The sequence below is a fragment of the Pholis gunnellus genome (assembly GCF_910591455.1).
Source record: "Pholis gunnellus genome assembly, chromosome: 8".
NCBI classification, from domain to species: Eukaryota; Metazoa; Chordata; class Actinopteri; order Perciformes; family Pholidae; genus Pholis; species Pholis gunnellus.
Window position 1 is genome coordinate 6899365 of NC_136534.1, and position 144179 is coordinate 7043543.

The 144179-nt window shown below is 43.6% G+C and overlaps 6 protein-coding genes across 7 annotated transcripts; 3 read left to right on the top strand and 3 right to left on the bottom strand.

Annotated features, from left to right (window-relative positions):
- Positions 1-281: 281 nt before the first annotated feature.
- snap91a (synaptosome associated protein 91a) lies at positions 282-30301 on the bottom strand (the record flags this gene model as incomplete). The annotated part of the gene is made up of 9 exons (XM_079165195.1): positions 282-347; positions 4182-4223; positions 4306-4412; positions 5409-5520; positions 6038-6131; positions 6640-6742; positions 8019-8094; positions 10659-10801; positions 30172-30301. The coding sequence occupies 9 exons, from the start codon at positions 30299-30301 to the stop codon at positions 282-284; spliced, it is 873 nt and encodes a 290-aa protein (XP_079021321.1).
- A 1888-nt stretch (positions 30302-32189) lies between these two features.
- Positions 32190-55086, bottom strand: dop1a (DOP1 leucine zipper like protein A). 2 transcript variants are annotated; one of them, XM_079165563.1, is made up of 37 exons: positions 54739-55086; positions 53488-53683; positions 53032-53213; positions 52758-52928; positions 51257-51446; positions 51044-51142; positions 50565-50664; positions 49721-49830; positions 48915-49029; positions 48681-48801; positions 48381-48500; positions 47995-48112; positions 45630-45851; positions 43473-43998; positions 42978-43261; positions 42739-42891; positions 42546-42646; positions 42170-42435; positions 39913-42046; positions 39552-39663; positions 39141-39323; positions 38181-38306; positions 37938-38072; positions 37770-37825; positions 37551-37655; positions 37271-37337; positions 36931-37075; positions 36462-36541; positions 35774-35883; positions 35487-35636; positions 34738-34799; positions 34162-34314; positions 33807-33943; positions 33602-33657; positions 33339-33503; positions 32972-33101; positions 32190-32795 (listed from the first exon to the last, which is right to left on the bottom strand). In XM_079165563.1, the coding sequence occupies exons 2-37, from the start codon at positions 53623-53625 to the stop codon at positions 32487-32489; spliced, it is 7431 nt and encodes a 2476-aa protein (XP_079021689.1). In that variant the 5' UTR covers positions 53626-53683; positions 54739-55086; the 3' UTR covers positions 32190-32486. The 2 variants fall into 2 exon arrangements, 1 of the variants encoding a protein (XP_079021689.1); XR_013767211.1 differs by lacking the exons at positions 32190-32795; positions 32972-33101; positions 33339-33503; ... (3 more) ...; positions 34738-34799; positions 36462-36541 and having other exon boundaries at positions 35498-35636.
- Positions 55087-55857: 771 nt separating this feature from the next.
- On the top strand, positions 55858-71507 carry ube3d (ubiquitin protein ligase E3D). The gene is made up of 10 exons (XM_079164089.1): positions 55858-56039; positions 57738-57949; positions 58488-58578; positions 59682-59901; positions 60369-60441; positions 60532-60610; positions 61106-61214; positions 62102-62286; positions 64282-64420; positions 70947-71507. The coding sequence occupies exons 1-10, from the start codon at positions 55948-55950 to the stop codon at positions 70965-70967; spliced, it is 1221 nt and encodes a 406-aa protein (XP_079020215.1). The 5' UTR covers positions 55858-55947; the 3' UTR covers positions 70968-71507.
- A 21233-nt stretch (positions 71508-92740) lies between these two features.
- Positions 92741-94091, bottom strand: tpbg (trophoblast glycoprotein; the record flags this gene model as incomplete). Its single annotated transcript, XM_079164141.1, has 1 exon — positions 92741-94091. The coding sequence occupies one exon, from the start codon at positions 94089-94091 to the stop codon at positions 92964-92966; it is 1128 nt and encodes a 375-aa protein (XP_079020267.1). The 3' UTR covers positions 92741-92963.
- Positions 94092-96552: 2461 nt separating this feature from the next.
- Positions 96553-115801, top strand: ibtk (inhibitor of Bruton agammaglobulinemia tyrosine kinase). The gene is made up of 29 exons (XM_079165113.1): positions 96553-96677; positions 97485-98408; positions 98616-98712; positions 99402-99526; positions 100822-100932; positions 101195-101365; positions 101513-101630; positions 102015-102195; positions 102931-103054; positions 103393-103570; positions 103743-103896; positions 104351-104732; positions 104925-105181; positions 105278-105364; positions 105460-105542; positions 105816-105853; positions 105993-106089; positions 106193-106294; positions 107226-107343; positions 107637-107697; positions 108233-108360; positions 108938-109050; positions 109147-109292; positions 109601-109698; positions 109855-109953; positions 110233-110388; positions 111209-111409; positions 114026-114158; positions 114662-115801. The coding sequence occupies exons 2-29, from the start codon at positions 98085-98087 to the stop codon at positions 114785-114787; spliced, it is 4008 nt and encodes a 1335-aa protein (XP_079021239.1). The 5' UTR covers positions 96553-96677; positions 97485-98084; the 3' UTR covers positions 114788-115801.
- A 9924-nt stretch (positions 115802-125725) lies between these two features.
- Positions 125726-130585, top strand: tent5aa (terminal nucleotidyltransferase 5Aa). Its single transcript, XM_079164800.1, has 2 exons — positions 125726-126849; positions 127256-130585. Exons 1-2 carry the CDS (start codon positions 126424-126426, stop codon positions 128033-128035), a joined length of 1206 nt encoding a protein of 401 aa, XP_079020926.1. The 5' UTR covers positions 125726-126423; the 3' UTR covers positions 128036-130585.
- The last annotated feature ends 13594 nt before the right edge of the window (positions 130586-144179 follow it).

The following is a 144179-nucleotide window of genomic DNA, read 5'->3' on the forward strand; positions in this document are numbered from 1 at the left end:
CTTACTTATCCTCTCTGAGTTGAGGAAAGACAGAGGAAATGAAACGTTAGAGAAGTAACAGGGAATAGAAAGAAAACAACAAATAGAGCAGTCACTGCAGTAACACAAAGATGAAACCGTCAACAAACCCAGGTGCATGTTGGACTGCCAAGCTAACCTGTCTTTCAGCATGACAAGAAGCATTCAACTGTATAATTACGGGATTATTGAAGCTTCAGCTCTGTGTTACTGGTGGTAAACGATTATAACAGGAAACAGCTTGCGGATATGTATCGAGCTACTTACGGCTTCTTCCCCTCCAGCGTGTTAAGGTGGGTCTCCAGGGACTCCAGAAGACTTTCTGGGGCCTGTAGAATAATAAAGAGGAGTTTATACAACAGGGACGGTAAAAGTTAGGATTGTACAGAGAGAGCTGACAACACTGATTGCAACCCACAAGAATAGACAGTGGACCACACAGTCAAATAGAAACGCTGAAGAACTGGGTCATGAGTTGATTGGCTATGCCTCCTCTTGGATTCAAAGTAACCTATGCTGCACCTTTATCATACAGAAAGCTCGTGCTCAGGTTGAGGTCACAATGGTACATCTCGTTAATCGTCATCCTGAAAGATGATAGATGTCACCCAACTGACTCACCCTATCTCGCTCGCGCTTATACTGCAGGTGGCATGGCCCGCAGGGTGCACAGTATATCCTGATAGATCATGCTCCTGGTGCACTGATAATCATCTTCCTTGTGCAGTTTTTCAGAATAATCTAATCAACATCGACTTGACAGCACTGACTCATAGACACCGACTCTATTCTCCAAGTCTCTCTGGACTTCAGTCCGTCACTGGGTTCAGATGCTAGACGCATTGCTATTTTCGGTGTACATGCTACCTCTCGGTGAAAGTATCTTAAATTGTGATTTCAACTTTAACTGTTATCCAGATGGTACTAGAGTAAAATCTACGTGCCAAATGTAGAGTAACTGCTTCCTAATTGCAAAACTTGACGCAGGATTGTTTGCAGTACAAACAACTGATGCTTTCCAAATGGCCAGTTTGATTTGGGCCTTAAATTCATGAGTGGAAAATCCTGATATTTCTTTACCTGCACAATATTGCAAACTTTTTCTTCATTACCTGTGAACTATTTTATTTGTGTTGTTTAACAGTTTTATTCTTATACGCTTTTGTGATGAATGGCAACACAAATAAACCTTCAGAATCCCAGACCGGGGCTTTTGGGTGTCAATATTTTTTGAGTACCAACCAAATGTGTCCGTAGCATTGAGTATCCAAAATTCAAGTGGGGGATTAAAAACGTAAAAAGGTAACCCAAAAACAAATAACAATAAAAGAGCAGCAGAAAGGAAAACAGAATACGGCTTCATCTCAATGCCTATAGAGAGAACAATGTTCACGATGCCAGTCACGATGCAAAGCTGCATGCTCTACCAGGCTAAATGGGACATTATCACCTTTTGATGCAGTAAAAAGGATAGTTCAACATCCTTAGTCTTGTAAAGAGAGGTCAAATCACTAATTCACTTTCCTTAATACCATGCTCCTTTACCTGGATCTATCCGTTTAAAGCTGTCTAGTCTATTATCCCTAAAACATTGAGAGACTAACGACGCAGAGAGGCTGATCATTTTTTTTGTTGTCTTGGCACTGAATAGGATGGGAAGACCATTTATCATCCAGGGACTTTAAAGTGTCTGTCCTCACCAGCAAGAACCAAGAAGGCTGTTCTGCAGACAAAGGACGGATAGAACAGCTCTATTACTGGAACTCTGAGCAAGTACAGGTGAATCTGTAGATACTAATGTATACTACACGTTGCTGAATCATCTCCCTGTGGAAGCGACAAACAACGAGCCTTCAGGCATATGTTTGAAATATGATCCGATGGGACGGACTCTGCCATCATCTGCAGAGTGTTCCCTACATCTGCTCACGCAAGTGTACATGACATAACACTTTTATAAAGCCAGTCGGATGGTAAAATTATTTTGTTTTGTTTGTGCTGTTGTAAATCCTCCGGGAGGGGATAGGAGTAGAAAATGTTGGCTGAGATTAATTCACTTTAGTTTGACAGATCTGGGAGATTGATAGAGTTTGCTCTCTTGGACGCATTAATCGAACTTTATCTCCCGTACAGCATCTCATATCTAAAGACGGGACTCTAAGATATATAGGTTGGGTTGTGAAGATCAATGATGCTATCCTGCTTAATTTATGGTGTTTAATTTATGAGTGTCACTTGAAACACTGGTGCACATTGGCTAGTAAGAAAAATGGTATCATTCAGATATTTGTCATGTTATTAGAGAGACATTTTGTACAATTTTACCATTAACCCGCTCAGCTTAATGCTAAAATCCAACCAACAGGTCAATGGCATGATGTGGCTTTCTAGCGGAAGAATTTTTAATGGAAACATTTAGCTATTAACAGTGTCATAAACTGCTAAAAGAAAATGATAATCCAATAAAGACATCAAGAGTATTTCCTACTAATATTGATAAGGCTAAAAAAAAAAATGCAGAAATTACAAGATGTCTAGGCAGAGACACTACATCAGAATGCAAAGTAGCTGCAAGACATTGAAACAGACAATAACATCTAAAAAACCTTTTCAGGAAAACCTATTTATCTGTAAAGTTAATGAAGTTACTGCTAGCAGGGGATTAGCGTCGCAAACAGTACCATTAACACTTGAACTCACTAGATCAGTAAAGAAGTAGTCCAGCACATAACTCCCCATAAAACCCCAAATACTTGTTTTCACGTTTAGTTTTTGTTCAGCAAACAAGATATAACATGTTAGTTTGTGAGTTTTTGACGGAACCAGGCTAGCCATTTTCCTCTGTTTTTGGTGCTAAGCTAAGTTAGTCACCTATTGGCTTTAGCTTCATATATTTATCATACATACACATGAGTGGTATCAATCTTCTCAGCTAATTGTGGGCAAGAAAACATACAAGCATGTTTACAAAAATATCCAAACCATATCTATATGTTGGCCACAAATCCAGTCCGCTAACACAATACAGGTGCGTAGCTTTGACTCAAGCTAATCTGGCAACTCAAACAAGTTGCTCAAGCAGGTTTTACCAAAATCCATTGTCATGAATTTATGAATTTGATTGGTTCAGGAGATCCAACAATCCATCTCTATTTCAAGTACTCTACAATGCAAGTGTCATACATTCGGCATGATGTGGTTCTGTTTTAAACTATTAGCTCTCTGCGGCCCAACAAGCCTGAGTTTAATCAGACAGCATTACAGCATGCTTTTCATGCAAGTCATCCATACTGCCACGTCACCTTTCTATAGACGTTAGTTATTGCTATAGAGTTTCCACAGCAGAATACAGTTTAGACGCCTGGGACTCATTCAGGAATCAACAGGACAAATTAGTTTTCTCATTCTGGGAATCACTTATATTTAATGACATCTTAGGAAACACAAAAGGTAAAAAATAACCTTTACAGTGACTCTATAGCTGTTATGGAAACTCTTCAACACAACTTGAGGATAACAATCTGCTGTGCGGCGATACAGTTGTTGAACTAAAACTATGTTTGGCTCAGAGATTGAGCAGCGGAAAACAGCCGCCTCAGCAGCATTGCTCAGCATATCGCAGCTTATCCAATAGGCTCTTCCAGTCGCATCGTCCCACTTCATCAGAGCGCCCGATGTCTGTCTGCTGGGGTGTGCACTCGCTGTGCAGTGTGCTTCAACTCAGTGCACTCAAAGAGAGTTTAACATGTTGGCCTTCCCTAAGCTGTTTGCTCCCCAAAGCTATAGCTCTGTGCTCACTACTCACACCCTCAGTCTGAATGATCAATCTGCACCTCTGGAAGTGAAAAGAGAAGGAGGGCACAGGGGCCGTCAATCACCAAAACAACCACAGCTCATTGGTTGCACGGAGAATGGAAGTGCACATGAGGCACAGTTTGGATATGTCTCCTTTAGTGAATGTTATATTATTATCAATAACGGTGACCATAGCAGGAGAAAAAAAATAGATGGTAGTTAGACATTCACACGACCTGCGGTACAGTTAGAAAAAACACAACACTGACATGCTGTGTTAGCATGTAGCCGTAACAAAAACTGAAGTATCCAGGAATAACAATTCACTGAAAATAATAAATGTGAGGAAAAGCCTGATTCGATCTTACCTGAGTGAGTTCCGGTATGTCATTTTTGTCTATTCCCACTTGCTGTAAAAGAAGAGAGTGATATTTCAGTGCAACAGTTACCAAACTGTACAAGATGTAGCTGACATTCAGTAATATAGGCTACCTCAGCAATTTTGAAGAATTCTGAAACCCGAGTCATTCGTGTCAGGAATCTTTTGTAGATCTCCAGCCCGTCTTTACACTGGCTTCTCTTCATCTGGAAAAACTTTTCTGGAAAACAGAAAAAAGTCAAGTGTGAGTCTTTATCTTCGTTAAATTAAAGAATAAGTCTGGGAGTATTCAATGTTTGTTCTTTCTGTCAACAAATCCCCCGAAACGTCCAAAAGCAACACCGAATTGATCCTAATAACACGCATTTTCTGTGTAGCCGAAGCCTGATATATGTTATTCCTCTGTGCCATAGAGCGCCATTTTTTTCCACAAACAATTGAAAAACTATTGAGCCATATTGTTGCACTGGGTGACATTTTCATGACTTCATTACTACGAACACACACACTGTAGGTCATTTTGAGTTGGTCCCACATACAGAGTTCTGCTGCTGTAAATACTCACTACAGCAACAGTTGAGTAACGTTCTAATACAGAGCTCAGCTGTTTTAGACAATTACTTTGAAATCCTTTTTGCTATCTTCATGTTATTGTGACCCATCTTTTAAAGATTTTCATCAGCACTGCAATAAATGATGGTTAAGTAATTTGGAAAGTATTGAGAGATGAACGACACATTGATAGATTGTTTCCCCCAATATTTATTGAAAACAAAATAAATATTTCTTACTGATTGATTATTTAAATAATCCAGTGATAATGTTTTAAAGAATTGCGATACCAGTAACAATACCGGCACCCTTAAAGTGATACCGATACCAATAGCGTACTTCATTTAATATATTTTTACCAAACACCACAGTGTAGCATAGCCGTACTTTTGAACGTTTTGGTGACATGTGGGCATGCTGAACTGCCAACTCAAATACACAGCACCACACTCCTTTAGCTCCACTTCACCACGCCACAGTCACTATGCGCTGCAGCTGCTGCGGTATTGAGCCAATCACTCGACACATGAAATTGAAGAACTCACGTGGTGATTGGCTGCGAGCAAAACCATACAAATTGTCTTTTTCTGGATACAAAAAGGATAGAATGCAGGCATCATATATCCGGAGAAGTTTCCAGCCCTGAAGAGGAGTGATTCCTTACCGAGCAGGTTAATGATGCCATCATTGTAGCAGGCATATAACTTTATCAGATCTTTGAAGAGTAGGAGAAAGCAGGCATTTATCACCCCATTGTTGAGTTCCTGTGCATGCACCTACGGACAGAAATAAAAGCCAGGAGGAACAGCGCCATTAGGATTTTGATGATGAACAGATGGAACGCAAAATAGCTTTTAAATGAGAACAAGCTTAAAAGAAAGCTGTCTTTAATTAAAAAAAAGACAATGACATTTTAGCAGAGGCAGATAATGTTAATACTGATTTAATGTATAAGAACAGTTATAGTCTGTCAAAAAGGCCTTCTACTTTGGTATATTGAAGGTATACAGAATAGAGAATTGTTTATTACACAGTGAGGAATAAGAAGGTGGAAATCCACCTCATTTATATACACGTTTGTGTCAATGACAGAAGATATAATTAAATTCAACCCTGTGAGAATGGTCCTCAATGTGAAAGGGGGCTATAATTGGCATGTCTTCATAGATGCTGCTCCAGCACTAAGCTTTGTTCATAAATCCAGCAAGCAGCTTTTATCTCCACCGTGATTATCCCCCGGCAAATTCAGTAACCTTGTGTAGTGACTTTGTTCCTTAATAGCGAGTCACTCACTTCGAAATCCAGCAGCGCGTCGATCTGGCTCTGCAGGGTGGGCATTCCTTTCAACAGCTTCTCCACTGACATGGTCCTCATCACTCCGTCGGCTCTGAGACCGGAGGGAGACGGAAAGAAATAGCACATGTGTGAATTGAGCAGCAGCTCTCAAGACAAAATAGACTCATATACTGTCTGTCTGTCAACACATAGAATACCTGTGTATACCTGTCACACATCCTGTATTATCCACCAACGTGCCTGATCTCTATTCTAAAGTTTGCAGTAACATTTTTCAGTGCCGGCTTATGTAGCCAGAGGGACCTTGTGTCTGCCAGCTAAACAGAGCCGTCCACTCTGCGAGCAAGAGCAATAACCCACTCTGTATTCACCTCTGCACTCAGTACACGCAGTACAGCCGTGCACTTGGCCCAACGCCGGGCTTGAGTCCATCCCACGCACTAATGGGACCCCAGTGGGATGTGTGTTATTCTGATAGATGTGGAGGGCAAGTAAGATGGGGGCATGTTCAGGTCCCGGGTAAACTAACAAAGTAAAATATCAATAATAATGCTGAAATAGTCATGCAGCGCGGTGCCGTGAGAAATGAGAACCGGTACCCTTTCTTGACCCGGCCAAAGTCGAAAGCCATCTGTCTGTAGGCGAAGGCCTTCTCGTTGAGATAGCGGCTGTAGCGCCTGATGAATGTGGACATGTCGTAGCCTGAGGAAGAAACACTCACACTTAAACACAGGAACAGTCTCCACTGTCAATTCAGTGCAAAGGAATACTGGGCTCTTAAAAGGTTTACAAAAAAGTCACCCCAAAAAAAAGACATAAAGTCAATTTAGACGATTACAGAGTTAGAAAATGTCTTGGATGCAATTGTAAAGAGTCTTTAGCGTTTAGAGGTGCAAAGACTCTACCTGTGATACATATATGGGAGATAAAATGTAATAAGTCACCTCTTCAACATTTTGGAAAATCTGCTTACTTATTTTTTGTTCCTGAGAGCTACATGAGAAGATTGACGCCATACTCTTGTCTGTACGTTAAGCATGGCGCTAAAGCTAGGCGCTGATTATCTTAGCATAAAAATTTGAATTAGGGGGAAAAAATGCATTTACTATCATCTCTAAAACTTGGTCCTGGTACAAGAACCAAGTTGATGTACCAAAACCAAGGCACATCAAATTATACAATCAGGCTAGCTGTTTGCCAGTGCTTCCGGTCTTCATGCGAAGCTAAGCTAAGCTAAGCAAATTGCATGGCTGTAACTTCATATTTAACAGTGGCTTCAATCCATATCTAACTCTTTTGTCTGTATGCTAAATATGAAGCCAGAGCCATGAGTCTGTTAGCTTAGCTTAAAGACTGGAAGCACGGGGAGACGGCTAGCAAGGCACTGTTGAAAAACAAAGATATCTAAAGCTTTAGAGATGATGGTAGTAAGGGGTATCTTCTCGTCTAGCGCTTGGCAAGAAGGCAAATAAGTGTTATTTTTCCCAAAACTTTGTACTATGCTTCAACAATAAGGAGGACTTTAGCCCATGCTTAGATTGATACTGAAGTGTTAATTGTAATCCGGATTATGTAGTCTATAAAATGTCTAAAAATGTACAATTTGGCTTCCTAAACTCTGCTGATACTCCATTCACCCTAGATAACTAAATGTCCATGACAACAGACTGTGAGCCCAGTGTTTATCACCATGGAGATGGGTATAATTAAGGGGGAGCAAGGGATTAGGGGAGCTGGAACTGAGGGATGGATAGAGGAGTGATTAGGCTGGTTATAACATTCAAGCACATTCTGCTGTCGCTTATTAAAACATGTGTTAAATGTATTAAATGTAAGTAGGAGAGGGAGAGTGGAACACAAAAATATAAATGGGGAATTCATTGACAAAGGAAAGGTCAGAATGAAGGGTATGAATTCGGGTTGAAAATGATGGAGGGCTGGGTAAGTCAAAGACTGGGAGGAAAGAAACAAAACCCACCGTGGGAGCCAGTTTTGTCCAGGAAGTTGCTGAGGTTGAACAAGGTGTTTCTAGATGCCAGGAACTGCAGGAATTTCTGCAGGAGAGAACAAAGGCACAGGGTTTAGTTCTCCGCCGGGCACTAAATGACAAACGGGGAAATGGCTCCAATTTAGGCTGAGGCAAAAAATAGCTTAGTTAGCATTCTTGATGAAACAGATTCAAGACGTCATGGTGTCTCACTAAAACACTGCGACAAATCTTTAATGGATAAGACATACCAACGAAACTAAATTCACTTTCATCAACTGAGAAATAACCAGACATTACAACACACAGTTGTGAATGAACACTACATATCCCAGCAGTCATGGCTTGTTATATTTTCATGGTCATATTCAAACAGATGGCTCCATTTTAATTATAAAAAGGTTTGTTTGACGTTCACAGCCATCTCAAAGGGGCTGTTCAGCGCTTTCAGCGCTAAACCTGTGAAAATGCCTGCAGCAGAAAGTGGAATTAATATGAGAGGTGTGATTCGATACAAGTCCTTTTTCATCAGTGATTAGGGAGAAATCCAGCATTAAAGGAGCAAAATGCTGTAGCCTTCGTGAGTGGGAGGGTGTGAATAATGAATTAGACACATGAAGGGGACCAGAGAATACAGCATAATAAAGACAAACAGGCTCCCTCTGCAGCCCTGCAAGAACAAGCTTACCACAGTGACACACATGGACATAAACGCATACCACGCACGCACACACACACACACACACACACACACACACACACATACAACACTGCTGATGCTTATTCAGTGGCTGCATTTACACAAAACGGAGCATACTAACATGAGGGAGGCTAAGGATGAAAAATCCTCCCTGGAGAGATGATGCGCTACCACGATACCTCCCCTCCTCCCACTGTCTACTTCACTTTCATTCTCTCTCTTCAGTCAATACTGCACTATCATCATTAGGGACACTACAACAGCAAAGCTCTGGCTTAAAAACAAACAGGTCTCATCTCAGGAGACTGAAGGCACATGCAGTACTGTGTACATACATTGCCTTGTCTATAGTTTGAATCACACACTCTGATTCAAACTATCGCCCCTTGAGCGTTTGTGTCCATATCATGCAGGTAAGAGCACAGAAAAATATCACTTCATCATGTTATTCACACACAAACTGAGCGTATTTGTGAAACGTGTGTATATCCCATAGTAGCTCATGGCACCACAATTGTTTCTGTATCGACTGCAGTGGTTAATTCTATTGTCTTCATATTGCTAAATCTCTTTTGCTTTCCACCCAATGCATGCTGGGAAGGCAACCCCCTCACCCCAGAATTTTGACTTGGGATAAGTAGGTATTGAAGGTAAATGAATAACTAATGAGCTTACAGTATTCCTCTCTGTCTTCTCAGTCTCCATCATACAGTACACTCTCTCCGACTCTTTCCTATTGCAGAATACTTCCTCCTTCTTTCTCCTGTATTGTCTATCTTTGTCTCTCTCTCTCTCTTTCTATCTCTCTCTTGTCATCTGCAATTCAGTGGCAGTTAGTTTCTTTGATGGGCTGTAAAGGAGCATCTGTTTATCTCTCTGAGTTTCCCCTTGGTGCCCATTCAGAGCTTTCTTCAGCTGTCAGGACATACATTGGGTCAGGGGGTCAGCACCAGGAAGCAGGAGGCCAGTCCCTTTGCTAATTCCATGGCTGCTGCCGGGGTCAAGATTTACAACCATGCAGCAAAACATAAGAAATGTAAAAGGCATTGTGCAGAGAGGACATTGGGGTGAAGTAAGGCCAGCTACTCATAACATTGTGTTCTCTGTTTTAATTTTCCTTAAAGTAGGTTTAAAGCGGCATTAATTGATATTTGGCCACTTGAGGGCAGGCACAAGCTGTAAACACAGCACTGACATATTGTCACCTTACATAATGTAGTTCTTAAGTGATAGCACACAGTTTACACATCCAGCTGGCAGCGGTGCAACATTAGCATTCATTTGGAGGCGTGTCTCTCTCCACCTGGTGAATGCAGGTCCTGTTCATTCAACTTTTTCCTCTATTTTGGTCTCTTCCAACTCCTAAGAAAGTTGTCTGCATCCTTAGTTGCTAAATGCAGCTATAGACGCTAACTGTCGTCTGTCGTTTGTGGCTACGCAGGTAGCGTACATTACAAAACTCTGTCTGGAAGTCACACTAATGAGAGTGCTGAGAATGAACCGATACAGCAGAGTTATGGTCCATGAAACCACAACTATGAGCTGAAAGACGCTAAAATGTCTGAGGGGGTTTTCAGAGTTGGTTGATAATTCTCTGTGGGTTAATCTTAGTTACACATGGCCTATTGACTCCGTGTTGGTATAAAATATCAATCAGTGCATTTTAAAGGTTGGAATAATAACCTTATTTCACATTGTCTGACAGCATTACACATATTAATATATATATATATATAATATATTTATATATATATATTAAAAAAAATTTTATGGATGCAGACATCCCATCATGGCGTAAAGTCCCTTGCTAAAGGGTATATAAATACTCACTTACTTCCCCTGACCGCATTTTACCAGACATTAAAACCAGCAACCGACAAAGGTACGTATTCAGGGTGTGTGTGTGTAGTAACGGTGCGTTGTCGCCTCACCTCGTTGCCAGTCACCATGAGGTGGTGTGTGGTGATCAGGGCCTTGAAAACCACCACCCAGCTGGCGTTGCCGACCCTCTCCATCAGCACGTCGGCCATCTGGGGGACGTTCACATTGGTCTCCTGGGTGGCCTGGATCAGGTCTGAGAAGCATCGAGGAGAGGAGAGACAGAAGGTCAGATGGTGGATATTAGCAGGGGAGAGGACTCGGCACCGGTACAGCGTGTGCTGAATCCCTTTTTATTCAAACAAAGACAGCAGATGGGATGAGAAATTACAAACAGGAGTCGATGCGGTGGTACTGGGTGTGGGCTTTGCTGCATTTCACAGCCGCACTCTCTCGCATCCTAATTTTCACTTTCATACACCACGAGTGTTTCCCTGAGCAGTGTTTCCTCAAATGAGCAAAGCATATGAAAAATGTAATGACATATTTTCACGTGTATTAATCAACCCGTTTTAAAACTGTCACTCCGGTAGTAAGGTGCTCATTCAATATCTGTAATTTTTTGAAAGATTTTAGAAACGTGCCAGCTTTTGCAGATTGAAATGTCCGTGTAAATGAGTTAATCCCTTGTATTTTGACATCAAATACATTTTTAGTAAGTAGCACACTTATTGCAAGCAGGAGGGGCTAGTTTCTATCGACAGAGTTGCCTCTGGAGGCTGCCGTTTTCCATCTCATTGAAATGTATTAAAATAAGTGCTTCACATTACACCACCATCGCCCGGTGTGAGTGAGTCACACTGACTATACTGATTCTCCCTGCAGTCAGTCATTGATACCAGCACAGGCAGAGGAAGAGTGGAATATTCCACAGCAGAGAAACTGTCGTGACCAAAAGGGAAGAAAGGATTGCAATGCGAATCACACTGTTGAATCAGCATCAGCCACACAGACAGACGGTGGTCGATGGAGTGGTGCAGAGATAAGACCTGGTGTAATACGGCACCATCAGCAGATTATTGACTCTATAAATCCATGTATTTCATTCTATAATGACGAATGAAAGATAAAGGTAATATTGCTAATGAAACAATCTGCTAAAGTTACCTGCTCCATGTTGTCATAATACGAGTGTCCTGTCAAACAATCGCTGGAAAAGTTAAGCTGCTTAAGCACTCTGCTATGTTATGAAATTCACTTTATGGGGGGGAATACCCAGTCAGTGGCCAGACAAGAGTATGAGCATTTAACTTAAATCTGCACTCATCAATATGTATTACTATGTGTACCATAACGGGTCACGACCCCACAGACATCTTTCACTTGCCCCTGCAATTCCCCTCGGCCCTTTTGAAGCCTTTTAGCATCTGTAAGCTCATTGTTTTGGTTTTTACGCCGTTAACTGGTTCACCGCGCTCATCAGCGTAATACCCAACCACAGTAGGCAGCTGTTCTCAGTGAAAAGAAACCGATGAGCCCACCAAAAACAACAGACAGACAAAGTTAGCAACGATGGTGAACATAGTGGAGCGTTTACCAGCTAATGAGACAGATATTTCCCTCAACAGTCAGTCGGAACCAAAGAAAAAACTAAAAGGAGAGTTTATATTGGACTTACATTTGTTGGGAGGCCAGAAACATGACTCTCAATATGATAATGCTGCTCCATGTCTGCTGGATATGTTTGTTGACATATTTGGTGATATGTCATTAGATCATAACATGATAATGTAGTACAGCTTGTTCTGCAGTCAACTGTATTAACTGTATCAAGGATATATAAAAATCAAGGATATATGATGAAAATGGCTAATTTCCACTTGAACCACCTTTAAAATTGAATAATGTTACTATTAGTTATTGTTTGTGCTCATGGAACACTGAGGAGAACAATCAACACTACATGACCTTGATACATATACTCACATAGCACTTAGTAATTTAACTGCTAAGTTGACCAAGAGAACAAGAGGACCAAAGGCGGCAACCTCCGAGTCTGAGAAGTGAAGCCAATGTGTAAGTGCCTTAAACTTTTGTTCTTTCTACCAAAGATCAGGAGGCGACTCCTGTAGTTGCAGAAAGAAGTCAATTTCTATTGAAGTCTATGAGAAAATGACTCTACTTCTCATTGATTTATTACCTCAGTAAACATCGTAAACATGAGTTTATGGTCTCAATCGCTAGTTTCAAGTCTTCTTCAATACAGCATGATGTTCATAAATCATAAACTATTGTTCCATATAGAGTGAAATAGATAATAAAGCAGGGTATGCTTTAGGGCGGGGCTACCTTGTGATTGACAGGTCGGTACTGCGGCGTTGTCCGGTCTGGGAGTTGTCAGTGTTTTCGTCTCACAACTTTAAACCTTTCACAGTGTGTTTCCAGTCCATGAAAGTTAACTGTAACATTTTGGTCACCTAAAAATGTGTTTTTCTGTGTTTTTCGGTTGTACTTAGCTCCACCCACTCTTCTTGTTGCACAAAACCAAGATGGCGATGGCAGTCCACAAACCAATGGATGACGTCACAGGGACTACACTTCTTATATACAGTCTGTGGCTAACACCTAATAAATGAGACCAACCTGTAGTTGTGTGTAGTATCAGCATATGTCAGATGACAGTAAAACCTTTGTGAAGACTTATCTATTCACTGGCAGATACACAAGCTGTCCTCCATGGTAAACCTCAGGGCATATCTCCAGAGACAGTTTGAGGAATGACAGAAGTAGGTGTGTAGTGATGGACAGAGAGGGACAGAAAATAAGACCGGCGTCATTTTAAACGCCTTGATTCAGCCGAGCAGGGCAGACGCAGAGCAACTTCTATGAAGCCCTGAGATTCATTAATGGTGTCATATCCATCCTGCATATTTACTGCCAGCAGACAGTCAGCTAAGAGGTGTCTATTGGATTTTCCTCCCTGGCTTAATATAGACTAAATGGCAGTACATCTCACACCGTATACACTTTACACATGGCGCAATCTGTCACTCGTTAGAATGGCATGGAGTAATATCTGGTTAGTTTGATTAAGTGCACTCAACTTATGAATGCATTGGACAAAAAAACTGCACCGTGACAAAGCCAACCATCTTTAAAATCCTGACATCTGCCAAACATACCGTAAAGAGAAACATGGTACAGACACAAAGCCACTACTAGCTTCTACTACTACTATACGACTAACTTTGTTCTACTTCAGAGGACAACATTGTAGTACTACATGTACCTGACAAAGAAATGTTACTGGTTACGTTGCAGATTCAGATTTGACTCACAAAATGTAACGATTAAAACATGATGCAATATTATTCATTAAACTTTCCAGCATAATACATTTAAAGCTCAACAGAAGTTAAGGAGATTTCAGTAGCCCACATTGTGCTGATAATGCCTCTCATTAAACTCTTTACTTGATGTACAAATTTGAATGCAGGACTTTCACTGTTCTTGAGTAGGCCTTCTTCTTCTTAAACTGCTTTTACCAACATTCCCAGTTAGAGAAAGTAAAGCAAAACGGAATTCCCCTGGAGCCCCCAAATCACTCAATCCGCCCCTGAATAACTCAACCAAGTCTCTGTTACAGCAGAGGTAGCTTCCAAATAAGGGTATTATTTGCTTGTTTCGACATAACCACCACGGTCCTATTAAGTAGAGCATGGATTTAATTAGTGGAGGAATCTTGCTGGCAGTAGTGTTTTTAGTGTTATAAGTTATTATCAAGTCTTTCAGCGGGGAAATACAGTCTCACTCACGGGGGAAAACGACGCCCGTTCGGAGCGCGTGGTTGGAGTATGTGCTGTTTGTTTACATTCCATTCATTATTATTTCTAACCCTTGTAAGATTTTTCTAATTTGTGTGTGCCTTAGAATTTACTGATTATCTGTGACATGAAGGGGGACTCAAGGGGGACATCAAATACTGACCAGTGATTTTCATTCCAAAATGGCTAAATCATTTATTATGTTTCTATTACCATGAATACATCAAGTCCGATAGCCCACGGTGGATGTGGTTGGAAAGGGACTGCGTGAATAGTCATGCGGAAATGTATTCAAGGTCACTTTGCTTTGACAGTCATGCTACATGTCTGCTCGGGCTTTTGCTTCCTCCATCATGCTTTCATCATGCAGTAATAATTGCTGTGCACGTAGTAAAGCAGCATGTACACACACATACACACACACACACACACACACACGCAAACACATGCACGCACGCACAAAGTGAGAGGGATAATCCCTACCGGGCTGATGAGTCAGCGGCCTGCATCATCCTACGCTTTTCATCTCTCCGTCTCTGTCTGTCTCCTTCCCTGTCTGTCCGTCTGTCCGTCTCACTCTCCGCCTGTCTCTCTCTATCTTTCCCACAGTGAGGGTGAGTGCTTTTGCCAGACTGTGAGACAAACTGCACAGTCACTATCATTTAAGATCTACATAGGTAGTTGACCTTAAATCTACTGTAGACCATGTCCTAATAAGAGAACAATAAGAAAATGAATGTACATGAGATTATAGCTGTAATTCGAGAGAAACTGATTTTTTTTTCTCTAATTATATGCTGTTGCACTGCGCTTGTCAATCAAACAGGGTTTCATGCTCAGACGTCGCTTTTCTTTGTCTGTCCAGCTATGGCGGCCATTGCCCCTCATGATTAACACTGCACACAGGAGGATCCTTTTGAGTGTTATGAACCCTACATTTCATGAGGTCACTACTCTATGAATCACTAATGCACCAAACGGTGAACTGATATCCGTTTGTTTGAAAATGCGCTGGATAAAGTCTCGAAGAAAGAAGAAAAAGAGTCTCTGTTTGAGATTGAGATGATTGAGATGCTGAACAGCAACTCAGCGGGAACTCCCGGCTCACCCGTCTCTCCCCACCTCCCTTCTCAATTATTCATTATGTGTGAGTGTGAGTATGAAAAAGAGAGATAGAGCAAGGCAGCTTGATATGTAGCTCTTCTCAAGCGCTAGCACACACAGGGAGTCACGCTGACTAACAATTACAGCACTTGCATGCTTGGATCGGTATTCTGTATGTTGCAACATTTGTATCATAAGAATTGTATTGCCTGTCAGTACTATACTATAGGAATAGTAAACTGATCTTGATATGCAGAATTTTTCCCAAGCAAAGGAAAAATACCGCCCCCTTCTTAACATTGTAGAGTCAAGTGAGACAAATCTCAACCCTCCATATTTTCTAGGATTTGGTGATTCCAACTTAAAGCTTCACTTATTTGTGTTTTTATATTAACAACTAATGAAATGACTAAGTGTAATGTGACATAATTTGCTTTTAGTGATGAACCCAGAGAGAATTAACCCCCCAACTCTGCAGGTCCCCTCATACTTATAGAGCGCTTTCAGCTCATTCTTTCGTTCTTGACGACCCATTTCTTATTTTTTTACAGTTTTTTACTGTTTTGGTTCACTCTCACCAACATCTATTGCAGCAGCATGCAGGACACATCTGTAAAAACCCACTGTACGCTCCCTGCCAAGGACCAAATGGCAGACAAAGTTAGCAACTAGCTGAACAAAGTGGAGCTTTTAGCAGCTAGCATTTAGCACACACGGCTAGCATTTAGCACACACAGCTAGCATTTAGCACACACAGCTAGCATTTAGGTGGAGACCAAAACAGAGCTAAAAGAGTGAAGGTTTGACCAGTCCAGACACACGACTCCAAATAAAATACCAACATTACAACAAGCAACTGTTTACAATGCTGCTTGCAGTAACCTCAGTTTTAATATTGAAGTTAAGTTGAGTAAGAGACATTAATACGATTGGTGTAAACAAATAAAATAGTAGAGAAGATTAACAGCTTCAATAGGCCTCTGCGCTGCACTTCACAATGTAGGAGATTTACGGGTGTTAAAAATACTGTTGTATGACATTTTTGTGTCCGCAGTGACAGCACACAGAACACGTCCTTCATAAAAAAGCCTGCAGACCTTTTTAGCTGTTGCGCAAGGTTATTCGTGCCATGAGGGTTACAAGAGCCTCTACACATTTTAACATTACATTCTTATACACGGACGCATTACGCTCGCTCCAGCTAGAGGGCTTGTGCACACACACAAACATCTTGCCCTGCTCTAATTTACAAGCACAGCACCTGAGCCGTCATTGTGCGGCAAACCATTGGTTTGACGTGTTCACCTCCTCTACAGTGTATGTGTATGTGTGTGTATGTGTGTGTATGTGTGTGTGCGGTTGTAAAATGAGAGGGAGGAGATACAAGAGAAAAGGACACCTGTCTGAGGGGAAAGGCACTCATTAACAGGCTCCATGCTTCAGAATGCAACCACCTATGAGTCAGCGCTCTGCTTGACACAATGCATGCACAACATGCAGCCTCATCCGTTTTGCATGAAATGTCCGGTGCAATTTTCAAACTGAAGCGGTACAGAGCTACAAGCCGACACTGGGGGAGAGTCGCTGCATCAAAAGCAAGCAGCAATCAATAAATCCTTGAAAATATGTAGCAACAGCTTGTTATAGCTTATCACACCACACCAGAACACTATTGTTTTATAAAAACGATTAACAACACATATAGGAGTTGCATTCAAGCGACATATTTGTTTGTAACAGTAAACATGGCCAGTGGGTTCGTGCTCTGCTTCTACTATTTACTATTTTGATCTCTGGAGAGCAGCTCTGTGTCGGCAGATGTCACTGAGCATGCATCAAGGATACGGTGCCTATTTTATAGTGTTTGTGTTGTTGCTGGACTGCGAGGTATAAAATGTGCTGCTTATGTTTATTATAATGAAGGTATTTGTCACTCAATGCAATCCTATGGCTCTTTTATGTGTTTTTAATTGCTTTCTGAAAGGTCTAGCGGAGAAGCACAGCATGTATGTGACTGCAGACACGCAGACGGTACTTCTTAGTGAGACAGATTCATCCTTGATTTTTGCTGTTTTTATCGTATTTGCCGATAATAATAAAGAAAACATAAAATAATGCTGGACTTATCCTTTAACAAGACCTCAGACTTTCCCTTGGTTATTGAATATGTGAAAGTACACCATGGCTGTATACTCTATAAAGATGAGAGCAAAGTATTAGATGAAAAGTCATGCTGCTAGCATGACTTAAAAACACAAACACTATTGCACATTTGTCATTTGTTTCTTCAATGAACGTGGGAACTGTAGTTTAGTTTGAGTCAATCCCACATGCACTCGCCCTCTCTGACTATTTTCCGCACCAGCCGATAATAGTCCACAACAAATGCACTGCTATTGGAATTGATTTGACATTTGCTAGAAAAATGCTGTGCACACACAGCTGTTTTAAGAAATTCTTTGGTCTTTTTAAAAAAATACATACTTGCGACCTGTTTTCAAAGATATCTTCACCGATGGGTTCGGAGCTGAGTGCCAAAGACAGGGGAGGGAAAGCGGAATGTATTGATTGACTAATGCATTGTTGATTTAATCTATTGTTTCATTTGACAATAAGGAAACGATTGAACGATGCCAGACCTGTAAAGGCGTCCCTTCAGCAGGCTCACACAGTCGAGATCTTCTACTCTCACACTTTGGACTTGTGTGCTCTATTGACCTCAGCAGTGTCAGATAACCGTCACTGAACACCACATCAGGCTGCCCCGCAGCGCCTGCCACACCCAAACAGCAGCCTTTAACACATCAATAACTGTAAGTGATATCAAAGATACTGTGCGTGTGTAAGTGCGACTGAAGGCAAACTGCTATGGTGTGCACGCACCGCAGGACATGCATGAGCATATACGCAAGCCTGCATGACGCACATGCAACATCCTCCTCATATTTTCTTTTTCTTTTTTAAATGTACCAAAAAGCATCAAAGGGGGCATGTCAAGGTGGTTGCCTAGGCAACAGGCTCTCGTACTTTCAGTGCCATCAAGAATGCAGTAAAAGTGCTTTGAAAACATATATTCACAGGTGCAAAGTCCCATTGCAGCAAACTGATAAGGGTCACCCAGCCAAAGCCAGATTTATGAGTCATAACAGCCTCAACACAGCTGGAAGATTCAACGCTGAACTCAGCAACACATTCTTATAAATATTCAGTAATACCTTTCACGCATTTATTATGTTCTATACTGTTTTGTCAATATATTCTCATGTTTCATATAGATTGAGATTGAATAGGTGACTCGTAAACATGGAGATCTGTGTTTTCAGTAAGCGCTCTATGTGTAAGAGTGCAGAGTGCAATGCCAAGCTGCATGAGTGATGCCTTGGTGAGCTACATGGACCATGAAAGCACGGTGCTTATTTATAGCGCCTCTCAGCCTCAAGCAACATACAGGGGGAAAGAAAAAAAAAAAAAGATATACCCAGAATGCACTCTGTTCCAGCGTAGCGTACCACCAATGTGGTGTGGCAGCCAAACAAAGAGGAAGCCATTGAGATCTAGACACTGTGGAGGATGGCAGTGACATCTGAGGGGGGGAAAAAGCTGGCGTCCCACACAAGCTGCTGCTACTGCTGGTAGACACAGATAGCAGCGTTGTTCTCATAGACGCTTCGGCTTTCAGGGACATTTCAGTTTGTCTGCTGCGATGCAGCTCCTATATGCAGTCTGTGTGTGGGAAGAAAAGCCCACGTTCGTTGGGTTTGTTTAAGATTAGAAAAGTGTGCCGTGTCCAATTTGAATCTTTTCTATTCATTTTTACTGGACTAACTCATCAATCAATCAATAAATGTAACTGATATCAAAAGCCATGTGCGTGAGTACAACTGTAGGCAAACCGCCAAGCAAGAACGCATGCACCAGCGAATTACATACAGGCAAAGCCTGCACAAAACAACCCTCAAACTCCTCATGTTTTTCAAAGACGGATACTAAAATGTGGCAAAATGGATTTTATTGGAATTTTAAGAGCTTCACACTTACAGATTCACACCAGCCAAGTTGCAAGTGTTAGCTCTTTACCTACAGATATGTTTTTGAATGCAGGCTATACATTTTTAGATTTGTGAATGTTTTTTTTCCAACCCTTCATTTCCATAAGGTATTGAAAAATCCAGAAGCAGATTCATTAACCTGACTTAAGTTATAAGTGCTGTTGGTGCTCCATGCTGCATCTTATACTGATATTAATAGAATAGCACAGGGGCATGGTTAGCAAAATGATTAGCTGTGAAAAACACAATTGTTTTCTCTCACATTAAAGAAGCTTGGTGTAGCTAGCGTAAGTGAGGGAGACAGAAAAGTTTGGCAAAACTTAGCTAGTATAGCTAGCGCTTGTACTACCTGACTTGGCCATTACTGGCCTAGCTAATACTAGTTAGTCAGCTAACAGCTGTGTGTTCTCTGTATGGTAGCTGGATTCATCGGATGTAGTCTGCAGGTATAAGTCTTCCATTGGCCCACATTTCATGCTGCCTTCTCTTCCTCTTCCGCTATCTATTATGCAAGGTAACCATCACTGCATCCCTATAAGCATTAGGTGTCGCTCTGTCGGACTGTTAAGCTAGCAAGGTGTTGTAAATTAGCATTTCGCTACAAACACTTAACACAGTGCATCTGGGTTTTGTGCATAAATGTATGTTACAATTCTAATGCTACTGTGATGTCCATATCAAATAAAATAAACATAAACAATTCGCGTTAGCATGCGATCAGATAAGATTCAGAAAAAGACGAATAAACAAACGTTTAAAACCACCTAGATATTCAAATAGAAAACACTTCCTATGAATACTCCAATTGTTCTACTAATTGCCTACAGCTCTAATGTATGCTAACCGTCGCTCTCAGACAAAGAAAAAAACTAATTGCAGCCACTCTTCTTTCTGAGCATCACCTCAGCTACCATCATTTCGTCCTCTCTAGCTCCCTTCATCCCTTGTCAGCCGTTCTCCTCCCATGAGGCTGTGTATCCCCCCTATCTGAATAGAAAAACTATAGCTTGTGGCTTGTGTACTTCTGTTGGGTACAGGTTCTGCTCCGAGGAGACAGAAACAGATATCATCCTGTATGCTGAACCAAATGATGCAGCCAAGACAAATGTATTGCTGGGCTTCTTTTTTTAAAAAGGGACTAATCTGCATCTGTTTGGATGCTAAAATAAGTCAAAAAGAAGCACAGGAAACTACAGAACTATTAGAATACAGCATGCCCTATATGCGTGATCATTTTTGTGGTATGAGATATGTTCCCCCTCCATTTATCTGGACCCATTAAAAGGTAAAATATGGAATAAACTACTGAGAACATACTGAAAAGGTTGAAAACTATTAAAAGAGATCCAAAATAAATTCATAGAGCTTCAGAGTCAGGTGCATAGATGAAGAAATATTTGATCTGAGCTATTTCCAGGGGTGTTTAATGTTTGCATAAGTAATCAAATAATCTAAGTTAAAAAAAAGCACCTCACTGTGCTGCAGGTCTAGAGGTCAGACATTATTCATGACTACCACTATCACACTACCGCTGTCAGAAATGCGTACCCCATAACCAATGCTGTGTGGGAAACAAATGATACATATTCCAGGTTTATAAGAAAGCACCTGCTTGCTTTTTGAAATGTCTTAGCAGGACAATTAAGCTGAATGAAAAGCGACCGACTGCTCACTTACGTTCCCCAAACAGTGAAGATCCAATCACAGTCCCTCTCAGAGAGGCTTTCAAACCTACTCCAAACTTTGTAAAACTACCTAAACGTCTCCACAGGGTTCCTTGTATCTGGTGATTCAGTCAGTGGAGGAAAACTTTTTTGTGACACATTTTTTTTATTGCAAAGTCGGGGCCCGAGGCAGAACTGCAGCGGAGTAATAAAACAGCAGGAAACCCGAGCCTCCCTGCATTATTGATATGCAGCCCGGGTGTAGACACGGCCCTTCAACGTTTGAGCTGCTGAGCTGCTGCTTACCTGCATACCAGGACACGGGACTGTTTACCTACATTTTATTCTGGGTGTGGCAAGCAGCATTAGCGTGCACATTCTGCCCATTTTAAAGTGCAATAAACCCCCCGCAGACACAACTGCAGTGTAATATGAATGGTTTTATCCTCAGACTAGCAGGCTCGAGGGCGTTGCAACCGCAGAAGAACATCAGAAAAAAGAACTGAGAGGCATGGCAAGAGGTGGGAGGTATTAAGAAAAGAGTAGCCAATCCATTTGAACCGGCTGCTCAGATTCAGAGTAGATAATGGTCTGATAGCAGCTGTATGGGGGGTCCTTGTCCCAGCTCATTAATCTGGACACACACTGTTGGTAGGACAGTCCCCCTCCCACACTGTGTTTTACATTAGAGTCCTTCTGGGTCTTTCATGGACACCCGCTGTGAGATCAGCACTGCACAGTAGTGAGGAGCAAGGAGAGAAAGAGGTGAGGGAGAGTGGTGGTGAAAAGACAGAGTGGGCGAGGAAGAAAAAGGGAAACATGTGAGGACCAATTGAGGGAATAGATAGAGATGATGTTTCTTCTCTCCCTTTATTGTGACTCATACTTAAACTGTGTGCAACATGCATTTTTTTCCAGAGCAGTTGCAGGCAAATTAGTGAGATTTATTTATTTTTTTACAATATGGGGATACAGAAGACACACGTTGCTTCTCACTGAAATTAGGTTTGATTTTATGCTACGTTGCTGAAAGCTGAAAGAGAGAATCGATGAACATAAATATGCAATTCGCACAGGAAGTGAAGACTACCCTAAGGCAAAGCATTACAAACAGCAGCATGTATGTAACCCGGACTCAAAGCAGTAGGTATAGAGGTCATGAAGAGGAATCATCTATAATGTACTGTGTGTATATATATATATATATATATATATTCTTTTTTTTCTTCCAATATGAGTATTTTTCAATGTAATTATTTTTCATCATGAATGTCTGTGAAAATCCAAAGTTATGTATCCTTTATGCTGGGCTTGCTATTAAAGACATTGATGCTTTGTTAGAATTGACCTAATTATGCTGCACCTGTGTCAATTATCCAGTAGTACCCTGATTACAAACACCTGGCAGCTTTTTGGTTATGACTAAATACAAGTCTAACCCATCTCTTTTTTTGGTCACAAGATATTGCTTGTCGATGTGTGTTTGCAGAAGACAAAATGACGTTAAAAGGAGATCTTAGGCAGTCAAGGCCTATTTTGCTGATCTTTGTCAATAAACCCCAACTGACATGTTGCTCCTTTCTGTGTTTCAACTCAGCGAGTTGTGATAAAGGCGTTGAAGATGTCCCGCTGCTGCCTGTTTGCAGACTGGAAACCTGTCCTAACACACAGGGTTGTAACTGTGAAGCAGCATGAAGGAATAACTAGCAGCAGTTCCAATGAATATATCCACACTGACAGCGTTGGGTCAGCGACTGGAGGTGCATGAACATTTTTTCCTTCTTTTTTTTTCCAGGCATGCAAAAACAAATGTGAAAACTTTAACTTCAATGTTTTATTCATGCTAGGAGTGAAGACAGGCTGTCTAAAGCTTCCTGTTGAAGCTTTTTCTGCCACAGCGTTTCCAGACTGACAATGCATGGAAACGACGGCTTCAGCTGCTGTTGCCAGGAGACATTAAATCCTTTCCACACATCTTGGTACCCGAAGCAAAAACACAAACTCGAAGCCGATCAATGACAAAAGGAGCTGCTAAAAATCAAAGAATATTTCTAGACTGCTATAACAAGTTTTTCTTTGTTAATTGATATTTCTAGTGGCAACAGCTATACTGCAACTTTAAGACAAGCGCTTACACAGCTGAGACCGTTCAGTTATGTAATTGTTTCTTGCAGAGATGGACGAGAAGTTTTGGTACAACCAGAATAAATAACTGAGTTATAACGTGTTAAATAGTGAGCCGTCAAGGTGCTGGTTGTGTTAGCATGGAAAGAGCCTGGCTGCTAAATTAGCAATCCAGGCTAGCTGCTTCCCTGTTTCCGGTCTTTACGCTAAGCTAAGCTAACCGGCTGTAGCTTCATATTTACCGTGCCTGAGTATTGTATCAATCTGCTCATCTAAGAGAGCTTATACGCCCCAAATGTCTAACTATTCGTTTCAACACTATAGAAAACATGTTAAGCTGTATAATATTTTACTAACTGTGCAGGTGTAGGCTGTTACAGTACGTCAGCAGGGCTGGTCGATAATTCAATACGATAATTCATAATCTTTCAATGGAATCATATTGTGATGAAATCATTTCTAAAAATCTACAGTATGTACAGACATATTGTGATACACAATTGCGTTGTGCTAATTGATAATAACAAGCACACAGTAACATAAATGTCTCCGAATAGCTGATTATTTTGCACTGACATTCTCAATTAAATGGGAAATTACTCAGTAGTTTTCATTTCATCAAGTATTTAAGAGTGTACAACACCATGTTTCATATAGACTATGTATTTATTGATTTGCCAGAAAACATGCTATATCACATCTATATCGTAATCGAGATATATGACTTAAATCGTAATAGAAGATTTTGTCCATATCGCCCCACCTTATATGTAAGACAATAAAAGTATTTCATGCTGCTAACACGCATGAAACTTTACTCCTCCCCTCCCCCCCCCCCCCCCTATTTCCGGGAGACAGTCTGCCTCTCAAATATGGCAACACAGTGCTGGTGACTCATGTTGTGGTAACAGCACCTTAGCAGCCAAAAGGGGACTCTATACGCTGTTTGTGTTTCTCACTGCTTATCCTGCTGCCTCCTCCCCCCATTGCCAAACACACACTCTCACACACACTCACACACACACACACACACATACCCAGCAGGTCGTGTATCCTGCATTTGCTCTGAGCAGAGTATAATCACATCTCTGTGTTAAAAAAGCCCGTTAATTGGAGTGACTAGATTGAGAGCGGCAGCAGAGCTGGTGATAATTATTGCAGCCAACACAGCCAACAATTTCCTAATATGATAAAAAAAATGTCTGTGTGGTTTAAACACAGTGGGGGAGGCCAAAATTATGGCACATATTTTTGGAAAAGATAACCCTCAAGCTATAAAGTCTCTTAACAGCGGGAGGATTAAGAGGTTGGGGCGACATGAGCCGCAGTAGAGAGAGATGGAGGCTATTAGGAGAAGTGGTGGTTGGGGCCTGTCTTCGGAAACAGAGCCATCTTCGTTTGGCAGACATTCAAACCCTGTTACACTGGTTCTATAGCTGCGTCCCTCTGGGCCGCAGATACCCTGCATGTCCTCTGATCCGGGCTCCGGGTCCTTTGGATTCACGCCGAGAAGCAGCTCAAGAGGAATGCTGCCTTCAAGTGCTGATTTGTAAGCGCCTATATTTCTGAGTCAGGAGAAATCGGAAATGGAGCTTGTCGCACACTCAGTCTCCTCGTGGTGGAAGTGATAACAAAAATGGGCCCATTGACCCAAGTGATCATTTGGCAGCTGTTGTTTTTAGGTGAGGAATCAAGCAGCACAGAGCTCCACCGTCCTGCAGCAGCAGAATGAAGCGTGCAGCAGGCTCGTAGTTGACTAAATTGATGCACTTGCCAGATGTTTTGTAATCAACCAAGTCCCGTTAATGGGAGTCCTCTGCACCCTTGCATGTTTCCATGTGCATCCTCATGACGAAAAGGGGATCCACTTGTAAAAACACGGCACTACAAGTGATACAAAAATTGAAGGTTCCTTTAATTTATAACACAAATGCCTTCACGTTACGGCACAAAACAGAAAGAGGGTACCGTTGTTAATACACGCATTACGCTTCCCGATTTTGTGTCCCTGACAAAAAACGCCAATCTTCTTAGCATGGTCTTCTTTGTTCGCAGTAATTATCCTAATGCCAGCCCATTCAGACAGCTGACTCACAGCTGCACCTCCTCCTCTGCCTATCCAAAACAAAGAAAAAGACACTCACTTGCATCCTCTTCCAAAGTCCTTTTTTTGGGGGGGGGGATACCGCCAATGGCATGTGGCAAACATTTGCAACGTTGTGCATGTGAAGCCGCGCACGTACTCACACGTGCAGCCAGTAAGCTATCAAGAGCCTTCTGTAAGACACACTCAGGCCGGGTGTGGCTTCAGGCAATCTGTGCTGCTGCCTGAGCTCTAATCTTTTAAGAGGACTTCTGATCTGTATCGCAATCATCTGTCAGGCTCCTAAAATAAATGGCGAATGTGTGTTCTAGAGACACATAAGTACTATTGTGCTACTACTGGGATTGCTTCTTTCTTCTAGCCTTTACTTGTCGGCGGTTTATCGCCAGACACAAAACATTTGGTCACAGTCCACTATCCTGAACCTGAAAGGGATAAATCGCCACCTTTTATGTGGATGTGACCATTGAGTGATGCTGAGTTGGGCTGAAGATGGGCTTTTATTGTGAAAGGCAAAAAATGGGAGAAACTAAGCTGTAATGAGCTGCTGTTGACAATATGGAATAATGAAGAAATGTTTCCGTCTTGTTTCACGCTGGTTCGGACACAAAGCCTCCTTGTTTGTATTTTAATATCGGAATAAATGTAGGTGCAACTCGGCTACACTATGTTTTGGGTGGGTGTTGGTAGCTTGCGTGCAATGCATTCTGGTACATGTAGTTCTCTGTCGGCAAGGCTCCGCAAGCAGAAGAACTCAGCTCTCTCTGCCGTTATGGCTCGCTCTGAGGAATGTATTGCTTCAATGGACATCATCACTAAATGGACATCCAGATACAAAGGTGATGAATCTTTCCCTTTAACGAAACCGTCTCTAAAGGTTTGTTTTAAGTTATAAAAACATCTGTTCATACCTGCATCACAGACGTTTCTATTTATGGTGCATTTGGATGCTGAAAGACCTGAATCTGTCGAAAAGCTCCCTGATTTCTGATTTTCTCCCGTTTTCTCTGTCTCTGTTTGGGGCTTTGGGGTCACAGCATGAGGAGCTTACTGCCCTGCTGCTCTCTGGATGTCACATGAACTAGATCAGCTGAGCAACAGACCAATACACATGTGGCCAGCAGTGGAACAATCCATAAGAGATTATTTTTAGATCATGGACACGGATCTGTCGAGACCTTCCTGGGTTTAGGACTAAGATAATAGAACACATTCTTTCTCTAAAAGTTGTTTAGAAACGTCGTAGTTAGGTTGATGGATGTCACATGCACGATATTGTTGTGATAACGCCGCTCAGATTGACCAAGCACATTATTTAATGGTGTTCTCCACCGATCGGTGGAGCTCACTTGGGGAGTGACAAAGAAGCAAGATAAGAGCTATCCTTTAGTCTTCTTCATTTATCTGCTACTGTCACATATCAGCCTGAATGTGTGTAGCAGCTCTCTTCAGATTACAACCAGAATCCCAAGAATATGGAATAAAACAAGGACTTAATGAGTAAGAGGGAAATCAATAATCATCTTTCCAACATCTTAGTATAATTAGAATATGTAAACTGCATTAATAAGAGTCAGAATGTCCATGAACCTGTGTGGTTTATATATGTGCAAACAGCAGACCACATTAGCATGATGGGAAGATCTTTGAAGTGGAACAAGAGGTTAATTATGAAGATGACTCATCGCTTGAGGAAAATATGTTGATTTGTTTTGCAGTTTTTATCAATATGAATACTGTATAACATGCAATGTAATGAATAATGTAGTTAAGGATCGTTTTTGTTCTCCTATGTGAAATAGGACTGTACATAAAGGTGTGTGGACGACGGTGATGTTGTTGATAGTGTGGATGTTCTACAGCAACAGCTTTTCAGGTTTCAGCAACAGGAATATTTCTGCTGGTAGTCACACAAAAAAGGAGCTGGACTCTGGTCGCCCCAAGCAGCACATCGGGTAAATGTCAGCCATGGATGAAATTAGATATACTGTCGGACAATATCCCTGAGGCACTTCCTCTAATGTGACGTTAAGACACCTTTTCCCATATTTCGGCAAATCCTTTACTTATGAAGCGGCTGCAGTGAAGTGATCAAGCAAACCTCTACTCTGCTTAAACTGAAGGACTTCCCATTTAAATAAACCCAAGATGCCCTTTTAGCTTAACTAAACTGAGCTGTTTCGGCATCTGACCATAAAGCAAGGAATCTCTGCAGTTGTGTTACTTGATATATGACAAATAGAATACACAAATGTGCATGCGGTACTAAAATGCATCAGGATATCGCAATTAAGTCACGTGACTTATTTCCATTGAATAAACAAGCGATAGGGTCCATGCAGCAGTGGGGGCGGAGCTTCGGAGCTCTGCTGAATGAAAGCCAGCAGCTCACTGACTGCAGTTCCCTTTTACTGCTGGTTGCAAACACTAATGTCATAACCACTCTTCTTCACTCCCCTGGAATCACTGCGTGATGAGCGGTTCTCGAGAAGGCTGTGAGCAGCACTTTGCTGGGCAGCGGCCCCGTGGCCCCAAGTTGGCAATTGAAGGGTAACAGGACACTGAATTTGCCTTCATTTCCCAAGATTATCTTAAAGCAGTTGCTTGAATTACAGTCATGTTTATTTGTGACAGGCAAACCGAACAGTAACTACAGAAAGAAAGTCAACAAAGTGACTTACTTATGTCAATGACATAGCCGTCTATTCTAAAGTTTGCTAACCACTACAAGCTAATGTTCATACCAGACCAAGTAAAGCTGTAGAAGCTAAACCTCTGTGTGCAAGGAAATATGCAAGAGAGTGTCTTCTTTCTAATCAACGTTTCACTAGTAAGGGGAGGTTGGAGTTGTATCTTCTTTTGACAGATACATATTCTCACTTTAAGTACAGGCAAACTGCAACACAATGTGTGAAAGATTTTTAAAAAATCTCTTTGTTAGTGACTGAGAGAGCGATAGGTGGTGGGCAGTGCTTCCTCTAAAACTCATCACAACAAAGTGCTGACACAAACTTTGGCAAGTGGGCGAGCTTTCCACTTTGTCGAGCTATGATTTAACACGGTTCATCATTCACTTTTTAGTTTTTCAGTCTGGACACGAACAGACGGGCGGATCGATTTCTCCCGCTGGGTTGTAGATTGCCAAGGTGAACCTGCTGCCGTCTTTTCGGATGTCATCCTGAGGAGATGATGACGGTGTGACACTAGGATGGCTCTCATCATGTGGTGCCACAGTGCATGTCTGCCGTAACTAGGTCGTCTGTACAGTCACCTGTTGTTAATATAATCGCACGAGGTTCAAGTTCAACATATCTTCTTCTATGGTCTCCACCGTGAATTCCTTTTGCTTCCTTCACCGCTACCCTTTTGAACTATCTCCTGTGTTATCCTTCAAGTCCATTACTGTTTCTCAAACGTTATTATGTTTTCAGAATATCATAATGTTTGTCTTTACATTTGAGGATACAGATATTTCCGTGCATCGACTCTTTAAAGTTAACGTCATTAGAAGCACTCAAAGCTAAATGCTGCTAGCTTAGAGTTACGGTACACTGAGCTAACACTCCCATTTCAGGGCTACTCATTAGCCTCCTTTAGCCTGCTTTTCACTAATTGACTGCCAAAGTTCCTTAAACTGACGTATACACATGATATAAATCAATGTCAAATAGAATGATAAGGGTGGTGGGATTTTACTAAGTGTATTGGGCTAATGTGAAGCCTTGGACATAACTAAAATGTTCAGTGACATGTAAGCGAACACAAAATGAGCTATTAGAAAAGCTAAACCCCGGATCCAGTAGTATAGGCTTCCATTTGGTGAGATGCTACGTTCAAGTGCATCCAGAGCAAACCCTTCCAGCACCCAAACACTGTTCACCTTCCAAAACAGCAATTTCCTTACGTCCACCCACTGTCACAGGCTATCATCTGTGTATTAGTGCATCATTCTTTGACATGTTGAATCAACTTTATGTCAGGATGCTCACTGGGGATATTGACATTGCATCGATCAGTAGATAAGTGTTCATATCTATGATTTGTGTTCGCGCTAAGCCCTTTTCCAAATGCTTTATAGGCCTTCTCCACATTCCTTCCCAGCGTTTGAAATTGAATTGGCACCCTAACCCTCCATCATTTTCCTCCCTTCTTCCGTACTAAGCGATAACACGACAAAGCAACAAATTGCACCAAGACAAAAAAAAAAAGTCAGTGATATATGCTGCAGTGCCACACACCTCTTTGTGCTATCACGGGGGACACGAGCCGAGGGAAAAGGCCTGCGTGTAGTAACAAAAAACACTTTCAATTATGCATTTATCAGCAGTGGGGCAACATGGGGGAAGACACAAGTGCCTGGTTTTAAGGCTTTGTGGCTTCCTTTCTGGTTCCACACTGGCACTCACCTGCCGGCACAACGGGGGAAGAACCCCTGCTGTGATTAGGTAATAGGTTTGGTTAGTTGTTCAATTAAAGTCTGAATTAAAGTAGTGGATGCCTCAAGCATAATGTGTGTGTGTGTGGGTGATTGTATATGCATGTACATGTGAGCACATTCTGTGGCTGATGAACCCCCCCCCCCCCCGAAGCACATTAACACACACTGGAGGAATGGATGGGGGGAGGCAACCATCATGGCTCTGGTGCGTGGCCTAGTTGCACATGAGGAGGATGGATGATGGGAGGGTTGAAAGGACACATAATAAGATAGATCTATAGATCTATAGATCTATAGATATCTGTGATAGAAAACTCACATTCCAGGTGCTTTTTCTTTGGAGGTGTCTGTTCATGTGTGGTGGCTTTACACACAGCTCGGGCGACCTCGGATCCCGTCAGGCTGTACTGCGCCGCGGCGATGCGGTCCGTCAGTGTCTGACCCGACATCTTTTCCCTCCGTGGAGTCGAGCCTCGACTACCGAGCGTCCACTTATGGTCCTACCCCCCACCCCCCTCACACACACACCGAAATGAACGACCGGCCTCAGTACTCCCAGCTGCCCTCGAAAGCACCACAGAAGCCCAGCTACTCGGAAAGAAACAGCAGGACACTTCCTACAGAACTGCAAATGATTTGAGTTGCATAACAATACTGGATTTGGCCGATTCCCGGTGAGTTGCGTTGGATCTGCTCGCGTTGCTGGAACAATCGCGAACTGACTTTGTTCCCTGAAGACCAGTATCCTTGAAGAAAATATATACAGGCAATTGGCTAAATATGTAAAAAAAAATATCCAACTGGAAAATCCTACGGTGTTCCTTTTATTGTCGATCAGTTTTCTTACAATTCCGTGTTATTTGTCGGCCAGCCTCCCTGACAAAAACGGTCCTCTCCGGATGATGCGTGTCGCTGCCTCCCCCCCTCCCTGTCTCCAGCCTCCCGGATAATCCTCACCACCACCAGTCCTACGGTCCTTGTGTATCAGCGGGGTGTGCAGGGGAACATCAGGTCCAGGATGGCATCATCATCATCATCTCCCACCACCCAGTGCAGCGGTTCCTCTTCTGCTGCGGCCCCACCGTCAGCCTGCAAGCCCCGGCGATGCGCGCTTCAGCCCGGGTCGTTGGATGGCGGTGCCTCTGGTGGATTTACATCCTCTTGTTTATTTTATTATTTATTTAGATTTCTCTCGCCCCGCCTCCTTCTCTGAGTCAGGTGACGCAGTATGACCAACCCCCGCCGCTGCCTCTTTCATCGCGAGAGCTGGATGGAGGTTGTGGATGGGTGAGGACGCGAGGGGTTAATACAGCTCCTCTACAGACAAGCTTGATTCACGTCATGCTGCTTCCACACTATGAAGGTCATATGAAGCGGGCTGCCTCAGTGAACACGTGTGCATAAAACAAATAAAATCACGTAAAACTGCAGCCAGTCAGCCTTTGTCGCTGTCCGTGGTGCTGATGTGGTCTCCTCTTTATTGGTGGGACATTTGTCTGTTAATCACTGGTTTGCAGGTAGTCAGATCAATTGAATGACATTTGTACAATGACAATAAATTAGCCTTGCATCTTGTTAGAAAGTAAATACTGATTCAACAATGTGTTGCCTAAGAAGGATTTTACTGTTGGAGTTGGGAACAACTGGTTTCATCTCTATCAAACATTGTATTTTATAAGCTCGTTTTACATTTTCTTTTAATGTAAAACCTTGATCTGAAAACATACTGTAGCTATTAACTGTAAGCTGTGAAGATAGAGTCAAATGTAGATTTCCCACATAAGTGCATCAGTTAATGTTCCTTCCAGCACGGCCACACCTTCTACAGAAAATCTGACTGACGACAGATCAGTGCCACGGACAGCAACTAAACCTGCGGCTCAATAGGTCTTTATCGCAGCAGACACAACATGTCACAGCAGGAAAAGCACAGGTGTGAAAAATGTAATTAATAACGGATGAATTCCATTTAGCTGTTTGGGTTTCAGGCTCCTGGTGTTTTGCAAGCAGGCTCATCATAGCTCACTGGGACATCTGAAGATGACAGAGCCGTCGTTAATGTTATTGGTAACACCTGAGCTTTTCCTACTACAACAAGTCACAATGTCTGCAGTGAAAAAGGCCTATTTGACATGTCGATATATCTTCACACACACACACACACACACACACACACACACACACACACACACACACACACACACACACACACACACACACACACACACACACACACACACACACACACACACACACACACACACACACACCTAAATGAGGTGCATATTGTAAATACATTTTAAACGTCATGACGACAGTGACAGGGTGTTACCTTCCCATTAGAAATCTTTATTAAGTCACATCGATATGGAATGGCACAGCATCTTCACTTCGTCCAAAAGGACTCACATAAAATGTTAAAAGTCAGTCATCAAAGCTGCTCCATATATACAAATAATTAAAATTAAATACAATAGCCTTTGAAAAGTTAAATAATCATTATAAATACAAAAAAATGTACAAACTATTTGTTCCCCCATTTGTATTTCCCTTGTTCTTTAATGTACAAGGTGAGGTTTTTCACTAGTGTTGATCAGTTGTGTGTTAGTTCCCCTCCCTCCCCTCTCCGTGTTCTCACGTCTTGATGAGGCCTTCTAGAAAGTCCTTTTCCACCATTTCCTCGATGTTCTGTCGAGCTCGACTCCAGAAGACTTTCTGGCTCTCCAGTTTGTGGCCCTCCTTGTGGCCGGGGAAGGAGCCGTCTGCGGGGTTGCGGGTGTAGGCGGGACCTGTGCGGCAGCTGGCCTTGCTGTTGAACACCTGACTGAGCAGGTTGAAGAAGGGCAGCAGCTGCTCCATGCTGCGGATCACGTAGAGGGTCAGCATCAGGTGGCCTGGTTCCCAGGACAGGGTCCGGGTGGAGCAGTCCTCCTCTGGGTTTTTCTATGGGGGGGGGGGTGAAATGGATTATAAAAATGTATGTGCTGTCCTGCAGCCTGAATTAAGTGGGCTGCATCTTGCAAAAAAACGGGGCCTTTAATGAGCGCTCCCCTGCACATACTGATAGAGTAATTTGTCTCCATCATTTGATAACCTTGCGTAGACAGGGGGAAAGGTACCTTGGCTCGTTTCCTCAGCAGCTTGGCCAGTCGGACCACGTAGGGTTTAAACTCCCTCTGGTGAGTCCCTTGTCGCCTCACTTCCAATCCTGAATCATCTGACGCCTCTGGGATGAAGGCCCAGCGGTACCTGTAATGAAGCAGGACTCCCTCAGAAATAACACAATTTTCATCCATTTAACAAGTCACCAGAGCTTTAAAAAGGAGCAATATTCAAACGTCTTATTCATATGCTAGACACATACTGAGATATAGAAATTCATGCTGCATGCATCCATCCCAAAGATATTTTAAACTGATTATCTCTGTAACTGTTTCCCTAAGCCAATCACAGAGACAATTATGAGCAAGACTCGTCTGTACTGACATCTGGAACTGAGGCAGGCTCTCGGGGGGCAGGGCCAAAGCCAGGTCCAGGAGCTTGCAGGCAGACAGATAGAGGTTGAGCCAGCGCTGACTGTTGTAGGAGGTGGAGAAGCCGTTCCCACCAGAATAGGTGGTCTCTAACCCGGCCACGGACGGCCCCGACGTCCTACAGATGGACAGGAGAGGAGAAATCGTCAAGCGAACACAGGCAGAAGTGATTTTATTATGCTGCATACCAGTCTGTATCATCAACCGATAACGTACCTTGATATGTCTTCGTCTGCCGTTAGCTCCTGCTCCATTAGAAGAAACACCTGAACCTGCAGGGAAACACATGTAGAATGTGTGAATGAGTGTGTGTGAGTGTGTAAAATATGTGGAGAGGGCTGAAAGAAAGAAACATTTAAGATGCATCAAGTGAGCCGAAAGAGAAAGAAAGAGACTGCAGTCAGCCACGTCTAGTTCTCACCAGTTCAGTGATCATGGTGGGCCACAGCGAGGTGAGGTGCTGAGGTGACATGCGCAGCAGCAGCACTCTGAAGAACAGGAACACCTGAGCATGAAGGATGGGCACCTGAGGCAGACGCAGGCTCTCCACCAGACGCTCTGAACACAGACACACACACACACACACACAAACGACGGAGGTGGCGAGTGCAGTTAGCATGACACACAGACTCACTTTTAAGGGAAATACACCAAGTTGAAATCTACCAAAATGTTCCTTTAGGCTTCATTTTTATACTGTTTATTGTGGGAACGTGTACACAATCTGTATACAACACTAGTACATGTAGAATATACTGCATGCGTGCATTGTTTACCTTGTATGTCCGGCAGGTACTTCTGGTACTGGTCCACCTCGCTGCTGTAGATGGTGAAAGCCAGGCGTTTGAGCAGCATGGCTCTCTGCTCCAGCTCAGCGTCTCTGTTGGTGAATAGACTCAGAGAGCTGCTCTGGGCTACAGCCACCCGGGCTGAAGGGAAACACACACACACACAGCCATTAGTAGTCTATCTGGTAGCTATTTAACCTGTTAATACGCTTTAACTCACTAGGTCTTGTCCTTATCAAGGATCTAAGGATAGTGGCTGTCATAGGTTGTCCAGATTTGTGATATTGGGCTGTATAAACAAAATGGACTTGTCTTGTTTAACTATGTCACGTCAGCATATTTCTTTTCTGCAGGTGAATGGGTTACAGACTTAACAAGAGTGGAAATATAAGTGCGTGTTTGGATCAGGATGAATTCTGCCTGAGATGAGGCATGAAAAGGGCAAAACACTCAGCATCCTGTAGATGTCACAAAGAAACAGATGATGTGCTAAACGGTCTGCGATCACACCCGGAGCGAATATCTACACATTTAGAAATGAAACTAAAGAATCGTAAAGCTTACTCATGAGGTCTCTGAATGTGGTCTTGTCATGAGTCATCAAGTGGTCAATGATGGCTCTCCAGCTGAAGAATTAGGAACATTAAGATGAGTAATTAATTAACAAACACAACCCCCTTATATCTGGCAAGAACATAAACCATTCCAAGATTATGTTGATAGAATATTTATGTAAAATGGGTTTTTAACTTTAATGCATCTCTGGTGTCTTTGAGTTGTTATTTTGACCTTTTAAACAAAGAGCAGAATGACAATAAATGTCCTCTATTAACATAATGTACATGCATTCCGCATGTCCCTTAAAACTGACATGGAACACACGGTCATGCTTCTTATTAATTTCTAACTGAACATTTTAAACAAAATATAAAATCCAAAATAGGTCAATATCCAAGATTGTTTTTTGATTACACTTTGTGGATGGATTTATAGATGAGTCACCAAAGATGAATATAGTTCATAAGCAGTTAATAATAAAATTATGCTCAAGCTGTTTGAAGAAATCAAATGGACATACTATATATATATTTATATATATATATGCAACTACAGAAACTATATCAGTGTGCGTTTTAAGATTATATTCTATTTTTATACTTACAATTGTGAAAGTAATTTGGAGTGTTAGGCTCATAAGTGCATCTTTAGTTATTGCATCTAACATCTTGAGTTAATGTCTTTTCTCTCTCTCATAGTTAACATTTAAGCTACAATGTTAACACCAGTTGTAAACGGTTTCCTCTCCGACTCACTGGCTGACGCAGGAGGAGTCCATCTGGAAGAAGGTGTGGTCCATGAAGAGGTCGAAGGCCTCCTTCTTCCAGGCCCGGCGGGTGTACTGGTACCCACTGAGGCTGCTCAGCAGTTGGATGCAGGCCCGGTAGCTGGGGGCGTTGTGAGCACTGCCAGGAGAAACGGGAAACGCTTTCATGTAACATTGACATTTCATGTGTTGCACCCTGTAAAAAGGTTCATAGTGTACAATAAATGAATGTGAATTTAAGATGTTAACTTGTAAACATTTGGCCAAAACACAAACCTGTGGTTGCGGAGGTAGGGCACTACGTAGTGCATGATATTAACCAGCAGTGGGATCACCCTCTCCTTCTCGTCACTGTAGAACACCATGTCCAACAGATGAGCCAGCACCTGGTAAATAAATACACTCACGTCAGTCTGACACATGCTTTCAGTAGGCATGGCAACATGGAGCATTCATCTTGGATTATTGCGCTCCTTTATTCCTTAGCTGGAAAAGTATATTCTGTATCTGCAGTAAATTGCTGCACCAACCAACAGTATGACAAAGTGCACTGCAGCATTATGTTGATGAATTGCTTTGAATGAATACATTAATCCATAAGATGCAAAAAGCAGTGAAGCACAGACAGGATCTGCATAATTAGATCCACTTTGAGCTAAAATAGCCAAGATGGAAGACGGTGGTCTCTGATTTCAATTGTCCAGCTCATCACCACACTGAGTCCAGTGGATTGATTCATTGGTGCACTGATAATAATTGAAGTAGAGGTAGCTGGAGAGTGTTAGTGTACTGTAGAGCTGCGCCTGAGAGCAACAGGCCTAAACTGCTAAGTGTGAGTGAGAGAAGCAGAAGAAGAAATAACGGGCGGGGCCGCTGACTGATGGCCCGAGACAAACAACAGGAAGGAAGGAAGGAAGGAAGGAAGGAAAGAAGGAAGGGTTTTGCTGAGACATGAGTGTTTTACCTCGGCCAACAGTGTGAGGGCGTGAACGCTGTACACTGATGGAGTGAAGCTGGAGGCCTCCATCACTGTGAGCATTAAATCTACAAAACACACATACCAAACGTTAGCAGCAGCTACGTAGCGAGTACTGCCATGCTGAAGCATGCCGCCACTGATCAGAAGCATCCAAGTGCTCCGTTCTGACCCCTCTCACATTCAGATTAGTATTTTACACTTGATTTAGCTGGATTACATTAATCCCCGACATTAAAATACATCTCTGATACAAACACAAAAATGATCTTTCCCATGCCAAAATACAGATTCCCCGGAACACAAATACATAAGGCAAAATGTTTTTCCACAGTTTTGTGTGGAATGGATGTAAAATGTATTTCAACTACACTTTTAAAAATGAATATTGCATATTCAATGACACAGATGCGGTCTTCATTGGCCCTTTTCTCCAGTGCAGTTAGTGGCAGCGCACCTTCTACATCAGCTTCCAGGTTGGCTCCATCCACGACTATCTGGGGAGAGGCCTTCACCTCCAGGTTCCTCCTCAGCCACGTGGTTTGCTCCAGAGAGGAGCCTGCGATCGTCCCGATGGCCTCCACCACCTTATGGGTCACATCCTGCACACGCAAGTTACATCCAGTTACTTTCTACTGTGGTTCACTGATCCTGTATGACTACACAGCAGGAAGCGAAAGTAGAACTTGTCATGTTAATGTACGTTATTGAAGTTAAAAGGAAAGAAATATAATATATTATAAAATATGATGGCAACAACAGAGTTGAATAGTCGTCAAGGTGGCTGCAGTAATTACCTGCAGCTCCCGTTGGTCCTTCTTGCTCTCCAGATTGGGATTCTTCAAAATGAACTCATTCAGAACTCTAGAGAAAACAAAGAACGGGAGGGCCAGGTCAAATAAGTTAAAGCTGGTGAAATCTCCACAGACTGATTCATTCAGCTCCACACTGTGACCATTCAACTGAGAGCAGACCACTAACATCCACACAACATTTAAGTATAATTGTACGAGTTGTAGACAGATGTTGTGGGTAAATTGGGACATCTGCACCACAATTAAGAGAAGAGAAACCGACCCGAGTATAAGAAACTGTCCGGGGGCCGGCAGGCCTAACGGTACCGAGTCCTTCAGCAGTGCCAGCAGAGATGGCCAGCTGTCAACTAAACTGGACACAGAGATCCTAGGACACAAAGGGTCATGAATGCAAATTAAAGAGGTTAGAAGGCACAAACGGGGCCTTTATAAAAAGCAATCTTTCACATTAAAAAGGATTTACAGTATACATATATCTCACCTCTGGACATAGGCATAGAAGAACTGCAGCATGCAGACCTCCAGAGAGAGGTGCTTCTGTGGGCAACGGTGAAGAAATAATATTATTGTCATGAATGGCTATGAACAAGGTTACACAAGTATCAAAGAGTGTGAAAAAGTGATCGAAAGACTGCGCTCAGAACCCCACCTTGTCCTTTGCGATGGCAGGCGGCTGCTTCAGGACCTCTTTGACCGTCTGCATGACCGTCTCGGTGCGCATGGCGCTCACCGAGCGAACCAGCTCCACCAGCAGCAGCTGCTCCTCACTGGCTAAAGGAATCACCTGAGAGACATTTTTTTAAGCTTACTACATTGACCAGAAAGTAAATGAAATCGGTCATTCTGGGCTGCACCACACAACACAGGGTGGGCATATTTTGTCTTTACCCACCTTGTTTCTGACTGGAGTCTTGACCTGTTTCCTCTCATTCCACACATAGGCGATCGCTGCCATGAAGTGAGCACCGTGGTTCATGGAGATTGGACCCAGCAGCTCGAGGATTTGCTGCCGCAGGTTCTGTAGAACAGATGGAAGCAAGGAAGTTGGGTTGGACTTAAACAGCTGATGACTTACTGTGTAAACAGTTTCAGTTACAGGCCGTACAGTCACTACTAGTAACATACTGTAAGTATCTTTTAGTGTATAATACAGCTGAAGTAAATCAAACACTGTAGTATTTCCTTAAATTACTAGACATTTCATCTTCAGATGTTTATCCAGTTAACTGACACAAAATCAATTGTCAAACAACGTTATCTGCATTCAGGTTGAGCTGCTGTTGAGTTTGTGTCATCTACCTAATGTGAAGTGTTCAAACTGACAAAGATGTTCGTTGCAAAAGGAAGTTGAACAAGCAGCTTTTTAATGCCTTTAGTTATTCCTCCTGCAGCGGCAGAGGCCATGTAAACATAACAAATTATATTCTGTAGAGGATAAAAATCACCATATTATCTCACTGAAAATTACATTAACAACCCACCTCCGGAAAGATTTTAAATAATATCATCTGGATATGGGTAATAACTTCAAAAAAATAAATAAAATAAAAGTTCCTCAGTGCCGGTAATGAGATTCAGTTCGTACCGCTGAGACCAGTAATCACACTATTTGATATGGAGTTATATTACTTTCTCTGTAGAATATTTTAGGCCTGGCTGCCCACACATCACACCTCTGGGATTTTTCACTTTGCTGAGTACACTGCACACTACAGTGTCCTGTTCTAAACCTGACCGATGTTAAGTGCTGCAGGAGACATATCTGAAAATAAATGTGAGCTATCATTGCATTTCTTCTGCTCGGGTAAGTCTTAAATGAGTCAAATCTCTGAACGCATGTTGCCTGGTGTACCTTAGTGGAGCCCAGGTTGATGTTGGACGTAGAGGCAGCAGAGGCAGCAGCTGGCTTGTCTGAGCTGTCGGCCTGGTGGAGGACGCTCCACAGCAGGGTGACAGAAGACATGATGGTGTGGAGGATGGAGAGGATGCCGGAACGAGCCTCAGCCAGGTGCTTCTGGTCGACGCTCACTTGTAACTGAGGGGCGACAAGACAGTCAGTATTCCGTTATGCAAAGAAGTAGATAATATCAAACATTTCTTAATAGAAATCAAACTGATGAATATAACAAATTAATGTATAAACTGCAGCAAAGGAGGACTGTATTCATAATTGCTATATATTCAGTGTGTGGTGCAGTGTGTGAAGGTTGTAAACAATCGCTGACGAATGAAAGAGCAACTTGTTGGTGCTCGGCGCCCTCACCTGGTGGTACTGAGAAGTGGGATCCAGCAGGCAGTAATGGATGATGGCTGTCACCCCCTCCAGCACGGTCAGAATCAGGTCAGGAGGGATGCAGAGAGCCATCCACTGGGGTCTGGAACATAGAGGGAGAGTATGCAGTCTTATCAAATAGTTTTGAAAAAAATGATTACATGCAAAATTCTGAATGCCAAACATTTTGATCACAATTGGTACATCAGAAAGAAGGATGACATGCCAGACAGCTAATGCATCTTGTGGTCAAGAGTGCCATCTGGTGACCAAACCCTTGTATTGTATTGTACTGCCTGTGTGATGGTGTGTCATAATAGCTCATCAGTACGATCCGTGTAGATGTTAATACCTGGTGTCAGTTAGTCCGGTCTCGTAGCGGTACTGATGCAGAAGATTGTCCAGGTTCCTGCACAGCTGCAGAGTGACTGAGGCCACCACCCTCCTCAGCACTCTCCCCATGTACGGCAGGGTGGCCGTGATGAGTCCTATCCACTGGGGATGCATCTTACACGCGTGGTGCTGATGCAGCGCCCGGATCACGGCGCACAGGAACATCCCCTGCGCCGTGATCGGCTGTCCGTGGAGGTACTGCAGTGATGTCATTGGCTGCTGAGGGTTGACGTGCTCCACCTCCCCGCCCAGGATCTCGAACCCGGCACCAGCGGCGCCTCCCGCTCCAACGCCTCCCGCCCCTCCTCCCACGGGTCCCCCTTCTCCTCCTTCGTCAGCCGGCACTAGGACCCTGTGCTCAAGAACCACCAGGCTCTGCAGCAGTCTGAGCAGCTGAGACTGGACAGCGCTGCAGCTGTCTATCTGGTCCTCTGACAGGTTGATGACACTGTCCTCCGACAGACCTTCCTCCACCGTGGCCACGTTGGCCCCTGCCACCTGCTGCTCGTGCCACTTCTGGGCGCTGAATATGGAGGAGAGCAGGCAGTGGAGAACCACTTTCTGGACTTTGCACTTCGAGAGGACGTCGCTGATGAAGCTAGCAAAGCCCTTCGCGGAGCTACCTGTGACTTTGACCAGCTCGCTGAAAAGGAGCGTGAGGACCTCCACGCTGGTCAGCTGCATGGCCCGGTTCCCTGCCAAGTCCTGAGGGCCTGCTGTCAGGTGGGCAGAGTAATAGCTCCTCAGGAAGTACAGACAGAGCGAGATGATGATCTCCAGGTACATGGCGCTGCGGAATGAGTGGGAGTGGGAGTCCTGGGGGATGGGGCAGTAGAAGTCTTTGCCCATGACGGAGACCCTGTGGCGGGCTAGGAGGTTTTGGAGCAAGGACAGCTGCGGAGTGTAGGTGTTGTTGATGCTGGTGGTGGAGATGGCACTTACGAACCCTGAGGGAGCGGCTCGGAGCATGGCTGCGATGGCCGACAGGGCGTGGAGCGCCCGGGAGGAGTCGTACAGCTGGAGGTAGAGCAGAACGTGCTGGTAGAGAGGATGGATGTTAAAACGCGGTGGGGCAGAGGATGCTCGGCGTCCCGTGACACTGACCCCCCCGACGGTCCCGACAGAGCCGCCACTGGGTGAGCCGGTGTCACTCTCAATCTCCGACACCTCACCTTCCCCACAGCTGTACCAGTTCTCCAGATCCAGGCTGTCCCCGAAGAAAATACTGGTCGGCCGCAGTTTTTCAGCTTGAATCGCCATCTTTCTCTGCCTCGCCTCCTCTTTCCTCTTGGCCTTCTTGATCTTGGGCTTGGCCCCCGGTGACTTGTCCGCCAGCCTCTCCATGATCTTCCCTTTAAGGCTGAGCTGGGTGCTGCTGTGGCTACGTTTACGGGCCTGAGGGTCGTCCACCTGCAGGTTGTGGTCCGGGGTGGCGGGCTCGGAGCCGTCTGGCAACGTGATGATGGAAGGTGACGAGCTGTGACGGGTGATGCCCTCTCTGTGCTCGTCCTCTGCAGATAGATCAGGCCGCGTAACCGAGAAGAACTCCAGCGTGCCTCCAGCCAGCATCTCGGGCAGAGTCTGGTGGTTGGAGCCTGGAGGATGTCCAGAGTCAAGACGGGTACCAGTGGAGGTATCCGAGGAGGTGCTGTCTGTGTCCGTCTGGGGCCAGTTTTCAGGTTGAGATGAGACTTCAAAAAAAGATCCCTCGTCTACTAAACTCAAAACTCGGTCTATCAGCTCCTTTATGACAGAGGACACAGCCTCCTCTATAGAGTCCTCAGACATGTCACAAGAGGAACCGGGCTGTTGGTCTGAGCCATTGACTGTGCTGCTGGCAACCTCTGGTTCCTCAAAACTGCAATTTTCCACTGTAGAGGATCGAGAACCACTGGACTCAGAGCTCTGGAGCTCCCCCTGCTGGACAGCAGGCGGATATTCACCAGCTAGTTGCAAGTTCTCGTTGCTCAGGCTCAGCAAGGACAGTCTGTCACTCAGGGGGTTGACAGTCAGACAGAACGGCTCCATGTCCCCCATCACCAGGCCACGGAGCTCCTCTTGTGTCCCCATGTCCCCTTGGATCTGACCGAAGTCTTATGAAAGAGAGAGGAGAACATTTCTATCACAAACAGTCAACGTGGAAACAATTTGGTTATAAAATTATGCAGCAACTTCCAGTAAAACTGAAAAAGCAGTTTTACTGGCATTTTGCTTACTGTCGGAGAAGCCAGAGTCCCTAGGGTAAAGGGGTTCTGATGGCCCTTGTTCCGGTGGTTCAGGGAAGACCTGGGCCCAGTGGCGCTGGGCCTGGACCCTCTGAATGGATACTCGGTGGGTTTTGGGGTGGAGCAGAACTAGGAGGAGGGGCTCTAAAACCCGAGCAATGTCATGTCTCTGAAGAACCTGATTCAGCCAAGCCCGGCCAACAGCGCTAGTACACGGATCCCAGTAACTCAGACTGTCCAGCATGATGAAAAGAGATCTGTGACGGACAAAGGGAGAAGAAGATTTACAGGAAGGGCACCTGATGCAAACTGTATGAATGGAAAATCCCTTCAAATGAACTCAAAACATTTCTATATGGCCGTATACCTGTCAAAGGTGCGATTAAAAGGCGAGGATTTGGTGATGTTCAAATCTCGCGTCAAATGCCACAGCACAGAGAACTTCACATGGGCCTCCAGCTGAATTCTCTGAAAGAAAAAAGGTGCGTGAGCATGGATTTCATCGACAGATTGGGATGAAGTGCGTGCTGTTCTTTTGTGTGTGTTTCCACTGCACTAACCTTGTCTCTGTGCATGAGCTGCTGGCTGATGACGTCCTCACAGATGCTGGAGGACGGCACCAGGTTGTGGAGCTGGTAGAAGAGCTCTACGCTGCGCTGATGGTGCTGAGGAGTTCCTTCACTCAACTGGTCCCACAGGATCAGAGCTACACTCTGGTGGAAAAGATTGGAGATTAAACCGGGTCAAGACCATCAAAAAATATATATAGTTCCACTGTGACCTAAAACGAGACCTCTACCTTGAAGAAGTTTGTCTTGTCAGCGATGTACTTTAGGATTCCCTGAGTGAGCGGTGGCCTGATGACGACGGCTACTCGACCCTGGCTGGGGCTCATGGGCTGGGCGGACTCGGAGCTGCCCCCGGATGCGACGCTCTCAGCGGTCACCATGGCGACCGACTGGGTGAGTCCCACGAGGTCCATGAGCAGGGAGATGGCCACGCCCTGCAGGCTGAAGTCACTGGCCAGGCAGCAGGCATCCATCAGGGTCTGCAGCCACGCAGGCAGACGGACCTGCTCACTGTCTGTATCGAAGCAAGGCGCATATAAAGTCCACATACAACAACTGCATCAAAACAGAGGGAAGACATTTACCTGACAACACAGTAAATGCATCTTGTACTCACTGCTGTTATTGTTTCCAAACTGCTCTTTTAAACACGACAACAGTTTGCATCCCGTAAGTACTGGCACTACTCTTTGAATTTTTGATGAGACAGCGCTTTTGGCACTTACCAAACTGCTCTTCCTGTGCGGGTGAGGACTTGAGATTGCCCTCTGCGATGTAAACTGGGAAACTGGAGCATTCCAGGAAGAGCTGGCAGGCAGCGGTGAAGGCAGCAACACCCTCCCTCTGGAGGAACCCTGCTTCTGAGCACGACTCTATATGATCACTGTGCTGGGAGCCTTCTGAAACCAGGGGCCCCGACTTTATAACCTCGCCTCTTTCCCCCTCTCCCTTGTCCTCCCGCCCGGGCGTAATATACAAGGTGATGAGTCGGGAGAGAAACTGCTGGAAGTGCTCCAGGCAGCACTGCATGACCGGTTTGTCCAGAGGCTTGGTCTGAGACGGGCCTGAGGAGCGGCGGCCCGTTTTGACCTCTAGCTGTGGGTGAGCGCTTGGCTCCGCCGCCTCCGGGCCGTCGCCCTGGTATTGGACGAAGTCTGTGAAGCCACTTTCGGAGCAGCGACTGCCGGAAGGGTTTTCCCCGTCCTCAAACACCTCCCCACTGCCAGGTCGCTCCAGAGAGGAAGGCAAAGCCTGCAGGAGGACAGAGGAGGATGCGTGATGAAGAGCAACCAAAGCCCTGATGAAGGCTACATCAGTTAGGTGTCCCAGTGAGTGTTTCCAGTGAGCCGGCAGCATGCACAATATCTGGGCACCTCAATGCAATGAATGAATTAAACACACTACACTTGAAATGTCCAAATGATCCAACAGCTAGCCCCACCAACCAGATCTAACACACTGGATTGCAGCCTGCCAACAATTTGATGGACAGATCCTTAAATAGAGAGACCTGCACAAGACAACAACTACATCAAATGTATTCATGTTTTGCAGGTATGTCCTAATGAAAAATACTATGCCATGTGCTGCAAATGACCACAGTAGGGTTTGGCAAACTGACCGTTTCAAACGTGAGACAATGTAAATATAAATGAAATTTGCTTATTTGTCAGTTATGTAATTCTGTAAAAGACAGAATTCCTTTCTAGAATTTAATCTTGAAACACAATTAGCCAGACACCATGATAGAAGACTTGATCCATATCCCCTATATTCAGTAAATGCATCGCCAGCTATCAGTATTAATAGTGGAGGTCAGACACAGTGACGTCGTCACTGCACTGTTCTGTACACTGGTCATTATACAGTGACGATGTATACACAGATGTTGGGCTTGACTTGAGGAGACAGAGCTGTACACCAGGCTGGCGTCCTGCCGCGGACAGACAGACAGAGGGAAGTAACTTCTTCATGTTTGTAACAGTCAGCCTATAGGAGCCTGAGGGCAGCCTGGGAAGCATTGGGATTGAGGCAGCGTTCACATTCTGGAGCCTGGACTCAGATGGCACGTTAGACAGCAAATTCTCTACATGTCCCTCAGGGTGGGTGGGTAGGGGTGGGGGGGGGGGGTTGTATGTGGATGTATGTGGAATGTTTTCCACTCCGATGGCTACGGCTCACCCAGGAGGCATCGCTCGCTCGTCTACCGCTTATTCTTCAGAGAGAAAAAGCGAGCTGGGCTCAGCTGTCGCTTAACCATCTTCTGTCTCTCTTCTGCCTCTCATGGGCCTACCTCCATCTATCTAGCCCCCGATCCGTCTCCCGCCAGCGGACTGTTTGACTGAACCTAAAAATTGCGCCTCGCTGAGCCCTCGAACACTTAAACAACCAGGTTGCTGGACGGGGACCAGGAGCAACAGGATGGCCAAAATGAAGCGTTTGGTCTGAACCAAGTCTTCAAATGCCTCGTGTCGGGGGAGTGCTGGAGGACAAGGCCAGTCGTGGGACCACCCAGCCAAGTGCAGCACAGGCTACAGAGCCGGAAGGGGCCCTGCTCAGGGACCAGAGCACACCATCAGAGCCTGAACTGATGGCATTTTTGGGCAGCAACTTGTAGGGGAAGTGGGTCAAACTGGGATTTGCTCTGAGTTGGGCAGCGACAGGGTCTATGCTTTTATCAAAAGACTTTTAAAGGATCAGAGACCAAACAGAGTTATCAGCTGGCAGGGTGTTTCAAAGTACAGGATTGGCATAGCAGGGGCATCACTCTTGTTTTGGTGCTTGTGAACAATTTCAATTTCAAACTGACCGCTAAAGCGAACAGACACTCTGATCTTATTGTGATTTAAGTGGCAGGAAAAACATGACAACTTTTCCCTCACCCGTTTGTCCTCCTTTGTCCGATTGGCGTGGCCCTGGGGGCCCGATGGCAGGGCCAGAGGGGACACCAGCGGCGGCTGCACTTTGCTGAGGATCTTGGAGCAGAGACGAAGGCAGTGGGTGAGCTCCCCGAGGCCCAGGGCCTGCAGGTGGCCGGTCAGAGCCGCCACCATGCGCAACAGCAGCTGAGGAAGATGCTCCGTCTGGATCTCTATGTAGGTCTCCTGGAAACGTCGGAAACGTCGAAGACGAACAGACGTGAAGTTAGCACGTGAGAGGAAGTGAGGTGGAATTATTGGGCATCTGGAAGGAGGTGAACCTGATATAATGGAATCATGGCCCTTAACTAAAGCCAACGCAGGACTTTTATTGACGCCTTCAAAATGATTGATTTAATACAATCGTAGTTAAATATTATTAACTACAAATGAACATCTCGAATGATCTTCTCATCCATTTTCCCTCTTCCCAAAATATGAACCCCGTAACAGAGTTTGAATATTATCGTAGCGACCTGCAGAGGTAAAATCTAATTATGGCTTAATTTATTATCAGGACAAAATATTATCTGCTACTGTCAGTTTTGGCCTAAAAATAAGAATATGAAAAAGCCTGTGATAGTTAGGATGCAAAGATTCAGCTGTTTATATGTTGTGATACCAATGTTTATTCAAAGCCATCTTTTTTTGTTTCATATTTAATTCTTGTAAAAATATATACACGGTCATCGTCGTTTTCCTGTAAACAAAGAAGCCTCTGCACACTTAGATCCACTTCAAATATTTAATGATGCATTTATCATGAAATATGTTGGACCTGTGGACCTAAATGTACAGACCCTTCTATTCACTTTGGCGTCCTTCTCGTCAGTTTGGTTTGAGTTTTTAGTTGTGAAACAAGTATTTTGACTCAACAAGCAAAACACATTTTTATGAAAGAAATAAAAAAGCGCAAACTAGAACAAAATTAAATCATAAAATGAGCATTATACCATGAAGTAAATTAGAGGAGTCATATTTCTTACAAATATGTGAGCAGTGCAATAGCATATAACTGCATGCATGCTGAACAGAAAACACACTGGGCGGAGATTTCATTTTCACAAGATCCACACCAAACAGCCAGGGTAGGTTTCCACCACATGTAATGACTGTTACAATCCCACTTCCTCTTCCGGATCATTTGTTTTGGCATTAAAATATGAATATATGTCTGAAATGATCACTCAAAGCAGGGCAGGAACAAAGACGGCCTGAGGGATGTTGGCAGGACGTTGCAGAAATGTTATCGGAGCCTCAGTGAAGCAGGGTGAGGTGAAAGAGCAGGAAAGAGCAGTACTTTACCTGGCAGATTACCCTCATGCTTCTAGTAGGCTTAAGGAGAAAGAGCAGATAGTTTCAACAGACAGGAGCAAGCAGAGCACAGGCCACACAACACCTGGTTTGCAGAAACACACACACACACACACTTTTCCCTCTCTCGCTCGCTTACAAACTCACAGAACACAAGGTTCTCTGTCACGCTCTTTCAAACACACACACACACACACACTCACTCTCTCTCTCTCTGAGGGATTTCCAAACTGTTCAGATTGGAAATACTGTATAGACAAGCATATTTCTACGAGGATGCAAACAATATTTTGGCAGGGGAACAATACACAGGTATTTTTTTTACCTGTGTAGAGATTGCACACACACACATTAGAGAGAGGAGGTGCAAACACACACCTCCTTATGTTATGTCCCAGAACTGGAATTTTAAAAAGGAGGTGTGTGAGCTAAGAGGAAGGGAGAGACCGAGAATGAGATGGAGAGCCCAAGAATGGGCAGGAGACGAGGGACTGTAGAAGAGGGGAGAGGAAGGATGTGGTGGAGAGACACAAAAGAAGAAAAAGAGGACTATTTTTAGAAAACAAAAATCTATGAAGGAACTGTAATAGAAACATTAAAATATGGGGAGAGACTGAATAATGACAAAGACAACAGCATGAAGATGTGAAGGGAAAAATAATGAATGGAACAAATAGGTGTAAGAGTTTAATGGTAAAATGAAAGTCATGGTGGAGTAAAAGCAAGGACAGAAAATGTACGATGGACATTCAGAAAGACAGACGAAGACACATGGAGAGAGAAAACAATTCAAAAAGACAGAGACAGAAACAAAGAGAAAGACAGAAAGAAAAGACTGAAAGAAAGAAGAACAGAGAGAGAGACAGAGAGACAGACAAAGATAGATAGGGAAAGAAAGTGAGAGAAAGATGGACAGAAAGACTGAATGAAAGATATTCATTCAAAAAAAGAAAGAAAGAAAGAAAGAAAGAAAGAAAGAAAGAAAGAGAGGAAAGAAGAAAGAAAGAAATCTCACCAAAGAGACAATATCCAGCAGGAAATCGACCAGCTGACAGAACTCCACCAATGAGAGCTCTGGAGGATCTGAGCTCCCAGCATGCCGCGGTGCACGTGTGTTGCTGTTCACTGTCCTCCTGCAACAGAGCCGTATTTTAGATTATTTTAAGATGGTGGGCAGTTAACTCGAGTGTAAATCTGTGGATCCACTGTGTTTGATGTGAGAAGTGGAGTTCTGATAAGACATGCTGGTACACACGAGGCCCCTGGGAGCAGCTGAACAGTGCACCAAAACAGCACAACACTCTGCAGGGTAAAGCATCACTATATCAGAAACATGACTTTCACTCAGTCCTAAAGTGGTGACTGGAGTGTTTATGCACACGTGAATTGTACCAAACAAACCTGCAGCACTCCTCAAACCAGCGGGCGATGTAGTCCCACATGTAGTACGGCTCAAACGAGTTGAACAGGAGGTTGGCTGTTTTAATCAGCTCCGCCGTCTTCTTGTTCTCTCGTAGTTTACTAAGAAACAAGGTGACATTAGCATCTTGGTGTGTAAGGAGAAAGAAATGAACAAAAACATCCATTATAATGTTATTGTATATGTTAAATTGCTTTAACGTCGCCCAGTTGTTCTATTCTACCTTAGTTTTTCTACGATGCTTCAACAACCAAACTTGGACTTGGACTGACTGGACTGACCTGCTGAGGTGCGTGTGGTCTTTACTGAACGGACTCTGGTTTTGGAGGTCCAGCTCTGTCCGGCACTGTGTGTGAAGAGTCCGAAACACCTCGATCAGAACATCCTCCAGGATGGCTGGACCTGGAGAGGCGCATATAGATGATGATATACACAGGGGGCATTTAAACTGTCTGTGTGACATATTTACAACACTAACTAGACTGTTGGTGTCTACGCATTGATAGGCTGGTTACCAAGTTCCGGTTTGTCCAGCAGACTGATGAGGATGCGGAATGGTTTGAGGTCGTGCATGAGGATGCTCTCCTCTTCCCCGCCCCGGGCTTTGCCCTGCAAGATCCCCACCATTGCCTGAAAACACACACACACCTCTGTTACAGTAAAATATCAGTAAACTCCAGAGACTTTTTGTCTTATTATTTTGCCTATAATATTTGGCAGAACCAATTTCATATTTGCATTGAACCCCCTTTCATTATTTTTGATTTCTGTGTGTTTCACGCTTCGTCTGCCACTTAATGGTGTGAAGCCAAGAACAGACGGTCTCTGTAGTACCAACCTTCTCCCAATGGAGGGAGCTCCAATAACTATTTCAGAGCAGATGGCAGATGAGCAAACCAAAAACAATTCAACAAAACACATTCAAAAACAAAACTTCCCCTCCTGGTCGCTCTGTTTCCAACCCCTGGAGTACCACAGCTCATCACATGCCAGGAGGGCAAAGGCTGTTTTGAGCATGACGGGACAGACTACACAAAGTGTGTGTGTGTGTGTGTGTGTGTGTGTGTGTGTAAAAGTCTTTGGGAGGACGGGGAACTTCAAAGGACACACTGCTGGGAGTAGGAGAAGACAGCAGGATGTATGTGCAAACCCCAGAGAGGACATGGGAGGAGGAGGATTAAAGGAATGGATAAATTGCGCAGCTGACAAAAGAGAGCCAGATCTGCCAAATTGAAGACGAACCCCGACCAACACACACACACACATGCACACACATTTGGGGATTTTTTTATTTTTTTTTGCAGCTAGCTTGAAACCTCACCTGGACTAGCATGTCTTTAGAGAAGGTGTTGAAGTAGTGGCTGGCGTGCTCCTCTGGGTTGCTCTGCCGAGTGCTGCGTGGTCCTGTTATCGCCCCGTTGTTGTCAAAGCCTTCAAAAATAAAAATCAAAGACATGGAGTTATGATGGTGTAAACACTCAGCTGTACATCCAGAATATTCAAGCACAAGGCAAGATCATTTATCTGCATCTTCTGTTAATCTCCTTCTTCTTTGTAAAGTCCTAATGGTTGTTGCTAACATCACTCAAATTTCAGCCACGGCATAAATAAATGAGTACATCTTGGACCGCGTCACGCTACAGAAGCTGAGCCAGATTCAGAGTGGCTCGTCAAACTTCAATATCATTGAACAGTTAAAAACTGTTGTGACAGGATAATATATCCCATTCATTGTGGAAACAAACCTCCTCTGACTGGCCCAGAAAATGGTTGACAACTGGAATTAGAATCACACTGTACTGTCTGTCCCTCACCTTCAATCCACGTTTTATTTGTTTCTTATCAGTTCTGTTGATCTAAAATCTGACATATTCTAATGTTGCAAGTTGCTTTGGAGGGAAGATTACGCTTGATACAGTCAGTGTCCATCGTTAGCCATGCAGACACTTACCAGCATGTTCATCCACAGAGTGTTGCAAACAAGAGAAAATACAGTAAGACAACGATCACAGCACAGCAAAACAATGTGAATATATTCCAGTATTCTTTGACTTCCCCAAATGAAAATTCCTCTCTAAACTTCACAATATTCCAGAAATAAAATGGTATGTTGGAACCCTGGCACATCTGAATGTCAGTAGTGGGTCTGTGTGTGCATTTCGTACCCAGCAGCCAGGCGTAGAGTCTGCGGTTGAGCGACATGTCTCTTCTCAAAACCACATGCAACGCTGCAGACAGGATCCGGATCATGTCGGGGCGAGTCGCCTGAACACAGCAAAAAAAAAAACCAACAACTTATGACTGATTTTGTCACTCACTCACTCGCTCGCTCGCACGCACGCACGCACGCACGTGGATTCCCGGCCCTGACAGGTCCAGAAATGTTTTGGGGTGAAGGATTTAACAAGCAGCCAGCGTGAGTCACCACCAGTGACCTCATCATGATCAAGCCCATGCAGATGCACACAGAACAAGACACGCACACATCTGAAATCACATCATGATACTGGCTGATATATCAATAGCTTTATACATCAATATCAGCCAGTTAGATACTTTGCTCTAATAATTGTAAGAGACACACATCATTACTGTAGCTTCCACACAGCTTCTAACCAGACCTCATTCACACAGCTGTCCTTACCTGGCTCATGTGGAAGGGGAAGCAGAAGAGGATCAGGTCCAGGGTGCTCCTCTGCACCAGCACGCTTGAGTCCTGGACTGAGGTACTGACCGCCTCCACCTGGTGAGAACAGAGACACACTATTATTCAACCTGCCTATACACTGTCAACGCATGTGAAGTGATTGGTTGACCCTCTAGGTTAACGATGTGTCAGACACTACGTGTCACGTACCATGAGCTCGATGTCACTGCCTATGACGTAGAGCTGGTCCTCCATGGAGAGCTTGCGATTGAGGTGCAGCAGAACAAAGGACACCCCGGGGAGACGCACGGCAGGGCTGGTCAGGATGCTGCCCCACAAGGCACTGTAGAAGGCCGACTGCTCCACCGCCGCTGCCACTTTCTCCAGCAGGGTGTTGGTTCTAATGGAAAACACAAGAGAGGACACAGTGAACACTGACCTCCTACCACTCCAGCACCGCAGAGGGACACAGTCCGCAGAGCAAAGCTGGCACCCGGAAGTAAAAAAAATACTTGTTTCCACATGTTGTTGCTCAGATGGAGGCAGCCTGTACTTAGCGCACTGATGTAATGGTCTTTATGGTCAATTGTTAAGCAATGAATTAAGCAGAACCACAAGGAGAATGTTCCTGCGGGTTATTTTGGGGTCTTGTAGGTTTGAACGAACACATATCCCGTATTAATAACATCTACTGAGTTGCATTAGTTGCACGGGTTTTATAGCCCCTTGGTCAACGTAACATCTCACAGCAGCAAACAAAAGATATCAGAGCGCTCACTCACTGCTGTTTATGCGGCCATTTGGATCTCATTGTGAAGCTGTAATTTGCCATTTCCACTAACTAAGTAGGGTATCTCACCAGTATCTATACATATACATACATAATACATTTCATTTGGGCAAATAAGGTGGTATTGTAATTTAGGCTGATAAGACTCAAATATCCTCTGTGTGGAAACTAAAGTATTGCAACAGCAACAGGAAACAGTGACAGGATGTCGTAATCATAATGCAACCTCCAGTTAAACTCAAATGAAGACTAAGATACTGCGTATCCGATCGATAACTACCAATGAAAAACAACATGTCAGTATACACGTCGACCGCAGGTGTTACTAATAACATTGATTACATCTGGCATTGCTTACTGAGACATTACATCTAGTGGAGCCATTGTTGATTGATTAATCAGTCACATCTGTGCTTTCCTGCTAAAAACAACCATGAAATATTCCACCATATGAATGATGTCATTGGGGCTAAAGCTGTAAGCGCAGCGCCCTCTAGAGGCTGTGAGACTAATTAACAGTACCACTGATGAGATGAATCATTCACAACTCTATGAACAAGTAACAATGTGAATATATTACATGAGTAAATCAATATATGACAAATAGACATGATGAGAACACTGTAAATTAAACTGGAGATTTCTAGAGATCGTAAATGTAAACGGCAGACACGCACGTCTGCAGGTAATTCCTGGAATCAAACAACAAACCTGTTTTGAACTGAAGAGACACAAGCCTGCGTCTTGAGTTGGAAACGTTAGTCGTGCAATGACTCACACATCTCATTTATCATTCATACTATCTGAAATCAATTCCCTTCCACATTATGCTATAAGATGCCTTCTCCTAATGGCCTGCTCCAGTGCCCGCATGTGCACATCAGAAGCGTTTTCTCTTCTCTCCATCCCTGCTCTTCTCACCTGTCGTAATACTCAGAGCCCTCCTCCAGGCCGGGCAGGACCCCGGTCAGCAGTCCCTGGAGGCCTGGCTTCAGAGTCTTTCCCAGGGGCAAGTAGTAGGTCTCGTAGAGCCCCAGCAGCACCGGCTTCACAGACATGGCGGCATTGGAGAGTAAAGGGAAGAGCCCAGAGCTGCCGTGATAAAAAAAGAAGAAGATATCAACATTCTGATACTAGCAGAAAGCTTTATGTCCAGCTAAACTACCGGCCAGTGTGAGTGGAACTACAGTATCACCTGTAAAGAAAGAGGTCTTTGGCCAGCCTCTTGGGCCCGATGATCTTGAAGATGATCTCGTACGTCTCCAGGGCCTTGCGGTGGACCCCGCTGGGCAGGGCCGGGTGGAGGCATTGGGCCAGCCGCTTGCCTATCGTCAGCTTCTTGGGAACCACTTGGTATTTTGCATTGTTCTGCAAAACCTGAGACAGACATGGTGGATATGAAGCGTGCACTCACAACAGAACGTTCATCTGTGCAATTCACACACGAGCAGATTAGATGTGATGTTATGCTTCTTGTCATGGCATGCTAAAAATAAATGCTTGTTTTTTTTTTTTACATGTATTCAACCCTTTTGCCATATACAGTAATGCTAATGTGTGTTTCTAGCATTGTATACGTCTTTGCCTTCTTTCTGTACAGCTTGTGATCTAGTGCAGTGTATGATGACAGCGGCCTGACGGAGATCGTCACCTTGTTGAGTTTGCCCAGTGCAGAGATGAGGTCCGCCCACTCACTGGAGTACTCAAAGTTCTTGAGGGCTTTGTCCACTGCTGCCACATAGTTCCTGTACTTGGAGTCACTGAGCAGCTCCACTTCCTCTGCATTCATTCTCCTGGGTGGTTATTGCACTAATGTGATACACCAGGCACACATATGTACATCACACCTGCAATTGGGGGGGAAAAAAACAAGAAAAGAAACAGAAGATCAAAAACACACACTGAGAAGTTTATCTACATGAAGAAGAAAAAAAGGCCTCTACATGGTCCAGGATGAGGAGGGTCATCAACGTTCACACGGTGCTTATATGCCACACCTCCTACAATGCAGTCTTTCAGGATGGAACACTTTTATGTTGAGAGGAATGGCGCCACAGGCAACACATTTCTGCAGCTGGTGAACAGGAGAGGGTTGAGTCTGACTGGCATTTCACATCACAAGGCTGCACCAAGGAAACCGGCTCTTGTTAGCGCATGGTGGTGTTTAGTCCATGCTACACTGTGTCATCCAGGCTCTTAAGCTTCCATTAAAAACGTAAACACTGTTAGACAAACGCTACATTTGCTTCTCTTTAAACATTTAGTTTTAAATGTAGGGTTATCAAGTCTATATTTGACTTGTCACAGCAAGTGAAGGTGGAACTATTGACATTACTCTGGGCCAGTAAGTGAGGTCATATCAGTGAGAGCTCGAGCACACTGCAGCTAGGCGATAACTAATTAATGTCATTACTCACACCTGTGCTTGTCCTGCTGTGATGTGTCAAAATGTCTGCCGTGAGAAGAGCCTATAGCAAAGAGACTGAAAGGAGTCTGACGTTTTGAACGTTTAAGAAGTACACTTACTCAACGACAGTTATGTGAAATGTAACGTTGTGTGTGTGACTAGCTTGAGTCTCACTGAGCTGACTGACTCGAGTATGGCTGTCAAGCATCAACAACACACTGCAGTACTGTGGAGCAGGTATGCACACCTGTCCTGCAAACTACAGCAGCCGTCGCATAACCAGAGTTAGCATTTTGTAGCGAAAAAAATACATAACGACATTTATTATAAACGCACATTTAAAATAATGTTCTTCAACGAGTTACTACCGTTTTGACTTGAGCTGTTACAGTAACGTTAGCTAACAGCCACCTTGTCACGAGCTAGGTGAGGTGACTTCCGCTAACGTAACGTTACATTGCAGCGTTAACCGATTAAGCCGATATAATAGCTTACCGTTATACGATATAGGACAGCCACTGTCATTCAATCCTGCGCCCGGTTGGCTGAGTAGAAACGACTGACAACGTCAATAATATGACTAGCAGGCTAGCTAACGTGAACGTTAGTAGCAGGTTGTTTAAACGCTAGAGATGCAGGGCCCGGCTCCGATGTCACCCGTTCACATAAGGTCTCTTAACAAGAAGGGTTAGGAAGCAGACAATAGGTATTTGTATTCTACATATTCTTATTCCTCTTTGTATTGTCCGGCAGTGTGTAAATAAACAGTGATGAGCGCATCAGTAGCTTCCGCTGCGAAAGATACAAAGCGAGACGATTGACAGCTCCCAGACTGCACTGCAGATTAGCTGTACATCCAACCATAGCGTCCAACTGCTCCGGTCTTCCGCATGGACGTCTTCCGCCTCTCAGCTGTGTCAAGTTACCCGACGTCACACGAAATAAAATCGGAAATGATTAGATTGTTCTTCAAAATAAAAGGGAATGCCGTCCACATTTGAAAAATTCCACTTTGACTTTTAGCAATTAGCCTCCCCATATTTTGGGATGATTTTGTATGATTTTATAAAGTTACCTTATGCTTCAACTGTTCAGCTGTAACTTTCATTTTAGTAAATTATTTGTTCTAATTATTATGGTCATAATAATAACAAAAAAATAACAATAACCCGGAGACCAGACTACCAGACTACCACAGGCCCCACAACTCAAGTTCACTGAACCTTGGTTGTTCATTTGAAATATTTGCTAATTTGCACTGCCAAAGTATAATATCAACGAAGGAAGATCCTGCATTGATGGCTAATCTTGTTTTATAGAAGGACCCTGAGTCAATCTATTTGTAAGACATTTATTATTACTATCACTCTCCATCTATAAAAACTGCGAGATCAAAATGCTAAATATCTGCCTCCACTTGAAGAAACGAATAGGCTTCGTTAATCCCTTTTTATTTTGAAATGCCTAACCGGATTCTCCTCTCTTACAATAGTGTACTTGACGTCGGCGGCATCGTCACGCTGCAGACAAGTAACGTTACCCGCCTCTGGATTCCACGAGCTAGCTGAAGCAGATAGATGTAACGTTAACGTTACCTTTATATGTGCCTTATTTTGGATGCTATGTTGCAGAGTCTCACGGCCACACTGAGTTTCGATTAGTGTTTGATTTTTTAAAATAATTTCTGCATATTGCATCGCGTAAATGGCAGACTTGGAGATGCCAGTCAAAACACATGGAGTCGGAGTCTTCTTAGAGCTGAGGAAGAAACTGCAGAGCGGACTGCTTATTGTCGGGTAAGTTAGTTATGTTTGATAGAAAGCTAGCGAGCTAAACATTAACCGTTAGTTCACATTATTCCATCTGTTGGCAAGCTAACGTCATGCTAGCAAAGAGCATTAGCTAATTTAGCACAATTTGTGTCGGACAATCTGCAGCAGTTAGCAACAAGCCTCCTCTTGTAGTCAAGGGTTGTGTCTTTTTGTATAATGTACAAATATTGGTTTGACTTTGGGTTCTGCTCATTGTATCACACATAAAGTAAAACAAAGTATCATATTACACTATGACGAGACGTTTTTGCTTTTTATGATACATGTAGTATTTATCAATGGTAAAAAGTACCCTTTACTCTAATACTCTACCATATATTATGATTGATTAGAATACAGATTAATATGTGTAGTTGTTAATTTCCCCCCACCTTGACAAACTACAATATACAACTACACCGACATATATAACAAATTATTTTTGATATTACACTGACAGGAGCAATTCTGCATAATGAGTGCTTTTGGTACATTATGTTGCAGATAGTTGTATACTATTTCTTTAAATTTTGAATGCAGGACTTTTACTGGTGGTTCAGTACTTTGTAGTGTGATATTACTACTTCTTACATAGATGATTTGAATGCTTCTTCATGCATCAGTCTGTGCTCATAATGTATATTTTATGTTTGTAAAGCACCTTGTAAACGTACAACTGCTGTGTCAATAAATATGTTTTTACATTACTATTTGATTAACTGTACATTTTAAATGATGTAGAAGCACAGAGATTTCTCTCTGGTAGCTGGCTCCTGTGCTGGCTGAATGTGGGTGTAGTACACCTTTACCGTCACTAGGGGGCGGCAACGAGATCTGCAGAGAGCCTTGGACTGTTCTGTTCATATTACATCTCCACCCAGAGAAAAAACAAACCGATTTAGTTCTGCGCCATAGACTGAATATGAACATATATTTATTGTTCACCAGGGTGGAAATATGTCTTTGGCTCACCAAACACAAGGCAAAACAAACACCCATTAAAACAGTTCAAGTCTATGACTGTTGCTATAATCTTCTCAGTCAGCGTGTTGAGTTAAGAGTATTAATGGGACTTTGGTTGAAGGACTTCCTTAACTCCATTTCTAGATGCCAGAGGAGCTCTACAGCGCCTCCTGGAGCTCAGACTCCTCGCTACCGTCCTCGGCCTTTCCGTATAAAGTTGGGTTTTTGCCAACTACTTTGTTACTGTTATGTTCCGCACTAAAGGCTGATTTATTAATCACTGTATTGAGGCCTTGACTAATTACAGATCCCCCTGAATCCATATGTGTATGATGTGATGTTGCCAGGTTTTGGTGGATATTGGCTCGTTACATTAAGTATCAAAAACAGAGACTGCCAAATGATCCGGCCTCCTCAGTTGAAACATAATGTTTCCTGAAGTCTTAAAAGAAGAGCTAGATTTTTAGATTTCCTTTCCCAGAGTTGGATTAGAAGACCGATACCGCTCTCATGTCGGTCTGTTCCGTACAACAGCGAGCCTGGCTCCGTCCGAAGATGACAAAATCGGACTACCGTCACCTGTACAAAATCCATGTGATGGAAAACAAAGAAATGTAATCGGAGAGTTCAAGAAGCCACAGGCTCATACAACGGGCCTCTCCCTTCTTAAGAAAAACAAACAATGTCTTCTTCTGTTGTCCCCTCCCCCTCCCCCTCCAGGAAAGACGTGGCCACGAATCCCGCCGATGTCGTGGTGACAGGTGGAGAGTCCTCTATCCACATCCAGACTCCCAGAGGCCAGCTGAGCCTGACTTTGCCGGCAGGAGTCACCTTCGAGCAGGGATCCTGCACGCCGACATCCGCGGGAGAGTCCCGTGGAGAGGAGCTGCATTTCAGACTGCGCATCGGTGTCACGCCAAGCCCAGACGGAGGTAATGTCCCGGGACGGCTGTGGAAACGCATCCAGACCCCCCCCAATGCTGTGCTAGACTCCTCCGTGCCAAGGCGAGAACAAAGTCTTTCGGCAGCTATTTAGAGCTCGCTGTATAGTCAGAATTAATTGGATTGAGTCACTTTGTCATCTGAGACTGTGAAGGTGTACATTTTTGCTCTCAGGATCCCCGGTGGCCCACTAGCAACTGATCATCAGAGTCGCGGGAACGCTCCCTTTTTAAGTCTTAATCTCGTGTCATCAATGTGATCATCAGCATATCTGTACCTCAGAGTAATTGCATAATATCCACAAACTCCCATCTTTTGGCATTTTTCCACGTCACTCCCGGCGCACGAAGGAGTCATAGCGAAGGACAGTGGGAGACAAATCAATATGAGACTGATCGCCCGCTTTCCTGTCCAGGCCACCTTCGCAAACCCAGTATTCTATCGACTCTGTGCTTTTGTAGCGCAAGGTTACCAGCCTTTCACTAAACACGGCTCATCTATCTGTTTTCTGCCTCCGGCGCTCCACAGAGGATCCTGACAGCGCGGTGGAGACGCTCCGGGCCAAAGAGACTTATTGCTTCCACTGCCAGGGCTGCATGACCAGGCTGCTGGAGGACAGGTGAGGGGCGGACAGACGACGACGGCGACAGGTTATTGTTTACAGCCTCCTCCACAGGAAGCGCTTATTGACGGTGCGGCCTGGCGGTTGAAGTGATATAGTCTGGGAAAGCAAAGTTGATGGACGGAGCCGGAGACGAGTCCACGGCCGTCGACCTGACCGGTTTTAGAGTAACTGAGTCCGCGCTGCCCATTAAAAGACAATTGTGTTTTCTCACCTTGAGGTGGTTCAGGCGGACCGTGGTGGTGTTCTTATAACCCGCTGCTTGTAGCTTTTTCTCCGGTCAGCGATGTGACATGCTGAAAATTGCAATAGCAGCATTAAAGAGCCCCTTGGCCTCTGGCGATGTTTCTCAGCAATAACCCAATAAAAGTTCCTCAAAACTTTTTTATTTTTTCTTTGCTTTCGGCAAAGAGCTGTGGGAAAGCAATAATGCTCCGAGCTTATAAGTAAACATTATGCCTCATTATGCTTTGTATCAGTACGTTCCATGATATGGCTGATAATGCTGCCCATGACTGCAACCATTACAAACTACCCCGCAAGAGCTTTTACAATATGGCCTTTAACACTTAAGAGCTTTATCGACTGAATACATTAAATGTTTTATTAAAGCTGCTCTAATCAGTGTTTTTATATTAACAATGGGCCCAAATGACTCTACGTAGTGGAAAATGGCCACAAGAGAAGATTCCACGGAGGATTATTTCCAACATCCTCTGTTCTACGGAGCTTTTAAGCTCATTGTGTTGAGCCCAGAATGTTCTCTCATCGACCTTGTTTCAGCCGTGGGATGCAGCTGTTTTCCGTTAAAAAAAAAAGATTAAGAAAACATCTGCACATTACCTGCTCAGCACCAAACTAGCTGGTGACCACAGTGGAGCATTTAGCAGCTAAGGAGCCAGATGTTTCCCTCACAAGTTGGTAGAGACCAAAACAGAGAGTAAATATTTCTACCTAAACTCATCATGGGGCCAGAAACTTGACTTCAGAGGAATGCTAATGTTACTTCTGCGGAGTGATGAGGTTCAAAGTGAAGCGATGTAGTTCCGTGACTAAAAGGACCCAAAATTTTCTTTTTTGTTGCTGTTTCTCTTCTTCAGAGAGTTTAAGCGAGTCCTTCCTCTTCCTAACGGCAACTGGAACGCCCTGGTGGACGACTGGTGTTGCCACCCCGACCCGTTTAATAAGAAGCTTTTGCCCCGAGCGGAGGACTGCCTGCTGGGTGACACCTTCCTGCTGCTAGCCAAAGATGGCGGCTGTGCTCAGACTCTCTCCGAGGAGGTGAGCCTGGTTGGCTCGGAGGACGCTCACGACTCAAAGGTGAGGGGGGTTTGAGCACAGGAAGACAAGCAGATTGCTCCTTTTTTTTAAAGACGAAGCCCTTTTAACCGCTACGGCAAAGATCCAGAGTTCCTGGAAAATCAGGGACTCTTGAGAGATGATTGTCTTCCACGGATAAAGTCTGGATGAAAGAATTATCACCGTGGTTGGTACGCTCCTCAGACGGCTGCATCAGTGAAGTCAAACTGCAGCACTCCGCAGACGAGGATTGATCTCACTACTCTTTTATTAGGCACTCTGCGATGGCGCTCTTTGCATGACTGAGAGGGAGAAAAATAGAAAGGGAGGCAGATAGGAAGCGCGGGAGAAGAAATGACACCCTCCATGCCGTATCTCTCTCTCTCTCTCTTCTACCTCCTGTCCTGGTTAAAGTTAAAGATGTGTGTGTATCGTGATTGATTTTTAAAGTTGTTGTTTTTTTGTTTTTTTACCTGTGTTTCCTACAGAAATCCTGCCGACGACTGGTGCTCATCTCCTGCAAGAGCTGTTCATCCGTGCTGGGAGAAGCTGTGGCACCAGGTATACGTCGCTCCGTGGATTAGGATCATAATCCTTTTCTCTTTTTCTTTTGTGCTTACGAGGGTTTTTATTTCTTCTGTGCCTTTTCAGAGACTCTGAAACTGTACATCACACAGGTGGTGGTGGAGCCCGCTGTGGGAGACCGAACGCCAGAAGATTCACTGAACAGGCAGGTTTTTATCCAAACCGCCAGTGGTGACAATTAGGCGGCTGAAGCCCGTTCTTTTCTGGGGAAATAGATGAAAACGCGTCGCGTATCAGCGCTGTCTTCAGGCTTTTTCAATTTAGGCTTCAGAGTGAAACGTTTTTAATAGTCCCACAGTGCAAGTTCGAATATTTTATAGATTAAACACAAGTTTTTTTTTTTTTTTTGAGAACATTTTTGCCTTTTTTTTTAAGTTTCCGTATTTAAACGTAATGATTGGCTGCGATATTGGACTCACAGTACTATTTTCTTAATAAGTACTGGTACATAAAACGTGACATATTTTTCCATAAATTTATCCTGAAGGCATTTGGTGAGTATGAAAAACACCGTGTCATCTGGCCAAAAGTGATCAACACCTCCATTCTGTTTTACTGCGAGTGCATGACCCAAGACGTGAATATGCTCTATAAAGACTAAATGCATGAAGTAATAAACGTTGTCTCTCTTTTGGGACAGATCGCTCTTCCTGGAGCAGACCGTAGCAGCCAGGCTGTTGGGGCTGTCCACCTCACTGAGCACCTTCCACTTCTCCATCCAAACCCCCGATGGAAAAGCCTTCTTATTGGTAAGAGCGAGCTGGCGTAATCAGAGAAGCGCGCCGAGTAAAAATAGCCCCCTCGCATTGTTGATTAATGGGACAGGGTGAAATGTCAGGTTCTTCCAGCTGATTGAAAGTGATTTGTTGAGCTCACTGCCGGGCTTTCGGCTTCGTTTTGAAATCAGCGACAAGTGGCTCCGTGGAGAACAACACGGACACACCGCTGCACGTCATTCACAGGAAGTTTGAGAGTAAAAGTGTGTGCTGTCGTGTCTGCGCTCCAATAATAATGTTATTTGAACCGAAGCTGGCAGAGGATATTTGTTTGCTCTCCATTTGCATAAAATGTCCTTCGTTTTCCACAAATAGTGTCCTTGTAAGACTTAAAACTGTAGGACATAAAATATAAGAAAAGATATTTATAACTCCTCTTGTGTGGACTGACTTCTGAATTCTATAATGAATATCAAATAGGAAAGTAACCTGCATCATATCAGAGGTGCACGACGTGCTCATGCTGTACTTTTGATAATTCCAACACAAACTGAAGGCAGCATTTTTGCTCTGGGCTCCCTCTGTGTGTGTGAGCAGCTCAGAGACACTGGTGACATTCACACGACTCATTTCTGAGGGCTGAGAAACCGTGTGTGTGCTGGTTAACCCTCCCAGTGCAGGAGCAGAGAAGTTAGAAGGGTAGACATTAGTTTAAAGGCAACATTTACTTTTGGAGAGTCAAACACAGTTGTTTTGATGAAATGGTGGCTAGCAGTTATCATCAAAAAGGCCCCGTGTCAGACCCTGGATGCCATCACGGGATATAAGAGCATCGTTTATAAAAACTCTAAACCGGAGTCCATGTGGTGGACGTGCGGTTCCCTCGTGTCGTGTGACAGCTGGCCTTTATCCTCCTGCAGGTCTGGCTGCTGAACAGCGACTCCATCATGGCGTCGGTCCCGGAGTCGTGTGTCGGGGACAAGCGGTCCCACGGCTCCCCGTGGTCCCACGGCTCCCCGGCTCTTCACGGTCCGTCTCCCGGAGCCGCCAGAGCCCTGAAACTCCTCTACGCCTCCTGCTCCGACACGGGCGCCGAACAGAGAGAGTAAGCGATGCGCTCTCACCGCATCCTCCGCCCTCCCCGCCTCCCCTTTTCAATTCCCCCCCCCTTATCCCTCTTCTTAATCTCATTCTTTCATCTTTCCAGCGCACCCTCTCAATCACCACCTGTCTCGGGCTCACTGCGAGGGATGAAAGAAATACCGTGTTGACGAGCGGATTTCTTCGGCCTCAGAACACTTTGCGCTAAGGGTCCCCGCTCAGACATAATTGTCTGCTGTTTCTTTTTTCGCCAACGAGATTGCCATCAAAGGTGTTTATCGTCTCCACGTTGTCAGTTGCATAAGTCCCGCTCGTGTTTGTTGCACACACATGGGGGGGAGATGTTGTTTTGACGGCGGCGAGGCTCTGTGTGCCTTGCTGTGATGCATTAGAGAGGTGGAGGTGGATGTGCTGCGTGTGGTTCTCCATGTTCAGTACAGCAGCACCCCCCCCACTGGAAGAGCCTTCCACCCTCATTATTTTCAACTGAATCAGCACTCTGTGTTTTCCCTTCTTCCTCCTCCTCCTCCTCCTCTCCCCTGCAGCCGCGTGGAGTGAAGGCAGAACAGAGACGTTTTGTTGTTCCGACCGTTTTTGACAAGCCCACTGGCTGACTGACGGAGAAAGGGTAATTAGTGGTAAAACTCTCATGAAAGGAGAAAGGGCTTGTCTACACAGCCGAAGCAGTAAGAGTGCATTTCAAACGACACGATGAACCGTAGGAGCCGAGTGCTGCACAGGAAACCGTTCCACCAGAGGAGCGTGCCCTCTGTCATCCCGGTGACTGCAGCGCTGCTTGGTTTTGTAGACGCGTCAGAAGAATTAACAACTTTCCACTTATTTAGTGAATTATTTTCTACTCTCTTCGTCTGTAGCTGCTAGCCGGCCGCTCGTCCATGTTGAGAGCCGCGTGGAGACAATCCCTCAGTCATAGACGTGTTCTGAATATAGAGCCTAGCACCTCTTTAAAGTCTGAGCTTTAAGGTGCTTCACATTTGAGCGACTGCTTTATTTATTTCACCCGTCTTTGACATTTCTCCGAAGTCTTGCAAAAGCTAAACGCGGGTGTTGCTCACACTTCCATTTCCCCCCCACCTACATAATTCACCATTCGTCCTCCATCACTCATCTCTGACATTTTTAAATTAAATGTTATGCCCGGGGAGCCGAATTCCCCGGATGACGGCCCTCTTATTTCGGGGATACAGTCGGTTCCGGTCGGCTGCGGCCAGAGGTTGCCGTGTGTGTTGTTAAAACTGCCAATAATTGGCTGGAGAAGCGGTGAGCCAGTGAGCTAAGTGGATTACGCTTGTCACTAATGGCGATGACTTGATTATGAGTGGAGTGAAAGTCGCAGGCACCACCACAGTCGGGTGAATGAGGTCTCATGGATACGGAAATTGAGTCTAAGTAGGAAGTTGTACGGGCGACTCCTTTCCTGTAGGATTCATTCGGAACAATCAAACCTTACTGTAGATAACATTAAGCACATTTCCATGCACAGAGAATGAATTAGATTCGCTGTGTGAACAAACCCTATTAAGACAATTTTCCCATGCCTGTAAACATAGCTATAGCAGTAGTGTTTCCCCAGCGTGATGCCTTAAATAGACCTGCTCCAACTTGAGAACACGTTTCTTTCTCAGGAACTGCACAGATGGCTAAATGTCACCCAAACAAACTGAATCAGCACCACAAAACCGACAGAGCATCAATCCCTCTTCCTCTCGATCACTCTTCCTCCTCTCCTCTTCTCATCTCTCACACACAAATGTTGACGCCCCCCACACACACACACACACACATCATCAATACACTTTTATGTATCCCCAGTTATTTAGTTCAGTTTACAGTTAAAAACTGCTTCATTAACGCATCAGGGGGAGCGCTTCCACGTGGGATTTACAGCAGCTATTCCTGGCATTGTCTCGGTTGTATAATGCTGTGGCGGCCACTATAAATCACTCGTCCTCTCTTCTCTCTGTGTGTGTGTTTTCAGCCTCGTAGAGAGCTGGGAGGCCAACGCCATAGGACAACCCGTGGAGCTGCCGCTGAGCGTGTGTGAGGAGCTGCTGCAAGTGATCGACGACAGCAACTCCACACTGCCTGCCTCGATGCGTTGCATGAGGTCCTATGAGGTGAGACAGGTATTGTGTGCTAAAAAGGGGCGAGAGATGACGACGACGACGGCATGTTGGTAGCGTCGCCACATGACCTTTTGTAAAAAAACGTACCTTGACTCTGGGTTATATATATAAGCAGAGGAATGTTTTAATGTGTCTTTATCTTCTGTGTGAAAGCAGCAGGGGCTCTTTCAGCTGACAGCGATCCCTTACTTACTTACTTACAGCACCCGGTTTATCCGTTGTTCAGCCGGGCTTGACTTGTGCTTTTATCCCGCCTTAATTCATTTCATGATTCAGAGCTTTTCCGTTAACGGCATCGCTCCAGGGTTTATGTGGGTCAAATGTAAGGTTTTACTTTTGTCAGCCCGTTTCCAGCTTCTCTATACCTGTAATTGTGCAAAAAAAAAAATGTATATTGAGCTCGCGTTGCCGAGGACAGCCCTTTGACTGGAAAATGAGAAGTGTGTTCACTTTGCTGACATCTCCATTCTCCCAGCCCTTTTTTAAACACGGTGATGGGTAATTAGCGCCATTATCCTCCACTTCCTGCTCCAGAAAGTTTAGCAACTGACTCCCACCACTTCAACGAGCTTTCCATCTGCTAGAAAGTACGAGAGCTGGGATAATATATGGCATCTGCTGCATCAGACCTTTTAATAAAGGACGTCTGTGGTTGGAGGTCATGTGAAGCTGCTGCTGCTGCTGTTGTGAGCCCAGACAGGAGGTGTTCAGATTACACTGCAAGCCTTCAAGTGGAGCATTGAAGAAGCAATAACTCCTGGCCACGAAAGACATAAAAGTATATTTTGTTTGTGTAAAGACTTCACATTAATAACACATTAATTACACAATCGTCCTGTGTGAAGACGGAACATTAAAGGGACTGGTTTTGATGGACACCTTCACTACATCACACTTAAAATGTTAATACGAGAACAACTAGCTGCGTGCTCCTTTATTTGCACATCTTCTTCATGGATCATCACCTAGTGAGGGTGCCCGACTTATTTTGTCTTTATTTTTTGCCTGCGACCGCTTAAGCCTCAGTCTTCAAGTCCGCTGGTATACATATTCAAAGGTTTCTGGTTTACTCTAACAGCGATGAATGAGAAGCAGACTGTCTGAGCTCATCTGATGTAACACGAGCTCAGAGAGACAATGCTAGTATGTCACTGTCGTGTCTTGTTGGAATGTCACAATATGGAAACTGAAATTCAGCCGTATGTCACCTTAAAAGAAGTGGATCTAGGAAAAGAGGGCTCACTTACACCACAATGTCACTCTAATTATTTCACCCCCTGTAGGCTCCTCTCAATACTTACTGTGGTTTTGCTCTCACACCGCAAGCCCAGAGGATGACAAACTGCGACTCGTCTTGCTCATTGTGGTACAATGATGAATAGTATTGTTGTTTTCTGAGGTAAGGACATGACAGAGGTGGGCGGGGGCGGCTGGGTGGGGGGGGAGAAATTAAGCTCTGCTGAAATGGAGAAGGCTACAGATAGAGCGACCAAGACACAGTATCCGTCTGGTGGTGGAAGCGGTTACAGCAGTAAAGTAGAGTGTGATAAATGGACACACTTGAACACTTCCTGATAGTAGAAGCTTGCTCTATAGGCGAGTGAGGACGGGAAGGTAATGTGATCACAGAGCCGTCTAGAGTTACCGGAGATGGTCGGGGAGCGTCTGAGAGTCCCCGTGTAAGACGCTGTGTGGAAAGTAGAAACTTGTGTGTCAGAAGTAGAGGACCAGCATGCAGTGGGATGGCAGTCTGGAAGCTTAGGATGAACTGGAGAGTTGAGATGAGCGGGAGCGGGAGGGGGGGCAGAGAGACTGGCTGTTGTGAGCTATGGTTTTCCTACTGTACATTTTACCCACCAACTTCCTCGCTGTAATGGTGCAAGCAATATCTCTAGATGGATAGATCCTTACAGTGGAGTCCATTATGCGAAAGCAACATACCATCAGATTTAACACATTTTACCCAACAATTCTAAGTCACTTACTTTGAAGAGGAAATGAAGACCTCTCCTCCGGTTTAGGTGGAGCAATGCTTTGTGAGCTCACCAAACTCTCTGTGCTTTTCTTTTCTTCATGGCATTTTTGATAGGTCACGGCTGAATAAGCACAGGTGTAATTAATGGCAACAGTATTCCATTTAATTAAATGAGCCAGTACCAGGGCTCACTGGTGCACTTGAAGGTACTGAGTCATCGTTGACGTCATACCATGATGAGTCAAAATGTCTGCTGTGAGTTAGAATTCTGCAAGCCAAGGAGATGCCTATCTAGCACACTGTGTATCCAGTTCTGATTAATGAATGACGGCTGAATTCCATTTAGCTGCTTCAGTGTCAGGCTCCTGGTATTGTGCATGCTAGCTCACTGCCACACCGTCATGTCTTACTGGGACACTTTAATAGAACAGAGCCACCGTTAATGTTGTAAATCAAACAAGTCAAAATGTCTGCTGTGAAGACGGATTCTGCCAGCACCCTGGAACTGGCTCACCTGAATGGCATGCAGTCGTTATGGTTATTAATTACACCTGTGCTTTTCCTGCTATGATGCCAGAATGTCTGCCATGAAAAGGGCAATAAAAAAGGCTACTGCAACTTTAACAGCTGCAATATACTGTATATATATATAACCCCGACTGGCATAAGAGACAACCTCACATTCTGTGATAATGTATATTTATAAAGCCTTAAGTTAAAGTTATAGGTGGATCTCAGCGACTGCTCACACTTTTTATCAGCACAATACAAGAGTACCAAAGCCAACAGCCCAACCCATCTATAACCACACTAACACAAAGTTTGCAGGTAACTCTTTTTGTGTGTGTGTGTGTGTGTGTGTTATTCTGGATAATTTGAGCCCTGCGAATAGATCAAAGCCTGCACCATAACCCAGCCTGTTATTATTCTGCATGTGGAATGTCTACTGTTGTCTGGGCCGCCGTGTTCCCCGCCCTCCATTCCCTGGGCCTGCCAGAGTAATGGGGTGTAAAGTGGCTCAAGCTCCGAGTGTCACTCTTTAGCTCTGGAACAGACAACACCTCCCTCCTTCCCGCACCTCATTAATCTCCTCCTCACTCGCACAGAGACGGCATGTAGGTTAGACAGAGACTGATCCAAAAACGTTTCACAATGAAGAGCTGAGGGGACGTATCGATCATACATCGCCTCAGTCCTTCTGCAGGCCACACGGCTTCCCACCAGGAGCGGCTGCACTTTGTCGAAATAAATTACCCCCCCACCCAAGACGCAGATGTCTCAATTCATTGCACGTGGACGAATGGATGAGAAGGGAAATTACTAAACAGTGGAGTGGTTCTGTGACGCTGTTCTTAGTCAGTGTTTACAGCAGGATATCTCCTCTTGACAATATAACTGAGGCTAATAATTCTGTGTTGTTTATCTCTAGTGTGATGGAAGTGATTCATGCGTGATGTTTGTTATATATTTAGTGTATGATGTATTGTTACTGGATTGGTTGTGCATGTGATTGCCTGAGCCTGAGGTTGTTGTGACATATATATGCAAGATGCGTATTAATGTCCAAAGCAGTAGTGACCAGCCTTTTTGTGTCTGGCATACGCCCACATCCTTATTTGCATTTCTTTTGACGTTGAAGTGGATGTCATTACAGTATTTATTTTCATACAACTAAATTGTCAGTATCTTTAGATATGTGTGCATTGCTACTTGTCCCAAACTATTTCAACCATTCAACTTGAACTATTTCAACTGTTTATGTATTAATTTTAGCTAACTGTTTCAACTATTGCTGCATTACATTTGAAAAACTTTTTCATGCATTACTTTAAGCTAACTTTTTCAACTATTCGTGCATTACGTTAAGCTAACTTTTTCAACTATTCGTGCATTACGTTAAGCTAACTTTTTCAACTATTCATGCTAACGTTAAGCTAACTGTTTCAACTATTCATGCTAACGTTAAGCTAACTGTTTCAACTATTCATGCATTACGTTAAGCTAACTGTTTCAACTATTCATGCATTACGTTAAGCTAACTTTTTCAACTATTCATGCATTACATTAAGCTAACTGTTTCAACTATTCATGCATTACGTTAAACTAACTTTTTCAACTATTCATGCATTACTTTAAGCTAACTTTTTCAATTAGTCATGCATTTCTTCATGCTAACTTTTTCAACTCTTCATGCTAACTTTTTCAACTCTTCATGCTAACTTTTTCAACTATTCGTCCATTACTTCAAGCTAACTTTTTAAACTATCCCTGCATTACGTTAAGCTAACTTTTTCAACTAGTCATGCATTACTGTTAGCTAACTTCCAACTTCTATGCTACCTCACTTAATTGTTTTCATACACTGCCAAAACATGGCTTAAAGGTGGCTGTATAACCGACTCAGGTTAGGGGGAGGTGTGTTTTATGCAGTCAGCCGATTGTAGTTGGTAGCTTATTTGTTATTGTGATAAAGTTACTAAAGATCAGCATTACATACCAATTGGTAATTCATGATTGTTATTTTCCTCCGCGATGTCAACATATTCAAATAAAATCATAATTGTTATTGGTTCAGGGTTCAGCCTTTCTGGTCAGGAGGTGAAGTTATACAGGGGTTACTCCGCTCTTAACTAACCACAATACAATATGTTGTTTGGCCGCTAAGAGAATGCTGCTCACTAATCGTGTGCATTCACAAGTATGAAACATCATTCCGGCTGATGGATTTGCTGGCTGCTTGGGGTAATCTGTAACGGAAAGTGTTGAATTCTCCAAAGGCATTAATCGGTCCACGTGTCCCCCGTTCGGAACGTGTCTCTGTCTCAAGATATGCGGACATACACACAGACAAGCAGATGGAGATTCCCTGCTTTATAGTTGGATATCATGTCCTTAGGGTGGGGTGGAGTCACATTTAAGGACAATAATAGAAATGCACCATTATGTATTTCAGTGAATACATCCTCGTCCATCTCTGGTATCTGCTTGAACTGCAGGACTTTCCCATTTAGTGTAGTAGCAGCAGCTGCAGCATTCTTTCGTCACGTTCTGCTTTTCCTCACCTCTTTCTGTCTCTTCTCGTGTGAAGAAACATTCTTCATGCTGCTTGCCAAGTTTGAAATTTTATGCCAACAGTCCCTGGCACAGAGCATCAAAGACTGCGTGTTTGCTCGAAAGACTTCCTGGATGTCTTTTCTCCTCATGTCCTTGTCTCAACCTTCTAATACCCAGACATGAACCGTTTTTCTGTAAAAACTAAATAGGTGCTGTCTAGAGATGGGAAATAAAACCAAAGGTTATCTCTTGTTGCAACTAGAAGTATTACTCTCTTAAGCTTTGCAGTGATGTTTTAAATTGTGCCACGCTTAAGCTCTTTCAATGAGATCAAATTGTAACATCCTTTTAAGTTGTTCTGGGAAGACCTGCTGTCAGCATCGCTACAAGTTTCATGTAATTCTGTCCTTTAGCATACAGATTATATGTAAATCATGTTCTCCCTGCCCACTCACCGCTCTCCTCCATGCCAAAACAGTGAAAGAAATTTTGGTGAAAACCACCATCAGTGGAGAAAGAACACGTCATAATGGAATAACATAAGTTTTAGTACCTGTGTTTTCTTTATCTGTTGACCTTTTTTCAGTGCCGATACAACTTCGATGTTTCAATGCCAATGTTTCCTTTAGATCCTGGACTCGTTTTCAATGCCAAATTTTATTTCCAATGCCAAAATTCACCGTCACTGTCCAGCATCTATCTACTCCAGTTTCATACATTCACACTTTGGGACTTCCCAGTGCAGCCACAGCTCTAATGTTAGCCACCGTACAGCTCCAAGGAAGGTGTTGTGCCTTGCTCATCTTGTCAAGAGGAACACAACACCCTCTTTCCCAGCTTCAACCTAGCAACCCTCCATTCACAAGCCAGCTTCTCTCCTCCTTCAAGATTCCCGTTGCTCCGGTTCCTCATCACACTTTGTCTTCTTGTTCAGGGTCTACCGACTTCACCTCTAGCTGCCGTTTGTTATCATTTGTGTGAATTACCACTGATGCGCTCGAGTGGTGAGCAGGCACTGGCATGGGGATGGAGAAGACGGGGCCTTGAGTGAGGCAAATGCCCTCATCCATCATCCCAATATAGAGCCCTCAGTGGAGCGCAACCATTGTCTGCAGCAGGCAAACACCCAGGAATAGCAGATGGAGGGAGAGAAAGGGAGGGAGGACAGGGCAGAGCTGATTGGTTTTCTATGCTTTGTGTATCTGCATGTGTGTTTTTGAAGTTGATTAAATCTCTACCACCTGTGGTTTTTGTTGTTGTTTGAAGACCGTAATTGCAGATAATGTGTTTCTGTGCTGACCAGCAGACCGTAGAGATCCAGTACATCTGTGCTTTGGGGAACGGAAATCCTTTTTGTACAGTACAAACCAGAGTTTTCTAAAAAAAAAAACCTGCAAAGTTATCCTATTTTTATTTTATTTTCATGTCTCACAAGTAGAGCGACACACATATTTTAACATTTTCTAAACGTTTGCCTGTCGTCCATAGGTGGCGTACCTGAGACTGTGAGGTCAACGGGCCGATGAAGGAGGTGAAGACTCCACTCGTTACTCCTGGAGAATTCACAAAGATCTGGGACAGCTGACGGGGGAACTTTTGTGAACACGTACTGTATGCCTGTATACGTTTAGGGTGATCTGCTGCACAGTTTTCCAGTAAATATGAGATTGCTCCAGAAATGAAACGCAGCAAGCGTGGAATAGGTTTTTTTCTTTTTTTTTAATCAAATCAAGTTGTGGTTTCTGGTTGCCTCTGTCAACATGTTTGGTAGTGTGTCATCACCTGCAAACAGATTCATGTTGAAACGGGTTGCTGCATCGCTTGTAGGTGTTCAAGCATATCTAGTAAATGCAGAACTGGAAGAGAATGAAAACACCATCAACGGTGTAATTCATAGAATAGTTTCTTTTCGTTGTAGTTGTTTATCATTTGTAGTCCTAATGTATGATTATATCAGCATGTACATAGTGGTTGAAGAGCATTGTATGTGTACATTGTATGTTTGTCCCTTCCTAAGCTTTATTTTGTATTTGTCTTAACATTCTCAAAAAAAAACAGATTAAACCATTGTATTTTTGAAAGAATCACCTCTTCCTTTCTTTTTTCTATCTGCTGGAGAGCACTGCTGGTTGATATGTGGGACATTGTTCTTGAGTTGGCTCTTATTATAGAGGCACTTCAGCCCCAGGGTACAACAGTCCATCCTCCACTTGAGTCTAATTGCAGCTTGTGAAGCTAGGTGGTTTTTGTCTCGTTGTGGGTTTATTTATGTCTGCCAAGGATTAAAGGTATTTATGTAACATGCGTGGTAGCGAGAATCATTGGGGAAAGTGTAGGGTTAAACACTCGTCACCTTCTAATGTTCATCATGACATGGGCTGGTCGAGTAGCTCTTACAATATGTCATAGTATTTTTTACATTACAGTCATTTAGCAGCCGCTTTTATCCAAAGCGACTTACAATAAGTGTATTCAACATAGGTATTCAAGAGAACTACTAGTCACCAGAAGTCATAAGTGCATCTCCTTTTTTAAACAAGCATATACAAGCATATTGTATTCATACTAGTATGAATACAATAAGTGCTAAGTGGAAGGCTCAGGGTAGCACTTCTTGGAGAGGTGGGTTTTCAGCCTGCGCCGAAAGATGGGCAGCGACTCTGCTGTCCTGACGTCAGTGGGGAGTTCATTCCACCACTGTGGGGCCAGGACAGAAAGCAGCCGTGAACGGGTCGATCGGCCGCAGGGATCTCTGAGCGACGGGGCAACCAATCGCCCCGAGGCAGCAGAGTGAAGTGGTCGGGCGGGGGTGTAGGGCTTGACCATGGCCTGGAGATAGGAAGGAGCTGTTCCTTTCACTGCCTTGTAGGCTAGCACCAGAGTCTTAAACTGTAAGCTCTTACAGGGAGCCAGTGTAGAGAACGGAGAACTTTTTACACATTAGTGGTGTGAATCTAGGGATGACAGTCGGTCTGGCATTTAAAGTCTAAAACATCTCAACTATTGAATGTGCTGCCATGCATTTTTATTCAGACATTCATGGCTCCCAGAAGATGAATCATATTGACTTTGATGATCCACTGACAGTTATGGTGTCATTTTACTTTACTGCATGATGGCGCTATCAGAATAATCAAATGCATTGCCAATACATTTTCTACACACAGTCATGGTCCTCAAAGGTTAAACTGTATTCATTTAGATTAGGGCTGTCCAAAGTACCCATAAGGTTTGATTTGGCCCACTAGATGTTTCTAAGTAAGAACAAAATTGAGAGGCAGAAACAGTGGCATACGGACAAAAGGCATTTCAATTAAGGGAATTTGGGATCCTAGTACACTATTTTATCTTTATACAATTAAATAGGTGTTTGCTTTTTTGGCCCTCGAAGGGAAAAGGTCTGGGCTCCCCTGACTTTAGTTATTAGTTATTTGGTCAAAGTTTTCTCCTATCCAGGGAAATGTCTCAATATCCACCAGCTGCAGTGGCACAACATTTTGTACAAACATTCATGGTTCCCAGATGATGTATCCAACTGACTTTAGTGATCCTCTGAATTTTACTGGAGCACTACCATGTCTCAACAACTATTGGATGGACATTTTGTACACACATTCATGTTCCCCACAAGATGAATTGTGATGAGCTTGTGTCGTGTAGACAAGTTAACGAATTGAGTTCGAGGCGTTTACTTAGATTCAAGCAATAGTTTTATTTATCACCGAGATATTAGCCGAGCAGTTAAACGTGCACGGTCCTAACAGTTCCTCTCGGATTGAGAGCAACGTGAAAAGGCGCTTGGACACGGCAGCGCGGTAAGTTTTGTAGGTTCTCCTTAGCGGAGCCTATTGGTCAAAGTCAAGTTGCAGGCAGGATCGATTTTAGCAGAGCGACGGCCTGGTTGGAGCACTAAGCATATCCGCTCGCACTGACTCTCGTCCGGGATCCTCCTTCGATGCGTCTTCAGTGTGTGTGTGTGTTGTGAAAGCCTAGCCTAACAGGCTCCAAAGTGTGACGTCTACGTTTTGCTATCTCAAGCTGTGGTACGTACTGTTCTCAGCTGGCAGTTTACTCCAAGATTTGATATCAGTGTATAGTTGCCCAAGCGTGTCCTTCAGAGTTACAGTTTTCTCATTCCTTTGTACAGGCGAGTGCTAGAGCGCCCCGCCTGGAGTTTTAAACCCTTCATAACCTGTAACTCGCAACTCCGCTAATTAGCACATAACGCTCTGATTAAGTGTATTTACATAACACTTGTATTTCTTTTCTTTAATTTGAAACCAAATCATAAAATAATGGAATTCCCTTCAGACTCAGCCGAACTTTGTGTTAAGTGGTAATTAGCCATTGTTAGCATACTGACATGCTAAACTGAGGAGGTGAACCTGGATGGAACATTGTAGCAGATAAACAACAGCATGTCAGCCTGTGACATTAGCTCAACGCACCATTGTATAGCACAACCTCAGAGCTCCGAGCATTGTGTTAGTATTTATCTGTAATCATGTTATGTTGTTATATAGGTACATTTTTCTTGATATATTTTATGATGAGTGACATTTGAAAGCTTTGGCTTTTCCTCTAAATCAAGATGAGACCACTTTGACTTTGTTAACCAAGAGAAGTTCCTGCACAGCTCAGTCAGTTGAATAAAGCAAAGTGATCCGTTACTGATCCTAATCACTGCTGGAGCTTACGATGCCCACACCTCTACTTCATGCCTTGTGAACACGGCATCCAGTCTCCATAGGGTATCGCTGACCAGCAATGCAGCATAATATGTGCCTGCATGTCTATTTTTACAAGCTCTTAGTAGAGACAGGGGGATCATTTTTTCCTGCTCCTGACTGCATGCCTGGATCTGCTGAATTCTGATGCGGCAAGTGACAATTACTTTAAAAAATACAAAGAAGTATTGTGCCCACTGAGGCGGCAAAGCATGGAGTGAATTGGCTAATTAAATACATCCAACACTGAACCGTCAAGGGGTTCTCATTTCCTTTCTGCCCTTTCTCCACAAGTGCAAATGAAGTAGGCTCTAAATAACACATTTGTTTCAAGCCCGCTGAGCAGAAGGAGCTACTCCACATTACTTGCTGCTGGTGCTGTTTTGAACACACCGAAAAGACGCAGTCACCCAGGAGCCTTAAGGAGTTTCAGACACTCTTTGTCTTTCTACCCGTGATGGACGATGGAAGTGTCAAATTAAAAGTTTTTTGGCCAGTTCCGTCTGTTGACACTGTGCAGCTCATTAGCCTTTTCAGTTATCACATGAAAATATCAGTCTGAAGAAAGGTCTACTCCATATTCAGCCTTAGTAATTACCTGTCCATGGCTTGAGGACAGTTTTTTGCTTGCTCTCCTTTTACATGTGTACAGTAGATTTAAGGGAAAAGATATCCAACTGTAGCCACTTTGAATGTCATAGACTGGCGCTGTTCGTCATTGCTTCACATTTCCGTTGAGGGCATCATCATTCTCTGGGATGGTGCTGCATCTTTGGACAGACATCTCTGTTGTGATGACTGAACTTATAACCTTGATCTTGATGAACTTCATGTTTGTCCACCCATAACTCACATACAAATTAACATTGGTTGGCCAGTCCTTTTTTTGATGAATGAAAATCCCATGGCAGGACAATATCAAAACATTTCAAAGCCCGTTTGATGCCCCCAACTAATAGACTAATACACTATAGCCACGCTAACTGCTCTCAAAGGCTGTACACAGATATTAGTTTGGCAGGTATTTGGTGTTTAACTAAAGAACTGGACAAATTAAAATGTTGACCTTATCACAAGATGAAAAGGTTGAGACATTTCTTTCTGAAGGGCACATACATGCCTATAACTTTCATACAATTCATACAATAGCTATCAAGACATTTCACTCAAAACCACAAATGTCTATCTCATGGTGGAGCTACAGGAAATGTCAGGGGATCCCCAAACTATTAGGATTCATCATCTGGTAACCACGAATGTCTGTACCAAATTTTGTGCCAATCCATCTCCTAGATGTTAAGATATTTTAATGGATAAGTAAAAACGTTTGACTTGCTGGTGGCACTAGATGAAAATGTCATGGGATAACCAAATCAGATTCACCCTCTGGGCACCAAGAAGATCTATACCAAATTTCATAGCAATCCATCTAACAGTTGTTGAGACATTTCACAAAAAATATCAACTTGTTGGTGGTGCAAGAGGAAAAGTCAGGGGATCACCAGAGTCAGTGGGCTTCATCTGTGGGGACCATGAATGTCTGCAAAATTGCATGGCAATCCATACATTTGTTGTTAAAATATTTCAATCTGGAACAAGCCCTCACAACAAAAACATGAAACAAACAATTATCAAGAATACATTTATATTTAAGTTCCTTATAAGTTGTTATTTGGAAAGGCAGAAGTAAAATATGAGAAACAACCTTTCTATCTTCTAGTACCTAGACTGGTACTGAACAGTGTAACTCGATGCAACTGGTCACCCAGAACTCTATGACTTCTCTCCCATTAGAGATAAATGTATATTATTACCACATGTGACATCACACATATGGAGTGATCAAGTCTACGAGCGCCTCAGTATGAATTTGAAATTGGATTTTCCAGGCCTTTGCCTTTCCTAATATGTTTGATATTATTTTCGGATTAAGTGAGACAGCGATGTGTGAGATTACAACATGGCCGCTGTAGAAAGAAAGAGATCTTTTTGGGGGAGGTCAAGCCATAAAGCTTGTTTCATCTCTGAGAGGAAATGAGGCATTAGATTGAGTTCCCGTTTTAGTCACCCAATCTTAATGGCTCATCTATCCTGAGAATCTTGGAGTTGTTCTGTGAAAAAGGGATCACAGAGTTCTTTGCTTTTCTCTTCTTTTTCTGAGTCATTATGAGGGTGAAAAGTCAAGACAAAATCATAGTATTGAAGTCACCATTGTTATAACCATAGTTGTCATAATGTTCCACAGGTGTTATAGTTTCTTCCTGGGTTTGAGAATAGTGCACTGTGATCTTACCCCTCTGCCAGGATCAGCAAATGTGTGTATTAATTGCACCCATAAAATGTATTGCTTTTGCACTTGAAAAGCCAAATACCTCCAATGATTTAAAGTTGATTGCCTTATAAAATGTCCCTGTATGACATTGTCTTGTAAAACTCCATGTACAGACCATTGCTGTCACATAGGAAGTGCCATGCAAAGAAATTACATTCCTCACTTGAAGCCTTTTTGTTTGACCCTTTGTCCCACGCCGAAATATCTCAAGTATTGGAGAGATTGCCATGAAATTCTGTACAGACATTCATGATCCCCAGAAGATGAATCTAAATGACTTTGGTGATCTCATTAATTTTTCCTGTAGGGCCACCATGAGGTGCAGAAATCTCTTAAAATGTCTGGAATGAAATGTCACAAAATTCAGTACCGACATTCATGGTTCCCAGATGATGTATCTTAATGACTGTGGTAATTCCCAGACTCTTCCTCTCGTTTGCATGCTTACACTGTCCTTGTGAGCATGTTAGCATGCTGATGTGAGCATTTAGCTGAAAACACTGCTGTGTCCAAGTAAGAAAAGTCTCAGAGAGCCTTGAGCACGGCTGTAGACTCTTACTCTTGTTTCTTCCAAAGTCATACTGTCTTCCCCTCTAGCTTCCCCCAATTGCCCCATAACTTAAACAACCACCACCCCACCTCCTACACCCATATCTCTGCCTCTCTCTCTCTCTCTCTCCCTCTGCAACTCCCCCATCTTGGCTTTCTAACAAGGCCATGGGGCATATCAGTTGGGCCTTCAGGGGCTCATTAGTTTGTCCATTGGTCTTAACAAGTCTCAGTGGCAACCTTTGAGCAAATCCATGCCAAGTCTTCCAGCAGGACAGGCCACAGAGTCAACCAGCTCCTGGGGAAGAATGATACAGCTGCCTCAGTGAGCACGAGGCAAAAAAACCCAACTCCAAACAGGCATTCAAAAAGCCCTTTTGGAAATTATAATGATTGTGACAGCGCTATGACGGAGAGAAAACTGCTTACTATCATGCGTGGCTCGTCCAATGTGAGTATACAGTATGTGAGAAGGATACTTGTCAAATGCATCAGCAATATTTCTGTTGTGTCGGTTGCAGAATGCAGCTTTTGATTTTCAAAACATGATGCAAAAGCTCAGACCTACATTTGGAAAAGAAAGTGTGGTAGTAGTTGGGCAGACAGACGCGTATTGAGTTGAAAGCTCTGGTCTGACAGGCAGGAGACATTTTGAGCTGACAGCTGACTGAGGAGATGGAAGCCCTGCTGGAAGTGTGGTGTTAGAATGCTGTTTCTGCCGCTGCTGCAGCTTGATATCTTCCTCCAGCCCGGAGGAAGATGAATCGGCTGCTGCTTCTGAGTCTGGAGAAGGAAAAGCTTTTGCATCACTGTCAGGGAGGGGTGGGGCAAAATGCTTATTAGCGGTTATGTTCGCCATGTATTATGGAAAAATAAGAAGTTAAGTTTCCTGCTGCTGTTAATCTGCATTCCTGGAAAGATATGCATATAATGTGAGCGTGCATTCTAGAAACATTGATTAAAAATGAACAAAATGCTTTCTAAAGGTAGAAGATGGGCATATAGGAAAAAAAGATGATACTTTTTTTTTTTCAATGTAAAACACCACATCTGGTAGATTAAAGACTTTCTTTTCCATAATTAAGATCTTCCAACTATTTAGCCAAGCTAAATCATTCAGCTGTCCCATGAATGAGATGACAGCTATATGGACTGATGTTCTGCTGCTGCTTCTGGGAGGATCTAAATGAGGGATGGATAGATTTGGGAACAGGAAGAGACGGAGAGGGGGATGTTAACGACAGAGCAATCTGTCTGCACTCACGGCTGAGACAAATGATCCAATCTACCCAGACTCATGTCTCCCCTGCATGCCTCATGGGTGCATCCACGGCAGCTGTGGTGTGGCTATTGCCATTTTGGACCTTTTGAATGAAAAGTGTATAAACAGGAAGTGTGAGTTGTGAGTGTGCCTGTGATCAGCTCAGCCTCTGATCTCAGAGCTCAACAGAAACTCCTGTTTTATTCTGTGATTTCACTCCAGTCCCTCTCCTCTGTACATCTATGAAGCAGATTCATAGTAAGTAAGTAAGTCAAATGTATTTATAAAGAGCTTTTTACAGACATATGTCACAAAGTGCTTAACAGGGCAGAGTTTCAAACATAAAAAACACAATGTGACCATAGGGCCAATAATTGACATACACACAAAAATTACAAAAATTAAAACATGGTTTAAAAGCAGGGCTAGGACATTTAAAGTGTATCGTAAATGCTACGGGGAGCCAGTGAAGAGATGAGAGACATCACCCCCTGAGTACGGGGGTGATGCGAGACCGTCGATTTGTCCTGGTGAGTAATCTGGCGGCAGCGTTTTGGATGACCTGTAAACGTTTAAGAGCAGATACACTGAGTGATGAGAGAAGTGTGTTACAGAGTAGTCGATGCGTGAAGAGTTAAATGCGTGTGATCATCTCTAGTTCAGCTGTTGATACAGCGAGTAGTGGATGACAAATACCACAAATATTATGGGAATCAGCGTTGCATATGTGTCTGATCAAAATACCAAAAAAAAGCAAAAAACTCTCTTACACACATGAAGAAAAAGTTGTGAAGAGTTGTTGAATATCTATTATCAGAATCATTACAACTGTAATTTAACTGCTACTGTGTAAAGGGAATACTGCTGTTAAAAAGCACCTTATTTGATTAAAGTGTTTGCAAACCAAATGTTATTGCCCTTTTGTTCATATAGCAGTACTTTTAAAATAAAAGTTGGCAATACACTACTTTTGAATTCATTATTGAATTCTGCACATAATGCGATTAACTGCGATTAATCGCAAACAAATCGAATACAAATACAAATTGTAATCGTTGCCAAGCACTAATATATATATATATATATATATATATATATATATATATACAGTATATATATATATATATATATATATACTGTATATATATATTATACTGAATTCCCTGTGAGGGTGACAAAAATATGATGTCCTGACGTGTTTTTTATGTGTTATTTACTGCTTTTTTTCGTGTTGGAATAAAGGTTAAATATTGAACTGCAAAGTATTAATGCGGGTTTGATACTTTAATTTGTTTGCATTAAATCATACTGGGATGCTGAAATTGATAGGATGGCCCTACCTAGAAAATGTTCCACCTGCCGCCACTGAGCCCAAATATTTTCCACTCAAATCACACAGTCGCCTCTTCGCTTCAGCTTGCAAATTCGGGCCCACTTACATCTTTCCATTGACTTTGTATTTGTATCATGCGACCTCTTAAATTTGCTTTGTGTTCTGTGTGAACGCACTGTAAGAGTCTCACAGCCATGCTAGCTGCACTTTAACCCAGCGGTACTTAGAGCTAAATGCTAACATCAGCATGCTAACATTGTCACAATGACACAGCTAATACGCTAATGTTAAGTTGGTATAATGTTTATGTTCAGCTAATGTAGCATGCTAACATTTGCTAATTAACACTAAACACAAGGCACAGCTACGGCTGATTAGTTTTATTTATTTGTATTTGGTTGTAGACCGATGTATTGGGATAAATTAAGTAAGTAAGTTAGTGAATAAGTTTACCCAGTAACACAACAGCTATTAAAATTCATCCTGAGGATAAGTGATGAATGTATGGTACAAAGTCTAACGGCAATACATTCTATAGTGGATCAACAGACTTCCAAAGAGCCACGCCGCTAGTTGTGACAATACACGGCCAAGTTTTCCCCCCAAACATAAGAAAACGGAATAAATTAGAGCGTCCATCTTTCCAGCATTTTTAGATCACAGGAGAAACTGTTGCCAGGGAGAGCAAAGCGACTAGGGCACACAATTGCTCAGCACATTTCTCTCCTGTCCTCCCCCTCTCTTTCTCCAGGAGTTTCAGCTGATTGCAGCCCCGGGATAAAGAGGCCCTCTGTTTGTGTAGCCGACCTGACCCCCAGAACCCTACAGCAACTCATCCTTCTCATGATAAACCCGAGAAAAGTGGAAACCTGGAACAAAAGCAAATAATAGGCAGAGACATATTCCCACTGGCCAACCAGGAACGGTTTCCACGGTCTCTGTTTGTGCATGCGTGCCAGTTTGTGTGTTACCCATTGCCTCTTGCCAAAGAGAGGCCTTTTGTCCGATCCAATATATTTCCTTGAATCTATCTTTAGACGGGATGAGACTGAGCCCAGGTTTCTGAATGGTTCCAGCACTGTGCACATTGTCTCTGAGGCATTAATGTTTTTGAGGTGCGAGAGTCCCTTTTTCCTGGAGCTTCTCCTAAATTATAGTTCCCTCCGAATCCAGGTCTCCCAGGCAGCTCGTTCAGAAGCCTTTGTTCAGTGGAGGGTTTGTCGCTGAGAAAGAATTAAGCCCCTCGCTATCCCACAGAGGTGATGGGTGGAGGGGAGGACCTTTTTGCAATTTGCGAGCATCGTCTCATCTACTTTCTTGTCAAAGTGTCCCCACCCCCTTTTCCGCTACAATGTCTTTACAGCTCAGAGAGAAAATAATGACTATAATAGCTTTTTTTCTTCATGTGCATTTTCTTGTCTTCTTTCCATATTACTCACCTTAATTGTCCTGGGATGGCATCATGATGTATATTTTTACAGTTAGGAAAATCACACTAATGAAACAGCTAGAAGCCTTTAGGGCTTTATTAATGGTTGAGTTTTTCAGCCACAGAACTTCTAGTTTCACCCTCTTTAAGTAAACCCACATTTTGTGCATTATTTCTGGGTTGTTTTACCAGAAGACTGGAAACAAGGCTGTGATGTTCAGGTTGTTCAAACCTAAACGTTGGACCTGCTTGTCTCCACGGCCTCTCATCTATGACAGAGTCCATCCTCACCATGCCTCCGGCTGTGGATCTGGTAACGCACTGTGTCGAGAAAATGATCGTGAGAGTGATTCACTTCCATTTGCTGAAAGCTACATGTGCTGCACTGTATGTGGAGAATGAATCATGGTCACAATATGAAGCGTTAATGCAATTTTTGCAGAGGAAAGAAGGACAGGCAGGTTTTTTTTCTTCTGCTTTAATTGCACTGCTTGTTATTATCCGCAGTAGTTCATTTTAATTGTCACTCCTAGCAGTACCACACTGTGGTTTCTGCACATGATAATCTTATTCTGTCTCTCGTACGTCCCCGAACTTTATAGAACACCCCTTTAAATCTTTTTAGTTGGTTAACAACAACCAACATTGTGTAAACTAAACTGTTCAAGCAACACTAGACAGCTTCTAGAAAGACAAAGCAACATAGTGTTTCTCTTACTAATGAAAGGTTGAATTCATAAGAAATATAAAGGACCCTTGTTCAATTAAAACATTCAGGGGTTTCGCTGCAGCCTCACTTGGTCCGGTATGACCAGTAGCTTATGGTGGTAATCAGCTATTTTGGACTTTAATTCCACACAACATTTCATAAGAGTAAGCTGAAATCTACAGTAATGTGTAGCTGTTGTCGGCGAGCCGCACAGCTCTCCGCTGCTTTCATATACCACTAAATGATGCCTCTCGGGGCTGTCAGCGTCTCAAGCAGGGGATGTTATTACAGCAGCCTTTTTCCCTCTGATCTTCCTCCGTCTCTTATTTGTCATCCCGTAGCTCCTTCATTTCTTGAACAGCTCCATCACCACAGCGCAGAGTCGCAGCAGCGGGCCACTTAGACCGGGCTTATGTCAGCACTGTTCTCGTGTGTCACTGTTCTCGTGTGTCACAGGGTCGTGGTGCTCCTAGGGACGCGGTATGCACACCTCATCAACGCCGGTGGTGAACACGCAGCTCCCACAAAGAGAGGGTGACTAACTGGCCAGTAGGGAACGATGATGTGATTACAGTGTGTGTGTGCATGCACGGCCGATCTGTTGTCATTAACATTTTACACTCCTCTTTGTAACATCAGTGTGCCACAGTATTGTTGCCTGTGGCTTCGGCCTGCCTGCAACCCTGCCAGCCCTGTTCAGGATCACTGCTGATGAAAAACTCTGTTAATGGGCACAACGAGGAGGAAGCGTTTCATTTTGCCACAGCATCTGCCTGCTTGACTTTTTACACCCTTACACACACATAAACACACGCACACTAATTGTTGTTCGCGTTTACCTGATGTCCTTGAAGGTAAATTTGCTCGCAATCTGCTGCTCTGGATTTTCAAAAAGATGATTTCTAAAGCATATTTCAAAACAACCAATGGTTGCACAAGGATTGAAACACCATCTTTGTATTAATATGCATACACATAATACACACAACACATTTTTGTGTATTTGGTCAGGTTATGTATTAAGGCATCAAGAGTGGATATACTGTCGTAACTTAAGACTTTTTGTACAAACAACCTTGTTATTTTGAGTAATCAAGACATTTTTTGTCATGATCTGAATCTCAGATTATGAACTAACAACGCCAAAAGAAAATTGTTTCAGGATCACGATTAATTTAATTATTTCTGTTATAGGTCACAAACTGTTGTGAGGAGGTCGCGACTTGGCAATGATGAAAGAAGTATTCATATCCTATCATAACCTGTTTTGTATGTATTGGTATTGTTTAATCATATTTTTAAGTATGCATATGTTTTACATACAAGTAGCAATGCCATAATTAACATTTTAAATGAAAGACCTGGTTTAAAAATTTGACTTAAGTAAAACTACAAAAAATAACATCAGCAAAATGTACTTAAGTGTTAAGAGTTGTGCGTCATGGTTGCCTAGTGGTTAGGAATCATACTATGTACTAATATATATGTAACCCTTTCTATCTCCGCATGTTTCCTATCTTCACCTCTGTCATTATTAATGAATCCTTTCAGAGTGTTAAATAGTTACGTATATTAAGGATGATTTTTACATTATTGTTGAAAGAGGAGCTGACTGTGTGTAGTACTGGGTCTCTGATATAGCAGTGGATCATACCATATAAGCCGATTGAATGTTAAAATAAAAAAACTCTGTTTCTTTAGCTTCAAGCAAACACAACGTCCGAACTAAATGGGTTTTGCGACAGTCATGAGCTCTTCAGATGACTAAGATTATCAGATGACTGCCGATCTAGCTGGTCACACCAGAGGGGCAAACTGAAAGAAGACCTGGCTGGAATTAAGTAGAAATGAACATTAACACAGAGCTCACCTCATTTCTTTAATATACGTAATTATCATAGAGAAGTTTGTGGGGTAACACTGCCCCCGAGACATCATTTCATAGGACTCGTTTGAAATAAATGAATGTTTGACAAATGGTGTCTCTAATGGCAGATAAAGGGAGGTATAAAGCATCAGGATGCAGTGACTTCACCACCTGGTTACTGAATTGATACCCATTTTGGCTGCCCACTCACGGACCCCCTAAACCACAGGTTCAGCTATCAGATCGAGCCTTCTGCTCGTGTTTATCCCCCACATTGTTTAGGGGATTTGCGGAAGAGCGGATAGATTAATTCCTCTTGGGCTGCACTTTTTGTATGCTCCAGTGAATTGCAAGAATTTGGTTTTGCCAGGAGAAAGTGGAACTCAAAAGGCCAAGTCGTGGTGACAACGAAACAATAAGAAAGTCTTAACGTGGTGTGTGACGTTACAAAGAAAATATACGGAACATGTGAGCTGGTATGTAGAGTGGGCAGCACCTTACAAAAGCTAATTGAGTTTTTATCCCTCTCATCTCGGATTGGCTCTTGTACAGAGGGGTAACCGGAGAGATCCTAATTGCCCAAAGCATTGGCTTGTGGATGGTAGTAGAGGCATCGTCAAGTACTATCTGATATCTACATATGAAGCTCATGTTGCACAGCACTTTAAGAATATTGCATTTCATCTGTCGGGATGGCTGTCTGAGCCTGCACTGTATCTGAAGCCTATTTCATTATTCTCCGGAGCCGCTGCCAGACTGCTCTGCTGGCATGAAGACTCGTCTCATTTCATACAGAGAATAGAAAATGACAAGATGGAGCGCAAAGGGGCGGAACGACGTAGTTGACAACTGGGGGCCCGAGATTGTAACTGGAGAAATGTGAGTGTGAGTATTTTCACATTCACTGAACCTCTCAGGAGAGAGGGCTTTATTAGAGGTCTTGGATATTATACACACATTTGGAAAGCTGACAAGCTGTAGAGCCCTGAAAGTGACAGAATGTTGGGAAAGCACATCAGACAATTTGCTGTAACATCAATAAATAATATTGTTGGATGAATAATTTTAAAAAGTGTTATATACATGTACATACATATACAGTATATATGTATATATACACATACATGTAGTGCAGTTGGTAAATCATCCAAACACTGCAAGGCATACTGGTATACAAACTTTTATTCTCCTGTTACAATACAGTAGCTAACACATATATTAGCCTGCAAGCTAACACAAACACAGCTAGCTAACTAGCTAACACTACTTAGTAGTTCACAGACCGATGGTTTGGAAACTATCTAAACCTAACTATCCTATCCGTCCTCAACAAGGACCACAATGTAAAGTCTTGGACGTGTTTAAACTTCAAAATTTGTAAACTAATGTAATGTAATGTCTCCTTTCTCATGTTGTCAAATTAACTTAATACAAAAGTTGTAAGTGGTATTAGCTAGCTAAGTTGGTTGTTGTTATCTTGCTGGCTAAAATGCTTTAGCTAGTGTTAAAGAGTTTGCACAGTGATGCAACAGCAGCAGTACATGGATGACGTGCACACGGCACAAAGTATATGGACATGAATAAAATTAGAAATGTGGTGTTTGCCATAGGCATAGGTTGAAATAAGGAGTCAGACAATAAAATCAAATTGAGGTTATGTTGTTTCAATAGCGCTCTTCCTGATTTAAAAAATCCAGATGCAAGATCAGCCGTAACATAGTGATGAAGAGAACAAGAATCATTTGTTTTCCGAGGCTAAAAATGTACAAGACCAGAGAGGTGCAGGTTTTTTCTGTGAGGCTGCCTTGTGTAAAGAGCTGTAAAAAATCATTTTAGGCAACATAGCAAATTCCTATTTCCTCTGTGAGTGTTGTAGCCAGAGGACTTGAACCAGTGTCCACTTCAACACCTCTTGTACCAACATATTTATGGCAGGAACACAGCTTTCATACTCTGTGTGGATCATGTTACACCGTTTCTTCAAGGCCTGCTGAGCGTTCTAATTTGGCAGAAAAAAAACAAAGTTAACAGAGTTTCGCACCACATGACCTTGTAAACGCATTGTAGGATGGCGTGATCGAGCTCCTCCTGGCTGCCTCTGCTCCCGGTGCCTCGCTGCAGCGTTGCTGAGGTTATTACTCACTGTGACACCCTCCGCTGATCTACATCATATTAGCAATCGTTTAATGTTGTTCCCCGCTGATCGTATGCCCTCGCAAAAAAACAACCACCAAGAGGACTGCCAGTACTAAATGCATCCTATCGATTGTTAAAGTGCTTCCCTCAGCAAACCCCCTCGCGCTGCTGTGCTTGTTTTTGGAAAACTTTTCATTTTCACTTCACAACTGTGTTTAACATTCTGGTGACAGTGTCCTGTACTTTGAGAAAACTGCACACATATGCAAACAAATTCTGTTTGTATTTTACCTCCTGAGGTGTGAAGCGCTCAGAGTGAGAAACAATACTGGGTTGTAGTATAGTCTTCAATTATTCTTTACACCTGACCTCACACTACAAAATTGGAAAGAAAATGAGCACAGAAAGCAACGAGCACAGACAGTACAATTATCTTCTCTGAATCGGTTTTATTTCTCCCTCTGAGGTGCAACACACCTCTTATTTTACAGAAGTAAAAACTCGGCCGATACGCTGTCACATGGGATGGGTAAAAAGAAACACTGGTGGAGGAAAATGTACAGACACACACATCTCAACCTAAAGTGGTATTTAGGTTGGAGCGTGTCCACAGGGAAATCTTACCATTTTAGAGTGGAAGTGCCTGTTGCTGAGAGGATTTACCAATATAAGCTAACTTTGAGCTATTGCTTAAGCTAACCTATTTAAGCACATTAGGCCGTGGAGTCTTCCTTAAAAGGATGCATTACGAAGAAAGCAACATAAACATAAAAGGAACATTTTGGGGGCTTTTTTGCTATCTTGACAGTTAGATGACAAGATGGATACCACTCAGGTATCTGTCTCTAGATGTAAAGCTACAGCTCGGAGACTGTTAGCTTGGCTTAGCATAAAGACAGCTAGCCTGACTGTAAAAATATCCACCTACCGGCACCTATAAAGCTCATTAATGAACATGTAATGTCTTTAATCCCCACAGAAACAGTGTAAAAATAAGTAGTTGTGGTTTTATGGTGAGTTCTGTGTTGGACTATTTCTTGGCCGGGTGCTGTGACTTCCTGGAGCAGTGTTGCTTGGCGACCTTCTCGCTAGATTTGGCAACTTTTCAGGCCCTATTAGTGATTGTATTTCTAGAAAGTGCCTAGCGACAAATTTAGTGACTTCATCAGACCATTTGGTGAAAATATATATATACGTATATATTTGTATATATATCAATCACCAAATGGTCTGATGAAGTCAAATACTATATATACACAATGACAATACGTTCATCTTTTACAAATACACAAAAAGGGAAATTTGGAAAAAAACACCTCAAAAGGGAAATAATCAAATATCAAACCAGAAAATTCAATGCCAAATTTATTTCATTCTTCGCAGTAGTGACATTTATCACTCTTATCAAATAAATCAAATAAAATAAACTCTTAATTACATTTCTCAGTTAAGACATTAGAGGAAAGAAATAGCCGCCATTACATTTAATTACATTTTGTAAAGACACAATGTCAAACAGACATGCATAATAGTACATTCCTTTACTAAATTGTAACCTACGGACTATACACCCATTTTACTTGCTAAGATAGTGACTATGCAGCTAATTGAAGGGCTGTAGGCATCCTGGCTTCACACATCGAGTGTAAAAGTGATTAAAAGCTAAGTAATCTGTACACGGCTGTGTGGATTGGATCATGACCCAGTGTAAACACAGCGATGGTGTAACTGAGCAGTAGAGTAACATGTTTCCATGAGCTCAGGGTTGACTGTGTTATCTGCTCCAGATCAGATTTCCAGGCAACCGAATCCAGATAGTAGTTGATCTAATAATATACAATTTAGCTTCCTTTCTCTGCTACCCGACTCCTGCCTCTGCACAAACAGTGCACTATTGTCGTTAACTGGTGCAGCACCAAGCGGTAGTCTGATCATTAACATTCTTCATTAAGCATCAGTATATAATGAGGATGAACAACAGACACCCATTCCTGATCTCCTATTTTATTGTTGCTGAATACTTTGACATAAACCACTGGGGCAAGGCAGTTATTGGGTGTTGCTAAGAGCATGTTGATTTCTAACCAAAGATGACTGACTGTAAAAGCTCAAGGCCAGCAATCTTCCCACCACATCTGTCAGGACATCAGCTCATGTACGGGGAGAACGAGTGAGTGTAAAAACACTTCTCGCTTTCTGGTGACGAGCAAAGCAGCGAGAGACCGGCGTCAGACACGTTAATCACTTTATAGTGGTTTTTAAAATACAAAGGAGACACCACTCTTGTCCCTCACGTTACAAACATTACTGTACAAGAAGCAGGCTGGGTCCTTAAGTTTGAGTTCACGGAAGACTTGGATTGAAGGAAAACACCAGCTCCCACTTAGACTGGCCCATTGATCCGTTGTGCTATTGAGTACTGAGAAATCAACACAGAAATCACTCGCGTGTGCCTGATGGATTTGCAGCCGCAGCGCTCAGAGGTAACACTTCAGCATTTGCTGTGTTGAGTGAAGACTTTTAAGACACGAAAGGTTGTGGGAGATTTTTTCCGACTTCTCGATTCATGAAACTGAAAACTGAAATATCAACTGCTGTGCATTTGTGTGTGTGGTAAACTTATTCGATTATTACAAATCTCTTTTGTGATTTCGCTTTTTGAGCTGCAACATATTTCCCATTCTCCCGCTACAAAGATGCTCGTTGCCTACTCACAACACAGAGCGTGTGATCAACCATTAGCACCGGAAGGATTTGGGGGTCTATAATTAAGATATGTTGATCATCAGGACATGTACTTTTTCATCAGGAGGAGAATGATTAAATATATTCTCTAAAATCCTCCAAGAGTAAAGGTCAATATATTATTAACATTTTACACCATAAGTTAACTAGTAACCTTACCTGACCACCAGTACCGGCAATTCTACACATAAAGGTCATTCTCCGAGTGCATTTTGACATTTCACATGTATCACGTTGAGTTCCGAGCAAAAGCCACCACATATCTTAGCCGATCCACGATGCTGTGTTCGCCCCCTGATCTCTGCCACCCCTGCGTTTTGTCCCTGCATCCGTCCCTCAAGCTCGCTAAGAGGCCGCAGCGCTGTCGGCTCAGATCCGTCTTCTTTCAGGAGGCCGCTTGTTCATTAAGTTTAACATGGCTCAACGGGGGGGGTGCGGGCTTCCACAACACGCTCTCGTACACTGTCATAAATCCACATTAGAGAAGCGGAGGCATCTCATGCGGAGGGGAGGTTGCAGAGGTGGCGGTTGTGGGGGTGGATGACAAGTAGCCCGGGCCGTCCACGCCCGGCGTGGTGCTAAGGATCAGCAGCAATGGTGGCACATCAGAGGGATTGAGGGGCTTTCTGCTGGTTTGGTTCAAGGATCTTGATTTCAGTCTACTAAGCGTGTCTCGTATGACTCCCCTTTACATAGCCTGATTTTTCTTTTCTTTTCTAAGGGAAAGGTCAGCGGCTGGGGCAATGTGCCAGGCGTTTGTGGAGCAGCAGACCAGTGCGGTGAATGTAATTATGGCACTCTGGCAATCTGATAACCTGCCAGTCTGTCTCTCAACACTAGGAAAGTGCACGGGCATATTAAATGTGGCTCAACACACACGGTTGTGAGCAGGGAACAGTGACTGCATGTGCAAGGGCAGCGGCTGGGACAGGGCTCGACTGATAATCGGGTTTCTGAAGGCCAGTGTGTTCTTCAGCTGCAGGTGGGGTTTAAATTTGATTATTTCGTCTGAATAGCTTCCAAACACTCTTGTTTAGTGGAGACTTTTGTCCTGAAGACAGCTCTTCCCTGCGCCCATTGTTTGGAGGGAGGCAGGGAACAACGGTGTCCAATGTACGGTTAAAACCACAGTTTGCATGAAAAGATTGTCAGAACATAATTGGCTGCAGGCCTGCTCTGCAAAATGGACAGTGATTTGTATCTGGCTGGGGCAAAAAATGAGGCTCCAGAAATGCGAGTTACCAAAATCTCGTTTAGCCATTTTTTTTCCTCCCATGTACAGTGTTTCCTTGCTGAGCTGCAGTGGAGGATTAGAAACGCAGGCACACAATTTCGTACTAAAAGACAGATACAGCCGATCAGTCTCACTCTATTGTGTGAGATAGAAGTGAAAAAACTCTGAACCTATCCGTTAAACCCAGAGTAAAAATAATAAAGCATTTATACCCATTTGATTATTAGGGCATCCAACTGACCACCCGTATGACATAAATCGGCTATACCATTAGAGAATAGCTCTCAGTATGTCATATCCATCTTCTTTAAGGTGAACGCGGCCGGACTGTTCAGACTAAAGGGCAGCCGTGTGACATAAACAATGTTCCTGCGTGTGGTCACACAACAGTCGAACGACAAAGAGTCGAGGAGGCCAAACACGGCTGGCTGCAGTGTCCGTGACAAAACAAACCTGCGTTTAGTGACAAAGAACAAACACCGGTGGCGCTCCGGCTGCCCAACAGGCGGCTGAGAGAGTCCGGGGAGCTGCCCAGAGACACACTGCTGCCTCTCTGGATCTCTGCTGACACCACAAGTCAATGCCCGGCTATGTGGACGTCAAAACCGTTTGGAGAGCGGCGTTAACAAGCACAAAAAAGGGGGGGGGGGGGGGGGGGGGGCCACTGAGTGAGCCGGGAAAAGGTGTGCAGAGAGCACTCTCCTCCACACTCATCCATTTCATTATTCTTCCCCTCCGACTCACTCTGTCCCTTTTTTTCTCCTTTTCACTGTAATTACACCTGCTCTGCCAAGCGTATAGCTCGAGGCGTGGCTGGGCAAAAATCACTCCTTAATACGAGTCTGCGGAGTGTGTGAGGAGGGGCCCTGCTCACTGACAAGTCTCTGTGGAAACATTAGGGCTGTAAGCAGCCTGCACCTGTACGTCCCTCCTGGGACAAAGAGGGAAGGGAGCCTCACTTTGGGGAATTTAGTGTTAGTGTGTGTGTGTGTTAAGTGTGACCATCCATTTCCAAATTGAACCTGCAACAATTACAAATCCATAGCGAGGGAACCAGTGCTTGTAACTAACAGCCTTTGGGGCTGAAATCAACCCACAGAGACACAATCGTACAAGGACGCGAAATAGAGAGTGATAACCCGATTTAAAAAATAATTTTAAAGAGCTTGGAGCACAATACACATTCCATTCTATTTATCGGCATTGCTGCCTTTGAACAAACGTCTCCTCGAAGAAGAGATTTTCCGGGCGGTGAAGTGTGAAGCTGAAGGTGTGACGACACGTCTTCAGCCCTCAAGAGACAGCGGAGCGTCTGCGGCGCTGCGAGCACACAAGACCAGACAGACAGTGTTACAGAGCCCTTGCCTTTTTTTCCTCCCCCTCCTCGCGCCATCGGGAGACAATCACAATTATGTGCAGCTGCCGATGACGACAAAAATGTGATGGACAAAACTGCGAGAGGAAAGCAACGCTGTCAACAAGGCGCGACACGTTGCCGCAGGCTACCGGGAGGCCAGTTGTTACAGATGTGTGTGTTTCAGCGCGAGAGGGAAATCATTATCTATCCAGGGTTTTCTTCAACGGGCCAAGGAAGGTCATTCCTGAGTGCAGACGCAACCAAACATCTTCATTAATTTAGACTGCTAGGCAGAAAGCATGCATAGTAGGCTATACCCTTCAAATAAAAGAAGAAAAAAAAGCACACATTAATTATTCATCCATACTATACTTGACGGCATGAAGAATTGCAATTGACAGTTGGGTATAAACGTTAATGGGAAACACTTTGTCCAAGGATGCCAGTTCCCCTAAAACAGGGTTACATGAAACGTTGCTGGAGCTCATCTCCATAATACCCCGTGTGTGTGTGTGTGTGTGTGTGTGTGTGTGTGTGTGTGTGTGTGTGTGTGTGTGTGTGTGTGTGTGTGTGTGTGTGTGTGTGTGTGTGTGTGTGTGTGTGTGTGTGTGTGTGTGTGTGTGTGTGCCGCCACAAGAACCCCGGGTTCAGTTTGCCTTCATTTGCATGTGCCACGAAATGCCATTTACCATTTTTTTCTTCTTGCAGCTGGAGTACATTGAAATGCTTTCATTACGTGCTGGAGTCTACTGAGAGAGGCTGTTGGATGTGAAAGCTGCCCACGGGCTGCAGCTCACAGACGTTATTTTGGGGGAAATTGGCTTCAGAGCCAAGTTTTTTTTTTATATAATATCAGATTCACAGCAGGCAGCAAATTGGATGGGAGATTAAAAAAATGAAAAAATGAAAAGTTGGCTGCTCTCATCACCTATAGACCTACAGACAGCTCATTTAAATTCAGACAGTATGTCCTCTACTCAACTTCTTAATCTGACTTTATTTCCTGCTGCGGCTGCTCGGCGCTTAAACTGTTGCCGTGGAGATATTAGTACAAACGACGTTCGCACACATTGTTGAACTGGAGTAAGATTTAGTGTTTTGTCATATACGCTTCACGCCAGCTGTGGCGCCGTCTCGAGAGGGAGCGTCCCTCTCCGAGTCAAACGCCTGGGATCACGCTCCTCCTGAAGATTAAAAGGCCCTCAGTCGAGACAGATACCAGCAATCCAGAGGCATTTTATTTAGCCGAATATCTCCACAGAAAAAAAAAAAAAAATTACATCCACCTACTAAATCCAACAACTATGCAATGTGCACTATAATCATTCAAAATGGGCATACTGTACACAAATTCACATATCAAAAAGAAACTCATAAACAAGCAGTGGAGCATGTTTCTCTTTTCGCATCAGAGGCAGAGTGAAAAGGATGCAATGTTTTATTTCACTTATTAAAAGTCAATGTGCTCCGTACGTTTATCCTTTAGGAAAAGTAAGAATGGGACGTATCACTCTTTGCAAAAAACAAAAACAACCTTCGCCATGATTCGCTGTCCATGCAATGTTACACGGAGGAAACTCAGTTGATATCACAGCTGCCTGCTATTTGTATTGGACATGGGGCAGTGGTTGAATGGAGGCTCGAGGGGGTTAAGTAGGAGCCATGAGGGATGCAAAGTCTGGATAGCATCGTGGGGGGGATGAGGAGGAGGAGGAAGACTTTCATGCAAATTGTAACAGTATAAGTAATTTCATATATATATATATATATATATATATATATATATATCTCTCACTGCGGGGTCCCAGACAGTGTCCCGTCCTCGCTCACACATCCGAATTGATGCTCAGGTTGGCCAAACGCGGGTCAGAGTTGATCTCATACCTGTAATGGTACCCCTCCATGTGGTCCCTACAAGCGTCCCGGATGTTGTAAATCCACCGCTTGATGCCCTTTCTGTTCAGGTAGAGCACCAGCAGGAATATGACGCCGATGAGCGCCAGCACCAGCCCCAGGAAAACGTACGAGGTCTCCAGCACGCCCTCCATGTCGCCCGGACACCGCAGCCGCGACTGCTCCACCTGCAGGAGAGGCTGGCGGCTGAGGGCCTTGGGGTCGGTGCAGGTCAGGTTCTGCGCGTCTACGACCTGGGTGGTGTTCTTCAGCCACAGCAGCGTGTCCTCGAGGAAGCAGTCGCAGCGCCAGGGGTTCCCCGCCAGCCGGATGAGGAGGGCGGGCTTGAGGCCGAGCTCCGCCAGGGTGGCGTAGGGCAGGTCCCTCAGGCTGTTGTCCCTCAGGTCCAGGTCACGCAGCGGCGGCGCCCTCAGCGTCCCGTTCTGAACGGAGAGGATGGAGCTGTTCTGCAGGCTCAGGGTGACCAGGTTGGGGAGGCCGCTGAATATGTCTTCGGGGAGGATCACAAGGTTGTTGTTGGACAGGTCCAGCACCGTCAGCTGGAGGAGGTGTCCGCTTTGCAGGACGCTCAGGACAGAGTCCATGAAGGAGTGGTTGTGGAAAGACCGGCTGAGGTTCAGGAGCTGCACTTTGTTGTCCTCTGTGAAAGCCCTTTCGCTGAAAGTCTGGATTCTGTTGTTGCTCAGGTCCAGCCGCACGAGGTTCGGCAAGTTGTCAAACACCATTGCGTCCACGGACTCCACCTCGTTCCCGCTGAGATAGAGGTCTGTGAGCATTTGCAGGCGGGTCGGGAAAGAGTCCACGCCGACACGGGAGATGTTGTTTCCCGTGACGAACAGGAACTTGGTATTGGCCGGCAAAGAATGCGGAATCGCGTCCAAGTCCTGGTTTTGGCATTTCACCGTTTGCGAGACGCACAAGCACTTGTCCGGGCAGCCGTGGCAGGACAGCACGGCCGCGAGGAGGAGAAGAAGAGGCAGCACTCCGGACATGTGTGCTCTCTCTCGGATTTCTCCGCACGACGTGCTCAACAGGCGCATCTTGGGTTGTACAAAACGTGTGTGTGTGTGTGCGCGCAGACCGTGCGTAAAGATTAGTCTACAGCAAACCGACCGCCTTGTTCTTCAACAAGGGAAAGTTTCTCCCCACCGTGGTTCCCGCCTTTATCCTTTCGAAAACGGCTCCCAGTTCCAACTCAGACTCCATATAACTACCCCCAAACCATCCTTGTGCGGGAGAACTCTACGTGTCCATAAAGGTGGTGGACGAAGCTCGCAAACTTCGAGGTTTTCCCTCTTCGTTCGTCTTCCCTAAACCTCAGGCTTTTACCATATATTTTTTCCCCCAGTTCCCCGCAAAAACAATCGAGTCCGATCGAATGTCGAACTGGCAAATACCTTTACTCAGGCTGCTGGTTCCGAGACAGAAAAGCCCTCGCCGTCTCCCAAAGGTGCCATGTATCACCACGTACGTACTTCCAGCTCGCTGCTTTCCTAAACGCTGGGAGTCTGGAGGAAAAGACCAAACACAGCAGCCTAGTGCACAACCATCGGAAGGAGGGAGCGTACCATTTTCAAGCAAAAAAGGGGGGGGGTGGATAAAAACTCTTTCAAGTTTCGTTCAGATTTTGATTTTAATTTTCCCCTGATCTTTTTTATTTTTTATTACATTAATCTTAATTTGACAGCTAAATATCTAATCTGAAAATCACAACTAGTTTTCCCGAAATGACACCACTACTACTATGAGCATACTAGTGCTGCTTCAGAACCTGAGCCTAGGGGTCCAAGGACCTTAGGGGTCTCTGAGGGTTCTCTGAGGGGTCCCTGAGGGAGCTCGTCCCATTTACACAAAAGCGATGAGTTTTGCAATTCCATACAAATCATTACCAACCACAACCATATTTTCAAATGGCATTTCTTAGAATAAGATGTGTTCACTAGCCCATCCACGTGTAGGGGAATGAAAAGGTTTGTGGCTCCTGAGGGGAAACTATAGTTTGATCTATAAGTCCTATCATTAGATCTGATATCCAGGCCAATTCAGCTCAGCGCGAGGCTGTGCGGAAAACACACATAGACGAAAGGAAATGAAAAGCCAGAATAAACACATGAATCATTCGATCCATTGATGATAGTGTTACATCCCTGAACCCATCATTTACTAGTACTCATTAAGATAAGCCCCAATCCACTTTAGTATCATTGAGGATGTTATGGGTCTCTAAAGCATAAACCCAATGAAGGCAGTGAAAAAACAACATAATACAGAACCTAATAGACAACAAGCTCACAATAAGAGCAAATGAAAGATGAGTTGTTATCATTTGAAAGAAAAGTTGAGGAACTTCTGGATCTTACCAATGTGAGAAGAATGCACTTTCTAGTTTTTCTCAATCCACTATACAAAAGTGCTTTTCGTCAGATAATTCCTCAACCAAACGATAATGAAAAAAAGTGTAAAATGTTAAAACATCAATGGTTCAATAACATTCTATTATTTGAGATAATGCAATTGTCAAATTATTTGATCTCTTTACATAGTCTGTATTTTTCACATCCTCTTCTGAGAAATGAACTTGAATGGCAACCTTAGTTGTAGGATTGTGCAGGATTGCATTGAGAAGCAAAACTGTGCATGTGTTCATGCATGACAGGCGAGGGAGGGCGTGCTCATCAATATGTCATATTTGGAAGACCCGGTGTAGATCCCAGTGTAACCCTAGCTTTGCCCTCCTTTGATCCCTTCCTATTCTCAGCCGTGGCCACTGTGACAATCATCTGAGTAATTCCATGAAACCTGAAATGAGGCTGAAAGTGATACTCCACCTGAAGTCTATCTGTTGAGTATGAAACCATTGCAACTGACATGATGTTCTTGTGGAGGATCTGCACGCTTTTTACATCCACCTTTCATGCCCACACAACTGTAGGTATAGTATGCTCAAAAGATCTAATCATCTTTATTCTTTATTTAAAACTCCTTTAATTTACCATTACATTAACCATTATTTGTCATAATTGTACAGAAAGTATTCTAAAGCAAACCATTTATCTGCTTCTTTAGCTCCTTATTGCATATAAGTCGAAACATAGGCCAGTTTTGTGATAATGTTAATGTCTGTCCATTAAAGAGTAAATGGCATTAACCCTTTGTGAATTAATTATGAATTCATCTTAAATGGTACAAGAAGTGTTGTCTCCTTGTATCATTTAAGATTAATTCATAACTATATATATTTTTTTACATCAAACAAATAAACTTCTAAGTTATATTTCCAATATTTTTCTTAACTTTATACTTATGTTCATAATGTTAACCCTCAAATAAAAAAGATAGAATAAAATGTCCTATGACATCATAAATACAGCAACAGCATACTCTGAGCACAACGAACAAACCCCCAAAAATCAACCAATAGAATACTGCGATGTACACGCCCTGGCCAATCAGAAGTCTCGACAGTAGCGAAGGTTTTTACCTAACCTGCAGGGTTTCAGCGTCCAGTCCTGTCAAAATTAGCACTAGTGAAAAAAAAAAGCCCAGCGTTCGTAGTAATGACACAGTGGATGTACGTCGTTGATGCAACACGCTCCATGTCCTCTTTTTACTTTAACTAGCGGAAGGTAAGAAATTATACAACGTTAAAGTCCATACCAGCTCGCTAACGCTAGCTTTCGGTGATGTGTCAGTCTAGCTAGCTTAGCTTGTAGAGCGCGAGCTAACAACACAGGTGACAAACCCGACGTCGAACTGTGTCGTTATCGTTGCTTTTGCTCACAGCAGGTGTCTCGTTGGCTCTTAACACACAGCACAGTATAACGGGGCTTGACGTGTAACGTTATCCAGCTTGGGCACTGTTAGCTAATACTTGAGTGAAGTAGTTAGCTGGCAGTTCTGCACAGCCTGCTAGCAAGTTTGTCACATATGTGGGAAATGTATTAATAGATTTATGATGTAGATTAAAATTGGCTTGCAATGGCTTCAACGCCCCCAGTTATATTACGCAGAAACTAAATGCGTGGTTGAATTGGGGGTGCAACTGACATGGATATTAACAAGCTAATGGTTTTCGGCTAACTTAGCCTGTTACATGATCGTGCTGTTTAGTCAACAATGATAACCCCCCTTGGTAATGTTGGTGCACTATCTTCATGTTAACATTATCTACATGCAACATTCAAATTCGCCTTAATCTTATTTGCACAGCGTTGTCAAATAGCTGTGTGGCAAACCTGTCAAACTCAGCTGATCTGTGCTCTGCACATTTGTAATTGGGTCAAACTTGCTTTGACCTTTGCACTTTTGCATCTCATCTTACTATCTGCAGCCTACAGAAGCTATACTTGCATTTTGTCCTTTGCAAGTACACAAAGTGTGACTGTAGGCCTTCGTTTTTGCACCACTGACTCCTCTCAAATTTCCCCCCTCAGGTGCACTCTACAATTATGGAGTTTTGAAAAGAAGAGTGAGCATTTTGGGGGGAAAGGGGGCCTTTCCCCTCAAGTTTGATGGTTGGACTGCTGGACGAGAAGGTCGGAGGGCCGTTGAAATCTTTGCCTTTTGTAAATTATAAAAAAAAAAAGAGTATTTAGAGGAAGAAACTATTTTTGCTAACATTGAAATGTACAATTTTGTATAAAACACAAGAGGTTTTGTATTTATTAAATTCTTGATGCCATCTACGCTGCAAGCACCTTAGTTTGTGTCCAACTCTTGGTTGACATGGTGGACTGAAACCAGTCGCAGAGAGGCTCTGGGGTCGCTAGGGTGCGGTGGAACCTCAACACAAGCACAATTCTAGCGCTCCAAACCATCTCCACCTTTTGTTGACGCACATTTATTTTCTTGATGTACTTTTTCTTCTTGGAGAGCAGCTCTGTTATAGTACACCATATTAGCGACGGTATTTTGGATTTGTTACATCGCATTGTTTTGTTTTTGAGTTTTTAATTTGCGATTGTGGGCTGTCAGAGGGACTCTGTGACACAAAAGGGAGGAGGGTTCACTGTGAACATTTGGAGGAGGTCAGGATGAGCCTAGCACTGCCGGACTGCACCCCCAAATGCCGCTCGCAGCAGCATGCGGACGAGGTGGTGGCGGCACTAACGGGCGGCTCCGAGGGGCAGCTGCGGGCGTTCTTGACCTCTCACTGCCACAACGCCACCACCTTGAGGGATGCCTTCGGTCGCACAGCCCTGCATCTGGCATCCTCGCTGGGAAAGAAGACCCTGCTGGAGTGGCTGCTGGAGAGTAGGAATGCTGACCTGATGGTGAAGGATAAGGAGTCCGGCTGGACTGCTGTGCATCGCAGCGCTTTCTACGGACATATCCACTGTCTCATGTCGCTAGTCAAAGTATGTATTTAACGTGGATCTCCAAAAAAAAAGAAGTGCTATCGAGTTGTTCCAATTTAGATGGTCTCATTTACCAAATTAGTCAATTGTAACAATATGGAATTTCTAATGCGGTGCCAATAAAGGAGAAATTCAGATTATTCCTTGCTAATTTGAACAACTTTGACTTAACTTTGAATAACCTTTTGTTTCTCGACATTGTTTCAGCACGGAGGACTTCTCTCCACACAGGACAAGGAGGGTCTCTCTGTCCTGGACCTCACAATGAAGGACAGACCAACACACGTTGTGTTCAAAAACACCGGTAAGAAAAGCTGATGGCTTCAGCGCTTAAGTTGAGTTGGATTTATCTGGCACAACCTCTCCTACCTCCTAGATACACGAAGGATGGAAAAGATGTAGAGAGGTCAAAACTCCAGCAACACTTGTAGCATAAAGAAGAACTTTATTGTGAGGCCAACACGTTTGTGCTTGTGGCCTTCATCGGGGTCCTCACACACCACAATACCAAGCCATTTCTTTTTGTTGACATTGTCTTGCATCAATATGACATTGGTGGTGAAGCTTTGGAACAAGAGTCACCGGGCTTATTAGCCTCATGGTGACTCATTCTGTTTAATGATGTGTTTCACACTTGTACATGCATGGGATTTAACTCTCCCTGTGCTACATCACATGTCTTTCTTGCCATAATGATTTGTTCTCTCATTCGATAGAGATGATGTACTGTGGATGAACAGGACATCCTTCTGTTTGATCTGTTCTCTATTTAGCTTATTTTTTATCTTCTATTTAAATGTGTCTTTTTTTATATGGCACTTTATTTATTTTCCTAGCTTTTATGTCTTATGCAAAGCACTTTGACTTGCCTTGTTGTTGAAAGGTGCCATACAAATATGCCTTTTGTCTTTTAATTGCGGTGGTTAAATCAAGCTTCAGGCGGCGGCTGTGTTGTGGTTGTGCATGTCATTTAGTTTTTCTTCCTCATTACAGACCCAACTGAAGTATACACATGGGGGAACAATACTAATTTCAGTCTCGGGCATGGTAATCAGGAGAGCCGACAGCACCCTGAGCTTGTGGACGCGTTTGCCAGGACCGAGGTTTACATCAAGCAGGTAGGCTGACAACACGCCGTTGTTGTTGTTGTCCCGGCTCTCTCCGTGGAGTAGAGGAGGTGTTTTCCTACAGCGTAGGGATTCCCTACCATAAAAATCACAGTCGCATGTATCACACCAGTAATGACCTCATCCTTCAACTCTGTGCCAATGCACGTGGGTACTCCAGAAAAAGCACACCACCTGGGTAAACCAGCAAAACACTCTCTCCCCAGAAACTGATATTACACAACCTTCTCTTCATAGTAAATCAGCTGTTGTAAAAAAAATACTTGCTTGAGAGTGTTAAATTGTACGTTTGGTAAAAGAATGAGCAGCTATACAGCCATGGCATCAGGAAAAGAAAAAGAAACCCTCAGTAATGTTGTTTGACTGAGTCAAGTAGAGGGCAGGGTTGGTGCGTCAGGCGTGGACTGATTGGTCTTTGTTAAGCCGCCCTGTGCATGGTTAAACCACGCTGCCGCACTGTGCCAGCCTGACTACAATTTCATGCGTTTGTCATGTGGATCCTCTTAGTGTGATTAATATAGCTGCTGGCACCAGTGCAACTACCCCCAGTGGTGTGCGTAGCATACGCACCAGATGCTGGTTATAGTAGCTTAAGTAAAGACTGTGTTAGATGTGTTGTCATTGTAATCCATTCTTAACACTTTGTATTTGTATGGGGTTTGTGTATTTGTTAGGAAATGATTAATCAGGGCTTCATGTCCCTGTGTTTTTGGAGTTGACAGAAGAAACCCCGTGTTTAAGGGAATTCTTGCCGACATACAGGACTTGTCATGCAGAGTAATTTCATAAAGCCTAGTGGGGGACGGATAGATCTGATTTCATGACCACACAATGACCCAGTGCTGCTGCATTTAGTCTTTGTCTTGGTAGCCCAACCCGACAGGTGCCAGAGGTTAAATATTAATTCCACAATGACATGTTTTTAATTAAATGAACGACGCTGGTGTGTATGCATGTGTGCGAATGTCCACATCAATGTGATACTTTGGGAAACATCCCTGCGCCCTATTGAAAGCTTGAGGGTAGCAATGTATTAATAATGATGTTTGCTTTTCCACTTGTGCCCCGGCCTTTGTTGGCATAGTGTTTTACTATCACTACAAGAGGACTTGGCTGAGGGACATGGAAAGAGATGCATCGCAGCCTCCGCTATGAGGTCCAAATTATAATGACCACAACCTCTTTATCAGCACAAACTTCAGACTCCTTAAGAATAGAATATGTTGTGTTTTATAATCCTGATAAAAAGAGACGGAAACGTGTTTGATCTCCTCTTCTCTCTGTAGGTGGTCCTGTGCAAGTTCCACTCTGTGTTCCTGTCCCAGAAAGGCCAGGTGTTCACCTGTGGGCATGGACTGGGAGGACGACTTGGCCATGGAGATGAGCAGACTTATCTGGTGAAGCTTGTTATAGGGCGTCATTGAAGTGTGCCAACCCTCACCCTATATTTAGAAATTCTGTAAATGAGTCCATGTAGCTTAGAATTATAATGTACAACTTCAAAGCCTGTTTGCAAATATGAATCAATCAGTTTCAGCTCGTCATGTTGTCCAGCTCCTCCCGTACCACAGTCGCATACAGTAAACACAGACCGTTTCAGAACAGATATGTTTAATCTAAACGTTCTCCTTATCGTCTCCTTCTCACTGCTCTCCACAGGTTCCTCGCATGGTGGAGGGTCTGATGTCCCATCACTGCTCCCAGGTGGCGGCAGCTAAAGACCACACAGTGGTGCTGACGGAGGAAGGCTACGTGTACACTTTTGGCCTCAACACCTTCCACCAGCTCGGTCTGGCTCCTCCTCCTGCCTCGGCTCATGTCCCCAAACAGGTAAGAGGTAGCGGTGAGGGTGATGGAAAGGGGCCGATGACATTTTGCACTGCATGTGACGAGCATTATTTATGTGCCAAATGAGATTTTGGTGGTTTTGGTGAATGAAATAAATGACAATGTCACTATGATGTGCTGTGTCTGCAGGTGTTCTCCAAGACGCTGAGAGGCAGGACAGTGATTGGAGTTGCAGCAGGAAGGTTCCACACAGTGCTGTGGACCAGGGAGGCCGTCTACACAATGGGACTCAATGGAGGCCAGCTGGGTAAGTCTCATGGAAATGTCGGCTAAAGCCGGTGTTGTGAGAGACAGTGGCACTGGTAAATATGAGCAGATAAAGGCGAGACCCACAGCCTGTGTTACACTGACGTGTAAACATGCCAGAGTAAAAAAAAAAAGATAAAGCTAATATTTTTAGCATGCAAGCATGACTACTGATGTGGTTGAAATGTTAGAATGGTGCAAATGTTTATTTACTTCTGTAGGAGGTTTGGTGAGGAGGAGAGACCCTCCATCATATCAGAGGTGGATGACACAAAAGGCTATTATGAGAATCTTTTTTTAAAAGCCTTGATTAAACACACACACACGCATGCTGTATATGGACAACTTGACATGTTGATGTACTCTATTGTGTGTTGTTGTCCAGGTTACTTGCTGGATCCCAACGGAGAGAAGTGCGTGACAGCCCCCCGGCAGGTGTCGGCTCTGCACCACAAGGATGTCACCATAGCGATGGCAGCAGCCAGTGACGGAGCAACGGTGGTCGTGACGGAGAAGGGCGACGTCTACCTGTTGGCCGACTACCAGTGCAAGAAGATGGCTTCAAGGTGAATGGGGCAGCAGAACCTGCGCCACGGCCTTTGAGATTCCATTTCATTAAAAGACTTGTAACAGTCACTCTGTTACATCACACAACATCAGCAGCATGACCTCAATTTAGTTTTTTAAATAACAGCATTTTTATCAGAGCAATAAATTGAACAAACTGGTCCATAATCCGAAGATTGCCTCATCCACCACCCACCAAATTGCAAAACGTACGTACTTCATTGATTCTGAGCTGCTCTCTCTAATATCCAGCTTCTCATTGCAGAGGTAGAGTCAATTTCTTGTTTAAGTCCAGACTTCATTCCAGACTTAAGACTGCATTTTGCCATCTCTGTAAAGTTTGTGCTCTCGATATTCTTCAGTGCTCATAGATCCGATTTGATATGTGCAGCATTTTCAAGCCACCGGAGACACTGTCCGCTCTGCCTCCGGTATTCTAATCAAACCTAATTTGAATGGCAGCAGATAGTAAATCATCCTCTAAACTGGAAACTGTTGCCTCATTATTTGATTTGCTTAGTCTAGTGCTGCAAATATCTCTTTGTGGGAAAGTGGGGCTAAGTGCATTTCTCTCTTGTTAAAGAGCACTAACACAACATTGGATCCACTCGAATGCAAATGAGCGTCTTACACCAAGAAATATGGATCTTCATCCATATAAATGGATTAATAAAGTATGTTATATTTAAAATTTTAGTATGTTATTTTTCTTCTTCTAACTATTCATTTTTCAGGCAGCTGAACGTCAAGAAGGTTCTGGTCAGCGGTGGGAGTCTGGACCACCGCGTGGTTCCACAGATCCTGAACGAGGGAGGAGGGGAGAAGCTGGCCATCTTGGCATTAGATGAAGCTGGGAGGGTACGTGCATTTAGAAAGTATTACAGGAAATGCTTTTCACTCTGTTATTTAGGCACATGGTGCAGACAAGCGTCACTAAATAAACTGGCCTAGATCTATCATGAGACAATAAAACTTTCCTTAAATCTCACCTGCCGTTCTAACATTTAGAAACTGAAGCAGAACGTATAACATTGCTATTTTGACTTCCCCTGTTGTCTAGCTATATGGAGCATTGTAGACAGTTATACAATACCAAAGCAGGCTGGTCTATATGGGGTCCTATAAATACATATGGTGACTAAGACTTGTCTGTGTAACGTTCCTTAAGTTTCCTCCATTTCCGTTCCTTCTCTCAGGTGTTCTGCTGGCGGTCCTCTTGCAGCTCTGTGAGACAGTGCCGGTGGGCGTATGGCCGTCAGGTTTTCATGTCGGACATCGCTCTCAGCAAGAACGGCCTGATGTTTGTGACTCAGGAGGGGGAGGGCTTCAGTGGCGTGTGGGCTGGAGAGTATAGGAAGTACGGGGAGAAGAAAGGTGAGGGATTTAGAACACGGTGTGTTGAATCATCAAGTTGGCCCAAAACTATTTAAATAGTTTTCAGACTTGTGACCAAACCTTACATTTGTCAAGCAAATTTTTGGGGGTTTTAAGAAGAAGAAGAGTATATTTGTTTTAAATGTAATTGACATGCTTCTTGTAATCTTAGAGGGCAGTGTGGAGGTCTGTGGCCAATCAGATGCTGGGACACTGTATGAGAGGATTCGTCTGGAGAAACTCCCGTACGTCCACAGAGCTGTCAGCATCACCATGGACTCTAAAGGCCGAAACTTTGGAGTGCTTCAATCCGACCCCAAAACGAGGTATGTTCATAAGTCTGTATATTTGGTTATTTTGTGCGAAATAGTGAATTGGTTAAGAGCATTTAGAGAAATGACTGAGTCATAGACGTACTTCTATTTCATGATTCATCAGCATTAAACCGGTGATGGGAAGCAAAAAAGAACGGACTTTAAAAGCAGTGTCTCCCCAGGGACTCAATAATGACTTACCACAGAATATTATGTTGTCACATTTAGCCAGTTCGGTATTGCATACATTAGTGGACTATTAATCTTATCTGGCTGTGTCTAATTGTCTTTATTTTTAGATCTCTTCCCTGCTGATAAAGTACTCTGCTTTATTGGAGGCGGTGTTGCAGCGTTGAACTTTCTTGCACTCCAGTTATCAGATTATACTCTTTATGTTTGTGTTCTTGATGTATGTGTCCATTTGAGTTATATGCTACAATGACGTCCACCCATGTCTTTGATCCAGCTTGTACGAGATTCCCAGCATTTCTCCGTCCTCCTTCTCCCAACACTTTCGGAGCCTTCTGGACGAGGCGGACGAAATGGACTCCATCCATGACGTGACCCTCCAGGCCGGCGATCGCACCTTCCCCGCCCACAAGTACATCCTGGCCATGAGGTCCGAGTTCTTCCGGAAGCAGTTCATGTCCGAGCACGAACTCGACGAGGAGCTCGACGGAGAAGTGAGGAAGAGCGAAGACGCTGTGGGCTGCGATTTAATCATTTTGGAGAAGATCACGCCGGACATGCTGGAACACGCCCTGCACTTCATCTACACCGACTCCTGCGAGCTGCTGGTGCACGGGGCCCGGCCGAGAGTCTCGGGGGCCTCGTCGGGACAAAACCAGGTGAGGAAAAGACAAACAAAACCCGCAAAGTGTCATTCACTTTAACTCTCCGCAACATGAATCGGATACACGGGTTTTCAATATATATATATATACTGTACTATTACTTGAGTATATACAAAGTATTTGTGTTAGCCTTGAAGAACTGAGCCTCTGACTCAGCTGCTCCACTGTCTCTGTTGCCGCGGCCAGGACTTTGAGCAGGAGAGGCTTATCAGCAGCCTGCAGGACCTGAGCCTGAGAGGCCGTTCGGCCCTCGAGGTGTACCGCTCCCTCCCCCCCGCAACCAAAGGAGACGGTGACAAGGCCAAGAGCAAGTGCGCCAAGCCTGGCAAGAGGGGGAAAGGAGGTAAAGGGGACAAGGCCGGGGCCAACGAGGGAGGGGCCAACCCAGTGAAAACCCTGCAGAGTGTTGCAAAGAAGCTGGGCCTGGGGAGCCTGTCTGCACGGTGAGAGGCCGAGAGTGTGCTCTCAAACCCCCGACGCAAAACCAGATGTGGTGTCATTTCTCCTCATTCATGCTCTCTCTCTCTGTTCCTTGACAGACTGGACGGAGTCAAATATGAAAGTGGAAAGATCAACGTTATAAACAAGAAAACTGGCAACAAGCCCAAGTTCTACCAGAAAAAAGGGTGCGTTTATGTTTGTATACAATAACAGCTGTAGCCATAGCTGAGATGGCAAATAATGGACTTGAATCTCTCTCTCTTTTTTTCTGTCTGTACAGCTCCTATCTTTGTGATGTTACTCTGAAATCTGAAGATGGTAAAGAGTTTCCGTGTCACAAGAGTGTCCTCTGTGCCAGACTAGGTAAGGTCAAACCCGTCATCAATCAACCAATCACAGACGTTCTCATTCATTCATACTGGCGGCGAATGCACGGCTGTTATTTTTGCACAAACGTTTATGTCAAACATTAGCACATGTGTCCTCATGGAACCCCCCAGCAGAAATCCCCAGTAAAGATCTATTTGGGCTCTTCAAATAATAGCCTCCTGTGTGTTGAAGCAACTTTTTAAAATCTTGACGGCTGTTGGATGTTTTGGACTTACAGAAAGTGAAATGTTTTTACTTTTGTTTCAGAATACTTCAATAGTATGCTTGGAAACCCCTGGATTGAGGTATGCCATGTTTTTCTTTTTTATTTCATACTGCCTTATTCATTAACCAGTGTTTTCACCGGTCACAATGCTTGCAATTGATTTTTGTGGACGTAACCTAATTGGCACGGATAATAAATGCTGACTTGCGCCCCCTCAGGCCACCTCCTGCTCTGCACTGGAGATGCCCACCAGCTCAGAGATTCTGCAGGTCATTCTAGAGTACATCTACACGGATGAGTCCCACACCATTAAAGGTGACTTCTCAAGTTTCATGTTGATCCCGCAAATTACGATCTTTGACTTGTTTTGCACAAAATAGTAATGAGAGGACTCATTGTTCTGTCTTTTGCCCGACAGAGTCTTTGAATGTGGAGTTTGTCTGCAACGTGTTGGTTGTGGCCGACCAGCTGCTCATCACACGACTGAAGGAGATGTGCGAGGTCGTCCTCACCGAGAACTGTATGCTGTGTTTGTCTTTTAATCTATCCTAGATCGGGTCATTTACTTTGCCCTTTAGCTCTTTCCTTTTATCTTGAAGTAATACTGCATTCATGTCATGAAAATCACAATTGAATGCAGTGTGTCCCACAGGATGTGTGTGTGAGACTGTAATGGGTTTGACTTCGTACCCTCTAGGGTGTCACATTTTGTACATTTTCAAGTTTACTATACAATGTTATTAAGAATTAAGAAGCGAGAGCTATGAAGAACTTTGTGCTCTTGTTACATTTAAGCTACTCAAGTACTGTACTGAAGTACAAATCTGAGGTAGTTGTACTTTACTATTTCCATTTGATGTAACTTTATACTAGTCCTCTACATCTCAGAGGGAAATATTGTACTTTAAACTTCACTTCATTTATCTGACCTTATTAGTTACCAGTTAGGCTACTTCTGCATAACGAGTATACTTTAGGTTTGGTACTTTAAGTGTACTTTGATTCTAAAACTGGTTCTTTTTTTTTTTTTAAGAAAAAATTTGAATGCAGGACTTTTACGTGTAACAGAGTAGTTTTACACTGTTCTCTAGTAAATGTTTTTTTTTTTTTATCATAAACACATTGGTTGTATAGATATGAATGGTAATGACACAGCAAAAGAAAGTCCCACTCACAAAGTAAACCGGATGGGATCCGTGTTTAGTCATCGTGGATACTGGGAGTTACTAACGGACTGCTGTCCCTGATGTTACTCTGTTTCTTGAGATATTCCATCAGTTAAACATCAGGCTCAGAACTCCTTTGTTTTAGTTGTGGTCTTGACCACAGATTGCGTATGATGTCCCTGCAGCACATTTTTACAAATGGAAATAAGGGGAACTATTTTCAGGCACAATTGCTTCTTTGAGATGATTTCTTGTGAATAACGCTGCTTGTTTTGCTCCCCTCAGTGACTCTGAAGAATGGCGCGGAGCTGCTGGAGTTTGCCACCATGTACAATGCGGAGCAGCTTAAACTCTCCTGTCTCCAGTTCTTAGTGGTCAACATGGCCGCCCTGCTGGAGTCAAAGTGAGAATCGCAAGAAATAACCTGAACTGGACTAAAAATGATCTTTTATTTTGCGCTTCGGAGCATTTCAGCATTCTTTTTTGTAGAACTGAAACACAGTGCTACAAAGTGTTCTCTATAGCTTCAAAAGTATACATTGGTCTTAAGATTATCTCAAGTATTTATCAGTAAAGTTGTGTACATTGTGATATACTGTATACAGCAGCACACATACTTGCCCCAGCAGGACAGAGCTAAACATATCTTTTTCTCGTTTGTCTGTCTGCTGCTTTTCTTTTTTGTGTTGCCCTCAGAGCGCTGGATATTCTTAGTGATGAAGTGCTCGTGGAGCTTTCTGCAGCCTACAGGAGGATGGTGAGTCACCCCTAGAAACATCCCAATATGCACCATCCTTTCCGTTACCTCAATGTTTGCTTATTGTTTGACTTTGATTTAGATTTTTAAAGATAAAATGGCAATTAAGATGCAATTCTGTGAAACCACGTCTTGGAAGTCATACATCTGAATCATTCACAGCTCAATCTTTCAGTTTCTAAAGTGAAAGTTCTCTGGACTCATTAAGCTCAGGCTTTAAGAAAACCGTCTCACCAGCAGTAGTTGCTTCATTAAAATGTAGTCACAAGCAACTTTTTGTCTTGGAAAAAGGTGATTTTGGGAAAAAACAATGTAACTGTGATTTTGTTTCTTGCATAACTCACAGCTGAATCCAACCTCTGGTACCTTAATACTTGTTGGATTTTTTTCTGCGTCATTGCCAATGCAATATGTGCTTTGTTTTTAAATATAGTCAAATGTATCATGATTGCACCAAGTCAGTCTTGGTTGTCGTATCTTAATGTAAATCTGTACATGGTCAGGTTCTGATTGTTTTTGTTTGTTTTCAATTCAGATCCCGGCCATGCAGAGGAGGATTATCACGCCGTATCCTGGCGCCCCGGACCTCAGTGTGTATGAGGGTGAGGATTTGGACTCAGCGTTCAGCCCCAAACCAGAAGCAGAACTGGATCACTCCTGCAGGTACACAAACAGAGATGTTCAGTACCTCCATGTAGACTCTCATTGCGTTTGTTTCCCTATTTGGCTGCTGTGCAGAGTTCTGTATTTTCATATCCGCTGTAAAAAAAACATCATTTCTTCTTACCAGAAAAAAACATAAAAGAACCAGTTTGTAGGATTTACTGAAATCTAGTGGTGAGTTTGCAGATTGCAAACAACTGAATACCCCGCCGCTCACTCCTTGTTTTCCAAGCTTGTGGGAGAACTACGGTGGCCTTCAAGTAACGTAAAAATGCAAAAGGCCCTCTCTAGAGCCAGTGTTTGGTTTGTCCGTTATGGGCTACTGTAGAAACATGGCGGTGCAGCAGGTGGACTCCATGAAGAAGACCTGCTCCCCATGTAGAGATAAAAGACCCATACTAAGCTAACGAAAGCTGATTATACACGAATGAAAACATAATAATGAATATGATATTCCATTTCTGCCAATAAATCCCACACGCTGGACCCTTAAGGGAAGCCGGAGCTTACCAGGCTATGTGCAAGTCCTTGCAGATGTCTGCTAATGATTGTACCACATTATCCCCCGCCCCTCCAGGGAAATCCTGTTGAAGAAGGCCAAGATGAAGGCTAAAAAGAAACCACGGCGGCGCTCTGACAGCTCAGGAGGCTACACTCTCTCTGGTATCATTCAAAGTCCCTCTGCTGCAGGTATGCTTAAACATCAGCGCCTTTATAAACTGTCAGGTTGTTGTGGGGTAATACTTTGATACTCATTCCACTAACACACTCTCTCTGTCCTCTCAGTGGTCTCCCCGTGCCTGGTAAAGTCAGTCAGGGCGAACTCAACAGAGTCTCTGCAGGATCTGCTCACATCCGACTCAGAGGGCAGCTACGTGGGCGCGGGCAGTCCCCGAGACATCCAGTCCCCCGTCTTCCATGACAGACCCGAGGTTAACGTCTGACCACCGCAACAATCACATATACAACAGATGATTCATTATTTGGGGGGACTTTTTATAGCTCTATGCACGTCCAAGTACTACTCTGCTTGTAATTGTGCTGCCTTCTATGGGTCTTTTTAAAAGTACTACACAAAGTCATACTTAACTTATCCATTTGCTGTTGTTTTGACCATTTTAGATTATTAAAGGAATGTGACTACAAGGAATTGAATGGTGGATGTAATACTCAACAATTTTATCTCTCATCTGTCTTTTTTTTTGTTTATCATCTGACTGAAAACCTTCTCTTCCTGCAGATGATAAAGACTCCACCCAGCACCCCGACCTCCCTGAGGGAGCCCCTCCTAGCTCCCCCCAACTCTGCTCCACAAACCATCCCCAAGGTCCTTCCCTGGTAAGATGGACTTAATGATCCTAAATTTAAAAAACTTCTGTTTTACAGTCGCGTTTGGTTTTTCCTCTCCTCCTCCTTGAACTATATACTGTAGATGGAACACTGAAAAGCAGGTTTGAAATCTGAGCTGCATGTGACTGTTATTACAATCTGCAGTGCTGCTCGTCCAGCCCCAGTCCTGGATCTGAGGACCATCATGGACATGGAGGCCAACTCTCTGCAGACCCTCGGAGCAACTCCTAAAAGCCCTGGAAGGTGCGAGACGTCCACTTTTTTCTTTTCTTTTTTTAGCCTGAGGACCTTATTTACGAACAAATAATTTAGACTGTCTAGTTAATCAGAGGCAGTGATGGCAATCAGTTCATGACTAATTGCTGTAAAAGTACAGTTGAACTGTTGCTTTATTTATAAAATGTGATGCATTTCGTCCCATTGCTCAGTCTGAATGACAGCACTACTGCCACATGAGTGAACCTTATTTGTTTAATGTTATTCACTTCAGCTAACAGCACATATTTTCCCTCCTGCCTGCAGTGTCAGCACCAGCAACAAGCACTCCCCTGTTCCCACCAAACTGTCCCAGAAGCAGAGGAAGATGTTGGCCATGGCCAACAAGGAGGCCAGTGTGGAGTCCACCGCATCCAAACCAACCCCTGCAGTCACCCCTTCAAAAAGCAGTGGGAAGGCCTGGTGAGTGACCCCAAATATGAAGAGCACTACTGTTCACTACACACAGCAGAAATAACTTCCTGGTTTCTGTTTATGAGTTCACAGCCCGTCGCCAATTTGTCAGTTAGTTTTAGAACTGCAAGCCTAGAAAGTATTTTTATACGACTTTGTGTTTGTGGATATATATATAACTGCAGCTCCCTCAACTTTAGCATCTTTCAGTGAGTTTTTTGCGGTTTACAGCCTCTAATGAACAGGGTGGAGAGGCTATTGTAAAGTCAACTTTATTTGTCATCACATACACAAACAACAAACGCATATCTAAAACACATTGTAGATGTGTAGTGATCAGGTCTGCCAGCCTTCCTCAGTCCATACATACTATTTATACTAGAACCGAAGCTTTGCATGTACAAGTTGTCATTGCCATTAAGGGTGGAAGAATCTGCACAGCCATTCTAGAGCGTTATAGCTCATGGCCCCCTCTGCTGGCCACGAAATAATGGTATCCGTTGACAGTAGATCCTCCTCACTCGCCTGCTTCACATTTAAGAGTACCACAGCTTTGTAGGGATATACACAATAAATTACTGTTGGAGACGCAAGCTTGTCGGTCGGTGCAATCCCCTGGACCGGCAGGTCTAAATCTGGGTGAGGAAAGTGAAAAGTAGGGCAATCCCCTCCCTCATTTCCACCACTGAAGTGCCCTTGAGCAAGGCCCTTAAGCCCAACTGCTCCAGTGCAAAAAAACAAAGAAGTGCTCCCATCTTTTTACTTTTATCATGAATCCATGTGTCATGCATGCTCTTTCTTTCTCTGTGTCGTTTGTTTCAACCTGCAGGGCAACAGCTGTCCAGTCCCCGCCCTCTTCGTGCTCATTCCGAGCACTGCTGGAGGAGGAGGAGAACCGCTTGATCGGAGCGGGACAAACGGGAGCCCAGAGGGGCCCAGCTGCCCAGGTGTCCCCTGTCACCGCCACCTCTGCAGCCAGGAGGGTCACGTTCAAATGTGCTGACAGCAGCGAGCCAGAGCGACCCACTGGGTGAGCATCTATAACACACGCACACGCGCACACACACACACACACACACACACACACACACACACACACACACACACACACACACACACACACACACACACACACACACACACACACACACACACACACACACACACACACACACACTGGAGTACAAAAGCACAAGGGAAAAGGGTCGCTGCCAAAACAATGTTGAGTGTTGTGTGCTGCTGTTTTCCACTTGGTGGCGCTGTTGAGGTGTTCTCATAAAACTGCAGCTCTCACACACACATAAGCTACAGGAAACCACATTAACATTCCCCAGTACTCCAATACTAACATACACAATACCTAATCCAAGCCGTAATTAAAACTACTTATTATAACTTATTATAAACCTATTAAATCAGTCCTAATTCTTTTCTCATCTCTCATCAGATAGATGCAACTTTTCTTCTTTTTTTTTTTCGTTGGGCAACTTGCAGATTAGAAACAGTTTTGACACAGATGATGTCTGGCTTTGAGATTAAGAAATGAAAGGGGAAGTAACGATGAGTGTTTATCTAAGACTCTTCTCCGGGGGAAGACAGGTAGCGTGTCTTGACTGGACAGCTTGACTGACAGGAGCCCCTCTAGTTGAGAGGCGGGACGCTCTGGTCCGAGTGAGGTGAACAGCTCTTAATGACCCGGTGCAGCTGGGTTGACCTGCCCGCCGACACCGAGTCACCCTGACCTTTGCAACATCCCCTTGACAGCTGGACAAACACAGTGCACACACACACACGCACTCAGTGTGAGCTCCAGTCTGTAAATACGCATTTCTAGTTAAATTTCATACAATTGTCCATGAAGACAGATTACTTTTTATTTGCTTTTATTTCTAAAGTGTGTGTGTGTGTGTGTGTGTGTGTGTGTGTGTGTGTGTGTGTGTGTGTGTGTGTGTGTGTGTGTGTGTGTGTGTGTGTGTGTGTGTGTGTGTGTGTGTGTGTGTGTGTGTGTGTGTGTGTGTGTGTGTGTGAGAGAGAGAGACGGAAAACAAACTGAAACGGTGGAAGTGTTTGGCTATCTTCAGTCATTTCAGGTCTTATAAGTGAACTTAGTCTCGCTTGCTTTTTTTTGTAAGTGCGTCTCTTTTATCTGACATCGTGCTTCCTCTTCTGTATCATTGCAGCATGAAGCGTGGGTAATCTTCAGAGCAGACTTCTAGATACTAAACAGCTGTGTGACTCACTGGTGAAGCCGGTGATGTTAATCAGTGTTGATAAGGGCAGCCCTCATGTCACAACGGATCATACAGAACAGGGAGCAGGTTTCAGGTTCCTCTTGGTATTTGGATGAGCAGAGAGATGGACGAGTTCAAGGCTCAGGAAGCAGCAGCGACCTCGTATATTCTCATGTCTTCCCTCTTTTTCCATATCCCAAGTCAGAATTAATAGAGATGCCTTTTTAATCATGTCACTCTTTTTTTTTTTTTTTTGTCTTATGAATATTTCCAGAGGTCTCTCTTGGCCAGATGAACAGACTTTCCGTATAGCTTTAACATGCATCATAGTGAGTGATTTGGAATGTTTTTGGCCACATTCATAACAAACTGTTAATGCAGCGTGTCTCCAAGCCTCGCACCGCTTGAAGCGCACACAAATCAGATTGCAGGGAGCTCATGTCGTCTATGTGACATGTCGTATTTTACATGTCGTGTTGAATAGATGTTCAGGATCCCTGAGGAAAAAGGCAAGACAGGTTGTCAACCGTCAGTCGACAAATATGAATATTCAGAGAGGAAATGACTTGACGCTTTGGCAATATTGTCCTTGTCTAAGAAGAATATATTTTAGCTAAGCATTTAGAGCAAGCAGTAAGATTTAGTGTATAATATTTGTTGGGGGGGTAAACCAGGACCAGCAGTAATCACATTTTCTGAACCTAATTTTCTGGTAATGAAGGAATGTGTCTGTTATTCACATCAGCTTACGTTGAGTCTCTTGTTTTTTTACCGGCTATAATCAATAATTTCATGCCTCCGCCCCAATCAAAGCCATGGCCTGAGTGTGTTTATCAGAGGGAAAAAAAGCTCTAAAACCCCCACTGTACGCTAACGGCCAGAAACACAGCTTGACATGAATCTTATTTTGCACATTATCCGTTAGGATTTTGCTGAAATTGACGTAATTCGCTCGCGATTGCTTTAGATTGGCTCAGCCTTGTTATATAACTGTTTTCCTTTTAATGTGTCACCCTTCTGTAGAGTGCTGTCACAAAACATTATTTGGGTTGTTTACAGCCCAAAATTTGATTCAATGTGATAAAGTAATGAAATAATCGGTAGGCGGTACCTACTGTATTTATGTATCGTACCTGCAAGGTGCTGGAAAAGCTTAAACGTGCTTGAATTTGACTTTGATAAAAAAGGTGTAAGGACCCTGTGAATGCTAACGTTGCTCTGTATCTGCTGGACGTAGGAGGCTTGTGAAAGCCAGGGAAACGGGCGGCCGCTCACACAGGAGCTTGTCAGTAGCGGTTGACTCGACCTTTGTCCATGCACTCGGACTCTTGTTGCTTTCCCTATCGCAGCAGCAGGCACTGATACCCATTCTCTCTCTCTCTCTCTCTCTCTGTGTCACCCGTCTCCCCCCTCAGGCCCTGGGTGCTGGGAGCAGTGGGCAGCCCTCCCCTCTCCTCCCTGGTGACCTTTGCCTCCATCGTGGAGGAGGAGAAGGAGCAGGAAGCCGCACTCATCCGCAGCCGGGAGAAGCCGCTGGCGCTCATCCAGGTAGTGTGTGTGTGTGTGTGTGTGTGTGTGTGTGTGTGTGTGTGTGTGTGTGTGTGTGTGTGTGTGTGTGTGTGTGTGTGTGTGTGTGTGTGTGTGTGTGTGTGTGTGTGTGTGTGTGTGTGTGTGTGTGTGTGTGTGTGTGTGTGTGTGTGTGTGTGTGAGAGATCCAAGTGGTGGTGCTTCAGGGTGGCATGCCTCTCCTTTCTATCCCTATCTGGCAGGCATGTATCTAATGAGAGCACGTTCCGTACAGTGCTGGTTAGCAGTGAGCTGCTTCCAGTTTGCTCTCTGAACAGCCGTCTCCGCGCTTCTCCAGATGCCGCCAGGCTTCTGTCAGCGCCTTCTCAACCCCCCCCCCCCCAATGCCTTTCTGGTTGCCATTATGTAAAACACCCTCATTATCATTAAGTGCTCTGTGTCAGCGTTTTCTCCTTCACCCTCAAATGTGCTGTGGTTTTATTGCCCACAATATCTCCTTTTCATGTCCTTTTTTGTTCTTTTAGATTGAAGAGCGGGCAATCCAAGACCTTTTGTTCCATTATAAAGCACACGACAACCCCGATGAGCTGATCGTGGTGGAGAGGTCTTCCAGTGGTCCTATGGCAGCCCCAACCTGGAACAAACACTAATGTGTAACAGCACAGCCGCTACATACCAACAACAAGAGACCGTCCTCTGCAGTTGTCCGTCTGTATTTTTTTGGCAGCGTCCCCGCAACATCCTCCGAGCCGTCGGTCCGTGGTGAGATGCACCTCAGACTCCAGCCCAGCGTGGGAGGGGTCTGATGCAAGTGTATGCTCGTCTCTGCAGTGTTACTTCAAGTTTTTATTTTGATTGCTGCTCCGCGTTATGTTTGTACGAGAGAGAGAGTGAATGTTTTTCATAACCGAGTGTGGTTGGTCCCCGACGAGAAGTTTTGGGCCTGGGATTACTCGTGCATGTGTGTCCTTTTCTTTTCTCTCGGTGGGTCTTTACTTGGCAAAACAATAAGTCAAAAGTAAAGTAAACTACTTTTCCAAAAAACAATTGTGGAGTTGCCAAAGAAATGAAAAGAAATGGAGGTGTTCGAGTCACAAATTGGGTCCAAACTGCGTCACGTCTAAACCTGTGGAAGCGCTCAATGTGATCAACAAAGACAGAGCGCCAATGAACAACTGTGGCAAAGCTTCATTTGTAGTTGAGAGTTAAAGTGAGATGTTTACCAAGGCCGTATGTTTAGTCTCCTTTCGTTGTCCTTTCTTCTTCTCGATACTTTCATTGTTTTGACTGATTGATTCAGCTTTGCAGTGACATGGTAATCCTGCTGGACTAAATGTGGATGTGTTTCATATTTGATATTTGATGCTGTTATAGTTAATGGCGATTGTCTAAAAACGATGGCTTTCTAGGCTTTGAAGTTATCACCAGTGTGTTTTTGAGAAGGTGGTGTGCCTTTTTACCAAATAAGGATTTCAGTTACAGCAGCTAGAACACCATTCATCTCTTCATTATTTAGTAGTTTAACTCTCCAGCGTTTCTCCTGGAGCCAATGTAAGCTTGGTAGGTACCTCCGATCCGGACCATGTAATCTCGTCTTCAGATGCCATTTTTGTGTGTGTGAGACTTCAGGATGTGATGAGAAAATGGCATGTAATAAAATGACTCACCTGTGCAATGATCCTGTCTCTTGTCTCAATTTTCAGTTTAGATTGCAGCAAATGGATTGAAAAAGAGAGATTCCATTTTCTCCATTATTTCTTTGTCTTTTAATATCGCAGAAACTTGATCTTTTACTGGAAAAATGTGACTCTCAGTGCATCTGATAAAGACTTAATCTGCCCGTCTCCTGACACATTAGCTGCCCTGCATCAGCAAAGGACCATTATCGAGTCTCGGCCCGTGATTAACTGCGATGACCCTGATCTGAACAGCGAGTGTGTCGATTTCGGGGATTTTATTGGCTGTAATTGCAGGTAGAGCATCGCATCGGAAGTCAGGGAGAGACCGCTCGTTGGGGGGAATATCAAGTACACATTAGGATCTATTAGTCGCTGCAGAGATGACACAAGAGTCAAAGCCTCAGAGGAAAAAGTCTCACTCCGCAATGAGCCGGGCTGACACCAAAAGCCTGGAAACAGGTGGAATCTTTCAGAAGGACTGCTCATCCTGAGCGTCTGTGCTCTGAATAGAAATGTAATGTTTTTCAGGGAATGAAGTGCCGCCCTGAAGCAACCCAGCTAATGTATTTGAACATGTGCCCTCTCTCTATAAGAGCCTTTAGTATCCTGGTTTTAGCTAATTCACAATATGTTGTTTACAAGGGACACAATGTGAGGAACCCTGGTCATTAATATCCCTGTATACATGATTCCTGATCATCTGTGTGCAGTCTTGCATTCATACTGGAGCAGAAGCTGGATGTTTCAACCATTAAACGCTATCCATTACTTTTAGCTAACTATTTAAGCTAAATATCAATTACATTTTTTGTAAGCCATTTATCCATTCTTTGTAGCTCTGTATAACCAGCTTTTTATTTGCTTTTAGCTTCTTAAATAACAGTTTGTCCTTTACTTAGCTAGAAGCATTTAGCCGTTGCTTTTAGTTATAACGGGGCGTATCTATGCTCCCCAGGTCAATATACCGTTAACATCATTTCAACTTTTCAAAAGCTTTTATGTTGTCAGGGACTCATTTTCCCCATGTCCCCCATCTTGCCTTTCAACATTTGACACAAAAGCAAATAGAGCAGAGGAACATCTTTCTTCAGGTTCTCATAGATGTGGATGTAAAGGAAGGATATAACCACTTAGCCGTCACTTTGAGCTATTTTATAGCAAACTGTTTCAAACATTTATCCATTTCTAAATGATCATTTAATCATTGGGATACTTTTAGCTATTTAAACATTTTGTCCTTTAAAAAAAGACTTTTTTTTGACTACGTCAAAGATCCATTTTGCCAAAACTTTTAGCTATTTCAACCATCTATCCTTTACTTTGAGCTATTTCAACTTGTTATCAATCACTTTTTGCTAAAAACATTGAACTATTACTTTAAGCTATATGTAAGCTTATAGCATTTAACCTTTTAGCTTCGTACTTCAACTCTCTGCTCGTCAGTTTTCCTGCACTCTTTATTGCGACATTGTTCAGGTGTTAGCTGACTCAGCATGAGGATTTAATAGTTATTTTATCTTTCTAAAATCTCTTGACCTACTCCACAATCTTACCATAGACCCCTGGCTAGTAATCACTGATGTGGACGTCTTGCAGAAAGTACTTGAGGCAAACTTCTCCCGTGTGCTGGTGGAGTAGGAGATGCTCTGGCCAACCAGCCTTCCTGCCAGGCAGATGGGAAAGTCATATGGGTGTCCTCCAGATGCTGAGGATAACTTCAGGATTAATTTGCTTGGAGAAGAAGGTACGTTTTAGACACTTGATGGAATACCGCCTAGTTTCTCTCATGGGATAGTGCCGGTTAAAGCTAAATAAGCACGATGGCAATGTCATCTAGGGCCTCATGGTTATAAATGACTCTGAAGTAGTTCTCCAACTTCGTTTACGTTCAGTATACAAGTTACGTTTGCCTGGGAACAGAAATGAAATATTACAGTTTTAGAGAAATTGAAATTATTTGTTCAGTTTCATATTTTAAGCCTTTTCTGACTAGATTTGTGTCTTCCATCATGTTTCACAATTGCGAACGAGCCAGTTGAAACCTGCTGATTTTGCTGTGTAATTAAGGAAGTCATTTTTTTTATGGATCTGCAAACATCTCCTACAGAGGCAGCAGTTTTAAGTTGAAGTCCTGGTCGAGATGGAAATAAGAGGAAGTTGTTGAAGGTGACAACACACATCTTGACAGCAAAATGAATGTGTGACCATGTTTGAATGAAATACAAGTATAGATGAAGTACACACCCTCATTGGTTTCAAAGAGTTGTACTACAGTAAATGCAGTTTTCATATAGAGAAAATAACATCCAGCATCTATCAAATTTCAAAATACCACTTATCATAATATACATTTTGCCTGCATAGGAGTCGGACATACGGTTATGTACAATTCAATTAAATATCAATGGTATTATAAATATGTTTTAAATTGAAAAGGTGTACAGCCTAGCTGCGTAACTGATACCCTCTCCTCGTGCTCTTGAAGCGCTGGAAGACGGCTTGTTCAATAACCTCTGACCTAGGTAACCAACGCACCCCACAAAATATACACGCGAGACCGTCTTAGCCTGCTTTGGGAGGCGAAAACCAGGATAACTTAATACCGCCACCGTCGTATCACTTATTTCAGGCTAATAAACGTCGGCCTCTCCGACTGCCAGATATCAACGGATTTAGGTGTGTGTGTGCAATAGGTGTGGGAGGACTGGATGTACTCCAGGGTGAACCCGCTCTAAGAGCTTCAAAAATCAATCTGAGCCAACCTAGTTAGTAAATCACATCAATGATGAACAACACCACCTTAACCGTAGCCTGTAACAGGAATGTCATTCAGATCACATGTCTAATAAATGTACTACTGTCAGCTTATACCAGGGGAAGAGCTCCCTTATCTTGAGGAGACTACGAGGGCCCCACCATGACGAGCAACACCGGACTTTGGTTGGAATGCACAAAATACAAACCAGTTATATTTGGTTTTTACAAAAAGTTTAGAAAAGGTTAAAAAAATGAATAATACAACATGAAATAATAGATCATACAAGATCTCAAATGTACCAAGTTCTCAAAAAAGCCTAAAAGCCCCAAAAAGAGTGTTCAGAAGACCTATGCCCCAAAAGCCCCGATCCTTTCTTGCACCTCCTTCTTGTACCCTTCTCCTTGGTGCTTTCTGCAACCTCCAGGTCCATTAAATATATAACAGATCATTCTTTAATCATTGGACAAACCCCCCCCCCCCCCATACACACACACACACTTTGTAGAAGGTGTCTGTCTAGCTCTCCCCAGGATGTTCCCTAACTAACACAATAGTTAGTTTCTGAATTTACAACTTTTCTCCTCTGCTGGCTGTCATTCAATCACGTCAGAGTGATCTTAACTCAAAGTTCACTTATTTCATTAGCTTATAACAGTCAACATTACAAGCACGTATGATTATATTTTGATAGATGATAGTCACACATCAAAGCAATTTTGATAATTGAAACGTCTCTAAGCAATATGGGATTATATGCAACGAGTATATTAATATCTGAAAGTATAACAGTTTTAGGCTGATAATAAGCAATAGATCATAAAAAATAAAAATAAAAGGAGAAATAGACAACTTGCATTAAAATACAAATAACACCTTGAGATAGGGTTTCCTCTTTTTCTAGAGGCTACAGGGGCCACGTACCCTATATGCCAATTAGGTGTTAACTTACAATGCGCCTCGAAGACTTCTCTGTGTAAGAGTCAGCCAGATGCTCAACCCACAAAACGCTGCCTTAACTCTATTTGGGACCTGGCCTCTCGCTCCTATCTAAAGAGGTGTTAGATAGTATCAAAGTTCATCTGCAGTATGCAGCAAAAAAATAAAAAAAAAGGGAGATGTCTGGGGATCTTGGGGTGTAGTGTGTCTCGGACATTCATGGTGGATACCTCAACAAAACATTACAGGAACATTTTGTTTTAGAGCTCATCTATAAAAAAAATATGGACGTGGCGGTGCAGAGGTGGAACAGTAGCTCATTCAGGAGCCTGATGGCAGGTCCTCCGTCATACCTGAAGCTAAGAGTTATTCATACTCTTCTTTGGCTTGAATGCTGACCTGTGGCTCAGTCAGAGAGCGGCAACGGTTCGACTAGCCGTTTCAATCCTATTTAGTGGACATGGAGCCAGTTAGCCCCGGATTACCTGTCCTCTCCACAGCCGTCACTCTGCCGGCAGCTTTAAAAAGACCATTGGTGCCCCAGAGACTGTTTTACTCTGAGAGCGTGACTGGAGCGTGACAGCGTTGCTGCTGTCTTGGCTGACGTTCAGCTGACGTCCTCTTGGTTTCCTCTTGCTGTCAGTTTTTACAGACTCAGAGCCACGTGTCTCCCGGCAAACAGCATTGGTCTTGTGACTTTGTCCAACCTTCATCGCGAAGCATATGCCAAACCAATGGATGTGATGGCAGTTGTTGTGAGTGTGTGGGAATTTGAGGGATTTTAGGTTGTTTTTTTGCAAAGGATTTTTCCGCCATTATGATCATACTGGTCTGCATTTCTTTTTGTAAAACGTTTGCACTTTTGAGCACACACACGCATACACACACACACACACACACACACACACACACACACACACACACACACACACACACACACACACATCTGCACACACATCCGCATTTTAATTGGTATTTCATGCAAAATATATTTGCGCACATGGTAGTTTGGGGTTCATGGAACATTTATTTATCTCTGGCATTGCAGCACCAGGTCTGTATACTGACTGCTACAGTAGGCCAGACACCAGTAAAGTTTATTTAAAAAAAAAAAAAGGCTAAATAACAGGCTACTGACAGCACCACACTTGCACACAACAAAGAGCGCTGTCCATGGTTCCAAAACAAAAACTAAGCTATAGTCCCGTGTTTATCGGTCAATCATTTTATTGTTTTCCCTATTTTTCTATCGATACATAAAGCTTAAACAGAGCGGGGCGATTATACAACAGGGGGGGCTAAGCCTCCTTCAGACCCCTTGTTGTGCCGGGCCTGAGCTACAGCCAACAGCCAGCTAGCTTAGCTTAGCATAAAGACGTGAAAACAGGAAGAAAACAACGTGGCTCTGTCCGTAAACTGTTTCAAACTATTCCTCCACCGAATGAGGATAAGCAATATACGTTTGTCCCAAGACCTCAATCACCCTCCTGTATTTTGCTTCATGCTTCCGTATTGAACGACTGCAAATGGTCACACCCGTATAAGACTCAGGGTGCAACTACTAAGCTCTACGTTACAGTGACAGATCATAAAACCCCGTTGAATTAAAGGTTTTCCAGCATGCTTTTTTTCATCATGGTTTGGACATCCAGGTGGGGGAGAGGCTGTCTTACCATTAAGGGCGAATCCACTGAATGCGAGTTAGCCAGCGACAGCACATTCAGTGCCAGGATCACAGCGTGTGTGTGTGTGTGTGTGTGTGTGTGTGTCTGTAGCATCTATTAGTCTGTCAAGTGCTTGAGTGCGGCAGCATTCGGCTCCTTTACTGGCCCTGGAGCTGCAGGCTGTGACATCCCAAAGACCCATAATAAGGCAGATTAGAAGAGATGGGGCTCTTTATCTCCATGTAATATTCAGCATTAATCTGCCAGGATAATTTGAAAACAAGGTCACCACGCACGCCATGCTCTTTGGGATCAAAAGAGCTGAATTGAGGGGATCCTCTGTACCCAAGTGATGGCTGCTGCTTCTTCTCTCCACAGACCCAGCATAACCCCGCGCTACTTCTCCTTGACGGCGGAGCGATTCTCCAGCTTTTTTTTGTCAGTGGAGGGTCAGAAGCAGTTTGACTGAAAAGGAATGGTAATCCCATTTCTGCCCCGGTGCCTTTGATCCACAACCAAAACTAACTCCGCCGTCAGCAGTGGGAATTTTCTCTGACAGACAAACTAATGGGACCCTCCTGGAAATCCAGTTGCCTCTGTGAAAAGTGGGTGAAAATCGCTCACGTTTTCTCAAGCAACACTGGCTCAGAGACTCCTCGCCCACATGTGGTGACCTCTGTCACGCTGCATAGCTTCAGTCAAGTGTTTCAGATGGAATGTGACACCCTGTTATTCCACCGTCTTTACTTCTCTCGGCCACACCAGCAGCAGGAAAAGGATTTCCCTTTCTGTTGACAGTTTTAAAATCAGATGTCTAATGTTTGACGCGGCCTTTAAAGCCCTTCCTTTCATCACAACTCTGCACACGACACAAGCCAACAGAGTTATTTTGCGCCTTTGCATGCATTGATTTATCAGTCATCACTGCTCACTGGCCCGTCTTCTCCACTTTGGCACAACTAACAAGCATCTCTGATCTCTCCTCTTCCGCATCCTCTGCTGATTGAGAGGTTGGTAGAAGAAGGCCGGGCTTTCCCTGGATTGTTCCGAAGGAACTTGAACCGCAGCATCTATTCTGGCTGATACTATGAACGAAACAGAATTCCACACAATTCATTTCTTAAAAATGGTTGCAATTGGAAAATAGGTGGAACATCAAAGTGCTCCGGTGGTGATATTTTTAACAGGCTTCCCTTATCGCTGGTCCATCACAGAAGATAATCCACATGAACTAAGGTTCTACCAATACTCCCTCAAGTTTTTGCTTGAATCAATAGTTTCATTTTTACAATTATCAATGATTTTATTATTTATATTCAATTTGTCAAAATGTTGCAGCAAGCCCCAACGTCTTCAATATTAAATGAATAAATACAACATTATGATATAAATAATCTTATGAATTAACAGAGTAAAACATATAAAAGAACAAATTAATTCTGAAATAATTTCATGAATTATTAAATATTCTTTTTTCATTCTTATCTTAAATTGCCCTTTTTCAAAACAAGGTATTTTTTTCTTTCATAACGTCCCTTTTCAGAACGATGGAGTTGTCATTGACCCCTCAGCCAATCACATGCGCCCTCATCCTCCCAGCAGGCTAACCAACTTACTAGCTCCCGTTAGCTACAACGACCCCAGAGAAAGATTTTATAGTTTTTATTTTCACAAAGTTGTGCATCTGTATGTCAAACAACGTGAGAATGAAAATGCTGCCGTGGTAACTCTGAATGAGCCAGTTAGCAGCAGCTGCTCTTCACTTTGATTCTGAGTATAAGCAGTTCAGCCTAGCTAGTTAGCCGGCTCCGTAGCATGTGCAGCCTTGTTAGGCTAAACAAAAGGGTTTGGTGTTATATTTGAATGGTGCGTTGTGTTTATTTACAGCAGCGGCCTCGTGTTGGTTCATTCAGAGTTACCTCAGCAGCGTTGTAGTCGCTCTAGCTGACAGGCGCTAACGTTAACTGGCTAAACGTTGGCTTCCGTAGGTGAGTCTGCTAAGAAAGGCTGAAGAAACATGTGATTGGCTAAAAGGTAAGGGGGCGGGCACAGGTGATATGAAAAGATACTTACATTTTTTTTTTCATATTATTTAGATTTTCCAGACTGGTCAATACACATATAATTGTATTTATTCATGTAATTATTTACCTCATCATGTCTTTTGTTATACTGAACACTTTGGGTCTCCATACTTATGACATTAGTCCTTTGCATCGTACAGCTACAAAGATAAAACTGATCTCCGACCTGAAAAACGCATTTATGTGAATGCAGTGTTGAATTGAGAGAACTCCTGACCCGAAGGAAAAAGCTCAAAGGTTGCTGGGATGTTACACTTCATGGTAGATAAATCCAACTCATGCAGTCACATAAATGTCACTGGAAAACGACAGGGTTGGACCGTCCAGAAAAGGGTTCATAGACCCCAGAGACAAACACTGTGCCTGAGATTGCTTTGTGAGTTATAGAAGAAGTAAACAGCGCTCTATTTTAGAAATGTTTTTTTTTTACTTTCCAAATTTTAAGTTGCTGAAGGTTTTGACTAAATAAATACAAACTCAGATTAAAGAGACCGTCACTAGAGGGGTTAAAGGTGATTATTGTTTTTTAATTCTTGCTTACATTTAATTTTCTGACAACATAATCTAACTAATGTCTTTAGATAACCACCAACCGATGAATCATCTATTTCACAGTGAGTAATGAGGTGCCAGGTAGTATTTACACAAATCAAAGTCATCAGCAGGGCTCTGTGTTGGACCTGTACTGTATGCATATACCTGCTGTTAGTCTCTGACAGCGGCGTTGATTTAGCTTTGCACCGAGCACAGCGAACCATCTCTCCACACCTGTGAAACACATCGACGAGGCTGCTCTTGATCCATTGAAGCTGACTAATCGTTCCATGTACATTTCCAGATGTGGGATTCAATTTCAGAGACCTGTGATCAACCTGTCTGACACGCGCCAAAGCAAAGTATGAAAACAAAACAAAAGCTACATTTGACAAAAGAACGGAAGTTCCATTGTTTTACAACTATTACACCATGTAACAGAAAAAAATAAATATTTTTTTAGCTCTTAATTGGTAATTCTGGAGATTTAGGAGCTCCTTTTACTGCTGTATTCACTGTAAAAACTGCACAGTTGAATAAACTTGAATAAAAGTGCACGTGTGTGTCCCCACCTACAGAGATAGTGACACTGTGCAGAGGCAAAGCTCCTGTGTGGGCCTTGGAGTTAAGATAGAATAAATGGGATAATCAGGGTTTACAGATCTGGGTGGCTAGTGACGCAGGGCTTTATGTTGCCTAATGGAGAACCAGAGACAGCTACCTACCGACAGTCTGTGTATGTAATGTATGTATGCAATATGTTACTTATATTGTTTTAACAGCAGACACTGTATGTATGTTTCCAAGACAAATTGGAAATTAGACAATAAAGTCTATCTTATCTTATCTTATCTACCTGTCCCTGCAACTTCCTGGGCCCTGGGACTTGCCTCCGCTTTCATCTGACCCCTAACCCCCCCCCCCCCCCCCCCCCCCCCCCCCCCCCCCCACACACACACACACACACACACATGCTGCCTGAGCCAGACACTGTCTGATGCTTGGAAACAAATAGGAATATGAATTTCTGAATATAGGAAAAACTTAGTCGATACAGAAGAGCCAGAATACAACAGCCTCTAAAGGGACATCATACAGCTCTACCTGGATTGTCAAAGACCCTTACAGACCCATTACGCCTCTTGATGTGTATCTTAAGGTGTGAGTAGCACACTGTGTGCTGTAACAGTTCAGATGAGTGATTGTCTATATACGTCGATATAAGCCGAGGGCAACCGTCAGGGAGAGGCTGCAGACCCTAACCCGGAGGTGTTAGTGGTCTGGGAGTAACAGGTTTACGGGATTACAGGGAAAATATTTCCTGTCGGATTCCAACAGACATAAGTCCCATTTCCTTCTTGGCTTGTTGAGTTGGTGCAAGTTTAGTGTATATATTACAGCACTCCCATGTGACTCTTCAATAGTCCTGTCTTAGGTTACTTTGTGTCAAAACCTAAACCAGCCCACAGAGGGCGACATGGCAACACCAAGCAAGCTTTATATATACAGGTAGATCAGCAACAGTTGAATCTTACAAAGATTAAAAAAGACAAAGAAAAACCCTTATATTTATTTATTTTACTTGATAAAAAAAAAAGCTTTATTTGTTTATATAGGGTTGATGATACGTGACTTAACGAACACAGGTGCACCCATTATCATTTTGACCAGAACACATTCAATGGAGTGATATTTGCTTAATGAAAAGGAGCACTTCAAGGACTTCAGATTAAAAGCGCGATCAGAATCCGATGAAAGGAGCTGGTTCATAAAGGCTCGCAGTGTGATCGTGTTGAGCAGCACGCTGACTGTCAGAAGGGGGGCGGGGTGAAGTACAGCTGACATCCTCAGACTACAGAGCGGACCGTTGCAGAAGGGCGCAGCATGTCAAGTGGGCAGGTAACGGTTAACTCCTCCACAAGTGGGGGAAATATGTCGAACTAAACAGAGTTGAGGGTGAGAATGCCGGATTTCCTGAGCACATTCAAACTGCATCAACGGGATTATTGCTTGGCAACAAGAGGAGAAAATTAAAAAACATGTTGGAGCCGTCCGTAAAAAATCCGCAAGATTCCTGAGAGGGGTTGATCGTCAAGAGGGTGGATTGGGCCAAAGTGCGACTTGAGGAGACGCTTATTCATGCAAATTCATAAAATCAGAGGCGTGCCTTTGGGCGATGGAGTCACGGCCGGAAAAGCAAACCCCCTCCTGGATCATCAGCGACCTTCAAAGACTGTGATGCGCAGCGCTCGGACGCATTGACTGTGGCACCGGGGCGAATGTTTTAAAAGCACTGAGGGAGAGAAGAGAAAGTTAGGTCTCGTTTTCCACACGCTTCTTGACTGGCTGCACTTCTTCCTCAACACAACAGCTCGACTGCTGCGCCACTGGATCTCCAACCACAGGCTTATTGCTGTCACTATTTGACTTGGTTCTTCAATATTTTTTAATTCTATTTCTGTATGTTCGCAGTCAATTTGGACGACTTCAGATCGTAAGAATCCTGATGCGTAGGAAGCTTCAGTCACCTAGAATTAGTGCGTAAAGACGCGATCACTTAATTTGTTCTTATATTTTAAGAACACTACGCATTTTTTTCTTTTTTCTTTACATCGCTGAGGACTTTTCACCATGTCAGAGGACGACAGTAGCTCCACCGCCAGCTCTATGTCTGACAATGAAGGCAGCAACGTCAGCGTCCTGAACTGGGAGCAAGTGCAGCGGCTGGACGCCATCCTGACGGAGACCATCCCGATCCACGGCCGCGGGAACTTCCCCACCCTGGAGATGCAGCCGCGGCAGATCGTCAAAGTGGTGCGCAGACGGATGGAGGAGAAACAGATCCACGTCCGGGACGTTCGGTTAAACGGCTCAGCAGCCAGCCACATTCTGCATGGGGATAGCGGACTGGGCTATAAGGACCTCGACCTCATATTTTGCGCAGATATGAAAGGGGAACGGGATTTCCAGACTGTGAAGGACATAGTTTTGGACTGTCTCCTGGATTTCTTACCCGACTGTGTGAATAAAGAGAAAATAAGCCCGTTAACGTTAAAGGTACAGCCACTCGGACAACTTTTTTTTCTCCATTGCTTTAATTATTTACCTCTAGATATGTGATAAGAACTAATTACATTTGTGCCAATTCGGCTTAACGACCATTACGCGCAGCTTAATGTACAATTAGATTCGTTTAGTGATAGTAAAATGTTGGTTTTACGTAGTTAAGAGGATTGAGTTAAACCAATTTGGAAGGGATCCTGAGCTCAGCCACCTAGATCCCATATCCAAGTATTCAATATTTGGGTCACTAGCGTTAATAAGGTTCATGACACAAAGACATGCATGCTATTACTTATACATAAAGATAACTGGTTATTAAATATAGAACCCAGCTGCACAATGCAACAACATTTATTTGTTTCAATATTATTAATATTTATGCTCTTTCTCTCCCCCATAGGAAGCCTATGTGCAGAAGATGGTGAAGGTGTGTAATGACTCAGACCGCTGGAGTCTCATCTCCCTCTCCAACAACCGCGGAAAGAATGTGGAGCTCAAGTTTGTGGACTCCCTCCGGCGGCAGTTTGAGTTCAGCGTGGACTCCTTTCAGATCAAGCTGGACTCCCTGCTGCTGTTCTACGAGTGCTCAGAGAACCCGATGGCCGAGACCTTCCACCCCACCATCATGGGCGAGAGTGTGTACGGGGACTTCAGCGAGGCCCTGGACCACCTGCGTCACAAGTTCATCTGCACCCGGAACCCAGAGGAGATCCGGGGCGGTGGCCTGCTGAAGTACTGTCACCTGCTGGTGAGGGGCTTCCGGGCCGCATCCGAGACCGAGATGAAGTCCCTGCAGCGCTACATGTGCTCACGCTTCTTCATTGACTTCTCCGACATCGGCGAGCAACAGCGCAAGCTGGAGTCCTATCTTCAGAACCACTTTGTGGGCCTGGAGGACCGCAAGTACGACTACCTGATGACCCTCCACGGAGTGGTCAACGAGAGCACGGTGTGCCTGATGGGACACGAGAGGCGGCAGACCTTGGGGCTCATAGCCATGCTGGCAGTGCGCGTTCTCGCCGAGCAGAACGTCATCCCCAACGTGGCTAACGTTACATGTTACTATCAACCCGCCCCTTATGTGGCAGATGGCAACTTCAGTAACTACTACATAGCACAGGTTCAGCCGGTGTTCGCTTGCCAGCAGCCTGCATACTCCACCTGGCTGCCCTGCAACTGAGTCAGCCCCGAGGAAAGGTGGAGGGACAGAATCAGATTTGTTTAAACAAGAGCCTGCGGTGTGGTTGCCTCCTCGAACCTGCCCAGTGTTTGACAGCTGACAGAAAGCAAAGGAGTCCTCTTTTTAATGTTTTGCCTCAAAGCCTGTGTTTGGCTTTCACTTCGAGTACATATTTCGATGTGAATATCTCACATTTTCTCGAAAGGCCTACTGATCCCGCCCAGGCCAACCAGGTTTGGAAAAGACTAATTTGCGGTAGCTTGGAAATAAAAGGCTCAATGCAACAGCAGAACTGTCATCGATACTGTGCCAGACGGATTGAAGTCTGTCAAGAACTGATTAGCCAGCACGTTCCGACAGCAGACCAAACAGCTGCATCAGTGCCCTGAAGTTGACAGCAACACACACACACACACACACACACACACACACACACACACACACGCATGCACACGCTCACGCACTCAAGGTGAAATCAGAGGTGTGTGCACGAGGGCTCCAAAACGAGCACCCCTAGACTCTGCTTCACATCAGCTTAACTGAAGTGGGACGCTGTGAAACTAGTTTGGATAACAAACTGGCATCTCCGCCTTGCATTTGGATATCATTATGGTTGTTTGCAGACCAAAGATTTTTGTTTTCGATTGTTTCTAACATTAAAACCCTATTTTGATGGGGGGGAAAAAATAAACAAAAAAATGAAGCTGTGTCTATTTGTACATGTGAAGATATGTGTGTTTGTATCAAGTGCCTATAAAAGAATGAGCAGGCCATATGATATTTTTTGTGAATTCGCCCCACTGTGTTTGTAGCCAGGCACACCAGACAACAGCACCCCAGAGGCTTGTGAATGTACATGTGAACTCATGCAGTAAGTGTTTGTTTATGCTCGGACGAAAAAAGAGCACCATGTGTTACTGTGGACCTCGCAGTTAAGTAGCAGTCGAATGTGCACGCCGCTCTTGATTTGGAAAAAGATTCTCATTTTTCACGTGGGTATTTGGAAACTCAAACATTTTGTCTCAGAGTGAGAACCCCAGATGCGCTGCAAATAAATACAGGTATTGCGTAATGTGTGAAGATAAAGCATGACAAGCATTGCCAGATCACAAAGGAAACGTTCACTCGCACACAATTTCCTGTATATTTTGTACAGCGGTGCTTCTCCTGTTTCTCATCAAAACATGTTCACAAGAAGTAGATAAGAGACAGACAGACGGAGAGAGAGAGAGAGAGAGAGAGAGAGATGCATTCAGAGAGCTGGTGTCTGTTCCCTATGCTTCCTCCTACAAGAAGAAGGGTATTTGCGGAGACACCTCAGATGATGAGACACTATTTGCTGTAGCACCCTGGCAGGGAATTCCTCAGCTGCTGCTGAAGAGCTTGAACTTAGCTCCGACGCTCCGTTCAGGGTTCAGAAGAATGTTGTGCCAAACAATCCGCCGGCCCCGCTGACAGCCCTGAAGTTTGATGGGGGTGATGCTGTGTTAATATAGAAGACTGGGAGAGATGGACAGCAGAGGGAGAGAAAGGATAATGTAGTGGTTAGAAGGAGACGAGGGAGAGTGTGTCGGTCTGGACAGATGGGTGCAGCTGGGGATGGGGTTTATCTCCAGGGCTACCATGCTTTACTGTACAAACTGTCTGTGTTCAGGTCATAACTACGACTTAACGGAAAGTGCTGCAGCTCTCCCCTGTTTTCTTCTTCTTCAGGGAGACCAAAGCATTCTGTTATCAGCATTTGCTCTCTGTTTTAATCATGTGATTGTTGTTTAAAAAAAATAAGAAAAGAAAAAAGAGTGGAAACTGAAGAAAAGCGCAGACTTTAAGTTGCAAGCTTTGTTTCATTTGCTTTAATGATGCTCATTCATGTCTTTTTTTTTGAATGCGTCAATCAACACCATTTTAAAGAACTGTGTACATAAATGATTACATGCTTCGGCTTTGCTAACTCACTTATTCCTTGCAATCTATACTGCAGCCTTTCTGGATGGCAGATTGAAAAAAACAAAACAAATGACAAGCATAAAACGGTACAGAAGACCAGCATCAACTCAATACTGCGTTGAAAAGAGAAGTATTTCTTGCTGAAAAAAAAGAAAAAATGTCTTTCTCCTCCTCTGACTCGCCTGATTCTGATGATCCAGAACTGCTGTGTTCAGTTGTTACATCCACATCGATGGATTGTGCAGTCCTTTCATACTCAGTGAAGTCCGAAACAGCTGACTCGCTCACTAGCTCCAGGCTGCCTGTCAGTTAGAGATCGTGGGTTACTGCATCGTCTTGTATGCGTTGTCTCGAATACCTGTTTCAGTTCATGCAGTCTTTTATGAATCACACTTTGAAAAGAGATGGAAAAAGATCTTTGTCTTGTATGTATATTTTTTATGATTGTTATTTTTTTTTTATAAATGTACCACTGCCGGTGTTGCAGTGCTTTTGAATCTGTGATCGGGCTTCAAAGGATATGTTCTCAATAGCTTTTTTGCTATGTCATGTTACGTGTCCAATGGGTCAAAAAAGGTTTAAGATGTTTTCACCAATAAAATATCTGAAAACCAGATTTGTCTTGTCTCTCCTTATTCATTTGTTTGAGTCTAAATCAAGTCCACTGCGCTGCTTTTCTCCAGAAAGAAAGCTACTTCCAAACATGAGAAGATGCTTATTAGTCAATAAAAGTTCAGGCTTCTGTTTTTAAATGACAGTGAGAGAGCGTCTCTTTTCACTGACGTTAGCCATTCAGTGGCTTTCAGAGCAGTTCCCTGTCCACTCACTCAAATCCCTGCCGGGCCCAACAGGCCCAGCCAGAAACCCGTCCAGAACTGGCCCGCTGCTGCCAGAAAGAGCTGTTGTTGAATGCGAGGGGGGATTTGCATCCACCCAAAAAAAAGACACTTCAACGCTTTTGTAGAGTGAATATCTTTGCCTGCTCATCAAATTCTCTTCTGTTCACGGCCCCGCCCCCGTACTCGGACAGCAATGCAGTGACGATCGGGGCAAAGGCCTGCGGAGACCAGAGTCCGGCCGTCTCGTGGTTTGTCAGTTCTGAAACAAAACTCGACCACAACAGAGCTGACTGTCGCACAGGTCCCATGACAAACTGTCCTAGATACAGAGGGATATGGAGAGGAGGACGCAGAATGAGTAAGAGGTGTATGACACAGTGCCATTTATAGCAGGCATGATTAGGACCTTATCGCTTTCACTTAAGCGCATTTACAGCTCATTAATCTGAGCCATTAAGGGAATGACTGACAAGTTGAGGCTGAACATAAAATGCACATACAGCCATATATGCAAACGTGTGTTGTGTATGTTTGATTGGTTGGGCTCACGGCATGTTCAATGCTCTATTATTTAGAACAGGATCATCATTTTTCAAGTCTGACACAAAACAATACTAGCATGCCCATATTTACATTGAAATAGGAATTTAGTCTGAAATAGACTATGACTCTGGAGGCTGGCCACTTGATTTGACTAATGCAGGCTGCTGAAGCCCCATTTTATCTTCAGCTGAACTTTGATGAACAAGGATTGGGGATTTTGTCTCCCATCACTCACATTGGAACCACATTCGCAAGGACAATTTGAATGGCCAGTATGGAAAGCAGGAACAGCTGCAGCAACCATAAACACTTTCAATGTACATATGGACATGTGAGTATTGAGACAGACTCGAAAATATGTGAACCAATCCTTAAAAGTCTGCACACGATGGCCACTAACGCAGGAATGTCCTGTTTTTTGGACGACTACCTGAGCCGTGCTCCCACTTTGGCATTTAAGTTGGATTTTGCTTCTGTGATATCATAAAATGTTGTTGAATGAGTGGCCTACTTTCTTCATCAACTCTTATCTTCCATATAGCAGCGATATAAGCTACCTTTAGCAGCATTAGTATCAATACTATAGCTTCCAGCCATCCATGGCAGCACATGGTGGACCTTACATGGACTCGTGTTCAGTTCTCTCAGGGTTGGAAGAAACAAAGTTACTGTTGTTACTGTGACAAAGTCATTTTTTTTTGTGTGCTTCTGTGTTTTTCAGTGTTCTTCTTTTAGTAGGCTATTAAAGGGGTACTCCTCACATCTGGAAATGATACGCCATAAATGTTTGCGTTCACAGGCCGCCGAGTTCCCGGGACCAGGTCACTTCAAACCACAATCAAATTAAGGAGCTTAAATGGTGTGTGGTTATAATAAGCATGACCGTATCTCAGCATAGTAAAAATAAATGTTGCATCCATCTTAATGAGTTATTTAATGCACAACCGACGAGCACACCCACGATATGATTGTGACCTGTAATATGTGTGTTGGTGTTTGTATAGTTTCGACCTACTTTTACTTAAGTATTGTTACTTGAGTAAAGTTTCTTCAAAGTAAGAGAAGGCCTATTTCTACTCCAGTACAATATTCTAATACCTCTTTCCACCTCTGCCTGCTCCATCAGTTACTTTTGTTCAACTAAGGGGGTTCATATTTTCAGTTATGTGACAGAAAGCTTAATGCTTTAAAGCTGCAATTACCATCTTTTTTTGTAAATTAACAATGGATCAAACTACTATGTTTAATGGGAAGGGTGTTGCTCGAAGTGATGAATGCGCAAATAATTATTGCCTGACTGTACAGTTCAGAGCAAAACGTGTTTTAAGCCTCTTTCAGTTCGTTGTTTTAGTTTTGAGTACCACTGCTCTCATCAAATTGTGGAAACGCACTGTATGCTAAATGTTCAGCACCAAACAGCTGACAAAGTTAGCGACTAGCTTGTAAAGATAGTGGAGCATTTAGCTCCCCTGCTTTTATTCCCCTCAGGAGAGGGACAGAGACCGAAAACAGAGCTAACAGTAAAGTGAATATTTGAAACAACTGAACGAATGCTGAAGTTGCTCAGGTGTGCAAATAGGCAACTGTTTGCATTCCCTATTTTAACTTTATAATGTAATGGTATACCTCAATGTTTACAACCCAAATGTGGCGGGTTAAAATGCTAGAATGAGTGCCATTGAGGACCACGATACAGTATTTTGGTACTATAGAGCTGTACAGCGCTAATCAGGGCAAGACCTTATGAGTGACAATGAGCATGAACTTCCCCAGAGGCTAGTATCATCAAACTCTAAAACTATCTTAACATCAAAGTCGTGCTTGGTGATCCAACATCACACCCAAACCATCTTTACCAGCAGCCAGCAGGTATGCTTTTGTTTGCTACGTCTCATACCTGGTGGCTGATCCTCGTCTCGTCTAGTCTTAATTTCAAACGTGATTTTACTTAATCTCTTCTAAAGAACCCTTTTCGTTTGTGGTTTGCCGTAAAGAAGTCAGACTGACGTAACAACGGCGCCAATGGGCCTAAATCTCGGGTCCTTAATTTGAGACGCAGCATCAAACAAAACGGCCCTCTTAATTTAAGGGAGCTTTGATTTTGAAGTTTAAAGAGTGATTTGAGAAAGACTCTTCCCACAGTAGCCAGCTGGCAGAGGGCGATAGCTAACGCCGACCACAGAGTGAATCCACGCTGCATTTGCCAGTGAATGTCTTTATAATAACCTGTTTACCTTTTGAGTAAAAGCTGAGACACTTGTCACTCATCCTCCGGTTCCCCATCCCTCCCGCTTGTCCGAGAGCTCAGCTGCTCTGTAATGGCTTTTCCACTGCAAGCTTCAGGATTTCTCTCCCTTTCCCCCCTCTCCATTGCTGTGAAGAATTTTTTCCAGATGGACGTTTTTATGGAATAAGCGGGAACTGTTTGGAGGGGGGGCGGGGGGGGGGGGGAGGCCACCAAACGTCCAGCCCGCTGGTGGGGCGCTATGACCGCGGCCAAGCTAACGTACTGTTTCAATTTACAATGTGGCTTAGTCTCAGTAATAAGTCTCATTATTATATCATTTCACTTATTTCAGGAGTGTGACATAACACAGAGCAGACAGCGGAACCCCAGCACGCACACGCATTGAGCCGGGCTTGCGAACAAATTCCAAACGGGTGAGTTTGTACAAACAGTAAGGGGACGTTCATCATGCACGTTAACAGCCGAGGGAGATAAAGCTGCGGGGCACAGACAGCTGGACCTACAGCACACTACCGTTCTTAGTAAAACCTCTTCAGAATCGGTCTGGGCCTCCGCTCTCACCGGGCCTCACAACAACAACCTGCCTCAAACCTATTGAACTCGCTTACTTAAGCAGATACATCTCAGGCTCTTCGTGGAAGGCTAGACTACTGGCTGGATGATGTTTGGCCTTGTATTGACAATAAGGTTGTATACACCATACCAGACTGCTTGGATTTACATGGTTATAGCAGAGACTTGTATCAAAATTCACTCACTGTAGCTTTCACCTGCTTAAACAATTACTGTTGGGGAAAATGTCCTGCCCAAGGTAAAGCTGCACTAACCCATATTTTTGTGTGGGGGTCAAATGATCACATGTTATGTAAAAAGGTGTCGCGAGTAGTGACAAATCCACAGATAATATCTTTCAGCAATTTTTCTGTGAAAAAGCTCTTGTAAACATTGTACACTCCCTGTTCTAAATATGTAATTATTTTAAATTTCAACCGTTTCACACATTCAGAATTGAAGTTAAATCCAAAAATCAAGTTTGTTTGTTGATTCAATTTTGCTGAAAGGGTAAATAAAGTTGAATTAAATGGACAACTTAAAATTACATAATAAAGTGCACAAGCCAAATTCTTCTTCTCTTGCTTGTAAAGAGATGTACTTTGTAATCAGGGTGAATTCAAATGAATTGGAATATTATTTACTGGGGCAGCAGTAACATTCATCAAGTATAGGCCACAATAATAAGAAGCTCAGCGACGGTTACAGGACAAAATGTGACGTCATTGGCACAGCAAGTACTTCAAAAACAGTGAACAACACTTTTTCCAGCAGATTTGGAGCAAATATGAGCCAACCTGGGAACGGTTTTGTAGCAAAAGGCGTGTAAAACAAATGGTAACGCAAGACATCTCGGTGTGTTGCTTCAGTATTGTCTTGACCTGTTGGTAACCACTTTACGGGAAACGCAAAGGAAATCAGACACTGGAAGAGAAACACAGACATCGAGGTTTCCACAGCAGGAGTCAGTGGGAGCGACGCAGAGCTGATGGCTGTTGTTTCTGATGTTTGAGATTGATTGACTCCTGTAAAAGTGCACCTGAGCCGACAGCTTCATCAATGAGGAAATGCAGAGCTGAAACAACTGAATGGAGTTTAGTGATTTATGGATCCTGGACGAGGTTACGGGTGGGGTGAGAGTGAGAGAGGAGGTGGAATAGGAAAAATAATAGTGTGTATAGACACAAATGTAGTGGGTGATAAAAGAGGTGTTTATGTGTGTGTGTGGGGAGAGAGAGAGAGAGAGAGAGAGAGAGAGAGAGAGAGAGAGAGTCTTCTCAGAGATTAGTGTCATTGAGGTTAGCAGGTTTATCTTTTATAAGTCTCAGAACCGGCTGGACAGATGAGCGTCCTCTCTCAATCAGTAACTGGGGCAGAGAGAGAGAGAGCGTCCGCAGTACATCTGAATAAACCATGTGCAGTAAAAACACATTTGATTCTGTTTGTATGGAAATTGGATCTGACAATGTCACATTTCCAGGCGATCAGACGCAACAGATACAAATCATTTCCGACATCATTCAGGCTGATTGCAGAAAGATTGGCGGTTGTAGAAACGGCTTTTACTAGAGGTGTAATAACTATTCTCTGCCAGGGATCTATAAAGAAGACACACACTGACACCGGAGCCAATTTTGGGAGCATTACTTGGAAACTCTAAAGTCTGACACACAGAGTTTTAAAACATTTTATCATGGCAATGACACCAGCAGTTTTGCCTGGAACATTTGAAATACTATTTTTGTTTTATTTGGGTGTAAATGGCTCCCCTATGTCCCCTTTTCAGCTCCATGCAACCAAACAACCTACAATATATTTTCCACCAAATAGTTATTTTTAAATTCTAGAAAAAAGTGAATGTCAATAAAAAGATGTCTACATTGCGTAAAAACAATTATTATAGCCGAACACATTAAACTTAAACATGACACATAAGTAGGATTGTAAAAAATATGGAATTTTTTGATGAGACACATGATTTAATTTCATTTAATCCTGCTGTATTCTCCACAGAAGAGGCATTGGAAATTGAACACTTCATGATTAGGAGCAACTATCACATCTGAGAATACGCTGTGGAGCCGGCAGTGTGCGTTGAGTGTTAGTGTGTGTTCAGGGCACATGTTGCGAGTGTGTTTTGTGTGTGTGATGTGGTCGTGTGCTGTTGGGAGCAGGCAGTTGCCACCACACAGGTCTCTCATATGATGCCTGCATGTGATGGGCGGTCTGTGTTAACCACTGTTTGACAAGAGAGTCATGGAAATGACTCTCTTGTCACACAGCCAGAGTAAACAGCATTGCACCCACATCAGCACAACACATAGTTTGGGATGCATGGGCGGCTGTGCATCTGTGCATGACCGGTATGTTTATGTGTGTAAGAGCAGTAGGGACAGAGATAAGCGGGGGTGGGGCAGTGTTTTACAGTAAAAACACGTCGGATATCTGACGTGTTTGCGACCTCGTGTGATCGTAATTTCTCCCCGTCGTATCGCCAGTTTTGATGTCAACCACGGATTAAGTTTGGTGCTGAGCTAAAACCAAACCGACGTGGGGGGATTCTGCATCGTGATTTGTGGTGTGAGAAGATGTGCTGCTGGCAGGGAGCCCACGTTCATGGCCTGCAGAAATAAGACATGCATGTGCATCATGAAGCAACTTGAATGGAAATCAATAAGAAATAGTCTGAAATCCCCCCCCGGAGTGCACACGGCAACTTTTCAAGAAATCGCACAACGTACTTCAAACATCAGAAACAACAGCCATCAGCTCCCCGTCGCTCCCACTGACTCCTGCTGTTGACCTCCATGTCTGTGTGTTCTCTTCCAGTGTCTGGTTTCCTGTGTGCTTACTGTGTTTGCCAGCATTTTTAATATATATGTGAGCTTGTGTGTTTTCCTCTAAGCTGTACCTTAACATGACTGGCCATCATTTGTAACTATTTTATTCAGCGGGTAATCATATGAGACAGTCTGAAGAGCTGCAATGCATTTTGGGGCCGCTGCGTATGTGCAGCAAATCTCAAACTCAGGAACTCTTTCTAATCTAGTAAACATTAGGCCATTTCTCGCAGACGACAAAAATCCACATACTGCGTCAGAATTAGTGTGAATAATATGTTAATATGCTCAATAAATATTTAAACCTGGACCCAAGCGGTTGACCAACAGACCCACATTGCTCTTCATATGACCATGATAGTTTGAACTGAAATGGTTCCACAGATTATTGTCATCGTCCCACAGAAGCTGGCTGAACTGATATATTTAATGTTTATCTTCAGTTATTTTATTCTATATTATTGGTATTATACTGCCGTGGTTCCTGTGGGCACTTAACATCAAGCCAAGTAAAGCATCTCTGACTGGCTGTCATGTCTCATCCTGCTGCTGTGGCTCTTTGACCCCCGCTTTTCTAAGTGTCTTCCCCAGTGGCGGCTTGTGGAACATTTTCTAGGTCAATCAATTTCAGCAAACATCCCAGTCTGATTTAATGCAAACAAAACACGCACTTTGCAGTTAAATATTTAACATTTATTCCAACAGGAAAAAAGCAGTAAATAACACTGACAAACACATCAGGACATCTTATTTGTGTCACCCTCACAGGCAATTCAGTATAATATAATAGTATATATATCATATAATAATATTCAGTATAATATAAAACACACACATATAGAATATAATAGAACATGTTTATTTATTGAGATGCCCCTATATGGACCTTGTTTGTTAGGGAAACCAATAGTTAGGTAAAGTGTAATTAGGAATAATGGTGTTAAATTAAGCTATGATGAGTTTTCACTGTTAATTTACCATCTCAATTAAATATTGATGCCTCCATGACCAAGTTAAGTAAATGAGACTGAGGACAACAAGAAGATGTTCACTTTGCCTAATATGGCAGCTTGACAGAGTTCTCCATGTGTGCCCTAGTGTTCTCATGTCTCCTTACCTCCTCATCCCTCACTCCCTAACTGTCCGTGCTGGATCTGTCCCCGTTGTTTTAAAAAGCTAAATAAGTTATTAGCCTGACTGCATCCAGCTTGCCAAACCTGTCTGCTGTACAGCTACTGGAGAAGCTTCGCATGTACTGCTTCCCTTCAGGTCAGGTTGATCTGGGATCAGCTCTTACAGCTGCAGTTTCTCCGCCAAAGTTCTCCTCTCAAACGGGTCATGGAGGAGTAGTGCTCGCGCCGGCGCTCACGCTGGCCTGTAGAGACTAGTTCTGACGAGGACGCGCAATATGGGGCTAAACCGATTCTGCCCCTGGCTGAAACTATTTGAGGACGCCGATTGGCTAAATTGTATATCACACATTTATATCTTTAATCAGCAATTGGCTAAACTGCTTCATAGACCCGCCTCCTGTGAGCCATTTCTCCAGCGCCCCAGCGCTGCTGAGACATGCAGACGGGCGGAGAGGACGTGCAGGAAAAGCATATATTTTGCACAGATATCATATTTTACACATATTACTGGGTGCATTCCATATTTCAAAAACAATTTGTATAATTTATTATTTGTATTACTTTAATTTGTTGTGGCTCTAGGGGGGGGGGGGGGGGGGGGGGGGGGGGGGGGGGTTAGGGTTAGGGTTAGACCAGCCGCCACTGGTCTCCCCCCTGAAACCGATGGCATCCTTGGTCCTGGCACAAGCCATTGCTTTGAATAGACCAGCTGCGTTATGTAAATATGCATTCTTCCGACCATTAATTGTAGCCTTACGACTCTGTCTTTACATACTCGACTGCAAATTTCCAAATACTGATAACATATATAGGCTACCACATTATTCTTAGCAAACCATGTTTAGGCTTTTAAAGATTTGTATGGCTTTGAAACACGTTTTTTACTCAAATTCAGTCTTGTCACCCATCTATGGATCGCCATGATGTACTGTACAATATAATACAAAACCATTACCATTTCTACTATCAGCATGTGTCTTCAATTAGCCTTGCATTTACAATAGGAGAACAATACAACTGAGAAACCATTTTAGGCTGGCTCATCAGTCGCTGAGGTAATAGGACCCAGATGGTAGAGCTGATATAAAAGCAAGGTAATTTCATACAAGGGCATTGTGAAAGGACTAGACACTTCTCCTAAAACCAAACCGAGATAAGGCTATCCTAAGTCTCCCCAACGAGATGATCCTCATAAACTTGTATCATTTCCTTAAAAAGAAATGTCATTACTTTCCAATTAAATCTGATTGGTTCGGAGGAGAGTCTTTGCGAGCGAGGAGAAATCCAGAGAACCCCCTGGCAGGAGAGATTGATTTTCTTTAGAAAGCTGCACAATGCCACTAGATGAGGTCGCCTGAGATTGAGCGCAGATTTAATTATTACCGTTAAATGCGATTCCTTCACGCAGACGCACACAAATGCTAGAACACACACACACACACACACACACACACACACACACACACACACACACACACACACACACACACACACACACACACACACACTGTAGAGAGATGCTCTCTATATTCGAGATGCAGGTTTATTTATACATACAAGTGTTTTCAGTGTCATGAAAATACAATCTAAAGCCGTAACGTCCTTTTTCTTTGAATCACACCGTAATATTTGCAAAAACACACTAAAGAATGGGGCTTCTACTAATATTTACCGTATATCATTGGATTCAAATTATTGATGCAATTAAGTGTTGTTCACTTGCAGCTGGTAAAGGTGGAGCTAATTGTATCTACTTTATATAGCCTACTTGATATTTATATTGCCTACTTAACAATACATCATAGTTAATTATTTGATTCATTTTTATATATAAATGGAATTGTTGTACTTAACTCTAATGGTGTGAAATCACAAAGTTGTTTACAAGAGCACAAAGTTCTTCATAGATCTATAGCCTCTTCATTTTTCTGTCACAGTGCACCAGATTGATACATTTAACTTTAAAATATTTTCTTTGCTCCCAGACCCCCCTAGACGGTCCGTGTTCGGTAAGACAGTAGCAAGGGAGCTACTGCAGTGGGCTGTGTACTGCTCAGGGAACACATCGGTTTGCATTGATAAGATCACAGTAAATATGTAACCCTTAAACTGCGTGATAACCAGATCTGGCTGACATTTAAGCCCATATTCCAACAATCCTCTTAACTCCATTACACAGACATAAGAGCCTCCTCTGTGCCGTGAGACCGTTGAGCCTCAGGGCCCTCACAGTCATGTGTGAGACTGAGGCGGCTTTGAGATCCGCAGGCTCTGGGGTTGTTGAACGGAGCTGCCGACTCGGTTCACAGGGGTCAGTCTGAGGATGTGCGCTGTTTGCATTGCAAAGCCACGCTGCTGCCAAAGTGAGCCGACAGACCTTTTTTAGAGCCCTCACCAGAAAAAGAACAACATTTTTGGAAAGTCTGAGATTTCCTTTTTTTCCCCCCTTCTCCCTTCAGGATCTTACTGTAGCACTGAACATGTGACTGTTATAGTGGGGAATTCTGTTGGGTTTATGTTATGTTTACAGTACAGAATGAAGTATTTGACACTGTGAAGTATAAAATATTGCAGGGTTTACAAGTAGGAAAAGTGGTTCAACTTCTCAGTCAGATGTTGCTTTTCTACATGTGTGACCTCATGAGCGCCTGGATGTGAGCGAGTATGCATATAAATTGTGCGTATATGTGCACGTGAGCGAGTGTGTGTGTGTATATGTGTGACTCTTGACACGCTCCCAGCTTCCTCATCCACTCCTCAGAAAAGCACTTGTCTGGTCACAGGACAGTAATTCATTGTCTGACAACTGTTTTTCTTCTCTCTGAGCCGGCCCTCCTTGGATCCTGAGGTGTAATTCCACACACAGGGCCAGCTGGAAGATTCCCTGAAAAAAATAAATAAATAAGGCCATGAGCCCAGTGCTGACACTTAAGCCAGCAACTTGCACCATTAGAGCATCACTAGTCCAGCAATCAACACAAGTCTCCTCAAGTTAGTTTGTATCCACCTGTTTCAAGTCAAGAATACATCAAATTAAACTCCAGCAGACTTACAATTGAGTTGGACTTTTAATTCAGTGTTTTTGACGTCTTCAAAAACACCTGATTTGTTCTTTCAGTTCGTATACCAATTTCTAGGGTTACTGCTTAAATGATTGTCTATACAGTACAATCGCTATGGCTAACTAGGGTTGGAATTTATCAGTATTTCAGTATTGATCCATATACTACATGCACTTACACAATATTTTTTTGTCAAGATCAAAGTTATTTTGTATGAGCTTTGAAAATATAAGCTTAAATAAGTTTAAATCTGCAAATAAGTTGGTATTGTCCATCAAAATGTCATTTTAGTCAGAACCACACATCTGCAAGCACATGTATGCGAACATACTCGCAATAACCGTGTCAACATGTTTAGCAGGTAATATCGGCAATGTTCACATTAGTTTAGCACGTTAGCATGCTAACATCTGCTGTAGTGGCAGCTTATTTTTACCGTCCTTCTTGGCCACTTCTTGCAGGGTGTAAAGGGTTCTGACTCGCGTAGACCACCATGAGCTCTTGCAGGCTAAACTTGTCTTGTTAGCTGTCCAAGGATGAGGCTCGTCGCTCGTAGTTAAAAGTAGTTTTATTCCATGTAAACAAAAAATAAACAAAGTCCTTATGCAATAACTGGAGTACTAAAAAATTGCTGGCTATAACTAAAAAGTCTATAATTTGCGGTCTATAATTTGCGGTCAGAAAAATTGTTGCTCCACATCCTGCTCCATCAAAGCCTAACTATCTTTACCGCCCCAGCGCTTGCGTGGCCAATAACTGATGTGAACACAAGTTGAACTTTAGCAGTGCTAATGACATAATTACATGTCTTAAATGTCCATTTCAATTCAAACTTGTGACTGTTTTTTTCAGACAACTTGTCATCAGCCAAATTGAACGCGGTCTGCAATAAAAATGGCAGACTTTATATTATAGAGTTAATACTCTGACAAATGCTCTGATGACACTGTCATGAACAATCGCATTTAACATAAGTAAACAAGAAAAAAAGAGAGGAAGCTTTATTAAGGGCTGGGTGGAAATGGACTGGCACAGTGGTCATTTAAAGACATTTGTGTGACATTTGTTTCTTTCATACTTCTATGTTTCAAACCTGCCTCGTGACAGGAGGTAGATCAGCCAAGCAACTTTGTTGAGACTTTGTGGGTGTGTGTTGTCTTTTAACATGTGACTGAATTAAAGTAAAGGCACTACAAGACAGACCAGGTCAGAACAAGTTGAGGGACGAGCTCCAGGCTGCTCCGCTCTGAGTGCCAGGTCTCTCGATGAGTCATGTGCAGAACCCGTTTTACAACCATTTTCCATTTCATTTCCTGTCTGGATGACCCAGAACCTCTCTGGAGGGTAGTCTGTAACATAGCCCTGCTTCGGTTTGGACACCATCTCTGCCCTTCATTTGTAGACAGGAAGTTTAACCGGACTCTTGGAGAGGTCATCAGGGGGAGCCCTTCTGTGTTTTTACCCCAGATGATGCATCGGTGCATTCGCCTCGGTGTTGACGCGATGAAAACCCCTCACCAACAAACACTCAACACCTCGTGAAATCAAATATGGTGATTTTTATGGTTTCCCTGCAGCTGAAGGATTACATGATCCCCTGTGGGTCGGGGGAATTCTCTGGCCTCTATGAAACACTGATCTGACTTATTGGGGCTGAAAAGAAAAACAATAAAACTGTTTCTCCCAGCTGCTGAAAAGCTCATATTTTGGAGATGCGAGGTCAAGTGCTTCGGTCACGGGAGGCTTTGATGATTTTGCTCAGATTTTTACTGTCACAATGTCTTTCAGATCAATTTCCTTTGTCAATTCAGCAGTGCTCTAGTCTATATGATGGACATTCCAACTGATAAAACAGTGAACATATAACACAAGGCAGTGACGGTCAAACAAGAACATGCTGTCTTTCACTGTTCGGTCTTGCCGTACAACACCTGATTCGTTTTACAAACCTTTAATTCCCCTCCAAACTTTTAATGAACTTATCGGTTAATTTGCCTTTGTACACATTTTTCAGCCCCTACGTCTACCACAGTTTCCTGATATAATGAAATAATCTTTCAGTTCTTCAACTTAATATCGTGTTCTGTAGAAGCTAAATGACAGCATGTTTGGGGGCGTAAAGGCTCAGTTACAGGACAGCGAGCACTGCCACCCACAATATAACTGTGCATTTGCAGCCACCACAGTGAAGGAATTACACTTGAAAAGCCTACAAGCGGAGCAATGACGGAGACTTAGAGAGATAAAGGCTGCCAGTAACATTGTTTTAATGTTTTATTGGCACAGACTACCAATTTTCAACATACCTCTCTCCTCAAGTGCTCATTAAAGCTAAAATTACACCAGTTAAAGGCTTATAAACCTCCGTATTGCAGCAGCTTGACAGTGAAAGCCATTCCTGTTTCCCTGGACAAGCCTCCACGCTCCGATGATGGAGCAACACTCAGATCTAGAACCACTGAGCCACAGCTATACTTAACTGGGAGAACGATGACAGTGATTATCAGATTTTCCATCGTCATACCTGTGCTAGCGGAAACCCTGCCACGCCGTACACACCTGCCCCAGCACAGGTAAATACAACCCTCCTGCAGTGCAACGACTCTTCAACTCAAATGACAGATGCTTCCGCGCCATTAAAGGGTTGTAGAAATAGCTGCAGCACTGGGCTGGAAAATGTTTTTTCATTCTTGGTATGGGGAGAGCTTTCAGGAACTGTTCTTGTCCTCCTCTACGCATTGATTTCACTTTCAGTGTATGAAAGAGCTTGCTGACCATGCTGACTTAACCAGTGTTATGTTTCCTCTGCCCTCCAGCAGTCCAACACAAAGGTCATGGTTGGAGTCTTGAGGTCACCTCCAAACCCTTTAGTGACACCTCATTTGCTCGAGGCAGGCCAAGCTGATCCGACGGAGGCAGGACAGTACAGCGATGGCAATAGGTGCATGAAATAGTATTGGAGAGCAGTCAACCAATGCAT

Coding starts and splice junctions, on each gene's coding strand:
- dop1a (XM_079165563.1), bottom strand. CDS start 53,625: ATGAATGCAGAGGAAGTGGAGCTGCTCAGTGACTCCAAGTACAGGAAC. Junction 51,447..52,757: donor GGCTCTGAGTATTACGACAG/GTGAGAAGAGCA, acceptor GTTTTCCATTAG/AACCAACACCCTGCTGGAGA. Junction 37,826..37,937: donor CTGCCATCGCAAAGGACAAG/GTGGGGTTCTGA, acceptor CGTTGCCCACAG/AAGCACCTCTCTCTGGAGGT.
- ube3d (XM_079164089.1), top strand. CDS start 55,948: ATGGCAGACTTGGAGATGCCAGTCAAAACACATGGAGTCGGAGTCTTC. Junction 56,040..57,737: donor AGCGGACTGCTTATTGTCGG/GTAAGTTAGTTA, acceptor CTCCCCCTCCAG/GAAAGACGTGGCCACGAATC. Junction 61,215..62,101: donor ATGGAAAAGCCTTCTTATTG/GTAAGAGCGAGC, acceptor ATCCTCCTGCAG/GTCTGGCTGCTGAACAGCGA.
- ibtk (XM_079165113.1), top strand. CDS start 98,085: ATGAGCCTAGCACTGCCGGACTGCACCCCCAAATGCCGCTCGCAGCAG. Junction 108,361..108,937: donor GAACTGGATCACTCCTGCAG/GTACACAAACAG, acceptor CCGCCCCTCCAG/GGAAATCCTGTTGAAGAAGG. Junction 110,389..111,208: donor AAAAGCAGTGGGAAGGCCTG/GTGAGTGACCCC, acceptor TTCAACCTGCAG/GGCAACAGCTGTCCAGTCCC.
- tent5aa (XM_079164800.1), top strand. CDS start 126,424: ATGTCAGAGGACGACAGTAGCTCCACCGCCAGCTCTATGTCTGACAAT. Junction 126,850..127,255: donor TAAGCCCGTTAACGTTAAAG/GTACAGCCACTC, acceptor TCTCCCCCATAG/GAAGCCTATGTGCAGAAGAT.